The following is a 137,374-nucleotide window of genomic DNA, read 5'->3' as shown; positions in this document are numbered from 1 at the left end:
CAAACAAAAAGAAGGAAAACAAAATTATCATTCAAATATAATTTTGCTGGCATAACACATTTTGTGAGTGTTAAGAAGTTTCCAGCCTTCAGTTTACTATATGTTCACATATGAATATTCAAATCTAGAAATGCTCACTTATTTTGATCTCATAAAAGTTATCTGCCCAAAGCATAGGAATCCAAAAATGACTTTATCGTGGAATGTGCTTTACCTTATTACTTTGTAACTCACTGTTTTCTTAAAGTGTTTGATTTTTCTCTATGTTCTCATTAAGCTGAAATTCTAGACTGATAAATATAAGAGTTAGGTAAGAGAATTGGATCACTTACTGGCTTCCATATTTTTATAATATTTATTATTTATTGTCCATTAACTTATAAACATTTGGTCTTCCAAGCTCCTGAATAGAACTCAGTTGGCACCACAATGAAAACAATGATGTATGAATCATAAAATGAAGGCCTATATTTAATGAGGGAATTTTTCTTATTATATTTCTTGGCATTTGGAGAACATTTTATCACATTATCTAAGAAAGGTAGAAGGGAGACATGGAGTGAGAATGGAAAGATAGAAAAAAAAACCCTTACCTGACACAAAGTAAAACTATTAGGAAAAATGAGCCAGAGTGTAGTCCTTCAGGAATTCAGCTTCTAATGAAAGAGATCATTAAGGTGTCACAATCAAGTGACAAATGTGTTTCTTCTACTGAATGGTAACTATTGGCTTGAAGTGCAGCCTCCAGAAAAAGCTCAGGAGAACACATTTAATTTCCGGGTTTCTTTTTGTTTGTTTGTTTTGTTTTGTTTTTTCATTTTTGGTTTTTTAAGACAGGGTTTCTCTGTGTAACCTTGGCTGTTCTGGACTCCCTTTGTAGACCAAGCTGACCTTGAACTCACAGAATCTGCCTGCCTCTGCCTCCCAAGTGTTGAGATTACAGTCATGCACTTTCTGATATTTATATTTTGATATCTGGATGAGTAGAGGCGAGATATAAGGCTATGATCTTGTTTTCTGATATAAAATACCAACATTTTATGTCTACTTTAGCATTTAAATATATGTATTTAAATAAATCCAATATATACATATATATTGGGTTTCCAGACAGGTTTCTCTGTACAGCTCTGGCTGTCCTGGAACTTGCTCTGTAGACCAGGCTGGCCTCGAACTCATAGTGATCCACCTGTCTCTGCCTCCCAAGTGCTAGGATTAAAGGCATGGGCCACCAATCCTGCCTCCATTATCCCCCTCCCTGCCAAAGATTTATTTATTATGTATACAGTGTTTTGCCTGCATGTACATGTACCTGCCAGAAGAGGGCATCAGATTTCTGGGGATTAAACTCAGGACCTTTGGAAGAGCAGTCAGTGTTCCTTCCTAACCTCTGAGCCATCTCTCCAGCTCATTTAATAATATTTTTAAACTGTGTGTGTGTGTGTGTGTGTGTGTGTGTGTGTGTGTGTGTGTGTGTGTGTGTGTGTGTGTGTGTGAGCTGCCCATGGAGGCCAGAGCAATCACAAGCAAGCAGTTGTAAGCCACCGGACTTGAGTTCTGGCAATTGAACTCAGGTCCTCTACAAGAGCAGAGCACATTGTTAACCAGGGAGCCATCTCTTCAGCTCAAGCATTTCTCAGTTAAATGCACTTTTACTAAAATTTCTTCAAGTCCTCTGTTCTGGTCGGTTTTTGTCAATGACACAAACCTACATATATTTGGGGAAAGAAGCCTCAATTAATAAAAAGCCTTTAATGTCAGCACATGCATTTGGCAGGCAGAATTAGGTGGATTGCTGTGAGTTTGAGGCCCGCCTGGTCTACAAAGGGAGTCAAAGACAGCCAAAGCAACACAGAGAAACCCTGTCTCAAAACAAACAAACAAACAAACAAACAAACAAAAAACACACAAACAGGGGGCTGAAGAGATGGCTCAGAGGTTAAGAGCACTAGCTGCTCTTCCAGAGGTCCTGAGTTCAATTCCCAGCAACCACAAGGTGGCTCACAATCATTTATAATGTGATCTGATGCCCTCCTCCGGCCTGCACATGTACATGCAGGCAGAGCACTGTATACATAATAAACAAATAAATCTTTAAGAAAAAAAGAAGAAAAAACACAAACAAAAAGAAAAAAGAATGAAAGAAAATCCTCTAAAGTGAGGTTTGCCAATGTACACCTTTAATCCCAGCACTCAGGAAACAGAGGCAGGTGGAGTTCTATGAGTTCAAGGCCAGCTTGGTCTGCAAAGTGAGACCAGGACAACAAGGGCTTTTACACTGAGAAGCTCCATCTCAAAAGAACAAAACAGCAACAACAAAAATAAGGAGGAGGCAGGAGGGAAGGAGGAAAGAAAGAAAGAAAGAAAGAAAGAAAAAACGAAAAGGCCTCTATCAGATTGCAGGCAAGCCTGTAAGGAATTTTCTTAATTACTGACTGATGAAGGAGAACTCGGTTCAGTTTGGTTGGTCCCAGTCATGAGCAAGTTGTTCTGGATTGTATCAGAAAGCAAGTCAAACAATCCAGGAGAAGAAAGCCAGTAAGTAGTGTTGGGCATCAGACCTTGGACAAGGAGCTGAGGTGCCTTTTGAACCAGGTTCTCCCAGCTTCCGTCATCCTGTATCAGGCAGGCGAGACTGGCACACCCCACCCTCTACCCTGAACTTTCCAGCCCAGGTGTCCCGGCTTCCTCTTCCCCAGAGGATCTTCACTATATAATCCAGGTATTTTGGGTTCCCTCTGTGCTTCTCTCTCTCTCTCTCTCTCTCTCTCTCTCTCTCTCTCTCTCTGCTTTCCCATCTCCTCTTTCTGCACTCCACACTTTCTCTCCCTGCCCACTGTTCCCTGTTTCTCTGTAGGCCCCTGCATGGTAGCTTCCCTGGCCCTTCAGATGAGTAACACACACACACACACACACACACACACACACACACACACACACACCTCTGCTGCTGCTGCTCCCAGGAAACCTGCATTTAAATCCTTGAACTTGTCTTGAGTTGGCTCATTTCCTTGGTGGAAGAATGTTATCGAGCAGCACTCACCCATGGCTTCTACTTTAGTTCCTGCCTTTACTGTCTTGAATTCCTGCCCTGACTTGCTTCAGTGATGTACCATGGGACAGATACATAAGTCAAATAAGTCCTTTCCTCCCTGAGTTGTTTTTGGTCTTTGTGTTTTACCAAAGCCGCAGAAACCCTAAGACACCCTCCAAAATTACTACATCTGTGTTCAGTCTCCCTGTTTGAAGACAATAGACACAAGCCTTTTCTTTAAATTTTTCATTAACTGTTCACTCTTTTGATGTAACATCCCCAATGAACATTACAAAGTCATCCCCAACATTACAACTAACAAAACCGCAAATATAATTTTTTTTACCAAGTTAATGTAAATATGGTCATCAGAGTTTTTTTTTTTTTTAATTTTGTTTTGTTTTGGTTTTTCAAGACAGGGTTTTTCTGTGTAGTCTTGGCTGTCCTAGACTTACTTTGTAGACCAGGCTGGCCTCGAACTCACAGCAATCTGCCTGCCTCTGCCTCCAAAATGCTGGGGTTAAAGGCTTGAGCCACCATGCCTGGCTTCACCAGAGATTTAAAAATCTTTGGAGATTATAGTGTAACTACAGCATTTTCCCTTCTCTTTCTTCCTCCAAATTATCCCATTCCTTATGTCTTTCAAATTTTATGGCCACTTTTTAAAAAATTAATTGTTGTTACACACACACACACACACACACACACACACACACACACACACACATATATATATATATATATATATATATATTTCTAAATACAACCTACTCAGCCTGTATAATGTTATTTTTATGTATGTTTTCAGGGCTGACCATTTGGTATCGAATAACCAATTGGTGTGCTCTTTCCTGGAAAGAGTATTTCTCCCACTCTCAACATTCCTTAGCTGCCTGCAGTTCTTCACATGGGGATGAGGCCTCATGGGCTTTCCCTCAGGCACTTTGGCATATTGTTGTTGCTGTCCTTGGTAAACTCATGTTTAGGCAGCAGTCAATCTTACAGCAAATTGCCTGGTCTTCTGCCTCTTACAGTCTTTTCTCCACCTCTTCCATAATGTTCCCCAACACCCCCGAAGGTGCAACAGTTCTTTTGTAGATGTATCCACTGGGGCTGGCTCTACAACTCTGCATTTTGATTGGCTGTAGTGTTCTGTAGTGGTTTCTGTCTGTTACAAAGAGAAGTTTACTTGAGGTGTGAGGACTACAGTTATCTGCAGATATAGGGACACATATTTAGAATGTAGTCAGGGATTGTGCTGGCTTTAGTAAATTGGTAGTAAGTGCTCCTGAAAGATCCACAATTTCACTAGCCCCAGGAGTTGGTTAGGTTTCCAGAATCAGTGTGGCTTCCTCTTCCTGGGTAAAGGATCTGCTAGTTTCCCAGAGAATTACGCCAAGGGATTTTCCCCATGGAATTGATAACCAGAAAGTTTGATTCTTGTTCTCCTTAATCTCCTTTCCCTCCTATTTAGGGTATCCAGGTTGTAATAAATTACTAATAAAATAAAATCATTAAAGAATCAGAGCCAATAAAATTTTCCTGTGACTTGAGGCCGTAGTAAGTGATTAACAAGGAAGTTGTAGTTATATTCATTGTGCCTGCTATTGACGTCCAAGTTTGGAGCCTTGATTTTACCTTTGTTACAAAGCATTCAGTTATTACATCACTGTTTCATGGATGATAGTTAAAGACTCCGCTACAATAGAGCAAGAAGTGTGAAGGTCAAGTCGACTACACCTGAGAAGAGCTTGCTTTGGAGCTCTGTTCAGGAAATCAGCTTTTGGCTTTTCAAGACAGGGTTTCTTGGCTGTCCTAGACTTGCCTTGTAGACCAGGCTGGCCTCAAATTCACAGCGATTCACCTGCCTCTGCCTCCCGAGTGCTGGGATTAAAGGCATGAGCCACCACCGTCCAGCAAAATCGGCTATTTTTACTATAAGCAGTAAGTGAAGCTGCTCTGCCTCTGGCGAGACGTCACTGAAAGGTTTTAATAAAGGACACTCTAAACAGTTCCCCGTGTGGTGGTGACCCCAAACCATAAAATCATTTTGTTGCTATTTTATAACTATAACTTTGCTAGTTATGAGTCATAATGTAAATATCTGATATGTGGGATGGTCTTAAGTGACTCCCGTGGAAAGGCTGTTGGATCCCAAAGGGTCAAACCCACAGGTTGAGAATCGCTGGTCTAGAAGGTTTTCTTTACAGATTGTGACAGGCGGTTCACCTCTTCCTGTTGCAGCAGGGAATCTTAGATCAGACAGATCAGAAAACATGGCACTGTGGGATTTAGCATTTCTTTCCTGAAGTCTAGAATACTCAGAGAGCCTGTCACAAACTCACACCCCCCTATTCCTGGTGAGATGTCCAGTAGTATCTAAAAGATTGCAGGGAAATTTGGTCTGGCTAGCTCCGAGCTCAAATCTAATAATTTGATAATTCCTCAAACTTGCTCACTGCAAACAGTCCTGAGAAATATCTTTTTTTTTTTTTTTTTTTTTTTTTTTTTGGTTTTTTGAGACAAGGTTTCTCTGTGTGGCCTTGGCTGTCCTAGACTTGCTTTGTAGACCAGGCTGGCCTCGAACTCACAGTGATCCGCCTGCCTCTGCCTCCCGAGTGCTGGCATTAAAGGCGTGCACCACCACGCCCGGCTTCTGAGAAATATCTTAAGCAAGAAACAGTTAAAGCTGTATTATCTGCTTACCAGGCACCGCCCACTATCTCTCTTACCACCTCCCTGTCTCCAAGGTGAGAGGAAAGGCTAGTGCAGATTGAAATGGTTTTGAAGCATCTGTGAAAAATAAGGTATATGTGGAAAAAATTCCAAATGTAGTATATAGACTCAACCTGATTAGTGTTTAGTGACAAAAATGAAGAGTAACTGAACTCTGCCAGCAGACAGTTTTAGTGTATTTAGAACACCAATTTTGTTCTTTTTAAATGTAGGTAAATATACAAGAGGAACATTATGATGGGTGGATCTGAGCCCAGGGGTTCTGCTTGATCTAAGGCACCAACCAAGGACAAGACGTGCAGTCATCATCAAACCCCTACCCAGATCTAGCCAAGGGACAGAACATTCTCCACAGTTGAGTGGAGACCGGGGACTGACTTTCACAGGATCTCTGGTGCCCCATATTTGGCCATGTCCCCTTGGTGGGGAGGCCCAATGGCACTCGGAGGAAGGATAGCGGACTACCAAGAAGAGACTTGATACCCTAGCACCATATTCAGGGGGAGGAGGTCCCCCTCAGTCACAGTCATAGGGAAGGGGGATTGGGGTGAAAGTGGGAGGGAGGGAGGAATGGGAGGATGTGTGGGATGGGATAGAAAATGAGATGTAATATGAATTATTTTATTTTTCAATAAAAATGTGTTTTAAAAAAAAAGAAAGAAAGAAAGAAAAGAAAGAACATGGACACACGGACCTCCTGGTGGCCAGAACAATACTCAGCTCTGCATGAGTAGAAGAACATAAGTCCTTTGTGTCTCTCCCATCACATCTCAAAGACACTGTCATCTGTGCAGGCTGGTGTGTTTTATTCATTTGGAAGGAAGCTATGAAGATACTGGGCTATGTCATATAATATTATAATTAATATAATAAAATGTCCAGTTTCATAAAAAAATAAATGTAGGTAAATAATATAAGGAAAATAATTGATTAAATTTGAGCTATATAGCATTATTGCTGGATATTTTTTGTTATTTGAAACTATAATATAACATCTCTCCCTTCCCTTTCCTCCCTCCAAACCTTCTCACATACCCATCCCATTCTCTTCCAAATTCATGGCCTCTTTTTTTCATTAACAGTTATTGCATATGTATGTATATGATATACATAATATATCCTACATATAATCTTCTCAGTCAGTAGAATGTTACTTGTATGTATATTTTCAGGGATGACTATTTGGAACTAGACAACCAATTGGTGTGCTCTTTCCTGGAGAAGACCACATGGTGTATGTACCAATAGGGGCGAGAGCAATCAACGGCAACAGTAGTAGGCTTTATTATGGGAGGAGTCTCTTGGACAATATCCCAGCCAGCAACCAAAAAGAAAGCTTCTCTTGTATGGTATTTGGATTTCTGTTAAGTATAGGTTGGCTCTTCTAGGGAGCATCAACCCAGATTTAAAACGCTTATTAAAACTATATATGTGGGGCTGAAGAGATGGCTCAGAGGTTAAGAGCCCTGGCTGCTCTTCCAAAGGTCCTGAGTTCAATTCTCAGACACCAGATGGTGGCTCGCAACCATCTATAATGAGATCTGGTGCTGTCTTCTGGCCTGCAGGTGTATGTGCACGCAGAATGCTGTATGCATAATAAATAAATCACTAATAAAACAAAATTATATATGTGTATTTACACACAGAATTATGTGTATTGATGGTTTTCTAAGGTAAATGATTTTTTTTAAATGTGAATTGCCTTTACTAAGGTAAATAATTAATAGTACAATTCCTTGTGTTTTTTCCAGGCACCTTTATTGTTATTTTACCCTCCTCCCTCTTTCTTTTGCATTTACCTTTCTTCCCCTCCCTAAAGAGCTCCTCTTCTCCTGTTCCCCTAATAAAACCCCTTTACCCTGTTATCACCATCACCACCACTTATATTACTCCCCTCTCCTGGCAAGCCACTATTTCTCCTTTCCTGGTTTCTGTAGCTACTACAGGTTACGTGCTTACACCTTAAGATTTGGAGTTAGGAGCCTCTGATGAGAGAGAGAGAGAGTATGTAACATTTGTCTATCTGAGTCTGGTTACCTCTCTCAATATGATCTTTTCTTGTTCCATCAATGTACCTGCAAAGTTCATGATTTTATTTTTCTTTACAGCTATATGGTATTCCTGAGTGTATATATGTACAAGATTTTCATTATGAATGCATCAACCGTAAGATATCTAGGTTGTTTCTATTTCATAGATATTGTGAATAGAGACGCAGTGAACATGGCTGAGCAAGTCTCTGTGAAGTAGGATGATGGCTCCTTTGGTCACACGCCACAGAGTGGTGATAGCTGTCGTAGCGTAGATTTATTTGTATTTTTCTGATAATTCTCCATACTTGTATCCACAGTAGCTGTACCAGCTTGCTATCCTACTAACAATGAATGAGAATTGCCTTTTCTCCGCACCCCCCCCCCCCCCCCCCGCAGCATTTGTTGTCACTTGTTATAGTTTTAGAAACTGTTTATTCTGAGTACATGTTAGGACATGCAGAATCTGGCTTGTAATAGACAGTAACAGCAATGTGTTGCAGTTAACTTCTCTGTATGGCCTAGGAAGCCGATAACAGATACAATGAGACTGTAGTGTATTTTAAAGTTGCAAGCCCTATGCTGGGCAGAATCGAAACTACTACTAATCTACTAGTAAACTAAAATAAACTACTCTAATCCTGTGTCCTCATAACCTACGTATATCCCAGTCACTTGCCAATCTGATCCTCCTGCAGTGGCTTCTCGCCCCAATTCTCAACTGTCCCGCAACAGGCTCTTCCGGCCTCCCTTGGAAGCCTCACTTTCCACTTGCTGCCCTCCTGCCCAGCTGAGTATCTAAACGGCACTTTATTGACAACTGCTACATCCACTCAAGGCATTCCTCCACAGCAGTGAAAGGGACTTGCTTCTTTACACAGATCAATGGTCATCCCTGACAACTAAAAAGCAAACACATCCATAGTTATTCAGTTTGTCTTATTATTCTTAACATTCTTTAGCAGTTCAAGCGGTAATTTAGAGGAGTAAATACGGCGAGGAGTTGAAGGAGCACTGGGTTTAACCTCAAACTCAATAGGGCTACTCTGCTAATCAATTTCAACTCTGTAAAACTAATTAATCTTAACTGTGAAGTTTTGGCTCACTCTATGCAACCCATTTAATTCTCCCAAAGTCAATTTCTGCACCATAGGGCTAAAGTAACCTGAGTACATTCTTTTGGTAACAGTTTCTTAACATGTTCTGGTCCACTTCTATTCTGTCTTCATTTCTTTCACGAAGTGAGAAGTGTTCAGGAGTTCTCAGCACATTAAGATACAGGATACAAGCCAGGTGGTGGTGGTGCACACCTTTAATCCCAGCACCCAGGAGGCAGAGGCAGGTTGACCACTGTGAGTTTGAGGCCAGCCTGGTTTACAAGTGAGTCCAGGACAGCCAAGGCTACATAGAGAAACCCTGTCTTGAAAAAATAAAAACAAAAACAAAAAAGATACGGGAATACACTACTTTATAATTGCTCATCCTGAATTGGTAGCTAAAGCAGCCTTCTCCTGTGTCTATATTCTCTCTCTCTCACTCTCTCTCTCTCTCTCTCTCTCTCTCTCTCACACACACACACACACACACACACACACACACGCTGTCAACAAACCTCTTCCACCGCCCTCCTCCTGTCTATACCATCTATATTAGCTATTTTTCTTGTTAGTGTCACCAGGTACCTGACAAGAGGCAGCTTACAAGGAAGAATGTGTTTACTTGTGGTTATAGTTTGAGAGTATCATGGTTGGGAGGGCGATGTCCCATGGCAGCAGGAACATGGAGCAGCTGGTCACATTGTGTCCCCAGCCAGGAATCTGAGAGAGAGAGGAAAGGTGGTATTTACCTCACTTTTTCTACTTTATGCATTCTAAAGCTGCAGCCTATAGAACGATGATTTCTATATTTAGTGGAGACAGTCCTGCTTCAATCCATGCAATCTAGAAAGTTCCTCATAGACATACCCAGAGATCTGGCTCCTAGGTAAGTCTAGATCCTAGGTAAGTCTGGAGTTGACAGCGACGATCAGTATTAATCATCACAAGGCAGCATTTTGTCAGTCTGGCAGGCAAATGTCACTTTCAAGTCATGCTTTCCATCTCTTATTCTCATAAGCTCATGGCCACCTCATAATGCAAACTGTATACAGTCCAACTTCAAAAGTTCCCATAGTCTTTGGCAGTTCCAACACTGTTTGAAAGCCCCAAGTCCAAGTGTCTCCCGACACTCAAGGAAGTATCTTACCTGTGAGTGCCTGTAAAATAAAAAACAAATCAAAAACACCCAATATACAATAACAGAGATTAACCATTCCCTTCCCAACAGAAGTAATAGAGGCAAAACTTGAGCCAAAACCCAGCAGGGCAAACACCAAATCTTACAGCTCTGTGTCCTGCCTAACATCTGGGACTTACGGTAGGCTGCTCTGGACTCCAAAGGGGTCAAGTAGCCACACCCCTGCAGCTGCGCTGCCAGCAACATAGACAACCCCTTTCTTAGGCTGGTTCTGTCCTTACATGCAGGCGTCCTCAGTGCATAGCGCATGGTTCTAGCATCTCCAATATCATGGTGTCTCCAGTGTGGTTTAGGCTTCAGTGTCCCTGATAAGCGCAGGGGCTTCATTGCAAGGACTCTATCTCTGTGTTAGAGATAAGAACAGGGCCACAAAACAATAGACTACCACTCTAAACCTTGGTGTCTCAGCAAGACTAACTTGACTCCCATACAGAAGCCTACACAGCTGCAAAGAGCTGGAGAGCAAGCACCCAGGGTCATGAAGGCCTCTACGTTTTAATCCTTAATGCAATAGAGAACTTGGCAGTTCCTATTTGGCTGAGAGCCAATCTCAAAATCTATACTTTCTTGGCCATGTTGAAGATTGGCATAAAAGGGAGAATGAAGAAAGGGTATAGAAAGGTTATCACAAATGTTCCAGGAACCGTGGCAATGAGTTTGGATTTTAGACATGTGGATCTTTTAATTGGATTAAGTTTGGCTGAACACAAAACAGATTTCACGACAAAAGCAGTGGGCAAATGTGAAGGAACACAGACATACAAAAGCGAGATTTTACTTGGCAGGGAGGACTAGGTTTATCACAGCCCCTCCCCCCATTTTATTACGCATTCTTCTTCTCAAATTCCAGGGTGCCTCGCCTCTTTTTCCTTATTGTCTTAAAGAAAGGGGCTGTGTGGGTACAGGTTGGAGACTGTTTTTGGCAGTCGCTGTTTCTCTTAGCCTCTTGACTAAGCCTCTAATGCAGGGCATGAAACAACAGCCTATTAGAATTATAACTACAGTTGTTGTAATTAAGGGTGTTGGAGAAGAAGAAGTAATCATTCCTTCCCATTTACCAAACCACTGTTCCATTAAGTTGGTGAGAGGGTTGTCTCTTCCAGAGTTTTCTCATCGGAGCAAGCATTAAAACCCTGGAGAGGCCTGGTCACGGTCCCATCTGGAGCTCTGTTGCTAGGAATGAAGTGCAACAGTATCCTTCCAGCATGGCATAAACTACCTTCTTCAGTAAAAATCATGTCTCACATTAATTTGTCCTCCCAAATCATTTTGCTAGTGGGACTCCCGCTGTTCAGCTGTCACCTTGATAGCACCTTTATTGGTTGTAATAAATATGTTTGATCAACAATTTTATTATCAATCAACCATGAGAACAAAAGCTGACTTAAAATTGGCAACTGTTTTTGAGCTTTGAATTTGTTTGGGAGTCCCCAGGGCACTCTTACAGAATCTTTCTGTGGCCTTCATGGCCCCAGTTACTTTGTTTATTGGAAAGGGGGTTCCTCTCCCCTCATAGAGAGACAGGAGTATAATTACCTGCAGGGGGTAGAGGCTTTATAGCCCCTGGAGGCACATGATGCTTCCTGTCTTTAACTGGGGGAAACACTACTGCCCAGGTTTGACAGGGATCATTGGCCCAGGCCTCTTGGTCTAAGAGAGAGATGATGAAATACAGGTCTTTTCGGTTAAAGGACAATATGGATGGCCAGGTTGCTAAGGACAATGACCTATTGTGTTTTAGCTATTTCTCCAGATAGCAAAGTGAAGCCATGCTGTCAATAAGCATTACAAGTAGTGCTTTCAATAAGTCAATAAATAAATCTGTTTCTATGACTGGTCTTTTCTACCAGATTCTATACTTCAGCTAACAATACAGAAATGCCAAATATTGGCCACTTGAAGTACATACTGGTCACAGTTAATCATCACTTAACTCAGTCTAGAGGGCACCTTTACCTGGGATTACTGTAAACTGCTAAATAATGACTTAAGATACTTTTAGGTAACATAACCATTGACTCAGATAATGGGAGCCATTTCACTGAAGCCTCATCTGAGCACTTGATCGAACATTTGAACTACACTGGGAAAATCCTGAAGACTTTAGGATTGGTTCTCATGCAAATAAAGGGGCAGATTTTTGATATTTGTTTCTCTTTCTTACATGTACTAAAGGTGTAATCTAACCAGTGTTTAAGTATGAGCTCAAAAATGGGAGAGCAGGGACACTCTAGCCTTAGTCTTATTTCCCTTAGAGATCATTTGCCTCTACTATTTCCTATCCTGGCCATCTGTGAGTCTATCAGAGATTCAGCTCCCTTGTCTCTGGGGATTCATTATACTCTAATAGTAAGTCTGAGGCTCATCACACTCCCTCCCCTGCTTCTGTGGAGGTTTCTGGCTTAGCAGTTTCTTTTGGTGAACTGGGAAGGAGCCCCTCTACAGGCAGCACTCGGTACCTGGTAGTGCTAGGGCAGTAAAAGTATCCTCTAGACACAGGGATTGACTCGACTGTTTGCTAAATGTCCGCCACTTGAAATACATACTGATAACAGTTACTCAACCACTTAACTCAGGTAGTCTACAGGGCCTAGGTTCCCTGCTTTCAAGTCAACTTGCCCTTTCTTTGATGGATGGTCTTAGCCTCCGGGAGCCCGTCTTTTTTTTTTTTTTCCTCCTTTATTAATTTATTCTTGTTACATCTCAATGGTTAGCCCATCCCTTGTATCCTCCCATTCTTCCCTCCCTCCCATTTCCCCTTATTCCCCCCCCCCCCATGACTGTTCCTGAGGGGGATTACCTCCCCCTGTATATGCTCATAGGGTATCAAGACTCTTTTTGGTAACCTGCTGTCCTTCCTCTGATTGCCACCAGGTCTCCCCGTCCAGGGGACATGGTCAAAGGGAGCCCGTCTCAATACTCTAATGCAAAACAACCTGTTTCTCTTCAGTGGTTGTAATCTCTTTCACCAGTACATCTGTTTCCTCAGCCTCTTTGCAACTTCAAAGTCATCCCTTTCCCAGCCAAATGAAACACATTTTCTTATCTTTCCACTTGACTTTGTTTCTATCTCTCAGTGTACACCCTAATAAGAGAAGTGAGCAGTTCCCGTGATCCTGCCTTAACGCTGTATTATTTTGATATTTCCTCCACCATTTTCCATTACTCCAAGTTACCCCATTACTCTCTTATTCAGCCTCGCTCAAATTCACTTTTAAATTATTATCATCAGGCAGATGTAGCTAGTAATCCCAGAGAGTTAGAGGAAGGTGGCTCTCTGTGAGTTTGAGGCCAGCCTGATACACATAGTGGGTTCCAGGACAGCTAGAGCTATACAGTAAAACCTTGTCCCCCCAAATTAATCAATCAATCGATTGATTGATTGATAATAAATAAATGAAGTATTATTAGTGTGTACGATGTGTGATCATATGTGTGCTGTGGTTCACAAGTGGAGTTTCAAGAGCAACTTTCCATGAGTAAGTTCATCTTTTCCATATGAAAAAATGGAATTTCTGCCACATGTAGTAGCAGTCAGGAGGCCAGAGGCAGGCAGATAGGAGTGAGTTCAAGGCCAGCCTGGTCTACTACAAAGGGAGTCTAGGACAGCCATACTACACAGAGAAACCCTGTCTCAAAAAAAAAAAAAAGCAATATTTTTAGCCATCACACAATATTTCTTCAGTCATCTAATCTCCATGTATCAATTTTAAATGTATTTACCTTTCTTGGAATCATTTAAACAAATTTCCTAATAGCATATAGTTTAATTCATATGCTTACCTATATGTATGTCTAGTATAAAATACTTTCAGATTTGTTCATTTATTTTATTTCTGGTTTTTCAAGACAGGGTTTCTCTGTATAGCCTTGGCTGTCCTGGACTCTCTTTGTAGACCAGGTTGCTCTTGAACTCAGTGATCTGCTTTCCTTTGCCTATGCTAGTATTAAAGGTGTGAGCCACCACGCCTGGCTTCAGATTTTTTACAAAAAATTTTACATGTATTACTGTTTTGCCTGTGTGGGGAAAATTTCCGAGAGATAGTTGTCCAAAATCCTAACTCCTTGATTCCCACCCAGCTGTACCCAGCTGCTTGTGACGTTATGACTGACTGCTGAGTTGGCTTCTGTACCTTTATTTTATTTCTTTGGTTTTTCGAGACAGTTTCCTTGTGTTAGCCTTGGCTATCCTGAACTTACTTTGTAGACCAGGCTGGCCTCGAACTCACTGCGATTCTCCTGCCTCTGCCTCCCGAGTGCTGGAATCAAAGGCGCCACCACGCCCAGCCACTTCTGTACCTTTAATAAGCATGACCTCCCCCCACCCCCCAACACCGGGAGGTATGGCCTACTAGGTGTAGGTGTGGCTTTGTTAAAGGAAGTGTGCCCCTGAGAGTGGGCTTTGGAGTTTCAGTCAAACCTGTCCCAGAGGCTTTCTCTCTTCCTGCTCCCTGCAGATCAAGATGTACAACTCTCAAGTTCCTTCTCCAGTGCCGTGTCTGCCTGCATGCCGCCATGTTTCCCACCATGATGATAACGGACTGAAACTCTGAACTGTAAGCCAGCCCCAATGAAATGTTTTCCTTTCTAAGAGTTTCCGCGGCCATGGTGCCTCATCACAGCAATAGAGCCCTAACTAAGCCTGCATGTTTCTTTGTGCAACATGTGCATGCCCGGTGCTTGTAAAGGTCAGAAGAGGGTCTCAGAGATCCTGAAACTGGAATTAACTGTGAGCCAGTATGTGGATGCCAGGAACAGAACGTGAGTCCTCTGCAAGAGCAACAAAGTGCTCTTAACTGCTAAGCCATCTCTCCGGGCCCTAAATTTGATTTTTAAAAAACAGGTCTTATCACACTAACAAAAAATGTAAAATATTTTCCATAGCCAGAATCTGTTCTTGAAAGTGATTGTCTTAAAATATCTTTGAATAGTTCCATTACCAAGTTGTTCAGTTGTTATTTCTTTTCCAATTTATTGGCTCAAAGCCAGCCTCCCGAGTGCTGGAATTACAGGTGTGAGTCACCATTGCTGGCTTCATTTTGAGTCAAGTTGGAAAGGAAAATTTGCTTCTGCCTTAACAATATAGTTTGGTTTTCTGTTTGGTTGATTGGTTTGCAACAAGGTCTCATATAGCCCAGGGTAGCCTCCTGCCTCCACCTCCAAAATGCTGAGACTTTAGGTATATGATAGCATACCCAACATCATTAAGTGTTTTAAGTCTCCTCTTATCAATATTTCCTTTTAAAAACTTTCATTGATTTGTCCAAAACACTAGGCCAGTTTGGTTTGGTTTTCTTTTCTTTTTATTTATTTATTTATTCATTTATTTATTATGTATACAGTGTTGTGCCTGTAGGCCAGAAAAGGACATCAGATCACCTTACAGATGGTTGTGAACCACCATGTGGTTGCTGGGATGTGTACTCAGGACCATTGGAAGAGCAGGCAACACTCTTAACCTCTGAGCTATCTCTCCAGCCCCCTTTGTTTTGGTTTTCGAGACAGGCTTTCTCTGTGTAAAGTTGTGGCTGTCCTGGAACTTACTTTGTAGACCAGGTTGGCCTTGACCTCACAGAGATCCACGTATCACTGCTTCCCCAGGACTTACTGGCTGGCTGACTATATATTTATAACAAATGGTACAACAACCCTGAAAGTATTGAAAATGTTTAAGAATGCCTTCTTGAACAGCTACACAAAACTTGGTACCACACAGAAATATGCCAAAAACAGCATCAAAGTCATCTTCAAGTCCACATGGCATACTGTGACCATAAGGACAGCATTAAAATCACTGAATAGGGCTGGAAAGATGGCTCAGAGGTTAAGAGCATGTCTGTCCTTCCAAAGGTCCTGAGTTCATTTCCCAACAACCACATGGTGACTCACAACCATCTATAATGAGATCTTGTGCCCTCTACTGGCATGCAGGCAAAACACTGTATATGTAATAAATAAATCTTAAATAAAAAATGAAAATAAAATAAAATCACTGAATACTTTTCTGCATTATAAAGTGAAACTGTTAAAATTGGACTTCTGATATTTTCACACTTGCTCTTAGCCAAATGCCTAAGAAGTGATGGATTCGGACTCCTGAGATTATATATATATATATATTCTCCCCCCCACCCCCAGACAAGGTTTCTGTGTAGCCTTGACTATCCTGGACTCACTAGACCAGGCTGGCCTTGAACTCACAGCGATCCACCTGCCTTTGCCTCCTGAGTGTTGGGATTAAAGGCATGTGCCACCATGCCTGGTGACTCCTGATATTTTTAATACATTCATAATAATAAATTTTGTGTAAAGTTTCAATTTAATTATTGTACTCTAGAAATTTATTCTCTTATGGTAGCATTTTTTTTTTTTTTGGCTTTAGTTTTTACTATATATTAACTTTACCATTCAGCAGCCTGGAATGTGTCAAATCTGTTCATATATATTTGTTTATTTTATTATAATGTAAGGATATGTACTGCCTACTTCAGCTGGAGATAGCATATCCCAACCAGTTTTAACATATTGAAATTTGAGCTCTGGTCAGTGCCATCATTTTTAAAGGCGAACATTTCTTCTTTCACCTTTATGGTAAAAAGGTGGGTAACTGCAAAGATGACATACAGAGTATCAATATTTAAGATTATTGTTTCCACATGTTCCTTAATTGGAAGAGTGCTCTTTCTCATGAACTCAGAGTCTGCATGCTTTATTCTGCTCCAATTTTCATCTCATATGGTCAGCAATTACTAAATCTCTCTCTCTCTCTCTCTCTCTCTCTCTCTCTCTCTTTCTCTCTCTCTCTCTCTCTCTCTCTCTCTCTCTCTCTCTCTCTCTCTCTCTCGTGTGTGTGTGTGTGTGTGTGTGTGTGTGTGTGTGTGTAGGTGTGTATGTGAGTGTGGGTGTAGGTGTGTGTAGGAAGGGGACTGTGGTGATGGAAAGACGGAATTATCATGACTTTGAGACCTACCCAAACTGTCCACTCTTGAGGTTCTGTTCTGGGCAGGTTTGTTTTATGACATAGCTGGAGTTGTTTAAGAAGGAGAACTCTCATTTGGAAAAAAAAAATGTCCCCATAAGATTGTCTTGTAGACAAATACGTAGTTCATTTTCTTAATTCGTGAGTGATGTAGGAGGGCCCAGTCTAGTGCATTGGTGCCACTCCTGGGCTGTTGGTCCTGGGTGCTACAAGAAAGCAGGCATAGCAAGCCAGTACACAGCACTTCTCTATGACTGCTACTTCAGTTCCTGACTCAGGTTCCTGCTGTGAGTTCCTGCCCTGGCTTCCCTCAGCTGTAGAATGTGACTTGAGAGTTGTAAGATGAAAGAAATCTTTTTCTCCCCAAGTTGCCTTTGGCTATGGTGTTGTATCAAAGCCATAGAAACACTAACTAAGATAGGAACCAACAAACACTACTGGTACTTGCTACCACTGTCTTTGTTCTGTAGAAACAGGAACATACATCTTCCCCTTTCTATACCATTCTCAGCCTTCTGGGTACCAGAGCAGCAGTGCTTTGCATCCTCATTTTTAATGAAGTCTTTCAGTGAAAATAAACTGGGACTTCTGCCTATCAAACGTTGGGACAAAACTCCATTATGCTGTTCATCCTCCATTCTTTGAAATACAGTAAAAGTTTTTTTTCCTAGAGGCTAAATTACTCTAGCAAACCAATTTTTGGCAAATGTAGCTCATCAAGACAAGAAGGGCTTATTGAGTTTCTATGAAGCCGTGTGTTACAGTATGTTCTTTATAAAAGCTTGAACAAAATCTATGATCTGTGCTATTTTACAGCATACAGCTTTATGGACTGGTTGGTACTTGATTAATTGATTGATTAATTGTGTGTGTGTGTGTGTGTGTGTGTGTGTGTGTGTGTGTGTGCGAGAGAGAGAGAGAGAGAGAGAGAGAGAGAGAGACAGACAGACAGACAGAGAGAGAGACAGAGAGAGAGACACAGAGAGAGAGAGAGAGAGAGAGAGAGAGAGAGAGAGAGAGAGAGAGCACACAACAGCACGAGATATTCCATAGTCTGTGTGTAGAGGTCAGAGAATAATTCTGCATGTCTGTTTTCTCCTTCCACCATGTGAGTCCCAGGAATCAACCTCAGATTATTAGGCTCGGTGGGAAATATCTTACCTGCTTAGCCAACTCACTGGCCATGAGATTTACAAGTTATAAGAGAATAAAATGATTAAATATTTCACTTATATAGGTCTACTTTTAAAAAAAGATTTATTTATTATGGATACAGAATGCATCAGATCACATTATAGATGGCTGTGAGCCACCATGTGGTTGCGGGGAATTGAACTCAGGACCCCTGGAAGAGCAGTCAGTGCTCTTAACTGCTGAGCCATCTCTCCAGGCCCCTATAGGTCTACTTTTATCTACTTTAATTTGGTTTCTTATGCCCCTACCTCCCTTCTAATCCCCCAACACTAGGTAGGAGAGAAAGCAGGTAAGACAGGAAAGGGGATGTAGACCTATTTAGACTTAGTTCCTTGGGGGCAATTCCAATCGTTGTAGTCAGGCTATCCAGTAGTCCAACTAGCCAGCAAACCAGCAAATGCAGCAGCAGGGTGAACCAGCAGCAGCCTTCTTCCTCCTCTGACTCCTTTTCCTCTCAGTGCCCTGTCATTTATACCCTCTCAGAGTCTTCAGAATTAAACTGTCTACAGCTGGCAAAGATCACTCCCGTCTCCAAGCCTGCACAAGGCAATCATAGTTAATAGCTGTGGCCAGACTAAAAGCAGCTCCTTATCCCACACTTGGTAGTATAACAAAAACGTATTTATATAACATGACTGAGGTTTTGTTTTGTTTTGTTTTTTCTCAGACAGGTTTTCTCTGTGTAGCCTTGGCTGTCCTGGACTCACTTTGTATATCAGGCTGGCCTCGAACTCACAGTGATCCATCTGCCTGCCTCTGCCTCCTGAGTGCTGGGATAACAGGTGTGCGCTACCATACCTGGCTCTACATAAATGAGGCGGGTTTTTTTTGTGTGTGTGTGAACAAACCAAAAACCTCTACTACATTTATGCCTGATTAGTTAAGTAATTACACGTAGATAGAGCTAGGAAGAAAAAACTGAAGTATGTCCAAGAAAATCCAATCTATATATTAGTGACTTTTCTCAACATCTGACACGATACCTATCAGAGACAACTCAAGGAAGGGTTTATTTTGCTCAAGGTTTCAGGGGACTTTAGTCTATCACGGGAGAGAAGGCATGGTAGTAGAAGCAACTCAGTCTATGGTGGTAGCAGCATGACACAGCAGCTAACAATCTATGTGCTACCTGACAGACTTCCTGTGGAGAAACAACACAGGCCTCCTCACCCAAAAAGGAGGCCTGAGACAGACCAAAGTAACAATTATTGCACCAGTGTCCAGTTTGGTGAGACAAAGTTGTTTTTGTTTGTTTGTTTTTGTTTTTTGTTTGTTTCTTAACTGGTGATATTCATAGGAAGGTGGGAGAAGGGTTATTTACAAGGAGCAGAGATAACTCAAAAGTAGCCACACCATCCAAAATCCCACCTTTACACAGTTCTCTATACACCGATTTATCCTTTATTTCTGCAGTTTGGATGGCCAGAGTCTCTAGCCCGGGTAACTTTTCAATCCTTTTCATACTCTAGGATAGGGGACCTCAAGAATCTTCCAAGCTAGTGCTAGGTGAGGTAGCAAATGCCTTTGATCCCAGCATTGGGGAGGCAGAGGTAGGAAGATCTCTGTGAGTTAGCAGCCAGCTTGGTCTACATAGTGAGTTTCAGGACAGCAAAAGCTAACTAGTATGGCCCTGTTTAAAAATCTTTTTTCAAGTTTTTGTTCCCCTTACATGTGACCTTTTGTTCATCTTCAAAGCCACAGAAAATCTCCCCTTCCCCTCTGCAAGGAGGTGTTTCAATTTGGAGGGAATGTTGCAATCAGGAGGAAAATGCCATACTATCCCAGAGACCATCTCTGGGAACCAGTGAAGAGAAGAGAAAATCTTGGTGGTCCCCTGGGGGGAGAACTGAGCAGGCAGTGAACAGCTGGTTAAGGGAATCCAACTGTTGGGGGAGCAATTAGCTATAGGAACCAGTTGTTGAGGAGAGGTTGTGGAAGGGAAGAAAAAAAAGACATACCAGACCCAGGCATATGCAGTACAAACTGAAACAGAAAGGTCTTTTGTTGTTGTTGTTGTTTTGTTTTTCGAGACAGGGTTTCTCTTTGTAGTAGCCCTGGCTGTCCTAGACTCACTTTGTAGACTAGGCTGGCCTCGAACGCACAAAGATCTGCCTGCTTTTGCCTCCCAAGGGCTGGGATTAAAGGCATGGCCACCACCACCTGCCTCTGAAAGGTTTTAAAGACCAGAAGGACTTTATTTTTCTGTCTCTTTGTCTCTGATACTCCTTGGGCCAACCCCAGTACTTTATTTAAAGTGAAGTTCAATTTTTTTTCATTACATCATAATTTTTCTCATCTTTTACAATCAATAGGGCATTCAAAAATCAACAAAGCAAGAGAACAGTCTAACAAGGAAAATACAAACAGTTTTATATATCCTACAATAAAACATAGAGCAAAAATCAATCAATATACAAGCAATGGTCAGCATGACCTGATTAGTATTTCTTAAACAATACTCTGGAAAGTTTAATCATAAATTTTCTTGGGCTAAAGCCATTTGTTTACATGATTATTATAGCAATATAGCTGGAGCAGAATGTTCTCTAAAAAAAAAAAACTTGACTTCCCAACCAACAGATGTGTTATCCAAGCCTAGGCTAACTGCCAAGGAGTCCTCTATTGTAAAATATCTGTAAAGCATGATGTTCCCAGCCCATTTCTATTGCTCTCAAAGCAAATTCTAAAGAAACTTTACTCCACCTAACAGTAACTAGCCAGGTACTGTTATGTCAAGGTCCTAACTTTCTTCCAAGCAGTTTCTGCCTGGCTTCTCACAGTCAGAGCCAAGAGCTCTCATTGTCTTAAGCCTTTGGCCAGGTGTCCTCTTTCAACATTCTCTGTGGGGAAAAGTTTTTCCTGTGTGAATTTCTTTAGTGCTCATAGTCAAAGTGAGAAATCGAGAGAAAAGAAAGACAGTTTTCACTCGGGAGGCAGAGGCAGGTGAATCACTGTGAGTTCGAGGCCAGCCTGGTCTACAAAACAAGTCCAGGACAGCCAAGGCTACACAAAGAAACCCTGTCTCGTAACCCCCCCTCCCAAAAAGAAAGAAAGAAAGAAAGTTTTAGAAGAAAAAGTAGATTTCAAAGTAATTTTAAGGCAAAATTACACCTGCACCATGCATAATATTTAAGGGCAGTGGTGATCAGCTGGAGATCTTTGGAATTTGGTCAAGCAAAGCCTCTGTGATTTGTCCTCATGTCTGTGACACCATGAAATAGGGTTGCAGACAAAGGCAGTTCTATTTAGCCTAGAAGCAAGGCTGGGCCATAATCCTTAAGAGCTGCAGACAGTGGCTTCTGCAAGCCAGGCCTTATACCAGAGAAGTTCCACAACCACCCTAAACACCGCTAGTCACTGCCTGTGGAAATTATTTCAGGTTCCAGCCATAACACCCAGCATGGTGATGCATGCTTATTATAATCCTGTTACTTGAGAAGCCAGGACAGGAGGATCACATGTCTAAGGCAGCCTGGGATACACAGTGGGAATGTGTCTCAAAACAACTCTACAGGGTATCTACTGCGTTAAATGAAGGCACTGGTCTCACTCTTCAAGCTCCCATTTTGTGGTACATCACAGATGTAGGAGCAGTCATTTTTTTATTTTAGATTCTCTCTTTAAAGATATAATCAGGAAGTGGTATCTTGCCTGGCATCACATGCTTAGAGGCAAGCACTTCGGTCGTCTCATGACACACTTTTTTTTTTTTTTGGTTCTCTTATAGTTTGATTCTTAGATACTCCTATCCCAGAGCTCAAGTGATAACACTTGGTTACCAGATGATGGGTATGGGTTTTGGGTAGAAGACTTGATTCTCACAGCTCTGACCTAAGGACATTGATTAATTCCTTGACAAGTTTATAACAGATGACATTCTTAGGAGGTGGCCTAGCTATTGGCTTCAGAGATAGCATTTGAAAGAACTATGCATGGGCAAGCTAGGTCATATTTATCTCCCTGAGGCATTAACCCTCCAGCTCTCATTTTGAGGCTGCATTGCCTAGAAGGTGTATGCTCCCCTCCTGCACACTGGCAGAGTTCCTGTTAAGTTACCTCTTTACTTCTGTACTATCTTGGGAAACGGTGAAGAGGGAAGCAAGAGCAACCTTAAAGGCTTTGACTACTACATCGAGTCCAGAGCGTGCTAGGGTGGTGAGTGCCTAGCTGCAACCCCAGTGCTCCGGAGGCTGCAACAGTAGGACCTTGAGCTTGGGGATATTGGGAGCTACCTCACAGTAAGGTCCTCAAAAACAAAACACAGAGACATAATATGAAGAAATGTATTCTTAATGGACTTTATGTTTTGAAAAAACGATGGAGTGTTTAAGTAGGAGGAAGTAATATCATCACTGAGGTTGTCATAGAGGGACACTATAAAACATTATTTAAAGTTTAGTTATTTTAGCGGTGGTGCAATGGCTGCTCTTGGTAAACAAGTTGACTGCATCTGGGATTAACTAAAACCCAAGCTTCCATTTTCATCTATGATTGAATTATTTGAGGTTAAAGACCCACTGTATTTTTTTTTTGAGCTGAGAATAGTCACCTTAAATTTAGCCACACCTTCTGTGGTAGCCTGTATAAAGCATGTGGAAGAAGGAAGTGTTCACTCTGCCTGGTTACCCTTACTCTTCCTGGCCAGTTCATTCTTTCACTGCTGTTGGAGTCTCGTTCTTCAGCATTCCTTCAGATGCTGAAGACCAGCTGAGGCATCCAGCCTTGTGGACTGGAGAACTACTGGATTCTGGGACTTTTATTTAGTTACAGACATTGTTGGATTGGCTGGATGACAGCCTGCAAGCCATTCTGTTATCTATATATTTATAATATATATATATATATATATATATATATATATATATATATATATATATATATTCTATTAGTTCTATTCCTCTAGAGAACCCTGACTAACACAGTTGGCAATATGTGCAATTTAGATAGCAAAGCTCTCATAGTCACTGAAGTGCACCAACTTTTCTGCTACCTTTTCATATTTGAAGGCAGCCTCACCATCAGACACTGAGACTGTCCTGGGAATTATGAAGGCTGAAGAAAACACAAGCATTTGTCTTTGTGACAACTAATGTCACACCAGGCTGCAAGTTAAGTGTTGACTGCTTATCACTCCCAGTCTTCTGAGCTCCTTCAGGGTGGAAATAACTGTGTCTATTCCTGTGTGTGTGTGTGTGTGTGTGTGTGTGTGTGTGTGTGTGTGAAGATAAACAAGCAAATAAAAAGACGTTGTGGATAAGTGGGGAGGGTGAGTTATGTAGAGGAAGATGGCCTTATGATTGAAGTCTTTTATTTTATTTTATTTTTGAGTTTTTTGAGACGGGGTTTCTCGGTGTAGTAGTCTTGGCTGGCCTGGATTCCACCTACCTGTGCCTCCCTGAGGGCTGATATTAAATGTGTGTGTTACCACACCCAGGGCAAGCCTTTAATCCCAGCATTCAGGAGGCAGAGGCAGGTGAATCTCTGTGAGTTCAAGGCCATTGTGGTCTACAAATCCAGTGTGGAACAGCCAGGACTGTTTACAAAGTCCTGGGGTCCACAGAGGCTTATTTTATTATTTGATCTAGCTTTCTTAGCTACTCTTTCCTGACCCCTGGTATGTGATGGCAATTATTCATTCTTGAATGGGGGAGGGCACTTCCTTTTACTCATTAATTATGTTGAAAGCTCATATGGCTAGCCATGTTTGAGAGAAAAGTGAATGCATGGCTGGAAGAAAGTTCTAGAAAGTGTTATCTAGAGAAAATTTTACCGCACAAATGTACATTTTGTTTTTGTTTTTGTTTTATTTTGTTTTGTTTTCTCCAAGACAGAGTTTCTCTGTAGACCCACTGGCCTCGAACTCACAGAGATCCACCTGCCTCTGCCTCCTGAGTGTTGGGATTAAAGGCTTGCATAACCAACACCTGGCAAATGCTATGCTTTTAAAATACTTCATTTATTTTGCAGGAAAAGGAGAGGCTTGTTTGCCATAGCATTTGTGTGGAGGCCAGGGGCCAATTTGCAGGAGTTGGTTTTCTTCTACTACAGCAGTCCTCAACTTTGTAACTTTTAAATTATCTCACATTTATACCCCAAACAAAACAAAACAAAACAAAAAACAAAACAGGAGGAGCCAAAGGGTGGTGGCACAGGTCTTTAATCCCAGCATTTGGAGAGGTAGAGGCAGAGGAGGCCAGACTGGTCTATAAAGTGAGCTCCAGGACAGCCAAGGCTACACAGAGAAGCCCTGCCTGGAAAGAAGACAAACAAACAAAAAACCAGGAGGCATAAACTGAAGTCAAAACCTGCTAGTTTAGGGAGGTAACTTTATTTTCCAAACTATACAAAATATCTATTTACAGGCCCGATTGTACAACTAGCTCTTTAGAAATCGCTGTGTCATTCTACCCAGCTAGGCTACTTTTCTCCTGGGCTCCTCCAAACCCACCAGGCTTCCTTAGCTCTCTTTCCTAGAATTATGTTTTACCTTTGACCTGCCCTCTGCTTCTCTGCTGTTCCTTCCAGCCTAAAGAGAGGGTCTTCATCTCTTGGCCAGAGCTCCTTCCAAGAATCTAAGCAGAGAGAGAGAGAGAGAGAGAGAGAGAGAGAGAGACAGAGAGAGACAGAGAGAGACAGAGAGAGACAGAGAGAGACAGAGAGAGAGAGAGATTGATTACAAGTTTAATATCTTATAAAAAGAAGTCTCTAGGTCTCAACAGGGTGAGTAATGTCACTGTCATGGAAGTCAGTAGGAAGTTAGAACCATTTCACCTTTACAGTAAGGCAGCTCAAGGCCACCCAGCTGACTTTGTCTCCAGTCATAGACCAAAGACTGCAAGACCTTTCCCAAGCAACTTGCCTTAGACCAGGCAGGGATTTTCCATTCTTCAGCATGCTTATCCACGTAGGCTTTTAGATACACGAACCTAACTGCAACTGACAAATGCAATATCTACTTAGGCTTTTATATTTCGCTAACAATTAGGTTTTCTATGTCCAACAGTCAAATATCTTGTAACAGAACTTTCGTAATGATGCAACTCTTTTTTTGTTGTTTTTGTTTTTGTTTTCGAGACAGGGTTTTTCTGTGTAGCCTTGCCTGTCCTGGACTCGCTTTGTAGACCAGGCTGGCCTTGAACTCACAGCGACCCATCTACCTCTGCCTTCCAAGTGCTGGGATTAAAGGTGTGTGCCACCACTGCCCAGCTGATGCAAATATTTAATACAGTTCATGTTGTGGTGACCTCCAACCATCACATTATTTGTTGCTATTTCATAACTGTAATTGTGTTATTGTTATGAATGGTAATGTAAATATTTTGGAGTTAGAAGTTTGCCAACGGGGTCTTGAACCATCGTTTTACTATGTAGACCACCACAGGGATGGAACAAGGTGGTCAAACTTGGTCTTTCCTGCCAAGCCATCTGTTGCCAGCCCCAAATGCCAAATTAATTATATGTTCATTGTGGGCAACTCAAACATTTTCCTTTTTTAACTACTTGACTGAACTGATACTGTAGACCAGTGTTTCAGTGATGGTGACCACTTTTCATGTCAAACCTGATTTTAAAGATCTTACTTTTATTTATACGCGTGTCTCTGTGTGGCTGTGTGTCCATGAGTACAGGTGCCCACAAAGCCAGAAAAGAGTGTTAGACCTTTGGAGCTGGAATTACGGGCAATGGTGGCTGTCTGCTGTGGGTGTTGGGCCTTGAACTCTAGTCTTCCTCTGGAAGAGCAGCAAACGGTCTTACTCATGGATACATCTCTCCAGCTTCCAGCAAACTTTTAAAAAGAGTTGAGTCCTACCTTTGTATAGTCCTCAGTGATGGGTAGCCCTGGGTGCAGGTAGACCTTGGGAAGTCCCAGCTGCTGCCCGAGAGAGAGAGAGAGAGAGAGAGAGAGAGAGAGAGAGAGAGAGAGAGAGAGAGAGAGAGAGATGGAGAGAGTCCAAATGGCAAGATGCTGGCAGAGAGTACAGGGTCTGGGACTTGTGACCCGATGCTTCTGTGTTATGGCACCAAGACATAGGAAAATTGACAGCAGCGTTCTGAGTACCCAGCCTTGCCTAGACTCCCTTGCGTACCTAATTGTGCCGTGGACAGAGGTCGGCAAGAAGAGGAAAACCAGAGCAGAGCTCACCGTAGAATGAGAGCTTTGGTGGCAGGAGGACCACAGGTGTGGTGACCCCCAGAGGCCTCACAGAGCTCCAGGATTCAGGACAGGACCCCAAACAGGACAGCCAACAACTGCTTGCAGGGGCTTGTTCTATCTATGGCAACAGCGTGTTGGACAAACACAGCTTTCTTTTGCCTAAGGCTGGGCAAACCCAGTCCCCTGCCTACACAGCAGCTCAGCTGCTCAAGAGGCGGTAGATGAGGCCCACAGGGCTGCTTAACTCGGCAAGCAAAACTGATTTGACATCCGTATTGTATATATCCCGTCTTGCATGGCTTTATTTCAGGTGGACTTTGTTTTTCTTGGTCCATGTTTTGCAAGATCCATATTGTGTCATTCCCGCCCCCACCCCATAATTTTTGGTTGAAATAAATACACACACTATTGGTTTTGTGTTGTTCTTCTACTAAATTCTTTTTTTTCCCCAAGTTGGATTTTTAATGCTACCAGCATTATCTGATTTTTTTCTCACAAGTGTTTAGAAGGACCTGTTGGGCGTTGAAACCATTCCTCGGGCTCTTTTTTCTTGTAAATTGTGACTTGGGTAAATGACAAATACTCTTACTTACCTTTAGAAGCCACAAGCAAAGCCTAGTAGGGGACAATGTGGATTTGGATACTTGATTGAAATAGCAGACGCAAACACCATGCTTTGTGTCAATGCTGCTGATTTGTTTTGGATCAGAAATATTTGTTGTGTGGATGTGACAAAAAAATGCTTATTTTGTGTTTTGTCCTAAATTTACAAAAATTTCTCTGAAGATCTGCTGCTTCTGCCGCTGGATTGAAACTCACAGAGTTCCACCTGACTTTGCCTTCTCAGTGCCGGGAACAAATGCGTGTACCACCACTGCCAGGCTAAGTTTTCCTCAATTTTTAATATTCTTCTTTTTTTTAACATTGAAGGAGAAGAGTTAGAATAATATTTCTTTTGCAATTCCTTCCTGAACAACTCAAGTGAAAGTTTCTGATTACTCATTTCCATATTTCTTTCTTTCTCTTTCCTTTTTTAAAAACTAAAATTAAAATTTTTGAGACAAGGTTTCTCGGCGTGGCCTTGGCTGTCCTGGACTCATTTTGAAGACCAGGCTGGGCTCAAACTCACCGAGATCTGCCTGCCTCTGCCTCCCCAGTGCTGGGCTCAATCTTTCTTAAATCTTTCTTAAAAACAAAACACCCCAAAATCGCTTAAAAAATACTGTGAAACTAGGACTTGAGGGATTGATGACTTACAGCAGGAGATGGCATTCTAGAATTTCACCAGAATCAGGACAACCTAAGCCTCTTGGTAGAGTGTTTGCTTTCAGCAGTGAAGTTACTCGAAGTCAGGGTAAAGCGCAGGTCACTACATGCCCTAGGCTTGTTTTACCTACTGCTGATCTTACAGCGTGAAGTGCGCTTTCAGTGAGGTTTATCTTAACAAAAGTTTTAAAAGGAAGAGTGCAGGCCTCCGGCATGGTGCTCTGCAGGCTTGGGCAACGCAGTAATTGTTTTGGAGGAAGGAAGACACAATTGTGGTCTTTAAGGAGCTCATTTTGGTTACGGTGTCTGACAGGCAGCAGACCACTAGCACTTAACTGAGGGCTGAGATGGCATAAACAAACTGATGTGGAGTCACAGTGTTTGTTCTTTGGACTTCTACATGCCATTAAAAAGTGAGAGACTCAAAAAAAAAAAAAAGTGAGAGACTCCAGGGGTTTACTTCATTGGTGGTTTACCTATTGATATCTTGGAAAAAATTAAAATTAAGAAAAAAATTAAAAAATAATAAAAAATAACAGCAAGTACCAGTGCAAGTCACAAACGTTATGATAGATTCTGCAACAAAATAATGAAGACAATTTGAAATCTTTTCCTCCACCGACAGAGCCCTGATCTGGACTCACTTTGTTGGCAGGCTAGTCTCAAACACAGAGACCTGCCTGCCTCTGCCTCCCGAGTGCTGGGATCAAAGGCGGGCGCTACCACGCCCAGCCAAGTTTGAAAAATTTAAGTGTATTTAACCAGTTCTCTGTAAGGTGACAAGAAATTCTGACACACGCTATTGGGAAGAGGAATGGAGCATCTCTGAAAGGTAACATGGAGTGAGGGTCTTCCAAGGACTGCGAGTCATATTTTGAAGAGTAATTTTTGGCATCCAGGAATGGTTTGTTTATTTTTGTTTGTTTTTTAGAGACAAGGTGTCTCACTTGCTAGCCTTGGCTGGCCTAGAACTCTTGAATATTTGAATGCCTCCAGCACAGTGATAAACCACGCCTAGCCCCCAAGAATGCTTCTTGAACGAGGCAAAAGGAGTTCTGAGATGGTCTCAGTTAATCGGCTGCAGGGTCAGGCCATCGCCGTCCGGAATACTCAGGCGTAATACTCAGTTGGATTTTCAACTCGCACCCAGAAAGTAAAAGCAGCAGGCCTGGGAGGAAAGGGGGTCGGCTCAGCCTTCACTGTCGGTTGCCGTGCAAATCCGGCGAGGCAGCCAGCGTAGCTACAGAGGCCCTAGCGCGCAGGCGCGGCGCACGCAGCCCCGGGACCCCGGAACGGTAAACAGTGGCGTCACGTGACCGGCCCCGCTCCAGCTCCCGCGCCGCCGCCGTCGCACGCCGATGGCTGCGGGCTCTCGCCTCCCCGCACAGGCTCCACGAGGCGAGCGACCCCAGGGCTCAGGGAGGCAGCGGCTGCAGCTCGGACGGGGTGGGCGGCGCGCAGGCCAGCCGTAGAGTGTCGTCACCGCGGCGGCGCGGGGGCCCGGGAGCCCCGAGCCGAGGCAGCAACGCCGACGCCCTGCGCGCACCCCCTCCGCGGCCCCCTCCTCCGCGGCCCCGCGGCCTCCATCTTCCTCTGGCTGCCGGTGGCAGCGCTCGTCTGCGGAGCGGGTGAGTGGCGGCGCCGGCCGCGACGGGCACTCGGTGGCCTACTCCCTCCCCCCCTCCGGTCACGGCACGCGGACCTCCCCAACCCCCTTCTCGCGCGCGCAGCAGCCGCCCGCTCCTCCCGGGCCGTTCGGCCTGGGGGGAGGGGGGCCCTCCGCGGCTTGCCCCGCCCCGGCCCGGCCTGGCTCGGCCTGCCCCGCCGTTTGGACCGCGAGCCCGGAGCGGCGGTGGCGGCGCGGCCTCTGCGCGACCGCCGGGCCCCGGCTCTCGCCCGTGAGCGTGCCGGGTCTCCGCCGCCGCCGCCGCGCGGGCGGGAGGGAGGGCGGGCGAGCGGGCGGGAGGGCGGCGCGGGCCAGGCCGGGTTCCAAGGCCCCGGGGTCCGGCGCGGTGGCCGGCTCGCGGAGCCTGGCGACAGGCCGGGGACCCCTGGCGAGGCCGATCCGCGCCCGAGGTCGGTCCGGGGCCCCCGCGTCGGGGGGAGTCTGCGGACCTCCGGGGAACGCGCGCTTTTGTGCGGGGCACCCAGAGGGGTGGGCTAGCTCCTTCCTTTTTGCCTAGTTTGAAATGGGAAGCCCGGAGAGTCCTGCTTGCCGAGAGGACGTGTAATTTAATGAACCCACTAGTCGATAAGTACGTGTTAATGGTGCTAAATAACTGATCATCTGACACACGGGGCGGGGGCGGGGGCCCAGGGAGAGGAGAAAGTGGTGTAGCACGGTCCTGCCCGAGGCTCTTTTCCCTCTGATGGCCCTTTCCCCTGTCTTTGGGTAGCTAAATGGCCCTTCCTAGACGTTGTGTTTCGAATGTTTGTTTATTATTGCTATTGACTAATCATTAGTAGAGCGTGATTGTGGTTTGAGGGAAGTGGCAACGCTCCTTTAATGTCTTCCCCGATGTTAGTCTTCATCCTCTGGACAGGTCTTTTTTAAAAAAGGGTCGAAGAACCGAGACTTTGCCCGCATTATGAATTTTGCTAACCATATTTTACGCTAAAATTTGACAAATGATCACAGCAAATTATGGTGCTCTGTTTGGTTAGTGTGTTGGGTTCAAACTTTGTCCTGTGTTTTCAGTTTCCAAACCTGCATCTCAGTTCTTGCCTTTTTACAAATTCTTGTGTTTGGTATTTTGAAAATGTAGACGATGTGTTTGTTATAGAAAAGAGACACATGAAAGAAACAGAACGTGTTCGGTTGTACCAGCCGTATGCTTTTCATTTATAGTGCTATTTCAGAGCACAGAAGATGTTGAGAGAAAAACCAATTATTTCAAGTAGTAACCCTTAGCATTTGATATACTTGGATCTTATTTTTTTTCTCCCCACTGTTCTCTTTGCTGGTCATTTATATTCATAGTGATTCGTCCCTTCATCATCATTACCATTATCACTTATTTAAAAATTTCAGTGACAGGAACAGAATTTGAGCAGGGCGTTGAGGGGTCATCATTGCTCTGTTGAAACTGCACATTTAGATAATTCATTAGTAGCAGAATGACTTGTTGCGTAGTGAAATGGGCCATTTAAAAAAGAGTCAAGACCGGAAATGTTAAGCTTTATTTTATTGTTGTACTAGTGATATGTCAAGATGATAAATGGCGTAGTCGTGGGACCGGAAGTTTTCTCCTGTCCCTTGTACGCTTTGTGGGTGTTTTTTTTTCTTTTTCTTTCTTTCTTTTTTGGTTTTTCGAGACAGGGTTTCTCTGTGAAGCCTTGGCTGTCCTGGACTCTTTTTGTAGACCAGGCTGGCCTCGAACTCACAAGTGATCGGCCTCTGCCTCCCCAATGCTGGGATTAAAGGCGTGCGCCACCACGCCAGGCACATAGGTGTTTCTTGAAGAGCATGATGAGTGGTCTAGTTTGTTACAGTGCTCTTGCATCCTAGTGGGAAAACGGTGAGCTTATTATGTATTACACCAAATTAGTAACATATGTATAAGCTTATGTGCTCCTGTGTGCTATATATTCTCATATGTCATAATAGAAAAATGGTCTATAAAATGCAGGTAGAATTGTATAGTGGATGTAAACATGTTTTTGGTTTGGTCTTAAGTGTGGGATGTGAGACAGGCTTGTGTGAGGGAGTGTGGTGGCTACCCTTTCTATTAAAGAAAAACCCTTTTCTCTAACATTAATCAACTATGCACAGTAAGGATAACTATGAGAATTATCAGGTAAAATTATATTTACAATATCCAGTTCATTTGTATTTAACAATCTTGGAGAAAGTATTCCACTGTCTAACCTATCTTACTGAGCCCTATCCTAATGCCCAAAGTTTTCCTAAATCACTTTCTTATCATAACTTATATTTATCAACATAAAAACATATTTACATCCACTATATAAAAAGTTTAAAGCCAAAAGAATTGGGTTAAGTTAATAATTTTAGGATAAGAGACATTGAAACTTTTAATAACAAAGCTACATTATTAAAACTTAAAACTTATATTCAGTTTTGGAGTCAGGTAAGAAAAGTTTGAGAGCCTCTGATCTATATATTATTGGCAAGATTTGAAAGGTAGCAAGTGACAGTTTGCTGTAAAATCATCTTAAGAGTTAAGATTTTGGAGAATTGTACATGTGGACGGGCATATCCACACAGACACACAGACTCACAGACTCAGACATGCATGTATACACAGAGACATGCATTGAACTGTGTAGCACAGGAAAGCGCTACAATGGAGGGCTCTGCTGTTATCCTTTATGGTCCCCGAGAGAGCAAAGTGAACTTGCAACCCCCCAAAACAACAACATCAAAAACCCAACCCAAAACAAGAAAAATAAAATGGAGAAGTGGAAGACCACGTTTTGAGGCAGGAAAATAGTAACTCATACTCTGCCAGGTATGTCCACAGAAGCTTCAAAAATGTGGCTGAAGATAGCTGCGACTGGGGTCCAACACAGGTGGAAACTGAAAGAAAAAAAAGTTATCTGTGTAGTAGGTGGCATACTTAGAAAAGCTGCTGTATGAAAACGAGACCCACAGTTTCAGGTTTTAGATGTCTTAGGTAATAACTCGTTTCCTCTGCAAGGTAATAAATACACTGTTTGCTTTTGTGATGTACTTTCCTTTTTTTTTTTTTTTTTTTTTTTTGAGGGTTTTGTTTGTTTATTTGTTTTTTTTTTTTTTGAGATGAGATTTTTCATTGTAGCCTTAGGTGTCCTGGAACTCACTCTGTAGACCAGGCTAACTTTGAACGCACAGAGAACCAGCTCTCTCCGCTCTCAGTGTGCTGGGATCAAAGGTGTGTGCCACCACTGCCCGGCACATTTTGATTTCTTAAAAGTTCACTTTTGAAGAAAATCTAGATTAAGTTCTATTATTTCCTTTAATGTACTTTTTGCTTTTTTAATTTTTTAGAATGTTCTTTTTCTCTTTTAATAATTCAGTTTCAAGATGTTAATATTTCTTATAGTGCTGAATATATTCATTATCTGTCATTATCAAGACTTTTTTTTGACAAATGGATGCTAGCTTGGAATAAAACAATCTTGCACTCAGTACTCAACCCCTCCATGTGTGGGAGTGCATCTTCTGAGAATTGTGGGATACCTTTATAGAAATAGGAGATCTTATTTTTTATAAACTACAAAAATGACTTGTGAACTATTAAAAACTTAGGATACTGTTACAGTTTTGAAAATGGGAAAGAAAAATAATTTGTTGTTTGCTTACATGTAATAGGACATAGGAGAGCACTGATTGGATTAAAGTATCTGAAACAGAGTGCTCTGAGGGATTGTAGTTTTGGCTGAAAACCACGATTTAAAGACATTAAATAGGAAATCAGTGTATTAAAATTTAAGAAGGGAATTCAAGTGTTAGGAAAGCATTGTATGAATCGCCAAGTGTCATTCAGTATGTGTTTAAGCTTAGACAGTTCTTTGTCAGAAATAATTATTTGGAGCAGAGCTTCACCACATAACCTTGGCTGGCCTGAATTTCAGTATGAACTCACTCTCCTGTGGGATTCACTAATGGTGGGCACCCTCCACGCCTGGCTAAGGAATTACTTTTTTTGTTTGTTTTGTTTTGTTTTTCAAGACAAGATTTTTTTGTAGTCCTGGCTGTCCTGGACTGGCTTTGTAGACCAGGGTGGCCTCGGAGCTTACAGAGATCCACCTGTCTCTGCCTCTGGGGTGCTGAGATTAAAGGTGAGCGCCACCACACCCAGCAGGAATTAACATTTTTGACCATTTATAGAGTGAAGGGGCCTTAAAAAAAAAAAAAAGTCTGAGACTTGAGTATTACCCAGAATTTTTAAATCTGTTGGTATAATCTTAAGTATATCGGTTTTGAATGGCATGGTAGGTGATATAGAAGGGCTAAGCATAATACTGTAATCCATAATTTTTGTGGAGAGGACATGTGGAACAAAATGGTGAAAATACATTGCAAAGTTTTTAGCTGGTAAGTTTACTTTCCCTCCAAATGACGTGTTCATACACATTAAGGTTAGCCATATTATTATTTTTTGTGTGTGTGTACATTGTGGCTATGTACATATTTCCTGATTTATTTTGAAAGAAAAGTGAGGTATATGTTTAGCAGTTTTACAGATTTTGTGTATTAAAGTTATAAAATATCTGTTATGTAAGGATTGAATGCATAAAAAAATTAGAAATGCTGGCTCAGAAATCTACTGACTGTATTGTAATTTAAGGATATTGGGTATGTGACCTTTGGAAAATTACACAACTATTTGAGTTTTCATTTGCTCTTCTGTAGAAGAAACATAATAACAGCACCTACTTTGTAGGGCTTGATAGTAAGGGCCACCTGTATCTTGGTCTGTTAGTACTCATGCTCTGATAGTTCTGTACCTGACTCAAAAGTCTACTGCTGCTGAATGCTACTTAGAATACGAAATAACTGTGGATTTTAAAATGAGCATTTTCCTTTTGCTACTTTGGCTAGTCCAGTTCTCATTGTCCAGGTTCAGCTTTTACCTGCAAGTTATTTTTCTAAGTTGGTTTTCTTTTGTCTTTGGCAGGGTGCTATTTATTTATTTTCTTTTGCTGGAAAAATTCACAAAGACTTCATGATCCTTGTTTTCCTTTGAGATTTTTCTGGTAGATTCTAACTCATGAAACTGGAACAGAATTTGAAGTGTAGGACAGTTATTTGTAGAATTGTACCTAAATATTTCACAGTTTTCGTTGACTTTCTTACATGGATAACCCAGTATGCATCTATAGTTTTTACAATTTTTAAAATAATTTAAAACTGCATGTATGTCTGTGCACATGTGTACCTGATTCCTATAGAGTGCAGAAGAGAGCCTCATCTCCCTTGAGGCTGTTCTAAAGGTGTGGGTTCTAAACAAGGATGTGGGTGCTGGGAACTGAACCTGGGCTCTTTGTGAGAGTAGCCAGAGTTCAGTGATATTAACTACGGAACTCCCTCCAGTCCTTATCTGTAATGCTTTTATACTAGTCTTAAAGAAATAACCTTGATGTCATACAAGTGAGCTTAAAACTACTCTTGTGCTGAACACTAGTTGTAACTTGTAAGGTGTAGCACATTTCTTGTGATTGATAACAGTTGTACTTGCCTGTTACTGTGATTGTGAGGATTAAATAACACAGTGCCAGTGAGCTACTTGTTACAGCATCCCGAATAGTAAACATTCACCAAATGTAATTTTATAAAAACTATATTGGGCAGTGGTAATATTAAATCTTGAAAGAACTATTTCTCTGGGTTCAGCTTTTTGCTCCATTGCCTACTCTTGCAAGCAGTTTTATATTCTTTGCTAATCAATTCTGAAAAGTCGAGATTAAAATACAGAGTTCTTTCGGTCTGGAGGAGCATTTCTTGGCCCATACTGTTGAGTGTTTCTTCCTTTCCCCTCCTCCCAATTTTATAGTGTTTTAATAGATACTTGTGACACTTTTCCAACTGTGATGACAGGAAAGTTATCTAACCATAGCCAAATTTTTTTGGAGTGGGTATAGTTGCCCCCATTTAAGAATAATTTGGTCCTGACTGAAGACACCTGGAATTCCCAGCATTGGGAGGCAGAGGCAGGAGGACTTACTTGGCCAGTCTCAGGTACAAGAGACCTTGTCTCATACCCAAGGTGTGAGGAAGAGTTGGGATGCTTGTGCAGCTTGGCGTTAGGTTAGAATATATTAAGTTTTATGTTTTCCTGCTAATAGTAGTTGTACTTTTTTCTAAAGCTGCCTGTTAGAAATTTGTTCTTGTTTAACGTACCTGATCAAACTGGTTGATTTTAAAGTTTAAATCAAATTTAAATAGGTTAAACTATTATGTCAGGGCTGGAAGGTATCAAGTATGGTCGCCTTGTTCTAGGTCTTTGCCTGGATTTCTCTTACACATGATCGATCACGCTTTCTCTTTAGGTTTTCGTTAAAATGTTATTTTAGTACTGAGACCTTCACTAGTATACGTATAAAATGCTCCTTTCCAGTTACTATTACCATGAATCAAATTTTTATAGGCTTTTGTAATGTCCTTATGTTTCAGTTACTTTTTTATTGTTGTGACAAAACACCTTGACCAAGGCAGCTTTATAAAAGAAAGCATTTGACTTGAGTCCATGATGGCAGAGAAAAAGGCATGGCTGAAGGAGCAGCTGTATTCAAAAGCAGGGGCCAGGAAGGGGCCAGAGAGTGAAAGAGTTAGGAACTGGGAATGGTTTGCACTCTTGAAACATGAAGCCCACCCTCGGTGACATCTCCTTCAGCAAGGCCTTACCTAATCCTCTCCGGAGACCAGGTAGTCAAGCAGTCAAGCCAGTGGGGGTATTCTCATTTAAACAGCCAGCCATATCTTGTATATTTTTTAAATTCTTCATGTCACCTGTTACATGTTTAGATGAAGTTCATTACATAGTCTTCAATTTATTTTTAGGCCTTTGGGTTTTTAAAAAAATGACTGAGGTTCTTGTACCAGGCTAGCTGGGAGCTTGATATTTAGCTACAGCTAGCTTTGAATTCTATTATTATTATTATTATTATTATTATTATTATTATTATTATTATTATTATTATATTTTTTAAAGATTTATTTATTATGTATATAATGTTCTGCCTGCATGTATACCTATCCTCCAGGAGAGAGCACCAGTTCTTATTATAGATGGTAAGGAGTTACTATGTGGTTGCCAGGAATTGAACTCATGACCTCTGGAACAGCAGTCAGTTCTCTTAACCTCTAAGCCATCTCTCCAGCCTTGAACTCTAGTCTCCTTTTCCTCCTTAGTGCTAGAATTACAAGCATGCCCCCACACCCAGCTATCTCTTGGTTTCTTTAACTTTGATACTGGTGATACTGCTAGGCCTAAAAAAAAGTAATAGAGGATGAAATCTACTTTATATAGCTTTGCTTTAATTTCTGTTGGAGACCTTTTTTGATATATTTGGTATTGAGATAGAACTCTACCACTCTGTGTCTCCAGAGTCTCACTGACCTGCCTGGCTTGAACACAGAATCATTTTTTAGCCCAGGCAGGGTTTGAGTTTATAGTTATCTTGTGCTGCCTGCCTAAGGAGGTGGGATTATAACCTGCGCCACTAGGTTCAGTGCAGTTTAAAATGAGACATCTAAAATCTAATGGTAAACCCAGTTTTTTAATTTTTAATTTTTGGTGGTTGTTGCTGGTTTGTTTTGTTTTGTTTTGGGACAGGGTTTTTCTGTGTAGCCTTGGTTGTCCTGTAGACCAGGCTGTCCTTGAACTCACAGAGATCTGCCTGCCTCTGCCTCCCTGAGTGCTGGGATTACAGGCATGTGTCACCTTGACTGGATTTGAAGTAATTTTTCGACCTCGTTTTTAAAAATTCATTCATATTATATCTCAATTGTTATCCCATCCCTTGTATCCTCCCATTCCTCCTTCCCTCCCTCCCATTTTCCCCTTACTCCCTTCCCCTATGACTGTTCCTGAGGGGGATTTCCTCCCCCTGTATATGCTCATAGGGTATCAAGTCACTTTTTGGTAGCCTGCTATCCTTCCTCTGAGTGCCACCAGGTCTCCCCCTCCAGGGGACATGGTCAAATATGGGGCACCAGAGTTCATGTGAAAATCAGTCCCCACTCTCCACTCAACTGTGGAGACTGTCCTGTCCATTGGTTAGATCTAGTTAGGGGTTTGAAGTTTACTGCACATTGTCCTTGGCTGGTGCCATAGTTTGAGGAGAACCCCTGGGCCCAGATTCACCTGTCATAATGTTCTTTTTGTAGGTTTCTAGGACCCTCTGGATCCTTCTATTTCTCCATTCTCCCATAATTCTCTCACCTAGAGTTCCAAAAGGATGTCTTCCCCTCTATCCACTTTTCTGATATGTGAAGATTTTCATAGCATGTGCCCACTTTGTAATCCGCCCCCCCCCCCATTCTATTCATACCTGAAACAGATAGTTATATATTTGGTTTTATTTAATGTAATCTAAATTTAACTGGAGTCTAATTTTCAAAGTTAAATTAAGTGTTTTAAAATTGGAAATATCATTGGTTCAAATTAAGTTTTGCATACAACATCAGTTAGTACCTATATTTTCAGTTATTTTATGAGTCTTTATAAATGGTTCAGTAGAATGGAACATAACTGTTCATAATTAGTACCATTTTTCTTCTCCTGGCCTACCCTCTGAACTTTTAGGATTCAGGTCACATACCTACTTACCTCCTGAGTTTTTACCTGTTAGAAGGTCCTATTAGCAGCCTTCCAATATTGATAGTCTGTTGCTATTTATATCTTATTGTATTTGTGTGTCTGTAATTTGTCTTGGATTATGAGTCCCTTAAATTTGAGTCAGTGGTTGGTTTCCCTTTGTAGTAGATATTTAGAAAGTCTGTGAGAAAATGAATGGTTTGAATTAAGATTATTCAATTCTGTGACAACTGTGTGTATTTTTTTGTTTATAAACAGTAGGTACTGTGAATCCAGAAATCATTTCAGATTTTAGCATGTATAATCTCAAATTATTGATAATGATTTAATTGTATGCATTCCATAAGCCCTTTTAAATAGATCTGTGTTTTGCTTAAAATAATAAATGTAAGGAACTATTTAAGTAAAACTTTGGTGTAAGAGACAGAAATTTGTATTAAGCAGCTATATAATTATCAAAGATATGGAAAATAACTTTTTAATTACACCTGCTTGTCTTTGTCTTTTACATTACTTAGTATCTCCAATATTCTCTTAAATTTTAAAGCTGTTTTAGTTTGGAGTATTTTTAGACTCATAGGAAAGCTGCAAAGTAGGATAAGAGTTTATCCATACCCTGTAATAGCTTTAATCCATTTCCCCTGATCACTGACTTCAGATGTAATATTAGTGCCACTCTCAGAGCAAACAGAAAACTGTAAACTGAAGTACATACATGGTTCAGATTGTACCAGCTTCCCCACCATCTCTGTTTTCTGTTCTGCAGCCAGACCATATTGCACTTAGATTCATGTGTCTGCTTTAAGTTAGTTAATATTTCTGTAATTAACGTTTGTTTCCTGTGGCGCTTGCTGGACATAGTGCTAGAACCAAACTTGTGTTTCCTGCAAGAGCAGCACGTGCTTTAGCTGACCGCTGAAAGCTAGATCCCTATCCCTAGCAGGGCTTGCTCTTGACACTTCGTGCTTCGTATCTGAAGCCAAGTTCTTAGATTACTCTGTACTTGTGATAAATGTTCCTTTCAACATAACTTGAATGTTGCCTGGCTGTCCACTATTTTTGCTTTTTTTTTTCATATTGAATTGTGTGCAAATCTAATAGGACCCACATTTTTAAAAAAAGCAGCTTCATTAATTTATATAAATTTCCCTTAAAATATGTTCCACAGAGTACTAGTATTGTGGTATTTCCTATGGAAATTGTTTTTTTTTTTTGTAACCCATAAATTTGACGATCTTTGTATTTTTTTAAAGATTTATTTATTATATATACCATGTTTTGCCTACATGTACAACTGCACACCAGAAGAGGGCACCAGATCTCATTATAGATGGTTGAGAGCCACCATGTGGTTGCTGGGAATTGAACTCAGGACCTTTGGAAGAACAGGAAGTGCTCTCAACCTCTGAGCCATCTCTCTAGCCCAAATTTGACCTGTCTTAAAGACTTCAATATGCTTAATATCTACCCCCCCCCCCCCCCCCCCCGTCTCAAATTGCTCCCCTTTGGTGTGGGAACTGTGTTGAAAAGAGTCTTACTGGCCCAGGCTGGTTTCAGGCTCTTCTTTATGTATCCAAGGATGGCCTTGAACTCATGATCTTCTGTTAGAAGAATGATGAGATATTTCTGAAACTATTACAATGTTAAGATTTAGGACATTCCCGCCATTTCTTAAAGTTTCCATTTATTCTTCAGAGTCATTCTTCCCATCTTGAGTCCCAGGAAATCACTACTTGGCTGGGAAATTGTTTTTAAATAGCCTTCAGTGAGTCAAGTCTTTCTGGCTCCTAAGCTCAGCATTAAGGGTGAATAGGTATTAGGCATGGTTTGAGGAGCTGGGTGACTTTAAGGAAAACTTTTACATTATTTAAAGGCATTTTCCTCGTAAAAAAAAAAGTATATTGTCAGATTCTTTTAATCACTGAAATTAAGTTATACACATGAATGTGAAATATTTCCCAAAGAATTTCATATAATATATATTCATTAGCTGTATACTGGAACTCCACACTGCCTCCTTTTTTAGATAGTATTTTAGCTTGTGGCCCAGGCTTGCCTCAAGCTCCTGATCCTCCTGAGTTCCAGGATCATAGGTGTACAGCATCACACCAGCTTTCCCTTTTTCTAAGGAGGATGTACTTAAGCCCGGTGAAGAAAGTTTTGGTAGATTTAAGTTACTGTAAAAGGCTTTGAAAAAGCTGGACATTAAAAAAAAAAAAAGCTGGGTGTGGTTGCATACGCCTTTGATTTCAGCACTTAGGAGACACAGACAGGCAGATGTGAGTTCGAGGCTAGCCCACTTGGCCTACAAAGTGAGTTCGAGGATAGCCAGGGCTACACCGAGAAAACCTGTCTCAAAAAATGAAAAAGGAGTGGGGCTTTGAAAATAAGAAGCACAAGATACTCTAGGTGATCAGTATGGTTTTCTAACTGGTTCAGTTTTGTCTAAAACTTTTTGTAAAAATAATTCAGGTTTTGATAATTAAGGCTTCTTGAAAGCTGCTTGGAATACCTTTTGCTGAATGGTAGTGTGTAGGGACAATTTGGGTAGACTAATTAAACTTCTGTATCAGCCACATATAACTCACTAATACACATTTCAGTATATGTTGTGATTGTTTTCTTGTCATTTATCTTGTTTTCTCCTAAAAGAAGACCTTGGGAGAAATGTGTGTATGCGCACAACTTCGTGTGCGTTTATAAACTTGTGGCTGTTGGGTTTAGTTAATAGTTTCTTTGACTCTATAGAACAAACTTGTCTCTGTGTTATGTGTGAATAATTATAATACTCTGTAAATACAACAAGGCTATGGTTTTTAGTAGTTATGAGACCATGATTTAAGTAATTGAATTTTAGCTATTTTATATGGTTTTACTGTAAAAGCATTGTTTGGTTCTTTATGAAAATGTTATGGGTAAAAACATACAGTTTTTATGGTTTAAACCATGTAATTCTTTCAGAAATGTCAAATTAATGGACTATATAATTATTTTTCTAAAAAAATAATGAATTGAGTAAACATTTTGTAGGGTTTCTGGCAAAATAATATTCTACATGCATGATAAAGGTTATTCAGTAAAAATTTGTTCCACATTTCCAAATGTATATTCTAAACAGTGAGGGTTAAAAAAAACAAACTCAGAAGTGTTCTTAGATTCAAAATTATTAAAATAATTTGGTAGTAGGTGATTTTCAATTGATAGCTTTATTTCTTATGGTATTTTTTTTGTCTTTCTATAGGGTTGAAAGACACACAGAAGTCTTCATGGATATAGTTGATACATTTAATCATTTAATTCCTACTGAACACTTAGATGATGCCCTATTTCTAGGATCCAACCTGGAGAATGAAGTCTGTGAGGATTTTAGTACAAGTCAGAATGTCTTAGAGGACTCGCTGAAGAACATGCTCAGCGATAAGGACCCTATGCTAGGATCTGCAAGTAACCAGTTCTGTTTGCCTGTTTTGGATAGCAATGATCCCAATTTCCAGATGCCTTGTACAACAGGTAACTCTTACTTTTTTTTTTTTTTTAAGTCTGCAATTTAAAATAAAGACTTTCCAGCAGCATCTTTTTTCCTTTTCTTTTTTAAAAATGAGTGTAGTGGATTTAGGGTTCTTTCCTTAAAATCTAGAGTCTCTTTTCCAGGCATCAGTAATAGAGAATTTCACTTAAATTTTCTTCCAAGCAGTGTATAGAGTTATTTTCAAGATGGTGTGGATGTAGGTAGAGTGACCATGTCATTTGTCACATGAGATGGGATGTTTGTGAAGACAATAGGGGTTGCTGTTACAAACATTAACATGAAAATTGGGACTCACGATAGAAATAAAGGTTGCCTGGCAAATGGGACACTGTCACATAGGGTTGCTAGAGTCAGGAGTGAAGGCTGAATTGACCTTCAGCTTTCATAATGTACTTGGTTCAAATTACAGATTCTTTAATATTCTATATGTCTGTTTCAGAACCAGACAATGAACCCTAGACTATGCTGTCCCCTAGAGTAACCATTAGCTATGTGTAATTATTACTCCAAATTAATTTAGCTACAGTTGAGATGTGCTAAAAAATGTACATTAATGTTTGCATATTTGTTATGAAAGAGGATTGCAAAGTATTCCATGAACTTCATTATGGTTAAAGCAATTTTTTGAAGATACTTGCTTAAGTAAGTTATGACAAGTTTGTCTATTTTTCACTAAATTATTTTTATGAGTCTGTCTGGGTCTCAAGTGTTGCCTCAGGCTGGCCTCCACCTCCTGGACTCATGCAGTCCTTTTGCCTGAGTAGATTTCTGTGCTTGGCTATTTTTTCTACTGCTACTTATTTGTTTATTTACTGAGATTGAACCCAAGGCCTTGCACATGCCAGGCAAATAACCCGTCATTAGTCAGATATAAGCCTAGCCTGTTGTTTTACTTGAACTTGAACTTCTGAAATCACTCATGTGGCTTGAACTGTTGGAAAGCACAGCTTTCCTGTCAGGCTGAGGTACTTTTAATGAGAAGTGTCTTTGGAATTGGGTATAAGGGTGAATGCCTGTAATCCCAGCACTTGGGAAGCTCAAACAGGAGGATTTTGAGTTCATGGCCAGCCTGGGTAACATATCAAGACCCTTTCTCAGTGTCAGGGGAAACGTAAAGGATGGGCACACCTGACTATTCCCCAGAGTAACTCACAGGTTTGTGTGATACTGGTTGCTAATGACTTCAGACTGCTCCTGACATATGTTTTCAGTATGTTTACTATTTCTTTTTAATATTTTTTGTCCAGTATTTTAAATTTCAATAGTAACTGAAGGTTTGGATGTCTGGATTGCTGTTGGCTCAGATCATGCTGCCTGAAGACCTCAACACTGGTTTCTAGGACTCTGCTTTCAATCACTCCTTAATAATGAAGTGTTTTGAACTGACATGTTGTTAATGGTGTATCTCTGAAATAATTTATATTGTGGTGTTATCAGTAGGTCAGTTTGTTACTTGTATTATCAAACGTTCTAAAATTTTACACTTGTTTTGTGTATGTGTTGTGCCTGTGTCTGAGTAGTTGTATATATCTTTACTGTTAAGTACTTTGTCCGCACACTGTTGGCTAGTTTAGTCTACATTCAGAAAAAACATTTCATACCTGTGCACTTGTTGGAATTACAGTCATCACTGATATGTTTTGAAGGGTCTGGAACCAGAATGATTAGCATCTTGCTTGACACTTTCACTTAGAAAATTCTGGATCATTAGTAATCCTAGTATTTCTGCTGGCTATTTGAAATATCTTTTTAAATGATAGTTTCTGTTGATGTAAACGTTTTTACTTATGTAAAAAGGCCTCAGTTTTAGTGACTGTTTCTTTTCTAAAGACTTAAAATTCCTTTATTGAAATACTTTTGAGGATTGTTTATTAACACTTGTTAATAATTCTGAGTGGAAATGTTCTCATTAATGCGTTGGCTGTAATTGCCTGAGGTGTATAGTCAGTGAACTTTCTGTATCCATATGTGTATGATATAAATGCTCTTTAAGACATGGAAGAGACTCTGAAGGACACTAACAGGGATGCTAAAGCTCCTCTGTTTGGGATTGTTTCACTTTCAGTGTTTGCTAGTCAGTTAGGAGAGAGGATTCCTGATTCTTTTTGTCCTTTAAGATAGTTGGTTCAGTTAGAAGCCCACTCATTTTCTAATGGCTCATTTAAAATTTTTTATTTTGGTATAATACTATATTTCAGAAAGTTTCAAAGAAGAAATCTTATTGTAATCTAATGAAAATACTTTGTGGAAAGTAACTTTTCCAGCTAATGATAAATTTCTTCAGGTTTTTTGTTATAAACATGGCAGTTTCTATCCAGATGTTCGTACCTGGCTCCATAGGTTTTTACTGATGGTCTTGACCAGAGTTAAGCAAAGAAATGTATTTCTTTTTCTTTTTTTATACTATAAAATTAGCAAGTGGAATAAGTGGAATAATCTCCTTTTCTCTGTTCTGTATAACCTGGTTGTTTCTGTAGTTGTTGAGAGGTTTCTTTTGTTATTAGCAGAATTGGGTGGCTTGTATTGTATGTTTGTTGTCTGTAGAAACTCATGCCTGTACTCTCAATACTTGAAAGGCTGAGACAGGAAGATTGTCAGGAGGCCCATGCTCATAGAGAGGACCCCCTGCTCAGATGAGGACCATAGGCAGCACAGTCTCCCTGTGAGCCCCATAATATGGGGAGTAGGGGCTACCTCTGACATGGACCCTGTTGCCCACTCATTGATCACTTTCCCCAGTGGGCTGCCCAGTCCACAGAGGAAAAGGAGGCAGGCTGTCTTGATGAGACTTGATAGGCTGAGTCAGATGGTAGGGAAGGAGGGCTCCCCTTTCTGAGGACTAGGGGAAGGAGGGGAGGGGGGAAAGGAAGGGAGGGAGGGGTCTATAGTTGGGATGTAAAGTGAATAAAAACAAACTTAGTGTATTAAAAAAAAAGCCTGAAACCATAACAATAACTTGGTAGTAAACATAAGTAAGATAATTAGGTAAATAGCCACACCTTCTTTGGACTCTGTTCTTTAATAAACTGTCCCTTGAAGGTTTAAAAAAAAAAGAGTTCCATGCTAGATCAGCCTAGATAGTGAGTTCCAGTCCAGTTTGGAGCAGAGTAAGACCTCGTTCATCAGACTTCATTTGTGCTGCTTTCCTTCTGCACAGAGTACTGTGGTCTGTAGTGACTTACAAGTTTTTTACCAGGAGTATATTTTACTACCATTTCCGGCAGTTTCTTTTTAAAAATTAACATAATCTTGCATATTCATAGGTTAGTGTGTTTCAATACTTATATACAGTATATGATGATCAAATCCATCCCCTTAAAGATTAACTTGTGTTGACAATTTCTCATTACTAATCATATTCTGTCTGTGTATTTAGCATCATTTTTATTTACTTCTACATCTTTTCTGTTTTGCCTTTTTAGAAATTTGTTTTAGAGTTTTGCTTTTTTGACATGCACTGCCATGTTTTCTTTGTCTGGAAATTTAATTGTGAAAGTTGTTAAGATCTTTAAATGCATTTTGTATATAACATTTTAAAATGGCATTCTATTGTAAATAGGGACAGTAGTTTTTCTCTGAATTTATTTTTCCTTTCCAGTAGCGTTGGGAACATTCCCCAAGTGTTGGGTTATTTTGTTGTTCATCTTTTGATGGTGAGTAGGAAATGTAGTGGTTTACTATGGAATGTGGATTGTTAGCCACATCCTCTGCAGTTGCTTGGGGGAAACACTAAATAGCAGGTTGAGAAGCATTTACTAGTAAGTTGTATCTGTACTGTCACCCTCCTCTTTAGTTTAAGGTTAGGGAGAGGCATTTATTTCTTTACTAGTCAGTGCTTGGATACTGTAATGAAGTTGAGGCAATACCTATTTTATTCAAAGTGTAGGTGTTAATTGTCTCCCTGGACAAAAAGAGCCTACACGTAGTATTGTTTAACCAGGTATATCTTGGTATCATATTCTGACCATGTTGATATAAAATTAGTCATCACACCAAGATACCAGACTTGCCAAACATTAGCTTACTCCTAAATTACTGCTTTGTACTTGTTGTTAGGAAAGTAATTTCAGCCTCAAGTTTTGGGGCAGTGTTTTCACAGTGAGCTTGCAGGCAGAAGCAGCGTATGAAGAAAGACTCTAGTTCTTTTTTCACAGAGGATGTCTATGAAGGGAGGTGATGAATGCTTACTGCTTTGGTGTTAATGTACCAGGTGGTGGGTAGAAGTGGTTTACTGGCCATATCTCATTACATCTTCGGGATACCTTAAAAGCTGTAGCTATATTCATAGTAATTATATCGGTTACATTCTGTTGCTGTGGTAATGTGCCAGGACCAAGAGCAATTTAAGGAAGAAGAGATTTATTTTGGCTTACAGTTCTAGAGTGCTGGCGTCCATAATGATAGGGACGCATAGGGAAGGCATGGCAGTTGAGGGTTAGTGTAGGATACTGGCTTATCATTGTCAGTTGCACACAGGAGGCAGAGAGAACAGAAGGAGGGGGAGATTAAACCCTCAACGTCTGCCCCAGTGATGTACTTTGTCCAGCAAGTTTTTTTTTAAAGATTTATTTATTTTATTTATTGTATGTGAATGCTTTATCTGCAGAAGAGGGCATCAGATCACATTATAGATGGTTGTGAGCTACCTTCTGGTTCCTGGGAATTGAACTCAGGACCTTTGGAAGAGCTTTTAACCACTGAGCCATCTCTCCAGCCCCCAGCAAGTGTGTCCCCTGTCCTGTGCCCCCCCAACCCCCCTCTCCCCGAGACAGGGTTTCTCTGTGTAGCCTTGGCTGGCCTGGACTTGCTTTGTAGATCAGGCTGGCCTTGAACTTACAGAGAGCCACCTGCCTCTGCCTCTGCCTCCCAAGTGCTGGGATTAAAGGCATGTGCCACCACTGCCCAGCTATTTTTTATTTTTTAAAAGATTTTGTTTATTTTATGTATGAGTGCTTTATCTGGCTGTATGCCAGAAGAGGGCATCAGATTCCAGTACAGTTGGTTCTGAGCCACCATGTGCTTGCTGGGGATTGAACTCAGCACCCCTGGAATAGCAGACAGTGCTCTTATCCACTAAACCATCTCTCCAGCCCCACTACAGCAGTTATTAACAGGCTTCTTCTATATGGTTAGTTTCCCAAGTTCATTAATAAAAAAGCCACAGTACTAAGATTGGAATAGCACCTTAAGTTTTCAGCTGCTTATGTAGTTGAGTGCTCTTGAAATCAGGGATCTAAAGCTGGTTCTCAGATTTCATTTAGCTTTAATTTCGGTTAGGGTGAAGTTTTTTAAAATTAATTATTTATTTATTTAAAAAATTTCCTCCTCACAGACAGGGTTTTTCTGTGTAGCCTTTGCTGTTCTAGATTCACTTTGTAAAACAGGCTGGCCTCGAACTCACAGTGATCTGCCTACATCTGCCTACTAAGTGCTGGGATTAAAGGAGTGCACCACCATGCCCTGCTAGGGTGAAGTGTTAAAAAGTTTTTTAGAAGGATAAAGAGGCTAAAAAAATTTTAATGACTGGGTTTAGGGGAGATTTATTAGAGTCTGCAATGGCTTATAATTATTAAGACCGAGGGTGTTCAAAGGTGGGTTGGGGAGGAGAGACATAAACAGAACAATTGGCTAGTGATTCAGTTAATTGTGCAAATAGATGCTCTTAAATACATGCAGTGAATAAGTACCAGTGGATAGAAGTATATGACAAGCTGTCCTAAATATTGTGTGTCAGGCAGCTATTATTTCAGGGTAGAATTCACTTAGCTACAAGGAAAAGAAAATCACCTTTGCCCCCGTTTATTTTTTACTCAGGTATAGCTTAACCAATCCTTCTCTCTTATTCATACTTACACACACACACACACATACACACACACACACACACACACACACACTAATTTAAGTTACATATGATACATTATGTATGTATGCATGTATATATATATTTAATTTCAAATTCTTTTTACGAATAGTATTTTTTACGAATAGTATTTAAGAATAAAGGTTTAGCGTTGCCTAGCCTTATCCTCACTTTGTGGCCCAGACTGTCCTAGAAACTATCACAGTCCTGGCTCAGCCTACTAAGCACAGCATTTTTTGTTTAAAATGAAGTATTTGTATTCATTTATTGACTGTAAGTTTTGTACTAAGCCATTTACATTTAGTTTAGCAGCGGCTTTGAATGTTCTGAGCTGTGTTGCTGTGCCAAGAATTCTTGATTATTTCTCACAATTGTGATTTTAGCATGCAAACTTGAACGATGAAATAAAAGTTCCTTATACCATCCTTTATTCCAAAGAGCAGACTTGTTCTGCAATAAACACCTGTATTACTGCAGTTTATTGCTATAGTTCACTGTACATGCAAGCCTCTAGCTAAGCCATACTTGTGTGTTACTTATCTGAAACTGGAAGAGGTCAGAGAGACCGATTATGCCACGATCTTGATGCTCTCTGTGCCACAAACTCAGAGGCACTGACTGTGCCACAGTCTTGATGCTTTTTGTGCTACAAAAAGACTTTTTTTTGTCCTGGTAGTCCTGTGTATTTTGTCAGCAACCATGAATCAGGGAGGATCTGTGTTTGTTTGTACAAAAGCAGAGTCAAATCCTAGCCCCTTTACATTTAACATTTCTGTGTTACACACACACATACACACACACACACACACACACACACACACACACACACAATGTATATCTCATATTATATAGCCATTTCAGATTGTTAATAAACACAACAAAGTTAAATGAAATAATTTGCTTCTATGAACACAATGTATGTTACATACATGTTATTCATACAGGCAGTAGAGAAGTAGGCACTTAGTAAACCTTGATTTGAAAACAGTAAACAGAGCAAAGAAAGGATAAGATGTGGGAACAGGAGGCCATACAGTGGCAGGTGTGCTGTAGATGGCACTGCTGCAAATTCTAACAAAAGCATTAGAAGCCTTTACTGTAAAGGAGCAAAACCTAGTGCTTTCAGTAAAATTATTTTGGACACTAAGCTAGAATTTCTATCCAGAGTTTTATTTTAATGTTTAATAAATGACAGTCTTTAACAGTATACTTTCAGGAAACATAGACTATAGACTTTTTATTATATTTTGAACACAGACCTTTTAAAAAAGTCCCTCAGTATATCCCCATGTAAACACTACTGTGGGATTAATGAAGATTAATTACTGTGGCCCAATCTCAAGATGGCTTTTTCAGTTATTTTTCAAATAGCTTTTCCTAGATATAAGTTATATGATACCATTTGAGAGTTGCTAAGACTATGACATTTTACCTGTTATCATTTGTCAGTTAAGTGCATAGGGATAAGATTGTAAAAACTAGCCAGGCAGTGGTGGTGCATGCCTTTAATCCCAGTACTTGGGAGGCAGAGGCAGGCGGATCTTTGTGAGTTCGAGGCCAACCTGGTCTACAAAGTGAGGCCAGGACAGCCAAGGTTATACAGAGAAACCTTGTCTCGGAAAAACAAAAACAAAACAAAACAAGCAAACAAAAGATTGTAAAAACTTAAAGGAGTTAATAGGATTGTTTGTTTAACTAGGAGTTTGCTCTGCTATCCTGTGGAAGATGGCCAAGAAGTGATGTGGGCTTCTCTGTAATATGTCCAGTAAAAGAGAGGGGGTGGGATAGGACTGGACATGCAACTTAACTTGGTCATGGTTTTTGTAAAGTGATAAGCTAACTGAGTAAATTCCTGTACTGCTCATTGTTGGTTGAATAGTTGTCCCTGGGGTTTTCATTCCAGTTAAGGCAGCATTGCCGAGTCCCTGCCATCATTTTCACCACAGCGCTGCCTGCCTGCGTTTAGAGTTTGTTATCCTTGATCTTTCTCTGTATACTCTCCTATTTTCCATCTTTATTGAGTTAGTTAGAAAATCTTCCTAGAAGATTTCTCAACTGAAGTTTCTGGTGTGAATACCATGCTTTGCTGTCCATTCCTCTCACAAATAATCATGCTAGTTCTGACATTATTGTTACAGACTTTAACTTTTACTGTAAATGCAGTATAATAGTTATCAAATGTATGCTTAAAAGAGGAAAACTGTCATGAAGTCATTTACAAAGAACTTTAAGTCTGAGGATAGCTAAAAAATGACATTGTTGAATGCTAAGTTGCTGTAGGCCCCTGTTCCTGGTAAAGCTAGTTTCCTGTGACCACTCTTGAGATGAGGATGAACCACCTGCCTGGTGCGGCTGTACACCTGCATGGATGCCAGCTCCAGTGGTAAGATGTGAAAAGAACCCCTTGTGTTGAATGGACAGTGCTAGTTTAGAGGAGTCAACATAACACATACTGAAATTGTTATATAAAAAATGATTATATTTTGACAGCCTTACTCTTTTAGTAGAAAAAAATACTTCCTGGGACCACAACCTTCCTCCATCTGCCTTCACTTGCACCACAGTGCCTGGCTCTAGTCTCATTTTTTTTCCTCGATTTTTTTTCATGCACGTGCCTGTGCATAAGTATCAGTGTATTAGCGCTGCAGTCTACAGGAGTCATAGCTGTTAGGTCTTCCTGGAGCTGGAGTTGCAAGTGTTTGTTAGGTACCTAATGTGGTACTAGGAATTGTACTTGGGCCCCTGGAAGATCCTTGCATGATCTTTACTACTGAGCTATTTCTCTAACTCCCCAAATTTTATTTTTATACTCTGTACTCTCAACTTAGAATTTAAGTAAGCTTATCATATTTTCATACACTACTTTTAACATATTGATATGTAACATATTCAGAGCTATTTGTATATTTATACGTTAGTGTGGAATCTGTAAGGTTTATGGGGGTCAGTGAGATAGCTCATGGGTAAAGGTATCACTGTCAAGCCTAAGGACTAGAGTTCAATCCATAAGAACCACATGGTAGAGAGGAACAACGCTCACAAGTTGTCCTTTGACCTTTACTTGCACTGCTGCCCCCAGCCCCCGTCTCTCACCCTGAGATAAATAAATGTAATAAAGATAAAAAGCTTTATATAGGCACCGAACTTGGTGCCTCTGGTGGCTAAGGCAGGAGGATTGCTGGAAGTTGGAGATCAGTCTGGCTTCATAATTAAAACAAAAACAAAAACAAAAACAAAAACAAAAACAAAAACCAAACAGAAATCTTCTCCAAATAAAACTGCTTTCCAGCAAAGAACAGCAAAAGAATCTAGAACCTGTGTTCATGTACGCTGGTGACAGGCATGTTTGGGCAGAGCAGCAAGCAGTCTATGATTTTTTTTTTAATTTTAAAAATTATTTTTATCATTGTGGATTTAATTCTTGGCATTGAATTCTGTCATGTTTGTGTGTTCACTATTTCTGCCCTTTGTTTCCTTGTTTTTTTTTTTTTCAATGTGAAAGGTTCATGAGATGTTTTTCTGAACTTCTTATCTTGGTCTAATTAACTATAATTATTAACTCTTTCCTGTTGAGAAGAACATAGAATATAAAATCTTTTTTTGGTTGTTGGTGTTTTGTGTTTTTGTTTTGTCTTTTGAGACAGGGTTTCCTCTGTGTAACGTTGGTTGTCCTGGACTCCCTTTGTAGACAAGGCTGGCCTCAAAATCACAGTGATCCACCTGCCTCTGCCTTCATAGGCTTGCGCCACCTTTCCCAGCTTTCCCCCTACCCTCTTATGCACCCCCGCCTCCAGATAGGGTTTCTTTGTTGCACAGAGCCCTGCCTGTCCTGGATTCTCTTTGTAGACTGGGCAGCCTTGAACTCACAGAGATCTATCTGTCTCTGCCTCTGGAAGCTGTGCAGAAAGAGTTCTCACTAAAGATAGAGTGATGTGGGGACCAGCAGTGCAGTAAGAGTCTTGGAAACAGTGCCTTGTCCCTGACTCATTTGTTCTTGGGTTTGATGTACCTAGTTGGTTTTTGTAATTTCATGGTAGTGGCAGGTCCTGTTTTTAAAGAAGGAAAGCCTCGTTGATAACTGAATTACCCACTTCACAGTCTTAGATATTCCCTACCTTCCTGCTGACTCCAGACACCTCCAGCCTTTGCTCTTTCCTGTCTGTTGTTGCTGTGGACTTATGTCTAAGTTCTGACTTAACTTGTTGCAGCTATTTTAACAGTATGGCCTAATAATGTATATTTATGCTATAATTATTATTACAGCAGTATTTTCTAACCAGCTAGCAATCAATCAAGACACAGACACCTGTTATATTTTAAAATAGCGTTAGTTAACCTAGGGGCAGGGCACATATTAATCCCTTAAACTACCTCCAGTAGTGGGGCAGGTGCCATTTGCTTCTAATAATTTCTATCAAGCTACCCCCCATCCATAATCCCAAATACTTATTAATTATCATTATCTGGGCCAAATCTCCATCTATGCTGGCTGTGTGCTTTGCTTCCACCTAACCCATGGCGCAGCCTCCTTCTTCCTCTCCTCCTCCCAAGGTTCTCTCTTGTCTCCCCAAGCCCTGGAACCTTAGCCATGCATATCCTATTTGCCCTGCCCAGGTGTCATGGCCTTTTATTGGTCAAACAGGTTAGCCTCTTAGGCAAGGTACTGGTGGGGCACAGAGACAGCACACAGAAATTAGCATCAAGATACACCATACTAACCTCCAGCACTTACTTATGGGGTTATGTGGACCTAGAATAATTGACCACAATTTTAGATAGCGCTAGGTTTACCTGAAACTGAAAACAACTCTTTTTGACATTGTGGCTCTTGTGCATCACAGCCTAGAGAGTAGCTGTTACATCAGTAGTTAGGTAGGTTGGGGAATGCAGTCTCTGACAAGCATCCAGCTACCCTGAGCAGTCACTAATAGCTGCAAGCATACCTGCCTCTTAACTATGCTCTATATACTTGGATGTCTCTTTCCACTTAGATGTCACGCAATGTGCTTGGCTACGTGGCTTGTTTTATGAGCTAACCGTGCTTCACTTGTTTAATCTATTCTGGTTCTATTTTTCACCTCCTTACTGTATCATAAGCATTCATCTTCATTTGTTACAATTTAGGGAGAAAGTGAATTATTGAAGTGTTTAACCCTGAAGAAAATGTGTGTCAACATTATTGCTTACTTATTGGAGGCTTCATTCTTCCTGTACTTGTATGGGGAGATAAGTGAGTGAGTGTGTGTGTGTGTGTGTGTGTGTGCGCGCGTGTAGACCTGAGGTCCATGTCTAATAACTTCTCTGGCTACTCTCTACTTCATTGTTTTGAGCTCGTGGCCAAGGATGGCCTTAAGTTCACTAGGTAGCCTGGTAATGTTGAGTCCCTTACTGTTCTGCTTCTGTCTCCCAGGTTGTTGGGTGTATAGACATTCACTAGCGCATACCCTGTTTGCTACACATTCGAAAATGTCATCTTTATGAAAGGGACAGACTAAGGATATTCATTTTTAAAAATCACTTACTGCTCAGACCTTTTCATAAAAGAAGAGACCATTACATTTGTAATACTGGCCTCATTTGTAAAACACTTAGCTTGTTTTGGAAAACAAAAATGTTTCACTCATACTTAAATGCAATAACTCCCGTAAAGCCCTTGTGAGTTAATACAGAAATTTGTTGTGATATATCTTAATATCCACTTCCCATTCTACTATTGCAAGCAGTCTACTGTTTATAAAGTTTTAAAATGTAGAGAACTGTGTATTAATAACACTTAATGCTAAATACTGAAGGCAAACACATGTTTTTAGGCATCAAATATTCTCACCTAGGAAGTTCTGATTCTAAGTGGCTTTTTTCGGGGCATGTCATAGCTGAGATTAATCCACCAAAAGTATTAGTTTGATTGAATATTGGTAAAGTTAATTTTGTTTTAGATTTTTAAGTAAATTAATCAAAGTTTAGCTTAGCAGTTAAGAGCACTTGGTTGTCCATAGCGGGCCTAAGTTCAATTCCCAGCTTGTATTTCAGACAGCTCATAACTGTCTGTAAATAAGTCTTTTTTAAAAAGGGATTCTATAAAACTGACATTTTATCATTTAAAGTATGATTTTAATGTATTCATACATTATCCTCCTAAATTTTGCTGGGTACTTGACACTAACATTAAAAAAGGCGTGGGGGGGGCGCGGGATGGGGAGATAGTGTGTGTGTGTGTGTGTGTGTGTGTGTGTGTGTGTGTGTGTGTGTGTGTTGGCACACTCCTTTAATCCCAGCACTCGGGCTGGGCAGGCAGATCTCTGTGAGTTCGAGGCCAGCCTGATCTACACAGTGAGCCCAGGACAGTCAAGGCTAAACAGAGAAACCCTGACTTGGACCCTCCCCTCAAAAAAGCCATTTTAAATGTTTTAGAATAAAATGAACTGGAAATCAAGTATATGCTGCTTATATAAGTATATATCTGGATAAGGATATCTTTTTTTTTTAAAAAGAGAGTTTTTTCATTTTAAATATAACTTTGTATTTTGAAATTTTCATACATAGTGATAATGATAGTACAGTGTGTACACATGTGCCTTCCATTGGGATTCAGCATTGTTAATATTTGGTTCTATTTCCTTTATGTATGAAGTTTGTAATTTTATCCAGTCCAACCATAAGGTATCTCCACAGGAAGGACTTAAGCACAATTCTATACCTGTATGCAGATGGTTATATAATATTATCTAGTTATCTGTTCAGATTCTAGTTTACTATTTGTCTCCAGGTTACACTTTTAATCTGGTTTATTTCTTAAATCAAGGTGGAGTATAACATTTCTGAAGTCACTCTTTACTATTGATAACCTTTTCTATTGCTTTGTTTTGTTCTGTTCTGTTTTTTGTTTTTAAGAGTTTTTACCCTAGGCTGGCCTTGTACTTCTAATAATCCATCTTCACCTTTCAAAGGCTAGAATCATGGACATGTGCCACTGCACCACATTTATGTAGTGCTGGGAACCGACTCCAGGGCTTTATACATGCTAGGCAAGAACTCTGTTACATCCACTCGGAACCTTCAAATTGACTCTTTTTGAAGAAATAAGATCACTCATAAGATCACTCATCCAAACTGGGTGGTGGTGGCGCATGCCTTTAATCCCAGCACTTGGGAGGCAGAGGGAGGCAGATCTCGAGTTCAAGGCCAGCCAGGTCTGTAGAGTGAGTTCCAGGACTGCCAGGGCTACACAGAAAAACTCTGTCTCATAAACCTAAACCAAGCCAAACAAACAAACAAACAAACAAACAAACCCAGCAACAATGACAAAAAGACCACCCATCCTAAGAATGGGCTAAATTACAGGTATTTTTTAAATTGTTGATGAGGTTACCTGGCTCGTCCTTCTGTTCCTTTACTTTTTTCAGATTGGAAGTGGGGATTAAAAGCTTGATTAGAGCTAAGGTTAAACATATTTATAAGAATTCTTCATGGGCAAAGCTTTGTAGTTAATATTGTATAATGTCAGAAATCTTACTAAGCTTGATTGTGAAACTGTATGTTAAGTTTGTTTACTAGGCTGAGGTGATAAGAGACAAATCTTTAAGACTATATACCTACCATCTGAAGAACTCTAACTGCCAACTAGAAATACCCTGATTCTCGTTAGGCTTAGGGTTTTATGCATCCATTGGTTGTGCTTGCTGGCATCAGTAATAACCATCCATCGGTTATTTTGTAGTTATTTTAATTCATATTTTTTTGCTGACATTCTTCTATTAAAATTAAATGCTTCCTTATTACCTACAAGGTAGTATACAATTCTTACTGAAGAGATTGTTGAAAGAGACAAGCCTAATATTTAGTCAATAGTTTCAGAGTTTATGTTGGTGAAATAGTTCTATCCAACACCATGCAGGGAGCCTACTGTCCCTGTTGATTGTCACAAGGACTCAGTGGATCTAAATTAGGTGTTAGAATGTCTTTTTTTCGCATGGACATATAATTCTGTGCTCCACTTGAGTGCTTGATTTATAGGCTTATTTCAGCGTACTTGGTTTTGATGTCTTATATAAAAATTTTGTCACATGTAGCCAGTGAGACATATATCTAATACTGTTTTTAGATGAATGTCTTAACTGTGTGTATGTTACTGTTGTAGAGGCAGTGCTTTTTGGTTATTTTAAAATTTGAGGGTTTTGTTTTCTCTTTGGCCACAGCCATACATTTTTCTCCGTTTTCATGTATGGCTACTATCATTTTCAGTATGAAAGGTTTCCTGATATACAATAAATATACAAATATATAAAATAAAGTAAATTCATAAAAAAAGGTTAGCTTGAAATTTAAGTTGTTGATAAGGTTTACTCAAAAGTATTTTCTAGCACTAGGCTCAATACTGAATAAATTTGGTGCACAATGGTGACAGGAAATTGTCACATGACCCGGATTAGTGAATAAATAGTGTTCATTCACTGATATATGTTTGTGACAATTTAGGAAATAATTATTCCATGTAAATTTTTAGTAAACTCAGCTTAAAGCCTCTGTTATAATAGCTCTTCATTTTTTCACAAAGCAGTATATTGAACATTTTGCTTTTAAACATTCATTTAGTTGGTTCAGAAAATGTACTACTTGCTGTGTGCTCTCCCCCTCCCCCCACACACATGCAAGGTAATAATGGTGCTTGGGCTAGAACCCAGACCCTTACACATGTGAAGCCAGTGTTGTACCACTGAGGTATATCCCCAATGTCTTTGCATCATTCTTTATTAGTGATGTTGTCCACTATTGTCTTAGTAGGTAAGGTTTTTGGTCCTTAGATCAATTAGGACCAAGACAAATACACTTGGGAAAAAGAATCATTCTTGAAGGATGATATTTCTCATCTTTTTAATCGTTTAGAACATCAAGCATCTTTTATATTCTATTCATTTTAGTAGGCCAAGAAACAGAGATTATTAGAAATATGTGGAATAATAGTGAGTTGTATGCATGTAAGAATATAGAATTGAGCAGCTTAACTGAATTGAACTTGGTAAGGGATTAATTTTGTGGTACTCATAAAAAGTTAGGAAGTACGGGCTTCTTACCCTATGATGTGAATGGTATAAGATGTGGATAGTTGCTTCAAAACTAAATACATTTAATAATTTACCTTTTCCTCTTGAAACTGTGGCCCATATCAGTCTATTTATTGCAGTTATCAGGATTGTTTTGTTTTCCCTATTATAAAATGTTCCTATATGTTCCAACTTTAATGTAGAGTTGATTTGTTTTCTGTCACGTTGATTTGTTTTCTGTCTTGTCATTTCAAATGTAGTTTTAAAGAGAATTTAGTTTCTAGACATTCTAAAAATGTTAATTATGTTTTTTTGAGGGAGCAGTGTTTTTGCTATTTTTTCTCATGTATCTGTGCCTTCGAATCTGTGTATCTAAACTGTTAGCATCTTAACTCTGAGCTCTGCGAGGGGCTACTCAACACTACATAATTTAATAGAGATATTTTAATTCTTTTGATTAAGTCCAGTTAAGCAGGAAGGTTCTAAGTTCTTGGAGTAGATAATTGGAATCTGATGTTTTGTGTCCATTAGTCCTTAAGATTGAACAGTGCACACTAATGCAACTGTTTAGACATTGACACTATATCAGAAGGCATAAGCACAATGTTTTTTACCCTTATGGAGTTTATATTCTATGTAGTTGTGTACATACAACCACTAAAGTTTTTCTTGAGGAAGGTGTTCAGTGATCAAGCTTTACTTTTTAGGGGAAGAATGCTTTAAGAAGTCGACGGGATTTTTGTTTGTCTGTTTTCTTCTGTTTATGTTACTTACTTTGTTAGCTTACTTTTCATCACTATGGCAAATAGGTAACCAAATAGCACAGGGCAAAGGTTTATTTTGGCTAACAGTTCTGTAGGTTTCAGTCCACAGTCAGTTGGCTCCTGTACTTTCAGGTTTAGAGAAGCAGCATGTCTTGGTTAGAATGTGTGGTGTACCCAAAGAGCTCAGTTGATGGCTGGGAAGGAGGAGGGTGAGGAAGGGGCCGTCACCTTTAAACACCTTTTAAGAACACACTCAGAATTCCATGAAGACCTTCTGCAAGGCTCCACTTCTTCAACTCTCTGCTGCTTCCCTTTAGAGCCTTCCTGGAGACCCGGCCTCCGACGCATGGATCTTAGGGGACCACCTGCCATCCAAGCTACAGCCATTACAGAACAGAGCTTAATTGGGAACCGACTCACTGAAATGAGACATTCAATGAGTAAAAATGATTTATGTTTCAATAAGAGGGCTGAGGTTTTTTGTTTTTAATTTAAAGCCTACTCTTATTTTATAGTAACATGATTCTTACTAAATAACATTCCAAGCACAGCAATATACTGCATAGTTGCATAATTCTATGTAAGGAATTAAGGTTTTCTTTGACTTAAAAGTGGTTGATACTGTACCATTTACTTGTTTTTAAAATGGTATATACCAGCCGGGCGGTGGTGGTGCATGCACGAGGGAGGCAGAGGCAGAGGCAGGTGAATCTCTGTGAGTTTGAGGCCAGCCTGGTCTACAAAGCAAGTCTAGGACAGCCAAGAGCACAGAGAAATCCTTTCTAGAAGAACAAAAACAAACCAAATAATAATAATAATAATAATAATAATAATAATAATAATAATAATAATAATAATAATAATAACAACAACAACAACAACAACAATAATAATAATAATAAATATTATTATTATTATTATTAATTTTTTTTAAAAGGAAGAAGAAAAGAAAAAAAAGTGCTATATACCTGCCATGTGCTGTATTGTTGAATGTACTGGAGGATGCAGTGATTGTTTGATACACATTCCTGCTCTCATGTAGCTTAAAGTATAATTGTAAGATCATTACAGATTATAGTTGTTCCTTATATGATGAAAGTCATGGTTTATTTAAAAGTGTTTGATAAAGAAGAGCAGCTGCAGAAAGCAGGTCGTTTGTCACTTATGCAGGAAGACCTGACTTGGATCCTACTACTTTTCTCTTGCTGTGGTGAAACACCATGACGTAGTTAACTTACAGGACTGGCATATTTGGGCTTTTTGTTCCAGAAGGGTAAGAGTACATCGTGCTAGTGAAGTGGCAGGCATGGTAGCAGGAATAGAAGTTGCTTTCACATCTTCAAATGTAAGCACAAAACAGTCTGAACTGAGCACAGCCAGAGGCTTTAAACCTCAAAGCCTGCCTCCAGTGACATATTTCCAGTAGCAAGGTCACACCTTCAGTTAGGTGTTCAGTACACGAGCCTATGGAAAACTTTCTCACTCAAACCGCCACAGATCATAGAATTTGCATAAAAAGCTCAGTTTGGGCTGGTGAGGTGGCTTAGTGACTGAAATTGGCCTCTGGAGCCCACAATAATAGGAAGAGATAATGATTTACTGCAAATTGTCTTTGGAGTTTCACATGTGAACCATGCAATGCCCAAGGTCATCCCCGTGTTCCCCTCCCCCGCAATAAATAAGTAAATAAGGCAGTAGCTTTTCCTGGGTGCAGTGATGTGCATCCAGGGAGACAAACGAGGATTCCTAGGGTTTGCTGCCCTGACATTCTAGGAGAATCGGTTGTTTTGGCTACCTCCAGCTTCAGTGAGAGGTACTGTCCCCATACTAAGGTAGAAAGGCGTAATTACGGATGAGATAACTGCTGAAAGTTTTCCTTGGCCTCCGCATAGGTGGTCACGCACATTGCAAGCACACATGCAAAAACAAGAAACAACAGATAGTAGCAGAATTTGGGGAGACATATAGTGCCCAGCTTTCTGAAGATCTTACATTATAAACAAAAGCATATGAAAAGAGGTCACTGGTCAGCACTTCCGTTAAAGTATTTAAGTCAAAAATTTCAGTTATGCCTAGAAGTTTTATATTGTTATAATTATTTACAGGTTTTTGTTTCTATTTTTACTTATGAGTATAACAGATAACCTGTGCAAAAATGAATTAGGACATTGATCTGCACATATTCTGTTTTAGCAGAAAAGAAAAACCTGAATAATAAAAATAAAATACAACAGGCCTTAAGTAAGTACTCACAGCATCCTTCCCTCACAGGCTCAATCAGCAGAGCTTATGTCATCATTAGGTATTCTAGAATTGACCTGTGAATGTAAGTGCTTCTTGCCTGCATGAAGTATTGGGCAAAGTACAAATTGAAATGAAAAAACTACAGTGTGTATTTTTATGTTCTCCTTAGTTTCATAATGTTGCCACGTAGGTTAAAAACCACCCCTTCGTGCATTGTTTAGCCTTTCTTGTGATGTCCTATATTTAGATACTCATTTGGTGTTTTAAAGTTACATTTCTATGTATCTGTTTTCCATAGATAATGGTTAGAAGTTTCATGGAGTGGAATATGCCTATCTTTGTCTTTTCCTTTCTACACTTGGAAGAATTGAAGTGTGGAAGTGCATTCTTTTTTTTCCCCCCTCTTCTGGTCAGGGCCTTAACTATGAAATTTCATTGTCAACACACTGTTTTATATTTATTTAATTTTTTCGACATCTATGTTGCACTTTTCTGTCCCTCTGAGTCTGGATCACTATTACCATTTCTTTTCTTTGTTTTTATATTACCATTTGTGAAGCTCACATCAATAGCTATCATGATACTAGATCAAGGCCATTTATCTTTTCTTTTATCAGTGACATTTAGCTTAATTAATCACTATTTTTCTGAAATGCTTTTTCACTTATTGTCTGATTGATATGTCTCACTCAAATCTCTTTATTTTTCCAGCTTGTTTGTCTCAGTTTTTTAATGCTTTGATTACTTAACTCTATATACTGGAGTGTCACAGACTCAGATTTTAGGCAGTTTTCTATACTCACTTTGTGGTATGTCACTTGATTGCTAAGTTAAAAAATCTAAACTCTCAAGTATGTTTGTGTATGTATGTGAGGAGTGGTGCAACATGGGGAGACTGAGGTCAGCCTCATTGTTAACCCTTCAGGAACTATTTAATCTTGTTTTTGGGACAGGCGTCTCAGTGAGATAGGTATTGTCTTGTCGATTTTATTCTATCAAGTTGTTGTACATTATATACATTAACTTCCTTGGAGTGAATGTGATTTTTAGCTACTATTATGTTTCTAAATATAAGTAAGCAATGCTGCTAAGATACTTATTTTTGTATTCTCTTTCAGTTAAATCATTACAGTTAACCTTACTCAAAGGCTCACTAAGTCACTTAAAACAAATACATTTATGTTAGTATAAATAGACAGGTGGGTAGCAAGGGAGGCACCATTCAGTGACTTCTAAAAGGTTATAAACAACCTATCTCAAAAAACTTCAGATTAAGACCAATGAGGTATGGTGGATAAAGGTTCTTGCTGCCAAGCCTGGAGGCTTAACTTTAAAATCCCAGGGACTCACATGGTAGAAGGAGAGAGCAGATGCTTGCAAGTTGCCTTCTGACTTGCACACTTATGTGCCATGGCATGTGCGCACACACTTAGAATATGTGAAACCCATTAATTGGCCTGCGGATTTGAGTTACTAAATATCCACAAGCCATTATTATTAACTCTTGGATGGTTCTGCTATTCCAGATTGTTCCTTTTTCTGATTACAATATAAGACGTGCTTATTGTAGAAAGTATAAGAAAGATTAAGAACCTAGAATAACAGCTATTTCTTGTCCACCTTAAACTCCTAGAGATATTTGGTGCTATGATCTGTGTTACAGTCTGGGCTTTTTAAGCATCTTCACGCAAACACGCACACACACACTTTATGTGCTTTTATGTAGAATAAGTAGTGTTAACTTACTTTTGTAAAGTACTGAATGTCATTTTTTTTTCTTTTTTGAGTAGCAACATAAACATTTGGTCATGATAGAATAGCCTCATTGGACTTCCCACCTCTCTGTACCCATATTATATCTTAAGAGAGTCCTGATAAATTTTCCTGAAGTACTTTGTAGTGCAGAACATAGCGGCTAAGACTATGGACTCTCTGAGAATAGTGCATGTTTGGTAGTAAGATATTTGGAAAACAGATGAAAAGTAAATCCTTACCTTTTATAGAGAAAAATTAATACTACAAGTAAAGCTATATTTTCATCTGTAACCTGTCTGCTATGCATTTCATTTATATGACTTCTTGAAAACAAAGATTAGAAATTTTTTTTGCTAACATTTTCTTTGCAGTTCTTTTTCTTCTGTTTTTGTTTGTTTGTTTGTTTTTGTTTTTTGTTTTTTAATGTTTATCATGGGAAAGGGTTTGAGCAGTTTTGTGAATCTGTTCGTTGCCGAATTGCTCTTCAAAACATCATACCACTTGAAAGTATATTTATCAAGAATTTTGTTCTCTTTAAATTTTAGGATAGAGCACTATCTTGTTGAGCTCTTTTACATGAAGTTCTTCTACTTGGATACAAAGATGAGGACTAGATAACTTCTTGAGGTTCTTTCTAACCCCTAGGATGAAGATAATAACTAACATTTGTATAGTGCTCTAAAGTTTACAGAGTGAGTTTTCATACATCATTCCACTTGATCCTCACAACAGCACTGTGAGGTAGGTAGGACAGGTACTGTTACTCTCCTTTCCAGAGATAGAGGAAACTAGTAGACAGGTTAAAGGGCATAACTACATTCATGTTCTGCCAGGGATTTGCATCCAGGCCATCTGATGAAAACAGTAACATTCTTTGTACAAGATTTCAACAAGTATGCTTTTAATGTTATTTATACACATTGACATTTGTTTGGTATAGAAATAAACTTTGTAACAATGTTAATACTGTGTTTATACTTTCTTTAAAGTCCCGTACCTTTTCCATCCTGTTCTGAGTTAAATGACTTTGTTTTACTGGTTAGGGTAAAGTAATGTAATTGTAGAAATACAAATGCCCATTGCTTTCCTCACCATTGAGGGACATTTCCCTTTTTTGTCCTTTCTTATTTGTTTTACCATCCATAAGTTACCTGTATCATTTCCACACATGTAGCATATCTCTAATTAGCATTTCAGCAGACTTAGACTATTTGGTTTTGGCATGAACCTAAAATTAAGAACTTTTCAAAACATAGAAGACTTTTGTACTACCTTAGTAGAATTGAAATAATTGAGAATTCCAGGTATAGTTGTCCATGATACTCTCAATGGGAAAGCTGTAGATAAAAGAGCAGGAGTTGAGGTCAGATCAGCAAGGACTGTTGCTAAATCCCTGTGAGTAGTTACCTCACAGGGCAGACATTTCTCACATGGAACCGTGGGTGCTTACTAGTAACAGTATCACATATGTTAGCAATAGACATAGGTTTTTATGACTATACAGTATCACATTAAAACACTTTTTTCCGTGTACTGCTTTTAAATCTATAACACACCCAGTATTTTTTTTAAATAATTTGTGTTTTTGTCTCTTTCTAGTTGTTGGTCTTGACGATGTTATGGATGAAGGAGTTGTTAAAGAAAGTGGTAATGATACCATTGATGAAGAAGAACTGATTTTACCTAACAGGAATTTGAGGGACAGAGTAGAAGACAATTCAGTGAGATCACCAAGAAAATCACCTCGTTTAATGGCACAAGGTAATCCTTCCCAAGAGGTTAAGCTAGAAAATCAGATGCATAAAACGTGGGTGTTAGGTTGTTAAGCAGATCATCTATCTATCCACCTTCCCACCTATCTACCCAGATGATTAGTAGGGTCTTTGCAGCCCAGGCTGAGTTCAGACACCCTGTGTCTGGCTTTGAACTTCTGACCATGTTACCTCTAGTTTCCAAGTACTAAGATTGTAGGAGCATTCTAGTCATGTCTGGCTTGAAAGATCCAAAAATTTCAAAATATGTTTGTGGGATAAGCATTACAATTTTTTTTATTTTTTAAATTAAATTAAAATAAATATTTCATTATTTTTGAGATTGATAATTTTACTGTTTACATCATTTCTCCCTATCCCATTTTAGCATTCAAACACTCCCATATAACTGTACTTCCTTGATCTCTTTTAAGTTCATGGCATCTTTTTTCATTAATTGGTGTTGTACATGTGTGTGTCTTTCTACACAGAGTCAGCCTTCTCAGACTGTATAATGTTATTTATATGTGCTTTCAGGAATGAGCATTTGGTATCTGATGAACAATTGGTATGCTCTTCCCTAGGGAAGGCTATTTTTCTTTCTCAGCAGTTTTCAATAGTTTATAGTTCTTTGTGTAGAATGGAAGCTTCCTGGGCGTTCCTCTGTCCGTATTAGCATGTCTGTTGCTGTCCTTGTTCAACTCATTTTTGGGCAGTCTTGTTGGTGAGACTATAGGTGTGGCTTCTGACAGCACTAGCAGTTACAGTCTTAGAGCAAACTCCCTCATTCTTTGCTCTTACAGTGTTTCCTCCCCCTCTTCTGCAATGATTCCCGAGCTTTAGGTGCTCAGGAATATTTGTAGGTATATCCATTGGAACTGGGTTCCCTAACTTTGCATTTTGTTTGATTGTGGTGTTTTGTGTAGAACACTAATTAATAAAGCAACAGTTTTGGTTTTTTTTAAACCCTGTTAGCTTCCAACTTAATAGATACAGAGAGACTATGCTTTATTATTAAGCTGTAGGTACTATGCTGGGCAGATTCTGAGCTACTCTAACCCTGCTATCTTTAAAACCTACATAAAAGCCAATCACTTGCCAATCTGATGACTCCCAAGCTTCTGCTCACCAGTCTCTCCTCATTCACAGTATTTAGCTTATTTGTATTCGGCAACTTTGAAGAAAACATCATCTATCCTTTGTTGGTGTGTCTAAAATTCTGAACCTAAATCACTGTCTATTATTTCTTGTATCTATCACCCAAGAAATATCTATCCAGACCTTAGAATATCTTCTTGACTTCTAAGTAACTAAGCTTAATTGTAAAACTATAACTGTTTGGTCTTCAGCCTCATCAGAGACTTGAGAAGGAATAAAATTATACCCGAGTAAGCAGGAAGTACAGGTAAGCATCTTCCAAAATAGCAAAATGATAGGGACAGTTCCTTTCCTGGACAGTCACTGGAAAATCTCTCTGTAACATTGGAGCATCATCTTCAGTCTTCTGGTCCTGTATATCTGGTGGACATATTTTTGAAACAGGAGCTGTGAAGGACTTGGTTACTTAGTCTTGGCAGAGCTCGGCAGTTGATTGGCCTGCATCCAAGTGCACCCACTTTAGGTGGAAATCTATCAGGTAGAACTAAGAGCACATCTTTGTCCAGCCAGTGGCCTGGCCATACTTGAAGCCATCTGCTTATGGGAGTTCTTTGATTTCTGTCTTCTTTTTTTGAAGTAGGCTGGGGGTTCTGCCAGGAGTTGACATGTCTCATTGTCAGAGAGGCCTTCAATTAATAAAAGCATCTTTAAATGTGTCTTCTGTAAGTCTCTGAGGTTTTGGAAGACTTCCTTCCTTCCTTCTTCCTCCCTCCCTTCCTCCCTTCCTTCCTTCCTTCCTTCCATCCATCTATCTATCTATCCATCTATCTATCCATCTATCTATCTATCTATCTATCTATCTAGAATCATATTTATCATAATTCTGAACAGGCAATGTTGCTTGTTTTTAGCTGTTTATGACCTAGGATGTTTATTTTGTGATAGGTTAGACTATTGACTGACATGACCACCATGAGTTGATCAGCTAGCTATTAATTATCCTAAACAGTTTGTAATAGCTTTTAAAAGGACAGGAAGTGAACCTTGTGTTATAAATGAGTTGTATGGATACAAACCTCATACCAGAGTAGAAACATATAATGTGTAACAAAAACAACCTTAAACATTTTAAGAATATCAAAATTTATACCAGTGAAAACCTTAAAAACTTAAATTTGTATCAGTACACAGCACAACAATGTAAAGAAAATAACAAAGCTCTTAGTTGAAACATAGATTCAATAATCTTCCCTTTTTCCTATTATTCCTATAAGATAATTCTATATTCCCTCTCCTTCTTTTCAACACCTGTCTCCTTACCTAAAAAAGAGAAAAGGAAAAGAGAGAAATCCCTGAGTTTAAGGTTTTATTTGTTTTTGTTTTTTGGTTTTTGTTGTTTTGGTTTTTCAAGACAGGGTTTCTCTGTGTAGCTTTGGCTGTCCTGGACTCACTTTGTAGACCAGGCTGGCCTCGAACTCACAGTGATCTGCCTGCCTCTGTCTCCTAAGGGCTGGAATTAAAGGTGTACACCACCTCACCTGACTTTTATTTTCTCTGAATAAGGCGATTAATAACATATATCAAACGCCCCTGAATGACTACAAATATCCATAACCCAAGAAAATAACCAAAAACTTACCCACCCCATCTTAAAGGAAATGGTATGTTGTTCTTCTTAAGGTTGCTTTCTGATGATTTTGGGGCATAGTAATCCTTTGTGGGGGCCCAAATAAAATTGGGGAAAAATGGTTAATTAATGTATCAATAACATTTGTTGTCTAGTCTCTAAATGTTGAGAATTTCAGGCTTAATAGAAGTTCTGTTTGGAGCAGTCTGAAAAGCTAGACCAATTGAGATCAGCAGCTTTGACGCTGTCCTGGAAGTAGGCTTTGAAGGAAGAGCTGCTGAAGCAATCTGAGGCTGGGTCAAGCAGGATGTTGGAATAAATGTGTCAGTGTCTCGGCATCCTGGAGGATGAATCTTGTCAGGGCTCATCCGGTGTCACTGATGTCTGGCTTTTGTTTTGTTTTTGTGTTGAAAACATATACAATTTCTCCCAAGTCATATATAGTCCTAAACTATAAATGCATGAGATGTGCAGGATGCACAGATCGATTAAGCATAGTGTTCTGCTCGTTCTATGAGCAGAAGAAAGGCATTTGCCTTTCTTTAAGCCAGTCTCCATTGTAAACCAATTTACATTTGCCATTTAAAGGATGGCATGGTAAGTTGTGAGGATATTGTAGCGAAGGATTTATTGGTTATAATAGTTGAGGTTCTGGCTGGGGACGTTTTTTTCTCGGTCAGTCTCAGTTATTCCCATGTGGGACGTTCAGCAATTTATGTTACTTGTCCATTTGGTCTTCTTGTGTGGCCAAGGTTTTCAGGGCGCCTCCCTCTGGCAAACCTGATCCTCATTATCTTGGATGGAATCAACAGCCCTTTTCCTTTTCCTATTAAGAGAAATATAAGGCTCCCCTTCCAAAATAATATAGTCGTGGTCCTCTAGTTTGAAGCCATTGCAAGTGTAGAATGATTTATTTAGCAGTCCCTCTTTTACTTAGGTCTGTTTCATTTTGACTTTTCTCAAAGAAGATGTATAAAATTGAACATACAGTCATTTTCATGTTCTATGGGGTCCATATTTCCTCCTCTGGGCCCTTGGGCCCCATTGTGCCAGACTGAGCTGCCACCTTTCCCCTGTGAGAGCATTTAATCATTGGGGACTGGCAGGCTGCCCAGAGCAACAGAAAAAGCATTGACTTTTAAATCAACTTATTTTAAATTCCATTCTGCCTTTAGTGCTCAAGCACTTCCTAGGCATATTGTATTTGTGTAGAGGTTTGTGCCTGGGTTCCTACAGTCACTGTGGCCATCTTTGCCCTGCCCCTTCTCCACATGGAGTAGGCAGTCTCACCTTTCAAAGATAGGGATTGCAGCCTTTGGTTTTTTGGAGCGAACTTAGGCTGGCATGTATTTTACTGCCTGTATTGTTCCCAGTGCCCCTGTGTGCCAGATTGAGCCCTCACTTGTCTCTTGCGAGAGTCTCAGGTCTATGGGGATTGGCTGGCTGCCCAGAGCGTGACATCTCACCTCAGTCAGCTCTCAATAGCTCTTGGTTGTGGGAGGTCTCCAGCTGCATACTCATCTCCCAGCCTAACTTTGGGCCCTTACACTGATTAACAGATTATCTTTTTAGGCCAAAATGCCTTTGGCACCAGTTTTCCTGTGGAAGCCCCACTTTCTAAGGAGACTGGCTTCTCGAGGGCAGTGTGACATCATCCTCTCCTTATATAAATTCAAAGTTGATGTGTGTCCATCCACTTTTAAGAAAAAAACTTACATAGTAACTTTAAGGAAAAAACGCATCGTTTTGAATCTTAAACTGTCTTTTGTAAGTGGCTTTATTTTATTAGCAGAGGTCCCATGCAGATTTCATTGTGTGTAGACCAGGCTGGTGTAGGGTTCACATATCCACCTGTCTCTGTATCCTGTGTACTGGAATTAAAGGTGCATGCCATCACTGCCCTGTTCAAATATTTTATCTTAACTTCAAGTCATTGTAACTCTATAATTTTAGAAAACAACATATTTGAACTATAGTGACATTCTGAATTTACTTAAAATCTGTAAAAATCTCGTATGTTTTAGTAATGTCAACCAATAAGAATATTGTTTCTTTTTCCCACCATAGGGAAAAACAAAAACATTCTAACTAAAGCCAAGCAAAGAAACGACAAAATTCTAAGTTTTGTGCCATCTCATGCTGCAACAGCAAAGACCTGTCCATCATTCCTTGGCATTTAGTTGTTGCTGTACTGTATGGGCAGGCCCTGCCAGAAAGAGTTGATGGACATCTCGTAGCCAGAGAGCTCTGAGTTTCAGCTGCAGTCAATTTTCGATGTTCTATTGGGAGGAGCCCTTTTCTTTCCTCTGTTCTTATTGCTTGTAGTTTAGCACTCCATCTATCGGTTCTCTGTTTCTCTGAGTATGATTTAGTTTGATCTTTCTTAAAAAGGATATATAGAGCTATAACTATCAGTGTAAAAATTGTATGCCAAGAGAAACTCAAATGGAATAAAAATACACCATGGCGTTTTGAATTCCTCCATTTTTTTAAATCTAGGTGGTTAAACCCCCTGTCCCCCCCAGCTCAGCCTAGAAGGCTGCTGGTTTCCTAATTCCGCCTCTCCAAACTGCCACTCTATCTGTGGGCATCAGGAGCTGGTCTTACCTGCCCCAGCGCTGGATGGCTGAGGAGGCTTTTTCCTGCGTGTGGACCCAAATTGGGTTGCGGTTAATCTGTGTGTTCCCGCTGTCTCTGTGCTCCCCAGATACTGGTCCCTCCATCCACAGCCACTGTTGTTCTGTGAGAACTGAGCCCACCGGCAGCAGCTGGGACCACGTGTGCAGCAGCTGGGACCACGTGTGTGATATGTTTTGGCTCGCAGAAGCATGTGTGCCAGGGTTATGTGTGTGCCTTCTGAACTGCACAAGGTTTGGGGAGAAAAAAACCCCACCATTGTTAAGGAACCATATTCCCCCTCCCCCTTCCAAGTAACTATAGTATGAAAGGCTGCCTATGTTTTCCATACTTTCTTAAAGAAATAGTGTGCCTTATCAGAGACTTTTTTTCTAAGCTTAGGTTCTCTGTAAGTCCTTGCCCCACAGCTCAGCATGAGACTCTTGATCTCAGGTTTATGGATTCATGTCCCATGTTGGGCACCAAATGTAGAGTACTAATAAAACAATAGTTTTTGAGGCCAGCCTGGTCTTCAAAGTAAGTCCAGGACAGCCAAAGCTACACAGAGAAATCCTGTCTCAAAAAACAAAAGCAAAACCTAGTAGTTTTCTTTAACCCTGCTAGCTGCCAAAATAATAGACAGAGAGAGACTGATTTATTATTAAGCTGTAGGTACTATGCTGGGCAGATTCTGAGCTATTCTAATCCTACTATCCTTAAAATGAACACAAAAGCCAATCACTTGCCAATCTAATTACTCCTAGGCAGCTTCTCCATCAGTCTGTCCTCATGGCCGTGTGTTCATTGTCCATCGGGCCTCACATGATGATTCCTTTCTCTTCTGCTTCCTCTTCTGCCACCTCTTCTGCTTACCTATGTCCTGTCTCCCCAAGTACAGGAGCCTAAACTCCTCCTACTCCTCTTCTGCCCAGTCACAAGAATCTTTATTAGCCAATGAGGGATAATTGTGGAATGTTCTTTACAACATGGGTACAGGAGATGATTCAACATTCATAACAATGCTCATGGCACATTGTAACCAGATCTCAGGGCACTGAAATCAGCATCTGAAAACACAGTCCACAAGACCATCCTCCAACAGTTTCATAATGGTCTCTGTGTGTTACAAAGAGAAGTTTACTTGAGGGACGAGGACACACTTAACCTGTGGATATAAGGACACATATTTATAATGTAGTTAGGAATTATGCTGGTTTTAGTAAAATATTGGTTCTAGGATCTACTACAAGATCCATGACTTCACTAGCCTGCTGGCCAAGTTTTTAGAACCAGGCTTGATTTCCTCTTGTTAACTGGGTCTTAAGTACAACAAGAGAGTTGTTGGATACTGCCAAGTTATGTGTGCCACTACTACATCTTTAGGGTTGCTGTGCTGTATGGGTTGTTGATGTATTTCATAGGTGTCATAGCTGGGTAGGACTGTTGATGCTTGTTCCTTCCTTTGGAAGCTTGCGTGGTACCTTCTGGTACCATGAAAGCTAGTTCTCATGGAGGAGGCTTTCAGATCAATCCCAGCTCAGAGGCCTGAAGTACATGTTATCTAGCTACCTCTGGTGGCAACCTAGGGTAGTAGCAAAAGGCCATAATACTTTGAGAGTCTCTTGGACAACTGACTAACAACTCAAAAGAGAGCTTCTCATGCCTGGAGTTTGACTTTTTTTTTTTTTTTTTTTTTTTTTAGATTGTCATGGGGGTGGAGAATAACTTACTTTAGCAAGGTGAAATTACTATAGGAACTGATCTGAAAATATGACTTCATTCACTTCTGTATCCATTGCTGTATGCTAGAAGCTTGTAGAATTCCTTTTCCATTATTTAAAAAATACTTCATAACATGAAATCTTGGTGTTTGGTATATGTTATGCATTAAAGGTAGCTAGCATTCATTAGATTTGGAGTCTGAAAACTATTGTTCACTTCTGGAATTTTTTTTTTAAAAATTAACTATTCATTTCCATTAGTTCGTCAACTCCTGCTTTTTGGAATCCATGTCTGGTGAAAGATGTTAGCCTTTGATTTTCTTTATTTTTCCTAACACTTTCCTATATTATCTTTTCTGCTTTATCTTTTGAAATTATTTCATTTTCCTCTGACCTTTCAAATTTTGCTTTCATTTTTGGTTTTTTGAGACAGGGTCTCTCTGTATAGTTCTGGCTGTCAGGGAACTCACTCTGTACACGAGGCTGGTCTCCCACTCATAGAGATCCACCTGCCTCTGCCTCTGCCTCCCAAGTAAGTTTTGCATTTTTAATGTTCAAGTATTTTGTTGGGGAACATGGCCCTGAAGGTAGCAGTGCATGTGTGTGCGTGTGCATGTGCGTGCGTGTGTGTGTGTGTGTAGTAGCTTTGTCCTCAAATTACTAATACCTTTTATCTTTATTAAGATACTCGATGTTTTTAAAAAGGTTTCATCTCCTTTAATAGTGTGTTTTCTCCATTTCTTTCAACGAAAAGAATAATGTTTTGGTCTTTGTCTTTTATTTTAGAAAGCCATCTCCCATCATTTTCTAAACATGTTTTATTTAGGAATTATTTAAAAAGCACCAAAGAGCTGAGTAAATATTCAGTCTACAGAGATTCTGTAAATCACAGGGTTAGTCACTGCCTGCTGCCAGCAAACTTCACAGTATTGGAAGGTGGAGCCTTCTTGGGCCTGTGAGTTAGGACTCAAGGCAGGGATTTCTAGCCTGAAAGGGTCATTTTATTGTCATTCCTAGTTTCCAGGGTAGAACAAGTACTTACTAATTACAGTGACACATTCAGGAAGGGTTGTGAGGGATCAGCAAGTCAAAAGTTGATATTCCAAAGGGGAGCAGCGGAGGTTGGGAAAATGTCAGTGCAGAGGAGCAGTAAGTGCACACTGCCAGGTTTCCTAAGATGTTTGACTCTTGATTGCTGATCTTGCTTAAGCGAGCAAATGTGGGAACATGTGAGCATATGAACTGAATTTATGAACTGAGTGTTATTAGTATTATGTAAAATACTCACTGTTTCATACCTGTCAGGAGTATCTCTCAACTGTGGTGTTCCTAGCCTAGAAGCCCCCTTCTCCTCCTCTAAGGCCGTGGGTCCCAACATTACTAATTCTGTGATTGTTTAATGCAGTTCCTTATGTTATGAACCCCCCCCCCCCCCCATCATACACTTATTTTTGTTGCCTCTTCATAGCTGTGATTTTGCTACTGTTAGCATAGTAATGTAAATATCTGTGTTTTCCCATGGTCTTAGGTGATCCCTGTGAATAAGTTGCTCACTCTCAAAGGGGCCCACCCAAAGGTTGAGAACCATTGCGCTAGGGGCTAAGCTGCCAGTTTCTGGCAGGATGTTAATGGTGGGTTTGATGACTTGCCAGCTTAGTGTTTGTCTCAAAGATACTACTTAATTGTCTCTTGCTTGAATTACAAAATGTGTCACTGTTTCCTTTCTTTTTCTTCATTTTCTATCTACTTACACTTTTTCAAAAAAGATCCTTTATTGTAGCTAAGGGAATAAAGATTGTCCTTATCGTAATTTTCTTGATATATAATTTAATCAATTAAAAAAATAGTTACTTTGACACATGTATACTTGGGACTTAAATAAGCAAGATCGAAAATGTAGAAAAAATGACTTTGTTTTGTTTTGCCTGTAGAACAGCATGCTTCAGTCTAAGGCAGTTTATATTTAGAGAAGGTGGCTTTATCCTTTGCTTAATAAGTTACTTACTATTACAAAATAATATTTCATCAGAATATCATCAGTCAGCCGACTCCCATGCCACTCTTACTGTTTTCTTTCTTTCTCTCTCTCTTTCTTTCTCTCTCTCTCTCTCTTTCTTTCTTTCTTTCTTTTTCTCTCTTTCTTTCTCTCTCTCTTTCTCTCTTTCTTTCTTTCTTGTTGTTGTTGTTTTTCCAGACAGGGTTTCTCCATGTAGCCCTGGCTGTCTTGGCCTCTTTGTGGACGAGGCACAGAGATCCTCCTGCCTTTCCCTCCCTGGGTCCTAGGATTAAAGGTGTGTGCCACCATGCCTAGCACTCTTACTGTCTTTAGCAGCTTCTTCAAAGCTAAAAGTTTTAAAAATTGTTTATCAGTGGTTTTATTTCAGGCATGTCACAGTTCAGAGCTTAAAAGTCACTTAAATATAGAAACAAAACTGTGGATGTTATTTTAGAAATAACAGAGCCTGTGATGAACGGTTCATAACCTGGTGAATAATGTTTCGTTATTTTTTCTTTCTGTGTTAAATATATGTGTGTGCGTGTGTGTATGTGTGTTTGTGTTTGCATTTGAATGCCAGAGGTCAGTTTCAGTTGTCTTTCCTCATCACCTTCCATCTTATGTTTTGAGTCTGTATCTCCCACTGAATCTGGAGTTCCTTGATTCAACTAGGGTGGTGGTCAGTGAGCTGCAGTATCTCCTGTCTCAGGAGTACACTGCTCGACCTCCATACTAGTACTAGCGTGCTTCCATGACCATGTTTTATATGTGTGTTAGGGATCTAAGCTCAGGTTCTTGTGCATGCACCACAAGCACTTGATTGACTGAGTCATCTTCCCAGCCCGTACGTTTTTAAAGTTGTAGAGTGGGTCCCAGATATTGGGAGATTGTAAGAAGGCCTAGGGGAAATGAGAAGGGTCCCAAAGATCCAGTGGGACATTGAAGAGTTAGAGTGATATCATTAGTTTATACCAGGACCTGATGATAAGTGACAAGTTGGGGGAAATATTCAAAGTAGTTTGTAGTCAGACCTTACTTTGAATGAGTAACTTTACAGTAAATCAGTGTTGATACAGAGTTGATGTAGAGGAGCAAGATAGGTGTAGCGTAATACTTGTGTTTTGAATTTTATTTCAGGAGTTGCTTTTCTACTTAGTGAAAATTTTAAGTTTTGTTCATTTTTGGTTCTTTTTATTGTGTTTTTCCTGTCTCAAGATTTTTCAAGTGCCTTTAATCCCAGCATTTGGGAGGCAGAGGCAGGAGGATTTCTGTGAGTTCGAGGCCAACCTGGTCTTCAAAGCAAGTCTAGAATAGCCAAGGCTACACAGAAACCCTGTCTCAGGGGAGGAAAAAAAAAAAAAAGATTTTGCGAGTTCAGGGAAAGGGGATAACCGTTACTTAGTAGGGTTTGTTAGGAGCACTATTAAAGAAGGAGCATTGCACTTCTTGTGTATTTTCCTCATAGATTTTTTTTTCTCAGTTTAAGTTACTGATTGTCTTGGCGTTCTGTTTGTGATACTCTTGGTGCAAACTTGAGTTCCATGCATAGGAATAATATCAGGACTGGAGATGTATGTAGCTCAGTTGTTTCATAGTGCCTACCTAGCATATAGAACCATGGGTTCTGGTTGAGGTAACAGCGTATAAAACTCAGCCTGTAAGAATTGGAGGCAAGAAGATCAGCTTCAAGGTCTCCTTGGAGTTTTGAGTCTGGCCTAGGCTACCCGAGACTTGTTTCACTTAGGGGGGAAAAGCTTCAGTATAAATGGGAATTGAAATGGGGATTGGAGATCTTTGGAGGTTATATCTTGAAACAACAGATCTTGTGTAGGATACATAGTTTTGTTTGCATTTAAGACTTTATTGGCATTTGTACTTGTTTTTATATAATGAGAAATATTTGATATTTATAATGTGTGATAATCTTTCTTTAGGACCCTTACTAGTGGTAATGGATCTCATTTTGCTTACTTTTATTTCCAACTCTTGTTGAAAGGATACTTGTTAAAAATACTTTTTATAAATTAGATGAGTCCAAAATTTATATTTCTATTCCCTCTAACAGAATTCAAGAGATGCTAATAAGCATAAATTAACATGTTAAATTATATGTGTATATTGTATATTTGATCGTCATGAGTAGCTGTCAGTAAATTTATATTGATATGATCAGGTAAGTTTCATAGTTCAGAATAAGGAAGTGATATATTTTAAACTATTGAAACAAAAGCACACAGCAAATGGCTAAGTTTATTTTATTTTATTTTTCCCTCTATGATAGAACAAGTAAGAAGTTTGCGACAAAGCACTATTGCCAAGCGTTCAAATACAGCACTTGTGAGCACAAAAAAGCCATCTGGGAAGACTGTATGTCCCCCTAAGGTAGGGGTGAAACCACCAGATAGAAGCCAGGGTAAAGAAGAAGTTTATACATCACTGCAATCTGAACACCCTAAGGAGAGTAGAAGGAGCAGCCGGCATGCTGAACACGTGGACGTGGTGCCAGAAGTCTCAGCATCTTCAATGGATTCTTCAGTGTTATCTTGTGTTGAAATGAAGGATGAAGCTGAGTTAGATTCCACTCATGCATGTACCAACCAGGGTGAAGTAAATGTGCCATCTCATGAGTTAAATTGTTCATTTCTCTCAGAGACTTGTGCTAGTATGGAAGGAAAGAAAAATGAAACTCTGATGGAAGGTAAAGCTAAGACTGATAGTAGTCGCTCATTGTTTAAGTTTTCAGGTAAAGAAGATGAGCAGAACGATCTTGTTTCAGGTGAAATGGATGACACTATTGAAGAAAGGAGTGCAATGGGAAAATTTGAACAGGAAACAGAGGAGATAAAGTTACACTGTGAAGGTGACCAGATGACTGAAGAACCAGAATCTTCTGATATGTCTAGTGACTCTGCTTGTACAGATAACAGTAAGACAGAAAAGGATGACACAGCTGAATGTAATTTGGAATTGAAGAATATCATAGATATTGTTGATAAAGCTGAGAACTCTCTTCAGAGAAATCAGATGGGAACATTAGGATATTGTGAGGACGTGGAGTCTAACGATGTTCAGTTACAGAGCACAGAGTTTAATAGATCAAACTTGGAGGAGATTGATACTTGTGCTTTTGAACCAGAAACTAGTACTTTAGAAAATACTATTTGTGATGTTCCCGACCAAAATTCAAAGCAGTTGAATATTATTCAAAGTATTAAACTGGAGTCTCATGAAACAGCAGATCTTCAGGATGACAGAAGTGATTTAGAGCCCAAAAACATAAAATCCAAGCACACAAAATCTGTAACTCACTCTAAACAAAGCACGGCCACAGAAACTCCACGGAAAACTGTTGCAGTAAAGCAAGAAGTAGTGCACAGCAAAGCTAAGTCTAATGTCAAGAGTCTGAAGCGAAATGCTGATGAACCAGAGGCCCCCCGTGACTGTCAGAGGCCGGTCAAAGTGAGAAAAAAACAAGCTGATAAGGATTTGAAGAGTCAGAGTTGTAATTCTGGGGTTAAATCTGTGAAAAGCCAAGCTCATTCTCTATTGAAAAAAACACCCCAGGATCAAAATATAATGCAAATGTCCAAACCTTTAACCCCTTCTCTCAGTGATAAGCTTCATGGGCACTCCGGCTGCTCTAAGGAGTCCCATCATCCCGCACAAACTGGACACTTACACTTACTGCATTCCAGCCAGAAACAGAGCCATAAGCTTCTGCAACAGGCAGCAGCGGGGAAGGTCACGAGCCATGTGAAGGATGAGCATGACCATGCAGGTAGTGAGCATCTTAAGGAGGAGGATAAACTGAAGCCAAAAAAGCCCGACAGGAATCTGCAGCCTCGTCAAAGGAGAAGCAGCAGAAGTTTTTCTCTGGACGAGCCTCCATTGTTCATTCCAGACAACATAGCTACTGTAAAAAAAGAAGGGTCAGATCAGACCGCCTCAGTTGAAAGCAAATATATGTGGACTCCCAGCAAGCAATGTGGGTTTTGCAAAAAACCGCATGGCAACAGGTGTGTGTGCGTGTGCATGGGTGTATGGGTGTGTACTTTGAGAAACTTGTAGGATGAGGATTGAGACCAGCGTGAGAACTTTCTAATATGAAAATAAATTATTTAATATACAAAGACTTCTAAAAGGCCCTTACCAATCCTGGATAAATGATAGAAACCTGGAACCATTGAATTCATAATAGATCATTGTAGAATATTTTTAAAAGCTTAGTCTGACCAATAGCTGATATGCACGGACACGTTTTTGTCATTGTAACCAGTTAGAATTTAATGTAGTCATTGCATCTGATAAAAACTAAAACCCTTATGCTAATGAGAATTGTTATGCTACCTCAGGACTGGAGGTTATATGTCATTTTACTTGACTGCAGAACTAGTAATAAAGTGTAAAGGTCTCAATGAAATGGCTATTTTTCTTTTGAAGCTGTTATTTTTTTAAATAATGCACTTGAAATACCCAACCACTACCATTTCAAAACCAGTATTTTTTTAAAAATTTTATTTATTAATTAATTCATTCATATTACAACTCAATTGTTATCCCATCCCTTCTATCCTCCCATTCCTCACTCCCTCCCACTTTCACCCTATTCCCCTCCCCTATGACTGTGCCTGAGGGGGATTTCCTCCCCCTGTATATGCTCATAGGGTATAAAGTCTCTTCTTGGTAGCCTGCTGTCCTTCCTCTGAGTGCCACCAGGTCCCCCCATCCAGGGGATGTGTCAAAACCAACAAATTTGATCTTGGAACTAATTCAGTAGTAAAAGCAACTGTTAGATTACCTAGCTACATATGTATGTATTATGAAATAGACTGAAAATATGTATTTGCTTTTGGAATGTCTTAGTAGTTAATATAATTTGTGACTTCTAATCTTTGAAATTTTGACAGTTGACTTTACCACTACTTTTATTTTAGGGTTATTTTGGACTCATCTTTAGCAGCTTATCACATTGCCTGTCTATTCTCAGTGTATTTTCATTTGCTTTCTTTTTTGAGAAAGGACAAAAAGTGGCATTTGCTGCTGCAGATGGTGCTGATCAGATATTTATGTTGCTGTTGGGATGTCTGTCAATGATTATATGTTAAAAAGAATTAAAACTTGGACAATATAGTTAAATGACCATTACATTTCCCAGCTCTATCAGATTACATAAAGCTGAAACTGAATTTAGAGAGAGACAGCCAATAAACAGCATTTTATACATCATTTTAGTTGTGGGAGTAAGAGGAAAGTTTTGAGGTGGTTAAGTTTTATGCCATAGAGATTTTTAATTTTTTTTTGTTTTGAGACAGACTATAGGAGAGCCTGTTTTGAAAGCTCAGTATATAATCTGTGCTGTCCTTGATCTTGGGGTCTTCTTGCCTCCGCTTTTATAGTGTTGAAATCTTTTGTCAGGAATTTATTAAAAAGTATATTCCTGCTTTTAAACTTTGTAGCATGTTTGAATATAATGCTACCTTTATCCCAGTTACATATTTTTCATGGTTTTTATATTTATGATACATTCACATATTTCAAAGGGAGCTTACTCTTCATATCAGAGATGAAAAGATAAAATTGCATTGTTAATTGTACTTTTAATAAAAGCCAGCCTTTGTCAGTGTTTGTGTATTTCAAAATTTCATGACACTGATGTGTGGTTAGAGTCATGGATGGGGAACAACTTGATTACAGAGTTAGAACCCACGTTTAATATGTTGTTATTAGCTCTTTAATAGATAAATTTTGTTCTAATGGCTTAGTCTTCAGAGTCTACCCAAACACTATTGTGGTGACTGTCACTTCATAACTTAAGCAGTTATTTTTGTAAAGCGATGATTAGATATTATTTAATATTTTTAACATACCTTTTGAGGCTTCTGTTTAACGTACGGACTTCCTCTGTTTTAGTCTGGACTAGAGCATAGAACGATAGCCGTGGGGATGGGTCGGGGTATTGACCCTGTGTAATTGATCTGGGTGATGTACATTGGAAACAATTAGTTCTTCAGACATCTTCAATAATTTTTTTCAGTCTGTGAATAAAGAAACCTAAGTCGTTGCTTGTTTTTTTCCCCTTATATATTAACATATCTTCACCAGTACTGGTTTGTTACATTGTCTTTTCATTCAATAAATACTAAAGTGTGTTTTTATACAATCTGTAATTTTTTTCAGTTTTAATCTACATGCATAAATACAGATCTTTTAGGAAAGTCTATGGAAATTAATTGTCTGATCTTATACACTAGTCACACTGAAAGCAGTTTTTTAATAGCACTTGCAACAGTAGAGTTAATCAGTGCTTTACACAAATTGCAACTGGAGTTAGTTTTTTTGTATATAAGTCCAGTTGGATATTATGTTTTATATTACAGATCTTCATGACATAACATATCTTAGAGACAGTAGGTCTTTTAATAAAGTGTTTTTTTCTTAAATTTATTTTCCAGTTATACATGCATCAAGATTATTCAATACACTTTAGAAAATGAGACCCTTACTATTTTTACATAGTGATTTTTGAACCTTTTCACTAGAAGGCATTTTGAGTGGAAATTTTCTTAGTATCTTTATATTATCTACCTTGAGCTTCTCTTTCCTCCTCCTTTAGGAAGATGTTTGTGTCTTAATTTGCAGAGGATTTTCTTGTAGATTGGATAAAATTTCAAAAACAGCAGCAAAAATCTCCTCAGCAACATGAACTCATAGTGTTACGTTAAGAAAACAAAACTTGATTCTGAGGACATACTACTTTAGCTTAAGTGATCCTCATCTTCTCATTTTAAGTTTTAAAGACTTTCTTTGAAGATTAGACTGACTATTAAGATGATTTAGTGTTTATGTGGAATAAAATATTATATGTAGTAGCAGTACATTCTGGGCTGTCACTTAAATTACCTAACAGAACTATAGGCCTATCTTGTAATAATTCCTTTAGTGTTAATTTATGGCCCATATCTTTTTAAGAGCAGCTAATTTTTAGAATTAACTCTAGAGTTTTAACACTGAAGTTTTCTAAGAATTTCTTCTGGCGCGTACTGAAAAGAATTGAAATTAAAAATATAAGTTGTTTTTCAGTAGACCTGATTTAATTTTCTATTTTACTATTAGCTTCTTTGTGAACATCATTAGAAAAGACATGAGTGTTCCTGCATTTTCCCACTTAGTTAATACAGACTGATTTGCTTGAGTTAACTGATTCAGAAACTGTACAGTTTACTTATTTTCATATAGAGATTCTAATATATTTTCCATAAAGAAATTTCTCCTCATATTAATCAGAAATTTAAGGACAGAGCAAGAAATGGAGTAATAGTTGTTGGCTGTCCCATTACTTTGGATTCTGTGCTCTCCTCTTTAACTGCCCTCCTAGTCCTCATGTCTTTAAAGCAGTGTAGTCTCAGGAGGAGATGAGGGGAGCCTTTCTCCACACAGCTCCATCCCCTTCCTTTCCTTTCTTCCCTCTTCCTCGATGTCATTCTCTGTCTTTTCAGAAACAGTTATTTTAGTTCATGATGCTTAGAAGTTTTAACCTAAATAGGGATTGATGTTAACAGTTATGAGTAATTGACTATATTAAAGTAGACCTCACCCCTGGCCCTGGCCCCAGGACACTGGAGAGTTTGCTACCACTGTTTTGTAGAAAGTTTTATCTAAAAACGTTGTTTTAAAAACCAAACCTAAAGTACTAAGATGACATCTTTAGATGACAGGTTTTTTTTTTTTCAAAGCGTGTCAGCTTTGAAATACTTATTTAGGTGTAAGTATTTCCAAAGTAAACTTGAAATCAGTGATGATGATATAATTTCTTGATAAATTTTATGATTATAGATCAGTGAGGTGGCCTGGTCACATCAAATGGTAATTTGAAAACAGTTCACAGTGTTACATAATGTGACATTTAAGAGTGAAACCATTGCAGACTTGCTTTGAAGTCAATGCAGCTGTGGTTGTAGATAAATGACCACATTGATATTCTTCTGAATATCAAAGCTGTTTAGCTAGACAGTTGGTTTCAGGAAACAGCAATGTGTGTGCTCATGGAACAAGGACAGAACATTAACATTAAATATGAAAGAATTCTTCAAAATCCCTACCCTGTGGAACACCTACGTAGTTGAAACATTATAAAACCACCACAAATCTCAAACTTTCTTAAAAATAAATGTTACATTTTAAAAATGTTCTCTTGGCTTGTGAGTAAAAAACCACTTATTTTCAAACCAAGTACATCAGGGAAGGTGACCACTGACAACACTGGCAGCAGGCACCACTGAGGGTAAAGAATGACTAATTGTAGTTAGTTTGCCTAGGACTCAGAAGTAGTAGTTAGGAAGACAGAAATGCACACAAGCATGAAGAGAATGAAAAGCTACTGTAGCCGGGCATGGTGGCGCACACCTCTCATCCCAGCACTCGGGAGGCAGAGGCAGGCAGATTGCTGTGAGTTCGAGGCCAGCCTGGTCTACAAAGCGAGTACAGGGCAGGCAAGGCTACAGAGACCCTGTCTCAAAAGCAAAAAGAAGAAAAAACAAAAGCTGCTATAGAGGAAGGATGGACTTGCCACCACTTTAAAAACACCTCTTAGGGGGCTGGAGAGATGGCTTAGTGGTTATGAGCACTATCTGCTCTTCCAAACGACCTGGGTTCAATTCCCAGCCCCCACATGGCAGCTCACAAGTGTCTGTAGTTCCAGCTCCAAGGGATCTGACACCGATGCATATAAAATAAAGTTTAATAAATTATTAAAAAAAAAACCCACCTCTTAGAGCACTAATTTTGATATTTCCAACATGAAAATAAGGCCTCAGATGTATATATAATTGGACTATGGCACTCATGCTATTAACTCTAAATGTTCCATTTGTTTTTAAAGGAGTGGGTGGGGCATGTCTGGTGGTGCCACTATTTACAGAATAAGTGCCACAACGTGCTATCCCCAAATCTTCAGCTATCACTAATTGCCAGACTGAAAAAGGAAAAAGGGGAAGGAAATCTAAATATTCAAGTGAGCTCATAGTATTTATGTCTAAGTTGTCATTTTATTTCTAAGTAGTTGCAATTATTCTTGCCTTCTGACTTACGAGGTGATTTCTTAGGTGGAACACAATAAAGGAAAAAGTTTGATCAGGAGGTTAGAATTAAAACCTAAATATGAGTGCATTCATGTTAAGGTGGAATGCTGTTTATTGGGCAAATGATTTCCCAAAACAGAAGCATTAACTAAGAAAGCCCACACCCAAATTTAAACAAAAATGCCTTATATGAATCAACATGGTACATTGGGTCATAATGACTCAGGTACCTACTGGCTACTAGGAGTGAGAGACTTTTACTCAGATTTTTTTTTTTTTTTTGAGTCAAATCCCTCAGTTTTATGTAGGATTTCCCCGCTAAGTTAGGTGGACTGTGGTGTAAGACCTCACACATTACCCTTCTCACTGTTTGTGTCTTGTGCTTTGTTCCACGGGAGCCCAGTTTTCATTGTGTCTTCGGTCCTGTAATCCCCCAGTTTCTCCCATCATTTCTACTAGAGAGAAAAGCACTTGATTTAAAAGTTACATTTTCATGGACTATTCCTTAGGACCCTGCTCCATGGTGAGCTGTTGCATACATGGAAAGTATGAACACTATCTGAGCATGAAATACTGTTTTCAGTTGAGATTAAGTTTTTAAAAACCGCCTTTTCCCTTTTCTTCCCCCTCCAGGTTTATGGTTGGCTGCGGCAGATGTGATGAGTGGTTTCATGGTGACTGTGTTGGGTTAAGTCTTTCTCAAGCACAGCAAATGGGAGAGGAAGACAAAGAATATGTTTGTGTAAGATGCTGTGCTGAAGAAGATAAAAAGACTGACGTATTAGACACAGATATTTTGGAAGATCAAACTGCAGTTGAAGCCCACAGTGAAGATAAAACAATGGAGTGTGAAAAGCTTGGGTCATCATCGAGGCCCACGGTGGCCAATGATAAAAGCAAATACGTGGACGATACTGTAAAGCCCAAGGTCAAAATTTTAAAACGGGTAAGCTTTCCAGAAAAGGTAGTACATTTCTTATTTTAAGAGCTTTGCATGGACCCAAATGAGGTTCAGAATTTTCTCCTTCAGGTGTATTACAATGTACATTCTTACAACAATGGGTTTAGTGGCGCACGCCTTTAATCCCAGCACTCTGGAGTCAGAGGCAGGCGGATCACTGTGAGTTTGAGGCCAGCCTGGTCTACAAAGCGAGTCCAGGACAGCCAAGGCTAACACAGATCCTGTCTCAAAAAATTTTAAAAATAAAAAGGGTTGAATTTTTTTTTTTTGTTGTTGGGGGTGGGTTGTTTGCTGAAAAGTAGGGATTTTGACATACACAATTTTTTGTGCTATCTCTAAGCTGTAGGTTTATATTTGAAATTTTGTTGTTCCATGTTTATGTAGCTGTGTGACTTAAGTAAGTTTGCAGTATAAGTATCTGCTAATTCTTTAACCATTTTGCATTATTTTCTTTTAAGAATTAACAAAAAGAAATTGTAACCTTTGATCTCTTTTGCTTAGAAGTCACACCTCCCAGTTTTCCTGTTGAACTGTGGACTTCTAAAAGTGTGTTTTCCCTGATCTGACATTTTAAACCATCTTCTAAAAGAATTTTATGCAGAGGAGATAACACAGTATCAATAAGTGTATAAGAATAAGCAAATACCGCATCCAAAAACCAAGGGAAACACTGATTTTTAGAAAGAAGTAGAAGCCCTTGGTCTAGCCGTTCTGATCTGCCGGGAGAGAAGCCGTAGCTTCTGTTTTAGATGGCCAGTGAGGGAACACAGCCCTGTTCAGAAGGTCTTCAGTTTGCGCTTATGTGGTCGCTCATAGTTGTCTGCTAATTCAGCTCTAGGGGACCTGGCACCTCTTCAGACCTCCACAAGCACTGGGCATACATGTGGTGCGCTTACATGCCTGCTGGCAAAGCACTCATACACAGAAAAGAAAAATAAGTCTTAAAAACACCCCTCACCACCACATTTGTATTCTCAATGTTAAGTCTAGTTGTAAAACCAAAAAATTGTACTGTCAAATTTCTTTCACTTAGATTTAATTGATATCTGTCTTTATAGTAATTTTCATTTTAATGAAATAAATTCTATTTTCTAGGAGTCTGGAGAGGGAAAAACTTCATCAGACAGTAGAGATAATGAAATTAAAAAATGGCAGCTAGCTCCTCTTCGCAAGTTGGGGCAACCAGTTTTACCTCGGAGGTCCTCAGAAGAAAAAAGTGAAAAAACACCAAAAGAATCTACAGCTAATACTTGCACAGTAGAAAAAGCATCAAAATCAGGTAATAAGGCTACTAGAATATATACTATATATTTAATGTATTTCTCAGAAGGAAATTAATATCTTGGAAATTAAAATAGTGACAGTTGAAGTAAATTATTCACTATATTTGTAAAAACGACAACAACAACAAAGCATTGCTCTAAATATAGGGGATACTACTAGTTAGTGCAGTTAGAACAACTTTACCCTGTGTTCCTGGCATTTGAATATTAGTGAAAGAAGATAGACAATAAGCTGACAAGTAAAGAAATGATATCAGAGATGTTAAGAAAAGTGTGAAGGGGCTGGAGAGATGGCTCAGAGGTTAAGATCACTGACTGCTCTTCCAGAGGTCCTGAGTTCAATTCCCAGCAAGCACATGGTAACTCACAACCATCTACAATGCGATATGATACCCTTTTCTGGCCTGCACCTGTACATGCAAGCAGAGTACTATATACTTAATAAATACATCTTAAAAAAAAAAAAAGAAAAGTGTGAAATGAGCCACAGAACTCCGATGGGGAGAGCCAGGGAGACTGATGTAAGAGGAAGGAGGTAACTTGTAAAATTTGGAGCCTACAAAGCATTCTGAAAGAGAGACAGGTCAGGAGCAGGAGCACAGTGAAGGAAGGCTTTCAGGCTGAAGCAGGTGTGCATTTACGCAGTAAGAGCCTCAGCAGGAGTAAATGGAAGCTAGTAGGCAGGGAGGGGGGAGAGTAGTGTAAGTGTGGCAGTAGGTTAGTGCTGAAGGGCAAGTTCAAGGAAGTCATGGAAGACTGTGTAGTTTAGTCTGAATATATGTGAAATCTTTGGATTTTGTGTAGGGCAGTAATAGATAACCTTAGTTTTAGCCTCTAGGCCTATAGGAAGAAAAGAGTACACTTATTAGGAATGTATAGCAGGGCCCTATAAATGACATGATAGTTGCTTGTTACACAGGTACAGCAGATGTAGGCAAAATGTTCGAATTAAGATGGCTTTTACAGTAGAGTTTACAGAACTTGATAATGGATTAGTCATTGGCAGATGAAGGAAGTGGGATGATTGGATAGAATTTTAGTTTCATTTAATGAGATGAAAAAGAAAAAAAATTGAAAAGGAATACTTAAAAAATTATGGCTTTTGTCATTAGAACTTTGAAATTTTATTAGACATCCAGGTAGAAATATTTGAGTAAACCTTTCATTAATGAATAATTTTAAGTGAGCTCATGATTTGGGGCCTGTTGTGTGAATTTATGACTCATAAGATCATTTCATAGTAATTATGTAATGTCAAAGATTTACATTAAAAAAAAAACAGTTCTAGAGAGTGTCATAGTGGACAGGCAGAAGCAGAGTCATTAAAATACCAGCCTGTTTGTCTGTTTTTGTTCTACAATGTGAGAATAGGAAGGATCCAGCAAGGGTGACTTGAGAGGGAGGAAGGCCTGTGAGATGGGGAGAAGTGTCCTCTAGTGCTGAAGTCAGGTGTCACCTGGGTGTTTTAGCAGCTGAATATGATAGTAAACCTCTGGCTTAGCAAAGTAGGTGTCACTGATGTCTTTGACAAGAATGCTTCCAGAGAACAGTTGGACGGAAGCAGTTGTCCTAGCTCATGGCAGAGTGTAATGGTGAGGAGCTGGAGGCCTTCACAGCAGGTGACCTGTAAGATGCCTGCTGAGCAGGGGTGTAGTGAGTGGTAGATAGAGGCATGCAGAGGTGGCAACAGGGTTAAGGAGTTTTCCTTAAGGACATAGGGTGTGTTCTCTAATGTATATTTTTGGTGCCAGTTGTCTGTAAATATGTTGATTTATTTATTTCTCTATTCGCTGTTTTGTTTATTGCTCTGTTTTTTTGTTTTTGTTTTTGGTTTTTTTGGTAATATTGCAATGTTTTTAACTCAGGATTGTTTTGGCTGTGCAAGATCTTTTGTGGTTCACTACAAATTTTAGAAGTAATTTTTCTATTTTCATGTTGAGAATGTCTTTGATTTTTTGCAGAGGTGGGGTTTGAGACAGGCTTTCTCTGTTTCAGTCCTAGCTGTCTTGGAACTCACTCTGTAGACCAGGCTGGCCTCTAACTCACAAAGATGTGCCTGCCTCTGGCAAGTGCTGGGACTAAAGGCGTGAACCATCGCTTCCCAGGATCTTTGATATTTTGATAGGAATTGCATTGACTGTAGATTGCTTTTTGGTAAGACAAACATTTTAGTGTATTTTTCAGTTTGTAAACAAGGAATAACTTCCTCTGTATTTTAATTTACTTTACTGTGGTTTAAATATTTACACTTAGGAAAATTTATTCCTAGGTATTTTATTATGTCTGTTAGCAATGAAGTTAATTTCCTGATTTCTTTCTGAAGAATTTCATATATTTTTACATAGTTTAAAACCATTACTGAGTCTCATATATTGATTTTTATATTGTACAACTCTACTGTCCTAAGAGGGTTGGGGTTTTATTGCTTGTTTGTGTTGTTTTATGGTGTGTTTCATAATATATAACATCATGTCTCCTACAAGGGCGATATTTTGACATAATTTTTTGTTTAGAGGTCTCTTACTCTGTTCTCTTGTCTTAATCTTCTGTACTCAAATCTGAAGCTTTTTGAGTATTGCATATCCAGTGAGTTTTTATATTCGGGATGTTCAATCAGTAGTAGAGAATATTGGGTGCAGTAAGAGAAAGAAAACTGATGTAAGTAGGGGTGACTTCATGATAGAAGTATTAGCTGTGAGTCTGTTTCTCAATAAAATGTGAAATAAATAAAACAAATTGGAAGAAGGGAGTATTTTGTTAATAGAAGAGAGTGTGAAATGTCTCAAATGGGATGTCAGAGTTCCCGGGAAGATAGGATAGTAGGTTAGGGCACAAAATTAAACTACCTACTTGATAATCAGAGAGAAAGTTCTAAGCATGCAAGAGAATGGTAATAGTGTATTATCTTAGTTTGGTTTTTATTGGAAATGAGGTTATGAAGATAGTAAAAATGGTTGGTAGAATAGTAGGATGTGAAAAATACCACTAATCATTTAGGAAGTACAAATAAAATCACCATGGGATATCAACTTACCTCTTTAGGAATGGTTGCTGTGGGAAGGACTAAAGGTAAGTGATACTACCTAAGTGCCTGTCAGTTTATGCACATGATATACACAGTAAAGTTCTGCTCTTTCTTATATGTGGAGTTAAAATGTTCATTTCATAGAAGCTAAGACTAGATGGGTAGTTTCGTCAGCTAGTGGTTACCAGAGGTTGGAGAGTTGAATAGGAGATCTCATAAGATGGGCTGAGTTACAAGCAAGGTGTTCTGGCATATTATTAACACAGAAGGGTGAGTGCAAATAATAGTAATAATGTATGTTTCAAAGTTTAGAAGAAATTGTCTGTCTGTCAGTCGGTCTATCATCTATCTATTTTTATGAGACAGAGTTTCTTTGTGTAGTCTTGGCTGTCCAGGACTTGCTTGTAGACCAGGCTGGCCTCAAACTCAAAGATCTGCCTGCCTCTGCCTCCCCAAATGCTGGGATTACAGGTGGGCACCATCACATTTGCCTTAAAAGGTGTTTAAATATGTTCATTTATAGAAATGATAAATAATGAGATAAATTTAAGCTGATTTATACATTACATAGTATTTATCTGTATCACAACAATATACTCCACTAATAAGGAGAGTGTTTTTATATCAAATTCATTTATAAAGATTTACTTTTATTATTTATAAGGATGTGTTTTATGCCTGTCATTGTGGAGGTGTACATGTAAATGCAGGTATCTCTGGAAGCCAGAATGTCAGATTCCTCCAGAGAAAGAATTATAAGTGATTGTGAGTGGCCTGACATGGATGCTGCAAACCGGATTCTGGTCCTCTAGATGAGCAGTACATGCTTTTAATCAGTGATCCACCTTTCATGCTACCTGGAATAATTTTTTTTGAATACCAACAAATAGAAACAAAAATAATTATTAAGCTGAGAAGATTCTAGAATAAATGAGCTTATGTCAAAGTAGTAGGTTGACATTGAGATTTTGGAAATGTATGTAAATTAATAATGGTAAAAAGAAAAACCCTTGGAGTGAGTTGGCATTCAGCTAATGTCAAGTGTAAGGCATAATAAGCCTTGTCAGTTCTGTAACTCATTAAGGTCATTAAATTATTAGTTTATATAAGAAGTTCGGGTCAGATTACCTAAGTAGCTTCTTAAAGGTGCAGTAGCTTAAGTATCTATGAAACCTACATTGACAAGGAGAAAGGAGTGCATACAGTTTAGGGCTTTAGGATCACTCTTTGGTCACTGGACATTTTAATTAGCGCTTTAGCACCAGGACTACGTGAACAATGGACTGTGGGCTCTGGCATTATTTCTAAATAGTCTTTGGTCTGCTTTGATTTAAACTTGCATCATGTGTTATAAACAAAGTGTTTTCTAAAACAGTTTCAAGAGTTTAGGTACTTTTTAAAATTAGGTACTCATGAGAAGCAAGAGTTAAAAAAGAAGAAAGTTGAAAAGAGTGGACCTCATGTGCACACCCCTGCTGCTGCTTCCAAGCCTTCTGCAGATCAAATCAGACAGAGTGTCCGGCATTCTCTCAAAGACATTCTTATGAGAAGGTAACATGTTGTTATCACAGACAGTTGAATGGCATGTGCTCCATGTATTTGAAAATAATCGAATTGTTTTAATTTTAAGACTTACAGACTCAAATTTGAAGGTCCCAGAGGAAAAGGCAGCAAAGGTTGCGACAAAAATTGAAAAAGAACTTTTCTCTTTTTTTCGGGATACAGACGCCAAGTATAAGAATAAATATAGAAGCCTGATGTTCAATCTAAAAGATCCTAAAAACAATGTAAGTAACTTGTTTTGCCTTTATGGAATTTTGTGTGTGCATGTGTATGTGTGGGCACACATACATGTTGATTCTTTTGTCAGTTCTCTCTACAGTGTGAATCCAGAGAGTTAAACTTAGGTCAGCAGACTTGGCAGCAAGTGCGTTTACCCACTGAGCCGCCTCACTAGTCTTATAAATGTTTATGCTGGCAACTTTCCTAAGTAGGGATGTGAGATTGCAGTGATACAGCTCTTCAGTTTATTAATTGGAGTGAGATTATAGATTTGCCTTTTGGTTTAGACTCCACAAATATTTCCTATAAGAGGTCCATAGTCTGGGTGCGTCCCTGAATAGCTGTGAATGTGATCCAGCATGTTTGCAGATCACATTGTGTTGCATTGTGAAAGCGGGGAGGCCCCCTAAGTAGCTCATACACCACCCTGTGTTTGTAGTTTGCTTCTAGTACTGGAGACTAAACTCAGGGCCTCATGTCAACAAGTTTGTCCTCAGGGACTGAGCTCCTTCTCTCAAAAGAACGTAATTGCAGCAGGGGGGACAGGCTCTTGAACTTAGATGTAGCTGAGGGTGACTTTAAATTTGTGGTTCTTCTACCACAACTCGTGAGTGCTAGGATTACAGGCTTAACACACTGTTCAATTTACACATTCCTGGGACTCAAACCTAGGGCTGTATGCGTGCTGAGCAAGTAGTTTGTCAACTGAGCGGCGTCTGCAGCCTAAGAACATAACATTTTAATAAAGTCTTTTTCTACTGATTGTCATCCATAAGGACTCATGCATTTCTGCATCTGTTTTTTTAATCAACAGCAGATCAAAAAAGCTGGGAAAAAATTGCATGTGTACTAAAGTGTACAGGCCTATGTTTCTAGTTGTTATTCCCTATGTAATATGTGCAACAAATATGCACACAGCTCTTAAGTAAATATAGAGATAGCCTGTAGTCTAGAGACAACACTGATGCATTAAGAAAAAGCGATCCTTAGGTGATTTTGCATTGTGCACACATCCGAGTGTACTTACACAGACTAAAGCAGCTAAACCATCATCTCTCTCACTAAGCAGTAAAGTAAAAATCTTAAAAACAGATGTCATTACATTGATAAAAGCCCTGTAATTCAGTGCCTTACTCTAAGTAGAGTGGTTATTATAATTTGTCCTGGGGTAGACTTAATACAATTAGTGCAATTTGTTATAATAATAAATTTATAATTTATTATTGTGTTAATGGCTAAGTTTCATTGCACTTGCTTTTTCATGTTGGTTTTTGTTCTTTTGAGACAGGGTTTATTTATGTAGCTTTGGCTGTCCTAGACTTGCTTTGTAGACCAGGATGGCCTCAAACTCAGAGATTCACCAGCCTCTGCATCCCTGTGTGCTGGGGTTACAGGCATGAGCCATCATGCCCAGCTTTTCATGTTACATGGATTTTTTTGGGGGGTGGAACAGAAGTATAACAAAATGTCACTGTTTAGCCATCCTTACATTCCATCCTCCTGACTTAGTCTCAGGATTGAGTGTTAGGATTATAGCTGTGGCCACCACCCTCATCAAGTTGAATTTTAGATAGGATGGGTTTTACTCTTCCAGAATATAGAGCTGTGAGGCTTTGAGTACTAGGTTATATATAAATGATTAAATATTCATAAACCAGGCTTCAAAGGCAGAGTGTATGTATTGGAAGTTCACATATGAAAGTTCTACCTTTTGTTTCTAAATGTTTGTGTTCCTTTTCTCATTTTTAAATCCTATAGATATTATTTAAGAAAGTATTAAAAGGAGAAGTAACCCCTGATCATCTTATAAGAATGAGTCCAGAAGAACTAGCTTCTAAAGAGTTAGCCGCATGGAGACGAAGGGAGAACAGACATGTAAGTTCAGCTTGGCTATCAGAGTATTTTTTAACTCTGGGGACAAACTATACTAAGATCAGTCAATACACAGTGCAATTAAAACAGGCTTTTTATTCTCTTAATGCATATTTTCTACTTCTACCCCTCTTTTCTGTCCGTTCCTTTCCTTTCCCCTCCCTTCTCTTCTGGCTGGGGTCAAGTGATCTTACTTCAGCATTCTAAGTTGCTGAGAATACTGGCATGTGCCACTTAACTTTTTTTTTTTTAAGATTAGTTTTTTTTATGCATGAATGTTTTGCCTTTAGGTATGTATTTCATGTACATGCAATGTCAAAAGAGGGTATAGGATTTTGTGTTTCTCTTGATCTGTTGAAACACAAGGACCAAAGCAACTTGGGGAGTAAAGGGTTTGCTAGATTTACATATCTTGAGTCACAGTCCACTGAAGGAAGCCAAGACAGGAACTCAAACAGGACAGGAACCTGGAAGCAGGAGCTGATGCAGAGGCCATGGAGGGGTGCTGCTTACTGGCTTACTCTTTTTGGCTTGCTCAGCCTGCTTTCTTAGAACCCAGGACCACCAGCCTATGGGCTCTGCTCACATTGTGTCCGTACAATGGGCTGAGCCCTCTCCCATTGATCATTAATTAAGAAAATGCCCTGCAAGCTTGTCTGCTTTTAGCCTGATGTTGTGGCAGCATTTTCTCAATTGGGATTTCCTCCTCTCAGATGACTGTAGTGTGTGCCAAGTTGATATAAAAATAACCAGTCAGCTTCAGATCCTAGAAAACTGGAGTTAAAACCTTCATGTGAGCCTTCATGGAGGTTCTGGGAACTGAACGCAGGTCTTCTGCAAGAATAGCAAGTGCTCTTAACCTCTGAGCCTCTCAACTGCTGCTTCCTAAATTCTTATTCTACTTGATTTCTTAACAAAATCATTTTATTAGCTCGTTTTGTGTATATGATGATGGGGAGCAGCAGCAGTGTGCCGTGACACATTTGTTTGTGAATGTTAGGAGACAAGTTTGTGAACAAATCTCTCCTGCCTTTGCACTGGTTCTAGGGGTCAGACTCAGGGTTCCAGGTAAAACCTTTACCACTGAACAGTCTCACTGGTTCTACCTGACTTTTTAAATGAATGTTTTACAACTAATGAGATGAGTGGGCAGACCTTTACAGTCCCTACTCCTCCTTGCTCTATTACACACACACACACACACACACTCCACATGTGCAAGTGCTCGTGCCTTGTATTCTTGTTATACTTGCTAACTCTTTTGTTTGTTTTGTTTTTTTCATAATTTTTTTTGTTTTGTTTTTTGTTTTTCAAAACAGGGTTTCTCTGTGTAGCCTTGGCTGTCCTGGACTCGCTTTGTAGACCAGGCTGGCCTGGGACTCACAGGGATCCACCTGCCTCTGCCTCCCGAGTGCTGGGATTAAAGGCGTGTGCCACCACGCCCTGCTTGTATTTGCTAACTTTCATATGTTGTTGCTGAGTTTCTTCCTGGTAGCTGTTAATTACCAGTGTTTCCAAGCAGGCCCAGGAGATATTAGTGGGAGTGACCTGGTTGGGTCTTGTATGTTTGTTTTGTTTTTTTAGTCATTGAATAAGCTCATGATAGAGAAATGCACTGTATCTTCAGATGAGGAATATGAGTTACGTTAGTCTTGGTTCCTTGTGGCACTTATGGATTTCGAGTATAAATGTGATGTTTCCCTACTCAGAGTGTTGCCTTCCAGTTGCCTCCTTTCAGAATGCTAATGTGAACCTCTCATAGCTAAGACATAGTTAAATTTACTTATCAAAACTTAACAGTGTCTATTTTGTGTTTTATATGAGAGACAAGCTAGAAATTAATTATAATTCATTAAGTAATTACTCATTAATTAAAGTAAATACTTGAAATATTTTCTTAAAATATTTTCTGTTAGACCATAGAGATGATTGAAAAGGAGCAAAGAGAAGTGGAAAGACGACCAATCACGAAAATAACTCACAAAGGTGAAATAGAAATTGAAAGTGATGCCCCGATGAAAGAACAGGAAGCAGCCATGGAGATTCAGGTAAAGGACAGATGGGTCATGTTTTGTAGCTCAGAACATGAAGATGGAGAAAAGCTTTCCTCGTGCTCTTAAAACAAAACATTATTTTAAAATACCATGTCTTTAAGTTGCCTATTATCCTGGCTCAGTTAGTATGAGCTTATTTTTCTCAGAGTGTTGATTGCCTGCATTATAGGAAGGTTTCTGTTAAAGACTTGTTAGAACCCTGAGGGTATTTGATACAGTAATTCCTCTGTGAGTAGTAAATAGTGTAATTTGAGAACTGTTGCAACTTTCTTTAATTAGATTCAGATTTGTTTTCTCTTGTATAATAGAAAAATGAGAAATAAGTAGACCAAGGTGGAGACAGTCTATTCCAATATTCCTTGGTTTTAAATACCAGTGAAAAAAATAACTTGAAGTTTTATTAAAAGCTTTGAAGAATGGGTTGTTTTGAGTTTTTGGTCTGACTAACAAATGCTAATTATAAAAAGCAACTGTGTGAATGTAATGGCTTCACTTTGAAAAATATGTTTATGAAATAACAAGTTGATTTTTAAAATTGATGCCAGATTTTATTGACTAAAACTTATTTTTATTTTCACTTATGTTAGGAACCTTCAGCCAGTAAGACATTGGAGAAGCAAGAAGGTTCTGAGAAACAAAAAGAAGAGGCTGACGCCACCTCTACAGACACTACTAGTCAACACAGACAGCATCTTTTTGACTTGAACTGCAAAATATGCATAGGTTGGGAACTTTGCTTGCTATCAAATGGCACTTACTGTTTAAGGGGTATTTCTGTACCTTGTGTTTGTAGTCAGGATAGAGTTTAATTTCCCACTTTGGATGGTGCAACACCTGCCCATTTCTGTTTTTTGAGAGTAGATCCATTTTACAAATGCAAAAGCAGACACAGCCTTGCTATTCCGTGTGTACAGGAATGTAAACTTAACACTGGCACATGGGAACATTTGTTAAAGACTACTAGACTTACCTGTTTTCAGAATGTTTGAGGTTTTGTTTGTTTGTTTGTCTTTCCTTTTGGATACTATAGTCCGAAATTAGTGTTATTTTCTAACCATGACAATGTTGTTTCTGTTTAATGACTTAACATTGAATTATGCATTTACAGTTAGAAACAGGTGGGATACAAATTTGTTTTTACTGGTTTGAGCTGTCAGTATTTCAGGGAAAAATTCATCAGGGAGTCAGATTTACTTTAGGTTCTTACTTTAGTTTGTTAACATTCTCTTTTGTTGTTGTTTGGTTGGTTGGGGTTTGTTTGTTTGGAAATTACTTTGTAGACCAGGCTGGCCTTGAACTTAGAGTGATCTGCCTGCCTCTGTCTCTCCAGTACTGGGTTTAAAGGTGTGCACCACACCTTGCTTGGTTAGTGTGTTAACATTCCTTTTCCTTATTTTTCACATTAATAAGTGAAAGCAAATACCATCAACTTCTCACTTACTCTTGCCATTTTCTACTTAAACATTGGTAATAATTATAAAATGGTCACGGGGGGGGGGGGGTAGGGGGGGGTGGAGGTGTTAAGTTAGTACGGGTAGTACCCTCTACAGTGTGCTGGTAATTGCATTTCAGTTAGCTTAGTCTCTGAAAGAGGGTTGGCATTGGTAAATTCCTTGTTGGTTCTTAGAATAGGTATAACAGCTTGCTATGAGAAAACATTACAGGCATATATTACCCCAGAAAATGTTTACTTAATAATTGAACCAGGGAAACCAAATCACTTTAGAAAGTAAAAATGAATGAAAAATTTACAATTGTAGGTAACAAGTTTATTTTGGTGTCTCCTGGCTTCAGGTCGAATGGCACCACCTGTAGAGGATCTTTCTCCAAAAAATGTGAAAGTTGTTGTTGGAGGAGCCCGTAAACATTCAGACAACGAAGCAGAAAGCATCGCAGATGCATTGTCTTCAACTACAAATATTCTGGCTTCTGAATTCTTTGAGGAAGAGAAACAAGAGTCTCCCAAATCAACATTCTCTCCTACACCACGGTAGCCTTCCTCTCAGTCATTAGTCTGTAGTAATTATTGCTTAATTACGAAAGTACAGACACAGAAAAGTGACATTTCTTAGGGACTTTTGAGAAAGTAACTATAATTCTACTCCAGGCCAGTTGAGATAAGGCTCTAAGGGTTAATTTATTTTGGATGAATTTTAGATTTAAGAATATGAAGTATTGACTTTTAAACCCTAATTATGGGCTGGAGAAATGGCTCAGCATTCAAGAACAGCGGCTATTCTTCCAGAGGACCTGGTGCTATTCCCAACATCCACAATGCAACTCATAACCATCTGTAACTCTGGTTCCAAAGGGTCTGATATCTTCTTCTGGCTTCCGTGAACATTCACATGGTACACAGGCAAAACTCCATACACATAAAATGAAAGCAAGTAAATCTTTATAAACAAATCAGACACAAATTATTTAAATATTTTTAGGGGATATAGCCCTTGCTATATGTACGCATGCACATTTTTGAACCTTACTCTACCTCAGGCCACTTCAAAGGATGTCTTTGTAAAGCACGATTGTGTGGTTGTGATTATAAATTTATAAATTGAAAATGCAGACTTTTTATTGATTGATAGCTTTTCTTTTTGTCAGCATTTATTTTTAGTGTTTTTGACATAAAATACTTTTTAATGTGACTAGAAAATGGACTCATTCCTGAGTATTTTATTAGTGTGTGTGTGTGTGTGTGTGTTTGTGTGTGTTACAGCACTCATGAGAAGAAGGGTAAAGGACAACTTTGTGGAGTGTGTTCTCTCTGCACCTTTATGTGGTCTCAAGGCCCTCCAGCTTGGTGCCAGGTACCTACCCACTAGGCCATCTGGCTGGTGTGGTTGCTAACTTTAGTGTCCTTTTTTAGTCCAGAGATGCCTGGAACTGTGGAAGTTGAGTCAACCTTCCTGGCTCGACTGAACTTCATTTGGAAAGGTTTTATCAATATGCCATCTGTGGCAAAATTTGTTACCAAAGCCTACCCTGTGTCTGGATCCCCTGAGTACTTGACAGAGGTACTGTGAACTTTTCTGTCTTTTATTGTTTGGGTTTGCATGGGTTTCTGAAAACAATAGGTGGGGAAATATAAGGTTAATAATAATTTAAAAAAATATATTTTAGCGCATTTATTACATAAAATGTGGTTGCAGTTATGGCCTAATGTTTATTATTTAAGCCTATAATTATTATTACAGCAGTATTTTCTAGCCCATTAGCAATCAATCAAGACACAGACACCTGTTATATTTTTAAATAGCCTTAGTTAACCTGGGGCAGGGCAGATATTAATCCCCTAAACTACCTCTCATAGTGGGGGGTATCCTATACCTGGCCCGATCCTGTGCCATCTGCTTCTAGTAATTTCTATCAAGATACCTTTGGTCCATAATCCCAAATACTTGCTAGTTATCATCATCTGGGCCAAATCTCCAGCCACGCCGGCCGTGTGCTTCTCTTCCACCTAACCCATGGTTCAGCCTTCTTCCTCCTCTCCTTCCTGTCTCTTCTCCTCCTCTCAAGATTTCTCTCTGTCTCCCAAAACCCGGGAACCTTAGCCACGCTATCCCATTTACCCTGCCCAGATGTGATGGCCTTTTATTGGTCAAACAGGTTAGGCTCTTAGGCAAGGTACAGGTGGGGCACAGAGACAGCAAGCAGTAATTAGCATCAGACCAACCTCTAACAAAATACTGACAAATTTATACAAATTTCACCTATGAAAAAGGTATTTTAATTGTTAAAGAAATGACACTTCTACAGTGTTCATGTTTTAGGACCCTGGTACCTATCTGTCCTGTCAGTGCTTGCACTGGGAAGTAAAGATTAAGAGCTAATTGCCAGTCTCAGAAGACTACTGACCACTCAACTGCAGTGATGCCTGTAGTTGGTTATGTAACCACAGAAAGGAACTGTTAAATAATAGAAAATAAACAACAGTAGGGTAATACTGTGGCTAGTGATCAAGTTTGACATTTAAACAACTATGTCAAAGGAGAGAAAACCACAAGATGTGAATTGTACACATTATTTTTGGTTTGTTACATTCGATTTTTTATTTATTTTTAGTTTTTTGATCATAAAGACAAATGTCACTTAAATAATTCATTTTAGATTTCAAAAAGCCTAAACCATATGTTCATTCTCTCTAATGTTAAGGTGAGCTTTCTTTTGATTAGGCTGAAGTTTTCCTGAGTCAGCCTCCCTCATCCTCTGGTCCCTGTGGTCCTCAGTGTCCTGCCTAGGGGCTATGTGTACACTCCAGGCCTTCTGTCACCGAGCTACAGCCATGGCCCTTTACATTGCCATTGCTTTAGTTACTACTCAGTCCTACCACTACACAATTTACTTGACCAATAATAGAAGGATGTGAATAATTAAATGGGCCAGTAATGGTCTTTACTGAAAGAATTAAAACTCTTTAGAATTTTTTAGTTTTTCTTTAGATCATTTTGAAGCTAGTTCTTCTTTTACATGGATAATTAGGTCCTGGACTCTCAGACCCTTTAACTTTGAATAGAGGTATTTTTTCTCAGTGCCATAGTTTTAATGTGGTTACTTTCCTGAACTACACCTCTGCTTTTTAGTTTAGTTTTATTGGGGCTAAAATTACCAAATATTGAAAACAACTCAAATACAAATAGCCAAAACACCAAGAATGTAACATTTATATAATTCCTGGTTGTGTCATGGTTCTTCTTGCTATAGGGAGTTTATTGTATACATGTATAGTAATATAAATGTACATGTGAAAAATAAAAAAAGTTTAAAAAAACAACTAATGAGTTAAATTAACGTAGTTCTACTTTTATGACTTCTATAAGTCTTTATAGAAAAAAGCAATATATTTAATATAAATATAAACATACATATCCATCAATATACATGTAGTATATGTGTCTCTGTGTGTAGTTAGGCCTTTAAAAAATAGTGTGTACTTTATAGAGTTAACTTTCTCTTTGCAAAAAATATACTTTAAAGTCAACTATTAATAATTAATAATTCCTTCAAATATAAAAGTTTTTAAAAAAAAACAAACAACCCAAAAAGCAGCAGGCTTAGTGACCCACACCATTTGTCCCAGCACATGGGAGGCAAAGGCAGGAGGATCTCTGGTAGGTCAAGGCTAGCCTGGTTTACATAATGAGTTCAGGACAGCTAGAGCCACATCATGAGACCCTATTTCAAAAAAACAAAAGAAAAACCAAGTAATGCCTCTGCCTACTACCACAGACAAGTACTGTGGAGCAGAGAGCCAACTCCGAGTCTTTTAATGTCTTCCTGAATTACTCTTTCCTGTGCTTATCTATGCTGGCCTGGTGTGACCTTAGAGTTTTGTTCTTAGTGTATAAATTCTGTTTATATTTGTGTCAAACATGGCCCTCCTTAGTAACTACACTTTCAGTATTATTTACTTGAAGTTGGTGTTTAAGAAAGCTCAGTTGCTTTCTCTACTGTGTCTTGTTTTCTGCTGCAGTTTGCTTACTCTGTGCTCCAGGGACTGATTGAACCCTGAGTCTTACACATACTGAGCATATGCTCCACTGCCATGTTCTCAGTCTCAGCCCTGCTTCTTGCTTTTATTATTACTTGAATCATTCTCAAAGGTAAACATGTATGAGTCGTGGATCTTATAATGAAGATATTCTATATTTTTTATCACTTTTTTTTTTTTTAAACCATAGGATCTACCAGATAGTATTCAAGTAGGTGGCAGGATATCACCTCAGACAGTTTGGGATTATGTGGAAAAAATAAAAGCATCAGGCACCAAGGTGAGTAAAATTTTAACAGTGCTAATATGTGAAATGTTTACAGAGTCAAACTACTTAGAGGCTAATTGTAGCCCAGGTCCCAGCAAGAGATCCTGTGAGAGACTCTGTTTCTTAGAACAATGTGGATGGATAGCTTGTTAGAAATGACACTTCAGTTGAACTGTGGATTCCACATGGAATGGACAGACTATAGTAAAGCTCAAAGCACTGCTGCATTCCCTTTGACTCTCTGTCTTCTGGTGTGTGGGTGGCCTCTGTAGTTTCTGTCAACACTGTGGAAGGACCCATTAGAGGACGTACGAGATTTACCTGTTGAAGTCAGGGCACAGCCAAGCTCTACTCTGAGTCCAGTGGTTCCAAAACTGCAGAGGCCTATTCTCTTTTGCCAGTTAGGATGCTGCCAGGCTTAGGGCTCTGGCCTTTTAGGATCATTTGGGAGACAAGCTGCTTCTTGTCACTTTATTGTTTCCAAGAGTGCTTGCCTTCACCAGGCAAAAATATTCAGAACTCACTTACCAGCAAGGGATGGGGATAAGTGAGGGCTGTTTGTCAAGTAGTTGTTTTGTTTTGTTTTGTTTTTTAGGGAAAACCCCAGAAATTGCAGTCTTTTCCTTGCTTGGGTTACAATTGGCATTTACTAGTAATCTGGGGCACTGTTCCTTCAGTGTGCGTAGAACATAGAGGTGACATCCCTGGGAATCAGGAATCAGTGTAGATCCCAGAGGACTTGGATGTCAACATTGTCTTTGCCACTGAAAGTTTGTTTAACCTTGAACAATTTCCTTGTGTCCAAATGCCTCTTTTCCTCCCTTGCCTCCCTACCTTACCCATACTAGGCAAGTGTTCTACTGATATGAGCTATTTCCATAGACAATTTCAATCACGAGACATCATCTCATAAGTTGCCCAGCCTCACTTAGAAGTCACTATGTAGCCAAGGCAGGCATTAAACTTGGGATCCTTATGCTTCTGAGCTGTTCAGGTGGCTGGGCTTACAGGTATGGGCGTATGCCACACCCCTGGCAGATCTCAGTGTGTTCTAGAAAGCCTTCAGATAGTACAAAAATCCTCATTAAACTAGGGAAAGTCTTTTCTTAGACGTTGTTTACTTTTAGTATTCTAGTTCCTGTGTCAGTTAGTAACTACTTATTTGGTAAGCATTATAAAACCCAAAATTAGATTAATACTAATTAATAAACTGTATTTGAAAAACCAAGCTACATTTTAGGTTACTATGTTAAGCAATTGTTTGTTCTTTCTTGAATAGGAAATCTGTGTGGTTCGCTTTACACCAGTAACTGAAGAAGATCAAATCTCTTACACTTTGCTGTTTGCATACTTCAGTAGCAGAAAGCGCTATGGCGTAGCTGCTAACAACATGAAGCAGGTTAAAGACATGTACCTTATTCCCTTGGGTGCTGCAGATAAAATTCCACACCCTCTTGTGCCTTTTGATGGACCTGGTAGGTATATGTTTTGGTAATAGAATAAGATTGAAATAAACTGGGAGGGGTAGGTCTAAAGTACAAGGAATGGTTGTTTTCTGTCTTAGGATCCAGACTGTTAGAGACAAGCTAGCCACCGCTAAATAGCTTGTAGGGAAGTGCTTGTAAACTGTACCCTTTTATGAAATGATTGAAAAAGACCGTTTGCTTATGACTGTCACGTTTACTTGTTTTCTCCAGGACTTGAGCTGCACAGGCCTAATCTGCTCTTGGGCCTGATTATTCGTCAGAAGCTGAAGCGCCAGCATAGTGCTAGTGCCTGTCCCAGCCACCCAGCTGAGGCTCCAGAGAGTGCCCCGGTAGCCTTGCCGCCTGACAAAAAGGGGAGAGTGGAATCATCTGCAGAGGAAGCAGCAGAGGACGAGAATGACTTTTTCAATTCCTTTACAACTGTGTTACACAAGCAGAGAAACAAGCTCCCACAGCCTCTTCAGGACGATCTGCCAACAGCAGCCGAACCTCAAGTGGAAGTCACCAAGCAGGAGCCACCAAAACCCTTAAGGTTCCTTCCTGGGGTCTTAATTGGCTGGGAAAATCAACCTTCTACTCTGGAGTTAGCAAATAAACCTCTTCCTGTGGATGACATACTCCAAAGCCTTTTGGGTTCCACTGGTCAAGTTTATGAGCAGGCTCAGCCAGGTGTAGAACAAAGCACTCTTAAAGAAATTCCTTTTCTAAATGATCATGCCAACCCAAAAGTAGAGAAAATGGATAAAGTTGAGGTGACTGAAGGTGAAGCCAAGGAGATAAAAGTTAAAGAAGAAAGTATTTCAGAGTCTACAGGTAAAAATTCAGGAGAAGAAACTTGTTTGGGGGGATCCTCTTCCATTTCTCCAGGGCCTTTGGCGAGCCTTAGTCTGAGAGGGAAACCACCAGATGTTTCCACAGAAGCATTCTTAACAAATTTATCAATTCCATCAAAACAAGAGGAAACAGTGGAAAACAAAGAGAAGACATTAAAGAGACAGTTGCTGCAGGATCAAGAGAATAGTTTGCAGGATAATCAGACTTCAAGCAGTTCTCCATGCAGGCCTAGCACAGGAAAGGGAAACACGGATGGTAATGGGATCTGCAGTGACAGTCTTGTTGCTCACACAAGATCCCCACAGTTCATCAACCTGAAAAGGGATCCTAGGCAAGCAGCAGGACGAAGCCAGCAGACAGCTTCAGACAGCCAGGATGCAGAGAGCAGCCGACATGGAGAAAAGCATGCTCTACCTGGTCCATCACACAACAGAGAGCTCTTAGCAGACCCAGTGGGTGGGGAGGGAAAGCAGCCTTCTGTAGAGAAGAGCTCATGTGTTGAGCACAATGAGGATTCAGAAGGTGTGCAGAACTCAGCCTCCGTAGAAAGCTTAAACTCTTCACAAACAGAACAAGCCAATCCTCTACAGGAAGATATCTTAACACAAAATATTGAAATGGTCCACCAGTTTAGAAGAGGATCAGTTACAACATCATCTCATTTTGAAGTAGGAAATACATGCCAACCAGAATTTCCTTCTAAAAGCATCAACTTTACCTCCAGGAGTACCAGCCCCAGAGCAAGTGCAAACTTTCCTCCTATGAGGCCACAGCAGCCCACCCTCCAGCACCTCAAGTCTAGTCCTCCTGCATTCCCATTCCCCGGACCTCCAAACTTGCCTCCCCAAAGTGTGTTTGGATTCCCACCCCATTTGCCACCACCGTTGCTTCCCCCTCCAGGTTTTAGCTTCCCTCAGAATCCCATGGTTCCTTGGCCACCTGTTCGTCTCCCAGGCCAACCGCAGCGCGTGATGGGGCCCCTTTCACAAGCAGCGAGGTACATGGCTCCACAAAATTTTTATCAGGTCAAAGATATTCGGAGACCAGAAAGGCGACATAGTGATCCATGGGGTAGGCAAGATCAGCAACCAGATAGGCCATTTAATAGGGGGAAGGGGGACCGTCAGAGATTTTACAGCGATTCGCATCACTTGAAAAGAGAGCGTCATGACAAGGAATGGGAGCAAGAATCTGAGAGGCACAGACACAGAGACAGGAAAAGCAAAGAGGAAGGACATAAAGATAAGGAGAGACCACGGTTATCACACAGCGATCGAGCAGCAGACGGGAAAGCAGGCAGAGATAGTAAGAACACAGACAAGAAGCTGGACAGACCTAAAGGGGAAGACCATGAAAAGGAGAAAGACCGAGAGAAGAGTAAGCACAGAGAAGGGGAGAAGGACAGAGAGAGGCACCACACCGACAGAGCGAAAAGCAAAAGGTGAAACTTGCAGCGGCTTCAACATCGCATTAAAAAAACTGTTACATGCTGTGTATCTTTTTTAAGATTGCCTGGTAGGACTGTGCCATCTTTTAAAAACCTTCACTCTTGGTATTTTGCCAAGGAGTAAACTGTGCTGTTGCAGAGGGCTCTGTCTGCACCAGTGCCCACCATCTCTTCTTTACACCCCTGTCCTACCTACAGGAATTTAATATTTTTGAAAGTTTTACAATGCTGTATATTCAAAGATTTGTTTTGTTAATATGCAATAAAGGCTTAGAAATTTTAGTTTTATTCCTTAATTGGTAAATATGGTTAACTATGGAATATATTTACTGCCTCTAGTGAATGTCCTTTATATAATGACTAATTTGAAAGTAATCCGTGCTCTGTACATTTGTTTTCAATTGCACTGTTTTTAAAGAAAATGTAGAGGAGCAACAAAAAAGCCAAGCAACTTCATAATCAGACCAGACTAACTATTTAGTGGGGCTGTTTTTGACTATGAGTCAAAAGTCCAAGGATTCCATTTATTGCTTTAATCCACACTCATTGGAGGCATTTCTTACCATGTACTGCAGTTTGTGGTAGGCCATATTCCTTTCCTTTCTGGCTCTTCAGAAACTTGAATACTTAAGCTTGTACATGATCTTGTGTTTTGCTATCCTTTTTACTGTAAAATGTAAATATTTTAAGGGATATTTTGATTCTAAATATGATAAAAAGAATTTCTCACCTATGTTGTGTGTCTGATTTGAGATTCAATAGTAAAAGAAGTTCTTCAAAGCTTCTTTTCCTTGAGACATTACTCTTCTACTCAACCAAGAATATGTAGGCATAATGTCAGACAGACATTACCTAAGCGAGGAATGGTGGTTTTGAATCTTAGATGAATCACTTATAAAGAGACTAGTGTTAGGATTCTCAGCAGGGAGCTTTGCAGTTACTCACTTAGTTGCTATTATGTTTCTGAAAACTTACATATGATCAGACTTTGTAATACAGACTTGGTTATCATTGTAAAAGTACAGAACTTTTAAGTGAAATGTATTTTGAAAAAAAAAATTTTTTTTTTGTAAAACGATTTGTTTGTAGGGCAACTGTAAAATTGAATATGCCAGTTTGACTTGAAATAGAAAATACACTGTTGTTCTTGCAGATCTAAACTTTCCTACACCCAGAAATACATCTTGTGCTGATGTTTCAGACATAAAGCAGTAGCTGCCTGCCGGTATTAACACGAGACCCAGATCGAGAGCGGTCAGTGTTCTTATCTACTTGTACCCATGAAGAAGTCCAGTAACTGCACAAAGTTAAGAAAATTGTTTCTAAAGGAGCATTACCAGGTTTTTGAAACTGAATTAACCTTGCTCTTCTCACTAGAAAAAAATAGCAGTCAAAACATTTTGTCTGAATTGCAAGGATTACAATACACATTTTTCCATCTTTGCCTCTGAAATTGATCATCATCATGAAAGTTCTAAAATGAAGGGTTTTCATTTAAATAAAGTATTTTTAACTTTGGTCTACTTTTATTATGGAAGTTAACTTGCTAGGGAAAAGGAAGTCCATCCAAACAAGCCTGATCCTAAAGCTAATCATGGTTTACATGAATGTGAAGAAATGGCTGCTTATTTCACCTGTGTCAGTCTGTTTACTTATTTATGTGGTTTGTGGGTTGGCCTGACACCTGAATTGTTTTCTAAGGTACAAGTGAAAAATAATGGGCTGTTGAATTGACAAAGAGATAGCTGCAGTGAGTTCTTGAAAGCCAAGTATTGAGCATTCATGGTTCATGTGAACTTTGACCGGCCTTGATAGGTGAATGGTTGACTTAGAGCTTAGGAATCTAGAATTTGGGAAATTGCCCAAGGTTAGAGGTTAAATCGATGTAGTCAGAGCTGAAGTCCCAGTTAAGCTCTGCTTTCCTCCACAGTCACATGTGTTTTAGTAGGTGTGCTTTGAAAATTGAGCGTGAGAAGGAAGCACTTTGGTCCTGTTAGAGTATTCCCACAAGCACTTGGAATTCTCACCAGATTCCATTCCTCAGCCATAATCAGACAGTTGAAAACCAGGAATAGCCACCACCACACTAGAGGAGTATCCATTTCCTCACCTTTTCTACATTCAAGAGCCACTCCCTTTTTCTCAGGTTCCTAGTCACCTCCTGTAATAAAGGTGGAGAGGAGACGCCCAGTTTTTTTAAAACTTTTATATTTTTTTTATTCATTCATATTACATCTCAATGGTTATCCCATCCCTTGTATCCTCCCATTCCTCCCTCCCTCCTGCTCTCCCCCTACTCCCATCCCCTATGACTGTGACTGAGGGGGACCTCCTCCCCCTGCATATGCTCACAGGGTATCAAGTCTCTTCTTTGTAGAGGCCGAGTTTTGTTACCATTTCCGACCTTCTTTTCTGATGCCCTCAACTTGAAGGTGTGTGTGATTCCATTTGCCACATGGATCCAAGATAGCATTCCTATCTGAAAGTCAGCTGAATGGCTGTCATCTGTGACCTCATTTCTCTGCTGTGTAACCTGACATTCTCAGGCGTTTCAAGGATTAAGATGTAGATAGAGGTCTTTGTGGTGTGGGAACCATTCTATCTGGGCTTATAAAATGTCAAGCAGTTGAATTGTTAGCCTTCTGGAAACACAAATGAAGGTCATTGGTACCAACAGTATAGAAGAAAGTAATGTTGAGTTCTTGTGCTTTCAAGGCATGCTCACACAGTACCATTTTAAAGTGAGAGTGCTTTCATTAAGCCACTTGGGCATCTCTGGGAAGCCTTAAGTTCTTCACTACTTGTGTACCTATTCTTCATGGTGCTAGGAATCATTACGTAGTGTCACAGGCATTTCCCAAGCTGGCAGAGCTTGCCATATGGTGATGGGGAGGGACCTTTGAGTGTGAGACTGCAGCCGTGAAGAGTTTGTTGAGATCACCAAAGAAAGCTAAGTGGTGAGCTCCACCCTCCCCCCCTCTTTTTTTCTCTCCTCTTCATTGCTGTGGTGGACCCAGGGCCTTGTCCATTCTAGTCAAGGACTCTTATTATTGAACTACATTGCTAGCCCTCCCTAGTCATTTTTTTATTTTAGTAATAGTCCATTTATTAATGTAGTTGTGTGAGGCTGTAGCTCAGTTGGGTTTTGTTCTTGTTTTTAACCCAGTATGCACAGTCCGTAGTACCACATAAATTAAGCAAGGGATTTGTCCTTGTATTGATAGCAGTTTTGGAGTGGAAGCAGCTACATACTGATTTCTAGGCCAGCTTTAAAAAAAATGGCAGAAAAAGTAGCATGCACATTAAGTTTACTAAGGAATTTTATACAGTGTATTATATCCATCCACCACTACCTCCTTCCCATGTCCTCAGAGCAGGATGACTTCCTGGTTCATCAGCTGTCAATTGCTAATGGCTTCTATGCCAAGGATGGGGTCCTCTGTGCTGAAATTTTGACAAGCAGTCACAGCTACTGCACAGAGAAACGTGCATCAGCCAAGTCATAGTCATGCCTTGAATTCAGTATTTCATACTTGGCCTCCATCTGCCAGGTCTTTCTTCCCACCCTTTTTTCCTGCAGTATTCTGGTAATCTTGAGAGCAATACAGAAGGCAGTTTGACAGCGTGGCTGTTTACAAATTTTTTTCTAGGGCCAGTCACCTTTCTTACCTTTTTACCAGGTTTGCGGTACCATGGGTGAATTCCCTCTATGGAGCAAGCTTCATATCTAACCAGAATATGGTTGGTTATCCTCATAACCATCATGCCATTACTGAGCCAGTGAACACATCTTGGTAGGGAGTTAAGTATGGTACCATGCAAATTCCATAGCTGGGTCAACTATTGATACCTTTTCTTCCCCCAGCAGCTTGCAAGGCATCTTGTAACACTGCTAGCCAGCAGGGAGAGTTTCCTGGTCAGTTGAAGTTGGTACCTCTCCTCTGCGTCCAAAGTGAGTGGTGTCTTCAGCATGGGGTATTACTATCTGCATATGGTGCCATGGTTAATCCTCCACAGTTTATAATTTTGCAAAAAATGCCACTGTGTGAAGAACATTTAGAGGTGGGTGTGGTGCGTTTGTATATTTCAGGACTTGGGGGACAAAGGTGGGAGGCTTACTTTAGTTAGAAGTCAGCCTAGTCTACATAATGAATTCCATGCCAGTGCAAGTCTGTAATGAGATTTTGTCCCAAGAAGGGGGAAAAAAGTGGGGGGAATTTGTTTTCACACAGGGAAGTTGTTTCTGTTTTTTCAGCTTGCTTTCTCCTTTTCTTTCCAATGCTGCTCACATTGATGAAGGGAGATCTTACACCAGTTAACTCAACCCCTGTCACAGGTATCCCTAGAGCTTTGCTTGCATAATGATTCTTTTTTAATGTGTTTATTTTTTATATCCCAACTGTAGTTTCCCCTCCCTCTTCTCATTGCAGCCCTTCTCACTGCCCTCTCCCCTCCCATTTCTCTTCAGAAAAGGGCCAACCTTTATGGATATCATGCAGTCATATCCTATCAATTTGCAGTATGACAGACATCTCTTCTGTTAAGGCTAGACAAGGCAACCCAATAGAGGGAAGGGATTTCAAAGGCAGGCAACAAGAGTCAGAGACAGCTCCTACTCCCACCGCGTGAGTCCCACAGATCAGGCTAGACAACTGCAGCAAATACGCAGAGGGCCTAAGGCAGCTCCATGCATGCTTCCGGTTGTTTATTTCAAACGTTACAAGCTACTGCTTACCAAGCTCTCTCTCTCTGAGCTATTTCATCCATCAGTGCTCCAGGTCAGCACCAGGTTGCCACGGGCTTGCTTGATGAGTGGTGTGTTTAAACTATTGAATTCTGGAAATGCTTAACAGTAGCAGTAACAGCCTCCTTCCAGTCTGCAGTAGTGGCACCTACAGTGACAAGCAACAATTGTCATTTATTATTGCATCAGTGCCTTCTTAGGGGGCAAAGTGGGCTTTTATGTTTTAGCATTAAAGACACTGGGGCTGGGGAGATGGCTCAATAGGTAAAGCGATTGCCTCACAAGCATGAGAGCTGAGTTTGAACCCCCAGAACTCATGTAAAGCTAGGCAGAGTAACGTAGTTGTGTGTGTGATCCTGATGCTCCACTGGTAGGATGGGAAGTGAGGACAGGAGAATCCCTGCAGACTCCAGCCGTAGTGGACATACAGCAATGAAGCCATGACTTAAAAACAAGGTGGGAGTTGAGGACTGACTCTAGAGGTTATCTTCTAACCAGTATGAGCTCGCCCCCCCCTCACCCTCCACCACACACACGGAATGGGGGGGGGGAGACTCAATACTCAAAAGCATAGGCAGCTGAGGTTTGTCTAGCATGTTGTTCAGTTCCTCAGGACCAGAACACAACATGCACATTGCCAGAGCAGCTTCAGGGGCCCTATTCGGAATCTCTCCCGTGTGTGACTTTGAGATTTTTAGACATGAAAACAAACATAAGTTTAATATTAACTCTGACCAGGTCTGTGGGTAAACAGGGGTTCTGGAAGGGCTTACAAGCAAACAGAAGCTGCCCTCTGCACTACTCGGTGCCATTCAGTCCTGGGTGTCCCTTGTGCATTCTCTCCTGCACAGGCCTTTTTATTTTTTATTATTATTTTTTTATTTTTTGGTTGCAGATACTGGCAATATCTCATGGCTGTCCTCCCATGAGAAATAAGGATTTATTTCTTACTAGTGCAGTCCCCTCAGTTTCTCTTTTCAGTCATGCAATAGTTTTCTTGTTTTGTGTTCAATTTTGCCTTATTACATTTATGTAAATATTCATATTTGTGAATTAAGCAGTATAATAATAAGCAGTGTAATATTAAGCAGTATAGTCTCATTTCATTGTTTAATTAATTTTTCTTGTTTAATAATTTTTGCTTTTTCATTTTTTAAATATCCATTATTAATTTATTCTGACCTGAGTTTTGTCCTAGAATTTCTCAGATAAGTAACAAATTTAATACCTAAGCATAAACACATTTATCTGAGAGCAGAGGCAGGCAGATCTGTGAGTTCCAGGCCAACCTGATGTACATAGTGAGTTCTATCTAGGGCAGCCAGAGCCATGTAGAGAGATCTTGTCTCAAAAAAAAATTCAGAAATTAAGTGTAAGAAAGACATCCAAACCCTCATCTCTAGCTGTAATTTACAAGTATGTAATATATCTGTATATATACACATATATGTATATAAATACACATTTATGCATGAATTAACAAGTGAAAAATAAGGCATGCACTTTTCTCTTTTTTTAAATTTATTTACTTATTTATTTAATTACAGCCTGATCCCAGCCCCCTCCATGTAGGCTTTGATCTTTTAAAAACTTGCTTCATTTGGGGTTCTTTAATGACTCTATTTCCCTTCCAACCCACCTACTCTAGATAGGGGAGAAAAGAGGTTAATGGGGACAGGAGAAGTAGACCTTTTTAGACACACTTTCTTGGGCAGGTTCTACTCTTCATTGGTAGGATTCCAGCAGAACTGTTAAACAGCAAACCAGAAATTCAGCAAATGTGACTGCAATCACGGCAGGTGAAACCCAGAGCAGTAGCCAGAACCCAGAACCTAGAACCTAAAAGTGTTCTCTGGAATATTTCTCTCTAGGAGGGTCTCGAAGTGATGCACAGCCAAATAATGTAAAGTGACATAGAAACCAAAAGCCAAGCTTCTAGTTCGGGACACACACACACACACACACACACACACACACACACACACACACACATATATATCCTCTCAGAGTTTATACCATAACACGCCTCTCACAAGTCTGTTTCCAGTGGACAAATGCCGCATGTCCTCACACAAGTCTGTTTCACATCACACATTTGGGATCAGAACAAAAACATGTTTACATCTGCTACATCTTCCTCCTCTCCTGCCAGTCTCACCCTCATGAACCCTCTCCCCATTCCCTTGTTCCTTCTCAGAGAAGGGGAGGCCCCGAAAGGGTACCAACCCACCCTGGCACCTCAAGTTGCAGCAGGACTAAGCAAATTCTTTCCCACTGAGGCCTGACAAGGCATCTCAGCTAGGGGAAAGAGATGCAGAGGCAGGCAACTGAGTCAGACACAGCCCCTACTTCCATTGTTAGGGGACCACATGCTAACCAAGCTGCGCATCTGCTACATATGTGTAGGGGTCTAGATCCAAATTTCATCCATTTGGTTGGTGGTTCAGTCTCTGTGAGCCCCCATGGGCCCAGGTGAGTTGATTCTGTAGAGCTTCTTGTGTCCTTGATCCCTCTGGCTCCCTTCGTCCTTCCACCCACTCTTCCACAGAACTCTCCAAGCTCAGCCTGTGGTTTGCCTGTGGGTCTCTTCATCCGTTTCCGTCAGCTGCTGGGTGAAGCCTCTCAGAAGACAGTTATACTAGGCTCCTGTCTGCAAGCATAGCAGGATATCATTAATAGTGACAGGTTGGCTCTCTCCCATGGGGTGGGTCGCAAGTTGCCATTCCCTCAATCTCTGCTCCATCTTTATCCCTATGCTTCTTGTAGGCAAAACAAATTTTGAGTTGAAGGTTTTATGGGTGGGCGGGTGTCCCCTTCCCTCCACGGGAAGTCCCACCTGGCTACAAGAGGTGGTGATGTCAGGCCTCTTAACCCCCACTGCTAGGAGCCTCAGCTAGGGTCACCCCCATAGACTCCTGGGAGCCTCCCTTGTCCCAGAGATTCCCCTCCACTGATCTCTCTTCTCTCTGTTGGGCCTCTCCTCCCCACCCCATTCTAGCTGTCCCCACACCTGATCCCCACCCCAGTTACCCTCCTCATCCTCAATCTCGCCCAGTTTCCTCCTTCCATCTACTTCAGATGTCTATTTTGTTTCCTTTTCTGAGTGAGATTGAATCATCCTCCTTTGGGCCCCTCCTTGGCTTCTTTGGGTCTGTAGTTATGGTATGGTTATCCTGTACTATATGGGTAATATCCGGTAATAAATGAATACATACCAAGTGTGTCTTTCTGGGTCTGTAATACCTTGCTCAGGATGAGCTTTTCTAGTTTCATCCATTTGTAAAATTATTTATTTATTTATTATTTAATGTATATGATGGCTCTGTCTACACGAATACCTGCAGGCTAGAAAAGAGCATTGGATGCCATTATACATGATGGTGACGAGGGGCCACTTGGTTACTGGGAATTGAACTCAGGACCTCTGGAAGAGTAATCAGTACTCTCAACTGCTGAGCCATCTCTATCCCACCCCCCTCCCCTTTAAGGCATGGATTTTAAGGAGAACTGGGAGGAGTACTTGGGAGGGTTTGGAAGGACGAAGGTGAAGGGGAAAATTTAATACTTGTAATTCAAAAAATTATTACTGTTGCAAAGAGCTGTTGTAGAGTACCCACCAGATAGGACTACTTGGACATAGGTTTAAGACAAAAAAAACTTATATTTTAATTTTAACTTATTATTGATTCAGATTACATCCTGGACATTATCCTCCTCACTTGTGTCTTCCCATTCCCCCTCACTCCCTCTTTTGTCCTATTCCCCTCTCACAGATATCTGACCGAAAAGGATCTCCTTCCCCACAATATGACCATAGCCTATCAGGTCTCATTCGGATAGTCTGCTTCCCCTTCCTCTGTGTGCCTGCAGGGCCTCCCCACCAAAGAGAACTGATAAAATTGGGGGCACCACAGTTTATGTGAGAGGCAGTCTCCTCTGTCCCAACAACCGTTGAGAATGAGCTGTCCGTTAGCTAGATCTGAACAGGGGGGCTAGGTTTTCTGCATTCATTGTCCTTGCTTTGTGTAGGCCCTCCTGTGTCCAGATCCAGTTACCTTGATGGTTTCCTTGTGGGGCTCCTGAGCCCTCTGGGTCCTTCTATACCCCCATTCCTCCTTACCAAACTCATAGCCCCACCCAGAGTCCATCAGCAAGTCCCAGCATCTGTCCTGATCCCCCACTGGGTGGAGTCTCTCAGAGGACATCTATGTTGGGCTAATATCCACTTATAAGTGAGGATATACCATGGATTTTGTTCTAGGCCTGAGTTACTTCACTCAGGATGATCCTTTCTAATTTCATCCATTTGCCTGCAAATTTCAAGATTTCCTTGTTTTTTTATAGTTGAGTAGCATTCCATTGTGTAAATGTACCACAGTTTCTTTATCCATTCTTCAATTGAGGGTCATCTAAGTTCTTTCCACATTTTGACTAATACAAATAAGTCTATTATGAACATAGTTGAGCAAATGTTCTTGCTGTATGGCAGAACATCTTTCAGCTATATGCCCAGGAGTGGTATAGCTGGGTCTTTATGTAGAACTATTCTTAATTTTCTGAGAGTCAGATTTATTTCTAAAGTGATTGTACAAGTTTGCACTCCCACCAGCAATAGAGGAATGTTCCTCTTTTTCCACATCCCCTCATAGCATGTGCTGTCACTTGAGTTTTTTATTCTTAGCCATTCTGATAGGTGTAAGGTGGAATCTCGAGACATTTTGATTTGCACTTCCTTGATAACTGAAGACATTGAGCATTTCTTTAAGTGTTTCACAGCCATTTGATATTTCTCTGCTGAGAATTCTCTCTTTAGCTCTGTACTCCAATTTTAAATTGGGATATTTGGTTTGGTGGCATTTAATTTCTTGAGTTCTTTATATATTTTGGATATTAGCCCTTTGTCAGATGTAGGGTTGATGAAGATCTTTTCCCAGTCTTTAGGCTGTCGTTTTGTTCTGTTGACAGTATCCTTTGCCTTACAGATGCTTTTCAATTTCATGAGGTCCAATTTATTAATGGTTGATCTTAGAGCCTGAGCTGTTGGCGTTCTGTTCAGGAAGTTGTCTCCTATGCCAATGAGCTCAAGGCTCTTCCCCAATTTTTCTTCTAACAGATTTAGTGTGTCTGGTTTTCTGTTGAGGTCTTTAATCCATTTGGACTTCAGTTTTGTGCAGGGTGATAGATATGGTGCTATTTGCATTTTTCTACATGTAGCCATTCAGTTAGACTAGCACCACTTGTTGAAGATGCTATCTTTTTTCCATTGTATGGATTTGGGTTCTTTGTAAACAATCAAATGTCTGTAGGTGTGTGGGTTTATTTCTGGGTCTTCTGTTTGATTCCACTGATCAATAAGCCTATTTCTATGTCATTACCTGATGTTTTTATTACTGTTGCTCTATAGTACAACTTGAGATCAGGAATGGAGATTCCTCTGGAAGAACTTTTATTGTACAGAATTACTTTATCTATTCTGGGTTTTTTGTTTTTCCATATGAAGTTTAGAAATGATCTTTCTAGGTCTTTAAAAATTGTGTAGGTATTTTGATAGGGATTGCATTGAATCTGTAGATTGCTTTTGGTAAGATGGCCATCGTTTTTACCATGTTGATCCTCCTGATCCATGAGCATGGGAGACCTTTCCATCTTATAATATCTTCTTCAATTTTTTTCTTTAAAGACTTGAAAATTATTTCATACAAATCTTTCACTTGCTTGGTTACACCAAGATACTTTATATGATATGTGGCTATTGTGAAGGGTATAGTTTCCCTAATTTCTTCCTCAGCCCTTTTGTTATTTGTATACAGGAGAGCTACTGAGTTTTTTTTTTAAATTAATCTTCTATCCAGCCACTTTGCTGAAGGTGTTTATCAGTTGTAGGAGTTCTCTGGTGGAATTTTGGGAGTCACTTATGTATACTATCATATTATCTGCAAATAGCAATACTTTGACTTCTTCCTTTCCAATGTAGATCTCTTGATCTCCTTTTGCTGTCTTATTGCTTTACCTAGAATTTCAAGTACTGAATTGAAGAGATATGGAGAGAGTAGGCAGCTTTGTCTACTCTCTGAGTTTAGAGGAATTTCACTGAGTTTCTCTCCATTTAGTTTGATATTGGCTACTGGCTTGCTGTATATTTCCTTTATTATGTTTGGGTATGTACCTTGTGCCCTTGATCTCTGCAAGACTTTACACATGAACAAGTTGGAGTTTGTCAAATAATTTTTTGGCATCCAAGGGGATGATCATGTAATTATTTTCTTTCAGTTTGTTTATATGATGGATTTCTGTATATTGAACCATCCCTGTATGCCTGGGATGAAGCCTACTTGGTCATGGTAAATAATATTTTAATGTGTTCTTGGATTCAGTTCATGGGTAATTTATTGAGTATTTTGTGTCAATGTTCATCAGAGAAATTGGTTTGAAATTTTCTTTCTTATTTGGGTCTTTGCAAGATTTAGGTACCAAAGTGACTGTGGCCTCATAGAATGAGTTTGGTAATGTTTCTTCCATTTTTATTTTGTGAAGTAGTTTGAAGAGTAATAACATTAGCTCTTCTTTGAAGTTTTGGTAGAATTGTATGAAACCATCTGACACTGGGCTTTTGTTTGTTTGTTTGGGAGACTTTTGATGACTGCTTCTATTTCTGCAGGAGAAATAGGACTATTTAATTTGTTTACCTGGTTTTGATTCAATTTTGGCAAGTGGAGTCTATCAAGAAAATTGTCCATTTCTTTAGATTTTCAAATTTTGTGCTGTATAGGCTTTTGAAGTAAGACCTAATGATTCTTTGAGTTTCTTTAGTGTCTGCTGTTATGTCTCCCTTTTCATTTCTGATTTTGTTGATTTGGATAGTGTCTCTCTGCCTTTTAGTTAGTTTGGCTAAAAGTTTGTCTATCTTGTTGATTTTCTCCAAGAAATAGCTCTTGGTTTCATTGATTCTTTGAATTATTCTCTTTGTTCCTATTTTATTGATTTCAGCCCTAAGTTTGACTTTTTTTTTTTTTTTTTTTTTTTTTGGTTTTTTTGAGACAGGGTTTCTCTATGTAGCCTTGGCCATCCTGGACTCACTTTGTAGACCAGGCTGGCCTCGAACTCACAGCGATTCACCTGCCTCTGCCTCCCGAGTGCTGGGATTAAAGGCGCGCGCCACCACGCCCGGCTTGAGTTTGACTTTTTTTTTCCCAGCCATCAACTACTCTTGGGTGTTTCTGCTTCTTTTTTTTCCCCTATGGCTTAAAGTGTGGAATCTGACTAGCTTCATTTTGAAAAAGGGACTCCACATGTGCTTAGCCTGACTCAGAGCTATACTACAGGTGCGGGAGAAAATCACAATATGTACCCCAGCCTTGCATCCCTGAAACAGAAGGCATGGATGCTGGTTGCTGGCTGGCTTGTGGCTAGCTAGGCCTTCAAGACTGTGCCTGTGCCTGTTTGTACTCAGGGACTCTCTGTGACTTGGCTGGGTGACCTGAGGTGAGATCCACCCATGTTTCACACTGTGGGGGCTCCTCTTGTCTAAAAGACCGAGACACTGGCTCCTTGCAGCCCATTGCTTGGTCCAAGACAGAGAGTGAGGGTGCTGCATGTTTGCTGGTGTGCTACAGTCTTCACAGAGGTATTGTGGTCTGAATACCTTTTTTTTTTTTTAAAGATGGGTCTCCATGTAGTCCTGGCTGTCCTGGACCTTGCCGTAAAGACCAGGCTAGCCTCTAACATATTGACCTTCTTGCCCCTGCAGCCCATGTGCTGGTAGACATATATCACTATGCCAGGCAAGCCTGGCTTACTCTGAATATTGCTAACCTAGCGTCTCTTTAGAGGAGGGGGAGTGGTGGAGCCTAGTGTGCCTCCCCACCCCAACCTCTACACCACAAGGCTTTTCAAGCAGTCTTGTTCCAAGCCTTAGCTCTGTGGTTCATCCACGCATTATAAATGTCAGTACCTCTCTACCTCGGCTGCAGCTGCTCTTCTCATTTCATACATTTATTTAATCACATTAAGTGGAATACAATCTCACATTCTATGTGGTGCCTAGCAGGCTTCTAAAATAGATGACTACAAATAATATTCTCTCTCTCTCTCTCTCTCTCTCTGTCTCTCTCTCTCTCTCTCTGTCTCTCTCTCTGTCTCTCTGTCTCTCTCTGTCTCTCTGTCTCTCTCTCTGTCTCTCTCTCTCTGTCTCTCTCTGCCTCTCTCTCTCTCTCTCTCTCTCTCTCTCTCTCTCTCTCTCTCTCTCTAATGTGTTGGTGCTGAGTGTATGCCATCTGCATAGTGCCAATTGAGCCCAGAAGAGAGTGTCCGATCCTTTGGAGCAGGAGTTATAAGCAGTTGTGAGCTGTTTGGTGGGAGGACCTGGGACAAAGCTATCCATTCCTCTGCAAGAATAGCTAGCTCTCCAGCCCATAAAGTAGATACATTCCATATCATTGCTCTTCTAAATAAGCCGAAAATAAGTTGATGGCTCAGCATCTCCACGTGCCACAACCTTCAATTTCAGTGTGTAGTCCTCATGGCTGTTCACAGCTGGGTCCCTAGGAAACTGTAGATTTCTGTCCCTTAGTTTTGTCACGTTTAATGAAGACCATTTTGAGTTTTGCACATACTAGCTGTTCTCCTGACCCATAGCTATGTTCTGTCCACTTAATCACAGAAAAATGAGAACAATTTATACTTATATAGCATTTATTATTCTACTCTTTGCCTTCAGGCCTGTGCATAAATGCACACAATTTCACTGCTGCCTCCTTAAGCTTCAGACCAATAAGAATCTAATGAATAGAAAAGACACTTCCCCATCCGGAATCATGTCAACTCTTAGTACTTTGCATCCCTCTTCAACTTCAGCAATTTGTACGCATTTGGTGGTAGAAAAAGAGAAAGCTAGGCATCTTCCATCTCTGCTGGAAATGTGGATTATTGTCGGAGTCTACTGGGAGTTGTGTGAATGAGTGATTGAACCTGTTTGGCTAATTGCTAACAGATGGAATGGTTAAGTGTCAATTATTGCAAGAATGAATATACCCCTTCGGCAGATTTTCTTCAACACCCAGATGGACAATGTTGCACAATTCCATTTAACAATTTAACACATTTACTTATTTGGGTGACTATTTTATTCTAAATGATCTTTGGAGAACTATCAAGATAGTATGTTGCTTAAAAATTAAGCATTCTGCACAATCACATTATTGTTTTATGGCCATCAGACATCTGGTAATCCCTGCTATTAGAGGCTTCTGCAAGGGGCGTCCTCCCATGTTTTGTGGAGAAGAATTTGAACAGGTGCTAAGTTAAGCTTTACATTTTTTAGTAACTCAGCAACTTTGTCATCCATAAACCCAGAAAACAAAGCATGTGCGATCCTTTCAATAAATGAGACTCTTGGGCTTCTAAAGGGATTTTATTTTATTTCTATGCAAAATTTGGCTGGCACAATTAACATCAAAGATAACATAATTAATATATAAGAATAATGTTCTAGTAAAAATGTTAAATAATGATTTTCCTAGAGAACTGTTACTCTAATAATCCACCAGGTAATTATAAAACTGGTTTATCAATTAGCTTGTGGCATAGATATATTTACAGAACTGTGACTTTAATAATATGCCCGTAGTTTTTATTGTATAATCAATATAAAAATGTCCAGATATGTACTACCTGATTTATAGAAAATTGTCCTTAAAGATAACGTATATTGTTAAATTTTGTCTTTAGAACTTGAAGTTTGATTAATGCCCTTTAGTTAATATCAGAGCCAGGATGAGCTTTGTCTTTGGTGAGAGGGTGGGCATGTTTTGGTAGATGATAATTTTGTAGCAAGTCTTAACATCTTATGTTTTACTTGGACTTCCCACAAGGCCAAAGATACTGGTAGATTCCCTGCATACCATCCTTCATGCTAGCTTTGCTGCACAGTGGCCCACGGTGGCTTCTAAAGTTCCTATCTCATTCTTATAGGTGCTGGATTACAGCAGTGTGTCGGCATGGTCAGCTTCTGCTCCCTTTTTAATTTTTCCTTTCTCTTCTCTTTTTTCCTCCTTTCTCTTTTTTCCCTTCTCGTTTTCCTCGGTAAGAAGGCAAGTTTTCTACAATGTCTTGGTTGATGGCAAAACATATACATCTTACTGTGAGTTCTCTCAGGTATTTGCAAGTGCTGCCCATAGCATATGAAGCTACTGAGTAGGTAATTCAGTTGAATGAATTTTGATTCATGGAGAAATCATTGGTTATGTGTCTGTGTCACCTCAGCTGCATATCACCAGCAATCACCAACTCACAAGTGCTAATCAAGTAGTGCCCATGTGAAAGGGATGTAAGTCAGTACAACAAGGGAAACTGGATTATTGTAAGCATGTGTGTCTGTCTGTCTGTGGGTATTGTACATGTGTGTCTGTCTGTGGGTATGTGCAGTTTATGGGGCACCAACTGTGGCCAGGAGAGGGCATTGGATTTGCTGGAACTGGAATTACAGGCAGTTCTGAAGCACTCAACAAGGATGCCAGGAATCAAACATGGGTCCTTTGCAAGAACAGTAAGAACTTTTAACACTTGAGTCATTGTTCCAGTCTCCAAATCCATATTGTAATATAATAATAATAATAATAATAATAATAATAATAATAATTATTATTATTATTATTATATTGTTCTTCATATCACCTCTCCTGTTCTCATACATATTCTAGTAATTTAGCCATTACCTGACATAGGGTTTCTTTTGAATTAATAGAGCGGGTGTTGGATGGGGCATGGGGTATTGGTGTAGGGGACAACGAGTTGGCATAGGGAATGAGGTGTTGGTGTGGTGTTCATATGCTGAGGAAAGATGATGGCTATGATGCTGGTCTTGGTTATCAACTTGACTACATGTGGAATCAACGAAAACCCAGGCACTGGGGCATGCCTGTGAGGGATTTTCTTGATTGGATAATTTGAAGTACAAAGATCTACCCTAAATCCGGGCCACACTTTCTGGTAGCAGTTCACATAAAAGGAAATAGAAAGAGGCTTTTGCTTTTTTCCCTACTGATCCTCATTCTTGTTGGCAAATTCATCTAAGTAGAAGCATGCTTTTGCTGTCATTAGAAACTACTTACATGGGATTACGGTGTGGACAGAAGATGAGCTCCTATCTAGAAGAAAAAAAAAGATAAGAAAAAAAAAAAGACTCTTAATTATTTGTGTGATAGCTGGGTTAAGAGAAACCGAGAAACAAACACAGTTTTATAAAAAATAACCACAACAATGGATACGAGCCTAAATAATCTTTCCTTCCCTTAAGTTGATTTAGTCAGGGGAACTGATCATGGTAACAAGAAAAGCGACTAAGATGGTACTTGTTTAAAATTCCTGGTTAATGGCGGGAGTGGTGGTGCATGCCTTTAATCCAGCACTTGGGAGGCAGAGACAGGAGGATCGCTGTGAGTTTGAGGACAGCCTAGACTACAAAGTGAGTCATGGATGCACAGAGAAACTTTCCCTAAAAAAAAAAAATTAGAATTCTTGGTTAATTCTTATTTACGCCTCACAGAATTAGTTTTTCCAAGATGTATATTTCTGGTCTGATTTATGCACAAGGCTTTCTGTTAGGCCTCGTAGGACAGGCATCTGAGACGTAAGGATACCAGGAGAGGCGTGCCATGCTGACTTAACGAGTGCCAGCTGCATTTGCTGAGGAGAGGCATCCGGTGTGTGGCATGTGGTGTGGAGAGAAGTTCCTGGAATCCAGAAACTGGTAGATGAGAATATACTTAACCTGACAAGTTCAGTCTCACCAGTGCTTTCCTAGAGTCTGACACAAGGAGGAATTTAAAATGAAAATTGTCATCGGTATAGAACTTAGAGGTAGAGGTATAAGGGGTGAATACATGTACCGCTCACAGACACACCACTCACACACACACACACACACCAAATGCATTTCTGGGAATATTTCCACAACATTACGTGCATATATTACATACACTATAATTATACTTAATATAAAATATCCTATATAATTGATATCACACACATAACACATATTATATTTAATAAGAAGTTATACACTTTTGTGTCTAAGTTAATAAATTAACAATAAGATAATCTTTAAAATAAAGATCAACAAAATACAGCACTAATATCTTACAACTTTGATTATTGTTTGAAGGTTACAAAATATGTAGGCAATTTGTAAAAGTTGAATGAGTAATTGTACAAAAGAAATAAAGCTAGTAAAAAAAACTCTTTCCTTTTCTCTCTCTCTCTCTCTTTCTCTCTCTTTCTTTCTTTCTTATTTATATATTCACTTTATATCCTGGTTGTAGCCCTCTTCCTCCTCTCCTCCAGTCTCCCACTCCCATTTTCTTCTCCCATCTCCTCTCCCCTTCTCAGAAAAGGGGAGCCCCCCCCTCCACCAACCCACCCCAGCACATCAAGTCGCCTCAGGAGTGAGCTCATCCTCATCTACTGGGGCCAGGCCAGGCAGCCCTGCCAGGGGGAAGGGATGGAAAACAGGCAACAGAGTCCATGTCATAAACAACTCCTGCTCAACTCGCTAGGGGACCCACATGAAGACAGAGCTGCCCATTGGCTACATCTGTGCAGGGGCCTAGGTCCAGTCCATCCGTGCTCCTTCTTGATTGGTGCTTCCATCTCTGCAAGTCCCCATGGGTCTAGATTACTTGACTCTGTCTTCTTGTGGAGTTCTTGTCCCCTCTGGGTCTTTCCATCATTGGCCCCTGCGCCCCACCCCCACCCCAGGAGAGAGTAAAATTTCTTTTTTTTTTTTTTCAATTTTTAATTTGTTCACTCTACATTGTGATGGTAGCCCCTCCCTCATCGCCCCCTGATCCCACCCTCCCTTCCTCATACCCGCTCCCTCCCTCCCGTAGTCCTCAAAAAGGGGAGCCCTCCTCCCTTAACATCTGACCTCAGCCTGTCAGGTCTCATCTGGACTGCCTGTTTCCCCTTCCTTTGTGGCCTGGCAAGGCTGCCCTGCTAGGGGGGAAGTTACCAACATGTGGGGGCCAGAGTCCATGTCAGAAGTAGTCCTTAGTCCCAATATTATGGGACTCACAAGGAGACTGTGCTGCCTATCTACTACATCTGAGCACAGGGTCTAGGTCCTCACGATGCCTGGTCCTTGGTTGGTGCATCAGTCTCTGGAGCATCCCTCTCCTCTGCCTGGATTTGCTGGCTCCATTGGTCTCCTTGTGGAGCTCCTGACCCTTCCAGGTCCCTAACTCTTCCATAAGACTCCCTGTGCTCCACCCCAGAGTTTGGCTGTGTGACTCAGCATCTGCTTGGATCTCCTGCTGCGTGGAGTCTTTCAGAGGACCTCCTTGATAGGCTCTCTTCCTGTTCCTTCTCTTCAACTGCTTCTGGTGTCTATTCTATTTGTCCTTCTGAATGAACATTTAATTCTCCCTAGGGTCCTCCTTGTTATTTAGTTTATTTAGGTTTGTGTTTTGTAGTATCATTATCTTGTATTATATGGCTAATATCCGCTTATAAGTGAGTATACACCATGCATGCTTGTACAATCACTTTGGAAATCAATCTGGCTCTTTCTCAGAAAAATGGGAATAATTCTACCTGAAGACCTAGACATACCACTCCTGGGCATATACCTGAAAGATGCTCCACCAAACAACAAGGACATTTGCTCAACTATGTTCATAGAAGCTTTATTCATAATAGCCAGAATCTGGAAACAACCTAGATGTCCCTCAGCTGAAGAATGGATAAAGAAACTGTGGTACATTTACACAATGGAATACTACTCAGCTATTAAAAACAAGGAAATCTTGAAATTTGCAGTAAAATGGATGGAACTAGAAAAGGTCATCCTGAATGAGGTAACCCAGACCAAGAGAGTAAAAATTCTTAAAGAGTTACTTATTTATTTTTATGTATACAGTGCTCTGCCCCCATGCACATCTGCCGGCCAGAAGAGGGCATCAGGCCACTGCATAGATGGTTGTGAGCCACCATGTGGCCACCAGGAACCGAACTCAGGACCTCTGGAAGAGCAGTCAGTGCTCTCAACCTCTGAGCCATCTCTCCAGCCCATAAATTATTTTGGTTCCTTTTTAAAATTTTACATATACATTTATATTATTACACGTATATACAATAAACTAGATTCAGCAAGGAAAACCACTAAGCAATCAGGAATTTTAAAAATGTCACATTTACAGTGTTTTGGCTATTTATATTTGGCAACCTTGGAGAAAACATCTTTCCTCTCTTGGTGTAATATGAATAAATTAATAGAATGTATTAAAAAAAAGAAATATCATTAAAAAAGAGTCTAAAATTCTGAATGTAAATCAATTCTTACTTAAGAACTTCTAGGGGGCCACTGTCTCAATGATGGATACACCATCTTGTGGCTCATTCATGTACTTGCAAGAAGACAAACCAAAGGGCAAAGTCAGTCTCTGAGGTCCTGATTGACTGGATTGTTATCATCTCTTCACTTATAGTAGCTTCTGGCTTGTTTGTCAAGTTTGGGTTCTCTTAACATCACCCTACCTGTGTTTGACTTCTCCATGCATATAGGTGGTGCTGGGGATCAAACGAAGGGCATCACACGTGCTAGGAAAGTGTTATGACACCCAGTAGCTCCCCAGCCTCAAGCATCTTTTCTGGTGCTGCATAAAGGGATACAGCTGGATAAGGTCCCATCAGTTAACAGGGTACTAGGATCAGCATGGTGACTGTTTACAGTAGTGTCTACATTTTGAAAATCACTGAGAGTAAGTTGTGTTTTCATTTTATAATGTAGATGCATTTAAAATATGATATATATGATAAATATATATCTTATATTTTATAAAAAAAAAAAAAGAAAAGCAAGTTAGTGGAATAAAACTTGCTGAAAAAAATTCATACCCACCAATGGTTAAATTAAAATAGTTTTATTACTATTTACATTATGTTTATTTATTCACATATACATATGTGCACCACGTGTGGAGGTTGGAGAACAGCTTACAGGTGTTGTTTTTCTCCTTTCATCATGTGGGATCTGGGGATCTAATTCCCACTTAGGTTTTTTTGGCACGTGCATTCACCACCTGAACCATCTCACTGGTCCTAGAACCATTTCTTCTCAGTAACAGCAGATATAGTTTGGTGTTTCTCTGTTGCACCAGGAGCATAAAGGGGTCTGGCACAAAGTCTGCGTATAGCGTTGTCACATGAGAGCTGTCCTCAGAACAGGCTGTGTGCTGATGGACTTCAAATCGGATGGCATGGTTCTCACAATGGTGCCAGGGCTCTGCACACACTTCTCTCCTGGCTTTTAAAAAGACTTTCTTTTATGCACCAAGACAACATTTCCTCTCCCTTGCTTTGAGGAATGGATCAAAAGGACTACTTTACACATTTACACACTTTGAAGCCTTATATGGTGTTGCCCACCCGGACCCCAGTGCCCCAGCGGCTGAAGCAGGAGGATAGCTTTGATCTGCTTTAAGATTTTATTTTTATAATTGATTTCAAACACTATGAAATGCATGCTTCTGGCTTAGGACTTGCTCCTTGGGAATTTAGAAGATGTTTCAGCATGTCTGTTATTTTCCGAAAAGATTGAATTTCAGCCCTTTGTTATCTATGATGTTATTTGGAAACTCAGCATTGTTCTGCTTCGGGTGAAAAACAACAGTGTAAAGACATAAAAGTAAGCATGGGGCAAGTACAGAAGAGAGCGTTTTCAGCACTGCTGAAGACTGTATCACACACACACACACACACACACACACACACACACACACACACACACACACACACACTTTCTTTTCCCTTAAGGAGGGATGGCTATTATTGAGCTAGGAGCTGAATTACAAAAACTTTCAAAAGGAAAAAAAAAGTCTTTGAACTGCTACTACAGTGAGAGATGAGCACCTATGAATGTCAGTCCTGATAATTTTAAAGAGCTTCTTTGAGGCGTAATTTACTCAACAGAAAATTCAGCTGCTTCAAGCTTGGAGGGCTGTCCTTTTAATGATTGTCACAAGAACTAGCTGTAGCTCAGCTCGTAATTAACATAGTACATATTTTTTGGATGGTTATATCAAAGTGTCCCCAGAATGACTACAGCAGCCTCAGCCCCAGCCTGTGATGATAACTTCTGTATGGAAAGCAGCTCACACCTGTTAGGAAACTTATGAGATGTATTGCTTTTGCTCATGTCTACTTATTATGTAAAAGAAGGCTTTCCTGGTCAGCTGTGAGATACAGCTTTGCACGCACACAATGAATGATGAAAATCCAGAGTTTGTGCTACCACACACATCTTTATTTATTTATTTTTTTTAAAAAGATTTATTTATTCATTATGTATACAGTGTTTCACCTGCATGTACACTTGCATGCCAGAAGAGGGCACCAGATCTCAGTATAGACATTTGTGAGCCTTAATGTGGGTGCTGAGAATTGAACTCAGGTCCTTTGGAAGAGCAGCCAGTGCTCTTAACCTCTGAACCATCTCTCCAGCCCCACAAGGTCTTTCTTTTTTTAAAAAAATATTTTATTTCTTGAAATTATAATTACATCACCTTTTTCCTTTTTTCTCTCATGCATCTCCTTCTTTCTCTCTTCCTCTTTTCTTTCTCCTTCCCTCCCTCCCTTCCTCCCTCCCTCCATCTCTCTCTCCTCTCTCTCTCTCTCTCTCTCTCTCTTTCTCTCTCTCCCTTTCTCCCTCTCTCTCCCACAGCCTCTTTTCCTTTAGTTGTTGTTAAATGCATGCATTCCCAAGAATGTAAATACAACCTGCTTGGTATATCGTTGCCTGCATATGTACACGATCTGACCGACACAAGGTCTTTTGAATTTGAAGAAAATGTAAAACATGGACTGCTACTTGAAGATAAGTTCAGTATTGTCTTTTAAAATTATCAAATTGCATGTAGCAGATAAAGAGCTAAGAAGGCCAACAACTCAACAACTATTTTACAGTTTATAAGTCCTGGTATATCTACAATGACCTTCATCTGCATTTCCAAAAGGCTAACAATTCAACTGCTTGACAATTTATAAGCCCAGATAGAGTGGCTCCCACACCACAAAGACCTCTATCTACATCTTAATCCTTGAAACGCCTGAGAATGTCAGGTTACACAGCAGAGAAATGAGGTCACAGATGACAGCCATTCAGCTGACTTTCAGATAGGAATGCTATCTTGGATCCATGTGGCAAATGGAATCACACACACCTTCAAGTGGGAGGGCACCAGAAGAGAAGGTCGGAAATGGTAACAAAACTCGGCCTCTACAAAGAAGAGACTTGATACCCTGTGAGCATATACAGGGGGAGGAGGTCCCCATGGGAGTAGGGGGAGAGCAGGAGGGAGGGAGGAATGGGAGGATACAAGGGATGGGATAACCATTGAGATGTAATATGAATGAATAAAAAAAAAAGTTAAAAAAAAACCTGGGCCTCTTCTCTCCAACCTTATTACAGGAGGTGACTAGGAACCTGAGAAAAAGGGAGTGGCTCTTGAATGGAGAAAAGATGAGGAAATGATTACTCCTCTAGTTTGGTGGCTATTTCTGGTTTTCAACAGTCTGATCATGCCTGAGGAATAGAGTCTTATGAGAATTCCAAGTGCTCGTGGGCACACTCCAAGAGAACAGGTCAAAAGTCTCATGGATCAGTTTCTCCAAAAATACAGAACTGTTTTTGAAATACAGTTTTGTGCTCCCTCCAGGCACAGTGGAAAGGAGGGGATTCATTTCAAATTAATTAGTACTGCTTGTTATTGATAATCAGTTGAATATTTAAACTCTCCATTGTGTGCATCTATGGAAAAACGTGTTTTTCTCATGCTTAGCTTGTCTCTGTTATTGTATACAGCTTGAACTTCTAGGAACTTTATTCATATGAACTTTCTTTTTAAAAATATTTATTCATTTTTATGTATATGAGTATTCTATCTGTGCCAGAAGTGGGTGCCAGATCACATTGCAGATGGTTGTGAGCCACCATATGGTTGCTGGGAACTGAACTCAGGACCTCTGGAAGAGCAGAAAGTGCTCTTGACCACTGAGCCATCTCTCCAGCCCCGTAAGAACTTTCTTAATTTCAGAGTATAAATTGTCTGCTGCTCTGTGTCGCGCGCAGCCTTCGCCGATAAAGGAGACGCGGCAACTCAGGATTCTTCTGACAGCGATTTTATTGTACAGCTCTTTGCAGACAGATGGAGAAGGACCTCTTCCCCAAAAAACCCGAGGCTTATATAGGGAATTCAGGGGCGTATAGGGACGTGCCCTCTTATCATTGGCGCTCTAGAGAATACCCAATTAGCATATCGTCTGCGTAAGCAGGTTATGTAAGGATGACGTAATTGCGCATGCGCACTGGCCACAAGGGCTTCCGTGAAGAACCAGGAAACAGGAAACCAGCGCCATCTTGTAATGGCGGAGCGGCTCCCGACAGCTCTGAATAAAGTTGGTTTTTGCATGAGACTTTAGTCTGCCTGATTTACTGGCTTCATCCTCCTAGGTCCCATTGCCTCTCAAACAGTGACAGTCAACTACATTTGGAGTTAACTAAAACCCAAGAGGCTGGGTACACATGCCTGTGAGGAATGTTTTCCTAATTAAATAATTTAAAATGGGAAGAGCCACTTATAATTTGGATCTTTTGAGGTGGGAAGATTCACCTTTAATCTGAGCTACACCTTCTGCTGGAAGCCTATAAAAAAAGACATAGAAGAAGGAAGCTTGCTCCCTTTGCTCATGGGCAAGTCCATTCCTTCATGGGATTAGCACCCACTTCTTCAGGATACTGATGTATACAGAAGAGCAGCTGAGACATCCAGTCTTGTGGATTGAACAAGCACTGGACTCTTGAACCTTATGTTGGTACACAGCCATTGTTAAGACAAACTGGGCCACAAAGTAATTCTCTCTCTGTCTTTGTCTCTGTCTGTCTGTCTCTGTCTGTCTCTGTCTCTCTGTATCTGTCTGTCTGTCTGTCTGTCTGTCTGTCTGTCTCTCTCTCTCTCTCTCTCTCTCTGAGAGAGATGGGGGGAATTCATTCTATCAGTTCTAGAAAACTGACTAGTCCTGGATTGTCTATAGACAAAGGTCTATTTGCTTTTATTGAAAGGCATCGGCTGACTCTCACTGGAGGACTAATCAGTTGGAGATTGCTTTGGGGTCAGGGATGGGGGCATATGTCCATGGTTTTCAGCTCTAGAACCCCATCTGGTGTAGACCCATGCAGCCCCTGTCTCTGTAAGTTAATCTGGGCGAAGAGCTTGTGGATATATAGGGTCTTACTTTCTTGGTGTCCTCCATACCCTCTGGCTTTTACATTTCTTTATTCTTCCTCTTCTGTGGGGGGTTCCTGAGGGAGAGGGAATTGATGGAGACACACTGCTTAGGGCTGCGTGTTCCAAGGACTCTCACTCTCTTCCTATTGTCTGCCTGTGGGCCTCTGTGTTTGTCCCATCAGCTGCAGGAGAAAGCTTCTCCAATGATGATGGCTGAGCAAGGCACTGATTTATGAATACAGCAGAAGGTTGTTGTTCAGAGTCATTTCATTACTACTTTTTCTTTTCAGAACAGTAATATTTAGTTTTACCTTAGGACCTGGAGCTATCTAGTCTCAGGTTCTCATGGTCAGGAATAGGTTGTATGTAGGCTTTGAGTGTCTTCAAACCTACTTTATTTGGTGTTCTTTAATGCTTATACCTCCCTTAGAACCCACCCACTCTAGATTGGAGAGAAAAGAGTTTAATGGGAATAGAAAAAGTAGACCTTTTAAGACTCAGTTCCTTGTAGAGAGATTCTACTCTTTGTAGTCAGGATTTCAGCAGACCCATTAAATAGCAAAGCAGCAATTCAGCAAAAATGACTGTTACCACAGCAGCCATAGTCTGGAGCAGCAGCTAGAACTCAGAACCTTGAAGCATCCTCTGGAGAGTTTCTCTCTAGGGGCATCTCAAAACAGAGTGATGAGCAGCCACATGATAGCAAACAAAGGCAAGACCAAAAAGCCCCAGCTCTGGTTTTGGAGATACATATATATCTCCTTTCAGAGTCTGTACTAGTATGTTTATCATTTGGAAAAAGCAGTTCCCTCTTTTTTTTTTTTTTTTTGAGACAATGTTTCCTTTCTGTAGCCTTGGCTATCCTGGACTCCCTTTGTAGACCAGGCTGGCCTCAAACTCACAGCAGAAACGGATTGGAAGAAAGTTAGGACCTTGACATAACAGTAGCTGGCTAGATACTGTTAGGTGGAGAAAAGTTTCTTTAGAATCTGCTTTGAAGGCCTGGAGAGATGGCTCAGAGGTTAAGAGCACTGACTGCTCTTCCAAAGGTCCTGATTTCAATTCCCAGCAACCATATGGTGGCACACAACCATCTATGATGAGATCTGGTGCCCTCTTTTGGCCTGCAGGCAGAATCTGCTTTGAGAGCAATAGAAAGTGAGCTTGGAACATCATGCTTTACATATATTTTACAATAGAGGACCCCTTGGCAGTTAGCTTAGGCTTAGATAGCACACCTTTTGGTTTGGGGCTGGAAGTAAATCAGCTTTTTTCTTTATTAGAGAACATTTAGTTCAAGCTATGTTGCTATGACAATCTTGTAAACACAATGGCTTTAGCCCAGGGAAATTTATGATTAGACTTTCCAGAGTATTGTTTAAGAAATAATAATCAGGTCATTCTGACCATTGCTTGGAAAATGATTGAGTTTTGCTGTATGCTTTATTGTAGGCTATACAAAACTGTTTGCATTTCCTTGTTAGACTGTTCTCTTCCTTTCCTGATTTTTAAATGCCCTATTGATTGTAAAAGATGAGAAAAATCATGATGTAATCTGTAATGAAAAAAATGAACTTCACTTTAAATAAAGTACTAAGATTGGCTCAAGGAGTAAGAGAGACAGAAAAATAAGTAAATAACAGATAGCGAGTAACAGAAGATAAGCAGAAGAAAAATGAAGTTCTCCTGGGCTACAAGACCTTTCAGGTTTTGGACCTCAATTTATGCCTGGGTCTCAGTATTTCTTTTTCTCTCTATTGCTCAACCTCTCCTCAACAATTAGTTCCTATAGTTAGTTGTTCACCAACTTTTTGTTTCCCTTAACTAGGTATTCAGCTCCTGCTTAATTCTCCATACCATGGATCCACCAAGACTTTCTCTTCTCTCCTCCTCACTAGTTCCCGATGCTGGTCTGCTGGATGCTACCGCTGTACTAACATATCTTGCAGGAAGGACAACATTATATATTAACAGTTTGTAGTCAGGTTGGTGTTTACATTTCTCCTTTGGTAGTGTGCAGAGTATCTTCCAGTACCATGAACACTTTGTCCGTAAGGATGAAGACTCTAGGTAGTGACCAGATTGACTTCTCTGTGTTCAATGAGTTGTGTGTTGTCTTTAGCAGTGGGGTCTGGCTATCAGTTTGTGAAGGGCCACCTATGGTCTTGGCAACAGCCTGGGTTATTTTGGAAGTTTCTATGGGATCCCTTTGACCAAGAGATAATTTGGTGTAGACCAATCCCAGTACTGGGAGCTTTATTTCATGAGAGATGCCCAGTTGGGGGCTCTGTTTCCCTATTGTTTGGCAACTTCATTTAGATCCTCTTCATATACATATATATTTTAGAAAATTTCTGCTTTATTAGAACTTTTCACAACTGTGTTGAGAAAAGACCCTGGTAGTGACAAAGATGTTTGCTGTTAAATGTTCTATTTGTGAAGTAGAAAAATCCAGACTGGATTTTCTATAGACAAAGGTCTGTTGACTTTCATAGAAAGGTATTGTCTGATATTACTGGAGGACTAATCTTCTTTCTTTTAGTTCTCCTTCTCGCTCCTTCATCTCCCTCTGTTTCTTTCTTTCCTCTTTCTATCTCTAAGCACCAGCCTGAGCACACTGCGGCTTGGTAACAGATGCTGCTATTGGAAGCAGGAAGGACTCATCTGGTCAGCTAGAACTGTAGAAAACTGCTGGCCTGGCTGCTTAGACAATAGGGTGTGGTGAACCTTAGTGTCCTCACAGACCTTAAACGTGGGAGGAAAAATAACATAATTCACAGAACAAGACAAGCACATTTTATTTGTAGTAAGGATGTGTATGCTACACTACAAACATTTGGGCTGCTGGTATATATTAAGCATATTTATAGGAGTGTGAAACACTAAATCAGAATGATCTTTGTATGTTTTGACTGCATTGCTTAAGACAAATTCCATAAACTTACCCCAAATTTTAAATTCTCCCACTATATTCTGGACTACTTTGCTATGATTAATTATAGTTGCTTCTAACCATGGGGAGTCTTGTTAAATAACACTTTAAAAATATGTTATTGTAGATATTCCAATTAAGCACTTCTAGGGTGGGCCCAGACATCTGCTCCTAAGAACATGTATCATTTCATATTTTAGAGGCAAGATAGATGAGCTTTTGGGAACCTTGGTTTGCTGGGACAGCTGTGGTTTGGTTGTTGTGGAAATCTTGCAACAGTTGTCAATGCTTTGCAGCAAATACTAAATGCTAGTATACAAGGGAATGCAGACAGAAGAGAACATTCAAAGGATAAAAACAAACCAGGGGGTTCTAAGGTCCATCTCCAAGGCTGTGGGTTAAGCAGAATCATCATCACTAAGAGCTGTGGTGACTGAGTGTGCACATGCTTTACATAACTGTCAGGTCACAGAGTGTAGCTCACCTGGTTCCATAGCTTGTGCTTTCATCACTGTTTGTAGCCAAAATAGCAACTGTGCCTTACGTGTTATCATGTAGGACTTGTTGTGCCCAGGTCCCGATCTGTGTCTATCAGCCCAATTTCAGCATAGTATGCTAAGCAAAGGAAGTGTGTTATCTCTTCTTTAAACAAACAAACAAACAAACAAACAAAAACAGTGAAGTTAGGCAACAAGCCAGGGGCATGATGCTTTCAGGATGAAGAGCTGGGGTACCTGGCAGCTGTGTTCCCGAGATCACACTTGGATCCCTGATGCTAGTCCAGTCTCTGACAAAGGAACTAACCCAACAGAACTGCTTCAATATAGACTGTATTCATGAATATGTGGCAAGAGCTTTGTGCTGTGTGTGTGCATGTGTGTGTGCTTGTGTATGTGTGTGTTTTGAACAAGATGCATTTTTAAATGAACAAGAAGTTGGGTGGCTAAAGAGGCAGATGTAGATCTTGGAGAAGTGGAGTGTATATAAATATAATCAAAATATATTATATTTATCAAAGAATTGATAAAAGTATTCTTAAAAAAAGAGCTCCCAAAAACCTACCAAAAATTTCCCCCCTAAAACATATTTAAGAAGCCATTAATTCCCAATGGTGAGTTAACTACCTAAGATGAGTTGTTCTTTTGTTTCCCATTAGCTTGGCAAGAAAATATTATATAGACCTGAAGCTTAAAGATATAAAAATAACATTGTGCTAGTCTCTGCTTCTTTGCAGGTACCTGTGAACACAGATACGTTAACATTACACTCACAGTTTCATATGTGAATTAGAATCGCAGCTCTTCAAAGATTAGGAAGTGGCATCCTATTGAAGCTGTCCCATGCAGCCTTGTTTGCTCCTCAATCATTCCTGATACATCCAAAAAGTAATTTGTCCAAAAATAGAAATCAACTATGGAACCAACAAAAAGCATCTCTCCACAGTTTCAGACCAAAACATTTCCTAGTGCAACACCCAAGGCCTTCAGTGTTACAGACCCCACCTGCCTCTGATCACAACTCTTGTTCCTCAATTCTCCTCCTGTAAACCACACATATTTTGTGTGTGTGTGTGTGTGTGTGTGAGAGAGAGAGAGAGAGAGAGAGAGAGAGAGAGAGAGAGAGAGACAGAGACAGAGACAGAGAGACAGAGAGACAGAGACAGAGACAGAGACAGAGAGAGAGCAAGCCATGTATATTCAGGTGCCTGGGGAGACCAGCGTATCTCCTGGAGCTTGAGTGGTAGGTTGTTGTTGGGAACTGAACTTGGGTCTCCTGGAAGAGAACAACAAGTGTTCTTCCATCTCCACTGAGCACCTCTCTAGTCATGATTTGCAGTTCTTCATCCCACATGTAGCACTGCTGCTGTTCTTTACCAAGGGGGAAATCTAGGAGTCCAGCTGCCTCTGTTTTCCTGTCTGGTTCTGAGTCATAGACCAGCATGGAAATTTATAACACACAATTTCTCACCATCATTCATATATCTACATAATTGGATATTATTAGCTATCTGCCAGAAACTGTTAGAGCACTGATGGTTTGTTTCTCTGAAGCCTGGAGGGTTGTAGGTAAGCCAGGAAGTGATCAATATCTAACGAGTTCATTGAGATTACAAATCTCATTTTGACTGCTGAACAGACAAGGGAAAAGTTTTACAATGGTGCAGAAGCCTGGTAGAAATGGTGGCAATATAGCTTTTGTGTTGACGTTGTCTCCGTGAATTACAGAAACTAGGAAGGACCATTTTCTCAGAGTATGTTGTCACGAGTCTGTTAGACACACTCTTGGATATACCCCTGGAGTAGTTAAAGTTGAGTTTTTCTAAAGACCCTTTCTTCTTCTCTTCCATTGTTCAGAGCTGCCTATATGGAACAGTGTGCTGAGGACTCGCTGTCCCTAGTATCAGCTTGTAAGTACCTGGGGTGAACAGTAATGAGAAGAGAACCCGCTCTACTAGATGTGGGATCAGGAAGTTCTGGGCAGATCAGCAGATGCTGGGCATCAGGGACTGCATAACTAACTCTATCACTGTGTTTCTAGAAGGAGATTTTGGGTAGAATAAAAAAAAGGACATTACTAGGGAAGGTTACAGGCAGGAACTGGCAAGAGCTTCAGCTTAGAGGAAAACTACGAGGAAGGTGTTTAATCATGGGGGAAAAGCAGAGATGAGTCCACGGATATGAACAAACTATGTAGTCACAGCTCCTCTCTTCTAAATCTCTTCTATATCTTCAACACCTCTCTTCTTCATCTTCTACATACAAGGCAACTTCTTTCTTTCTTTTTTTCCCAAAGATTTATTTATTTATTACATATACAGTGTTTTGCCTGCACCCCGGAAGAGGGCACCAGATCCCATTATAGATAGTTGTGACCCATCAAGTGGTTGCTGGGAATTGAACTCAGGACTTTTGGAAGAACAGACAGTGCTTTTAACCTCTTAGCCATCTCTCCAGCCCTGGCATCTTCTTTCTATCCCATTTCTGCTGACTTGGATTCTCTTGTTAGTTTTAGAAAGAGGACACATCTGTAAGGATGAGGCTTGTAGACAGTGCTGTGGGTAGGATTCCTCAAGGCACTGGAAATAGAAGACAAAAATGTTTTAGATATCTTGATTTTTACTTTTCTGATTTTCCAACAGACTTCTATGTCTTTGACTTGGACATTTCTAGAAGTTTTTGAGGTAAGTCTAGTATATGCCACTTTTCAGAGCAAGTGGATTGGATTGGAGAGATGGCTTAGCAGTTATGAATGCGTGCTGTTTTTGCAGACAAGTTGAGTTCAGTTTCCAGCATCGATGCCTAAGAGCTCACAACTACCTGTAACTCCAGCTCAGGGGATCTGATGTCAGCAGTATAGGTACTTATAGAACTGGAGAGTCCCAGGCCTGGCTGGAATTTGTCATCTGTGGTGGGAAAGGAATCTGCAAAGGCAGAAAAGACTGGGTGTAAGGCAAAACAGGCTATCATACATGATTTAAGTATTTTGCTTTACATTCTGAGGAAACACCAACGTGTTCTGAGTGAGAGACCTGCATGGGATCTGGACTTTAGAAGAGTCTCTCAACAATGCCGAGACAGGATGTTATAAATGAGAAAGAGGCACACTGGAAGGTCGTTCGAAGGACTTAGAGTTACTCTTGAGTTAAACTGAAGCAATGGCATTGGAGAGAAGAAAAGGGAAAGGACTGTGATTTGAAAGGATAGAACATTCTGGATGAAGGAGTGTTGACAGTGTCTCCTAAGACCCTGGCTTAAAGGGTCAGGTAGAGTGAAAGAGGTGTTCAGAGAGAAGGTCCCCAAAAGCAGTGGCCACAGGCATCCTTCCCTGCAGACTTGCTCCAGAGCATATGGGCAACTTGAAAAGTGGGAGTATCTCCTGTCCATACCAGGGCCCCTCATGTTTCTCTCCTCTCCTTGCCCGCTCCTTCTGCTCTGGACATTCCCATAGAACCAACACTCCTGATGAACGAAGGACTTGTGCCTGGTCACTGAAAAGTATTTTACTTCAGGATAGCACCTCAAATCTGCAGGCTCATCTCAGCCTCCCAGGGACTGCATAAAAAAGATACAGCACCTGCCTTACATCGACTACATAAGAACTTTAAGCAAGATCTCAGAAATATTGTTGTAGCAGGCTTCCCACCTCATTGCATGTGTGTGTGCGTTAAGTATTAAATCCAAGGTTTTGTGCATAATAGGTAAGTGCTCTACTACTGAGCTAAAACCCATGCTGCTGGTTTTTTGTTTGTTTTACTTTTATTATTTTTTAAACTTTATTTTTATTTAAAATATAATTATATAATTTTTCTCACATTTCCATCTCTGAACTCCTTTGATGCTCTACTCCCCTCTCTCAAATTCATGGCTTTTTTTTTATTCATTTGTTATTGCTTTACACACACACACACACACACACACACACACACACACACACACACACACACACACCCTACTTAGTCTGTTTAGTGTTACTTGTATGCATATGATTTCATGGTTGACCACTTGGCATTGGATAATGAACTAGGGGGCTTATCCCTGGGGAAGATTACTTTTCCTGCTCTCATCTTTCCTTAGTTTCCCGCAGTTCTTTGCCTTGGCAGAGGGCCCTGTGAGATTTCCCTCTTCAGTGTGAGCATGTCTACTGGTTCACTTGCTCAGGTCTTCTTTAGGCAGCCACATTATTGAGATATTATGGGTCCTCTTGGTTTTCAGCCTCTCTGTACCCCATTTCCAAGATGTTCCCTGAACTTTAGGTGCAGGAGATTTGCTGGAGATGTATGAGTTAGGACTGGGGACCTCATGGTCAACTGTTCTCGGTATTTTGAGTGGTTGTTGTGTTCTGCAATAGTAAACATGAGTTACGAAGAAATGTTTCTTTGATTATGGTGAAAGCTGTGCTTCCTTTAAGGGATTTATTCATTTCCTCACACTGTGTTTTTCTGGATTTTCTTAAGGGATTTATTAATTCCCTCTTTAAGGCTCTCTATCATCTTCACATAGTTGACCTTAAGGTCTATTTCTTGTGATTCAGTTGTGTTGGAATATTCAGGGGCCCCTGTGGTAGAATAGCTGACTCTAGTGGAGACATATCAACCTGGTTGTTATTGATCGTGTTTTTATGCTGACATCTAGGCATCTGTGTATGGGATGATCAAAGGTCTAAGGTGATGATTTCTGGATTTGTCTTTATTGGTGGGTGTTTTGGTCCTTGATTCCTGTTTCCTCTTTTTAATTTTAAGAGAGTGTAATGGCTGTGTATTGGCCTGCTCACCCAGTGTGCTCACAAGGTATGGCTGCTGGTGTTGAAGGCTGGGACACTGGGATGAGTTATGGGAAGGAAGGTTGGAGGAGAAGGTCTTTGTGATCCATTGGGGAGGGGGTCAAAGAGGAAAGGGAGATCACAGCAGAATTCCTCTACAAAGCTAGGAATGAGAGTGGGGGTGAGGGTGGCAGTGGGGTTGGGTCTCAGGAGCAGTAGGAGAGTCGTGGGTCTTTCTTCAGCCTACTTGTTGCCCTGGTAGGAGCAGCCTTTAGGTTAGCAGGGGTTGCCTGTTGGAGTTGGGGGTCTTACATGAAGCAATAAATGAAGAGGCTAAGATAGAAAGAAAAGATGTGTGGGATCCACAGGAGATGGGAGCAGTGGTCTAGGGAAGGCTGCCTAGGGTGTTCTGCTGTAGATCTGGAGATGAGACTGGGGGCTTAGAACTGGGAGAAAAAGGAGAGAAGAGAAGGTCTGTGGGCAGCCTACCTAGTTCTCTGCCAGGTGTGGCCTGTGGGTTAGGAGAGAGTGCCTGCTGGACCTGAGGGCTGGGGAAAAAAAGCAATGAATGGAGGGAGGAGGTTAAAAGGGATGATCTGTGGGATCCACAGGAGATAGGAGTGTGTGTGTGTGTGTGTGTGTGTGTGTGTGTGTGTGTGTGTGTATGTGTGAGTGTGTGTGTGTGTGTGTGTGTGTGTATGTGTGTGTGTGTATGTGTGTGTGTGTGTGTGTGTGTGTGTGTGTGTGTGTGTGTGTGAGCAGCAGGGAAGGCTGCCCTGCATGTTCTGCTGCAGAGCTAGGAATGAAAATGGAGGATTGGATCTGAAGGAACAGAGAATTGATTCGTGTCTTAATTCATTTAGCCATCATGAATCTTTTGATTAGAAAATTAAGGCCATTAATATTTAATGTTATTATTGAAAAATGTGTGTTAGTTCTAGTCATTTGAGCTGTTTTTGTTCTTAGTTATACTATTTGTTTCAGTTAATTGTAGCTTTGTTTTCATTCTACTTTCTCTTGGCTATGCTAATTCTGGTCTGAAGTATTTCTTTCCGTATTCTGTTTAAGGTGGGTCTTCTGCAGGTGAGTTTAAACCTGCTTGAATCATGAAAAGTTTTTCTTTCTCCTTTTGGCATATCAGATCAATTAGGGGAGTAAATAGTGTAGGTTGGCAGTCATTGTATTTTAGAACTTAGAGTGCCCACTCTAGGCTCTTTTGGGTTTTTGGATTTTCTTTGTATATGACTTCTTTGTATATGATGTGTTTTCTCTTTCAGTTCTCAATATTTTTCTTTGTATATTTAGTGTTTTAATGTAATATAAAGGGAGGAGTTTCTTTTCTGGCCTTGTCTACTTGGTTTTCTCTGTGCAACTTGTATCTGTGTGGGTATGTCTTTCCTTAGCTTGGGGAAGTTTTCTTCTATGATCATGCTGAAGATTTGGTCTGTGCCATTGACTTAGAATTCTTCTCCATTACTCATGTCTATAATTTGGAGATTTGGTCTTTTCATTTGTTCATTGTCCCACAGTTTCTGCATGTTCCTTTGCTTTTAATTTTCTTTCCATATTCTTTGCTTGTGTAGTCTAATTCCTTTACTTTATCTTTGAGTCCTGATATTTTTAATCTTTTGTTTGATTCACTCACCTTGTAAGGTTTTCCCTTGAGTTTTCTAGTGGGGTTCCTGGGCTTTTCCCTTATTTAAGCTGGGGCCCCCTCCAATGTTTCTGTGTCTTTGTTGAATTCGATTTTTAATTCAGGATTGTCTTGATTTGTTTGTGATTTCCTGGGCATCACCCAGGTGTTTATTCTCTTTAAGCTAATTGAACTGTTTTATGTCTTCCTTAAACTTCTTCAATCCTTTGATGTATTTTATGATCATTCTCTTAAAATTCTGTGCCCTAGGGGTTCATATGGACATGAGCAGCTGGACTGATAGGCAGCACATGCAAACTTTTCCAAGCCTGAGGTTGGGGGGGGGGGTGTGCTCAAGGCTGACCGGATGAGGCTAGGGCTTAGATGTGGGATCCAGGATGTGGGAATTGGGTTAGGTCTGCAGAAGGGAAGGTCTCATAGACTCACTAGAATGAATCTCAGCACAGGATGTGCCTGACTGAGCCAGGAAGTTGAATGTGACATGGGATGGGTGGTGAAGGTTAGGGTAGGGTCTGTGCTGGTATATCGGAGGTCTTCTTAGTCCAGCTTGTGGGTTGGGGGTAGTGTGCGCAGGGCTGACCAGAGTAGAAGGTGGCACCGGATCACGGGCTAAATCTGGGGGTTGAGGATGGCACAGGCAGGGGAGGAACCCTGTTATTTCTTTCTTACTTCCAGAACTTCCCTGTATTATCTTATTACTTACAGTGAAATATGACGAAGAATGGGAAAAAGAGAGTTGGGAGATATTTTTTCTACTAATTCCTTCCTTTAGCCATTGGCTAAAAGGGGATGATATTAATGTGCACGTGTCAAAAAGAGAAAGAAGGTTCACTGAACTTTCTGCTGTGTCTTTACTGGTGAGTAGGAAACACATGTGTATGAACTATATAGTGCCAATTGCATAAAGTTGATGACCCTGCATTTTAGTTTTGTTTTTGCTCTTAAACTTACGCTGTATGCAGTATAAATGAGTTATAGAGTTCACATTGCTAACTTAATTTAAAATTCTTTCTTAATTGACAGTGGCATGTACAAACTAAAATGTGGAGGGATTACTGGAGACAGGAAAATGCTCTGGAGTTTTCTACCTTTAATGGCACGGTATCCCTAGATTTTGAACATAAGAGTTCATATATTTATTTTCTAATGGATGATAAATACTATGGAGCTGGAACTGGGGGGAACCCCTTGGTGCCTTCAGGAAAAATCAAAAGATAACTAGCCTGACTTAGCCCTTTGAAACCGTTGGGGATCCGTGGGTGAATGAGGTTTAATAGGGAGACATGTAGGTACAGAAAGTATGCCTATGGCTTACCGGGAGTGCTGAGGTATGCACAGGCCTCTGAAAGTCACATTGTTGTTGGCGGAAGAGTCCGCATGTGAAAAGAGAAGGGGTTGTTTGAGGAAATCCAGTTGGAGAAGGTGAGATACTATGGTCATTTAGCCTTACACTGCACATAGATCAAAGATTCATGAATGAAATGCCACAAAAAGCCAAGAAAGGGAAGTGTTGTTTAAAAATAGAACTATGATGAGGATCCCTTGTCCTGCTCTGCTCTGCTCCCAGGTATTAGTTTCTGAGGAACACAGAGAGAAAAGCCTCTTAAGGTTTTCCCAAGGGTTAACTGAGATGATATATGGACATCATAGCCAGGCAGGCCTGGCACATGGTAGGTACTCAATAAATGCTTGTTTCTTTCTCCTCCTTTCTGTCAGCTATCGCCTGGCCTGAGCTTTGTGGCTTCCATTGCCTTCGCCCAGGCCTCATGTCAGAGCTTGGGCGACCCCATACTTGACCCCATTTAACCTATGGAGTGAGCATGTATGGCCCTTCAGCTTTGATCACCAGCATTAAAACTAAAGCAGACCCAAGCCACTCAGCATCATAGATCTAAGACTTTACCTTGACACAAATTAAAGATTTCGGCTGATTGGCCATGAAGGTGACTCATAAGTGTAGCTTAT

The 137,374-nt window shown here is 40.1% G+C and overlaps 1 protein-coding gene across 7 annotated transcripts; it reads left to right on the top strand.

Moving 5' to 3' along the window:
* Positions 1 to 28,996: 28,996 nt before the first annotated feature.
* On the top strand, positions 28,997 to 102,276 carry PHF3 (PHD finger protein 3). Of its 7 annotated transcripts, none has more exons than XM_084753493.1 (16): positions 28,997 to 29,317; positions 41,196 to 41,464; positions 62,750 to 62,911; positions 74,241 to 75,975; positions 81,670 to 81,982; positions 83,093 to 83,276; positions 87,712 to 87,856; positions 87,936 to 88,092; positions 89,846 to 89,962; positions 91,876 to 92,007; positions 92,601 to 92,736; positions 93,808 to 94,003; positions 94,883 to 95,030; positions 97,698 to 97,787; positions 99,055 to 99,250; positions 99,473 to 102,276. In XM_084753493.1, the coding sequence occupies exons 2-16, from the start codon at positions 41,221 to 41,223 to the stop codon at positions 101,539 to 101,541; spliced, it is 6,024 nt and encodes a 2,007-aa protein (XP_084609619.1). In that variant the 5' UTR covers positions 28,997 to 29,317; positions 41,196 to 41,220; the 3' UTR covers positions 101,542 to 102,276. The 7 variants fall into 7 exon arrangements, with proteins under 7 accessions (XP_084609619.1, XP_084609620.1, XP_084609617.1 ...); XM_084753491.1 differs by having other exon boundaries at positions 29,189 to 29,317; positions 41,288 to 41,464; XM_084753490.1 differs by lacking the exon at positions 28,997 to 29,317 and adding an exon at positions 29,792 to 29,944.
* Positions 102,277 to 137,374: the final 35,098 nt, after the last annotated feature.

The sequence above is a fragment of the Acomys minous genome (genome assembly GCF_964271855.1).
Source record: "Acomys minous genome assembly, chromosome: 13".
NCBI classification, from domain to species: domain Eukaryota; kingdom Metazoa; phylum Chordata; class Mammalia; order Rodentia; family Muridae; genus Acomys; species Acomys minous.
Note: the sequence above shows the minus strand (reverse complement) of the source record. Positions and strands in the feature narration are given on the sequence as shown.

Bases quoted from the DNA above. Each gene is read 5' to 3' on its own strand.
- PHF3 (XM_084753490.1), top strand. From the start codon at position 29,925: ATGAACCCACTAGTCGATAA. The intron at 75,976-81,669 runs GTGTGTGTGCGT...TTCCCCCTCCAG, and splicing joins AAAAAACCGCATGGCAACAG to GTTTATGGTTGGCTGCGGCA. The intron at 89,963-91,875 runs GTAAGTTCAGCT...ATTTTCTGTTAG, and splicing joins GACGAAGGGAGAACAGACAT to ACCATAGAGATGATTGAAAA.